The sequence below is a fragment of the Adiantum capillus-veneris genome, chromosome 6 (genome assembly GCF_014529385.1).
Source record: "Adiantum capillus-veneris isolate H3 chromosome 6, ASM1452938v2, whole genome shotgun sequence".
NCBI classification, from domain to species: Eukaryota; Viridiplantae; Streptophyta; class Polypodiopsida; order Polypodiales; family Pteridaceae; genus Adiantum; species Adiantum capillus-veneris.
The window spans coordinates 15,418,349-15,562,527 of NC_140936.1; the positions used below are offsets into that span (position 1 = coordinate 15,418,349).

Sequence of the window (144,179 nt, forward strand, 5' to 3'; positions counted from 1 at the left end):
CACAAACCAGGTATTAGGGGTAGATAGCAGAGACATGGGAAGGAAAGAGAAAGAGAAAGACAAAGGAAATACCACTCTGGAATCAGCAAATGGAAGTCCCATGCTTGAAGAGCGTGCAAATTAAATTGCCTGTAGGACCCAGCCCACTCGGGAGGAGAACCATCAATAAAGGCAATGTACTTGATCGTGGCAAGGTCATCAACCCTCTAAAAAATGCTTTAAAGGTTATTCATGCCTTATTATTGGGGGAACTACCTTAGAGCTAGGTTCCACTAGCTGTTGTGCCAAAGCAAGGGTGGTAATGGTTGGGGTTTTAACAAAGCCACCAAGAGAGCTACAAACTTAGTTAGCGTAATGAGTTTTTTTTTTTAAATTGATTTCAACCCAAAAGTATAATCAGAGGTTTAGTCCCCAAAGGAATGTGTGACAACTGCTTTACTATCTTCAATTCTAAATGGTGCAGAGAGGGAGTTATCGTCAGAGGGAGGCTACAGTATTTCAACCAACAATCCCCATTGTAGTGTTTAATGGCAGACCATCCTCAACATGGTGGAAAAAAAGTTAGTAGCCCCAAAGGGAGTATTTGAGTCTTTAATGGGAGGTTCTTCAGTGCATAGGCTTAGGTCTAAATAAAAATAGTTAATCACTTTGAGATAGATGTTTTAAAGTGTAAGCTAAGTCAATAATCTGTAACAGACTGATAGTGATGTGGGTGTGGGTGTGGGTGTGTGTGTGTGTGTGTATAAGGCCTCTAACTCCTCGAAATGTTATACCGTTTTCTCCCAGATTGAGGACTCCATTGACTCTCTAGTATGATGGCCATTGAAAGTTTTTCAAATATATCCAAAAGTTAGAAGTTCCAAAAATTCTTATGTATGTTGTAGATCAAGGAGTCAACCTCATGGTACAAGGATTTTTTTTAAATCAATCAGGAAGTCCTTCTCAATTGGCATATGGTTCAAGATAAGGAATTTTGAGATGCTTTCAAATTTGATATTTTAGTGGTGGTCTTTATTAGACATTTATCAACAGGTTAGAGGCAAAGTCTATAAGAAAGGAATTCACAATTTGAAAGAAAGTTACATGGAACCAACAACAGTAGAGTTACAGCAATAAGGGGAGGTGGTGAATTAGATGTTCAGTAGCTCTTGTGCTTCAATGTCAAGAGGTGGAAGAAACCTATCTCATGCCTTGGCTTGTTACAAGGTGGATCACCCTTTATGATTCAAAACAATAGAAGTTTATGTCTCCTTTTATTCAAACAACTTGTAATCCCTAAGCTCACATTTTAGCCGTTGATGTGAGCTCCTTGGCTGATATCCTTGTCATTGAGTCCTAACGTAGAGGTACTACCAAACACGGAGTCGAAAGGAGACGAAAGGTTGCAACTCTTTCCATAGCTTAATGTGTTTGGCTTGCAATATTCTTACTACTCCTTGACCAATCTTTATTGTGAGAATTTCACACAAACATTATTGTTGCCATAGAAAAATTTTCAACATATATGCTCGAGGGGTGCATCTCAAAAAAAATTAGTGTATAATGTGCATGTAGGGTGTTTTAATTCATAAAGTTTATGTTATTTTAAATCAGTTCACTTAGAGAGGTTTTTCAAATTGTTAAAAAACTGCAAGTTCAATAAGAAAAAGGGGTCATTTTATCGCCTCACACTATGTAAGTACAAGGCTTTTTTTAATACTATTTGAATGCACATGATATATATGGTTTCTTGTAAGTTCACATCCCGAGCATATATGTAGTTTCCACCGAAAACTGATTGTGATATCTCCCAAAAAGAAGACCCTGGCATTTTGGGACCTCTGCACCCAACATACAATTGTGCAACTTACACGAATTAAGCAATGTATAAAGACGCCTTAAAGTTTTTGCCATGTTCAAAGGGATAAGCAATACAATTTGCAATATAAACAAAGAAGTCAATTACAACGGTCCCTTGATTGCAAATTTCCAATCAATGACAGGTCGAATGTGTACACGAAATAATTGCACTCTTTGGAGCGTACCAAATGAAATTGCTGAAATGATGGCAGAATGTAGTGGCTCTAGAAATGATGCAATGTGGCTATATGGTACTTGAGGTGAATTATCATGCAACATAGTACATGGGATTTGGCAATTTGAACACCCGGCTTCCCACTGAGTATCCCGAAAGATCACTCCACTGGTCGCCCACATTGCCCACAATGAAATAGCCCAGGTCTTCAAGGGCCTTCCTCTTACCCGATTTGTACAACACTGCTGTTACACCTGCATCCTCACTTTGCCTAATAAAAGCAGAAACAACAACAATCTCAGGAATTACTCATATGTCTAGTTACGGACAACGCAAAGCTACTTGGCCGTCCTAATCTGGGTTTTCAACAATTGTTTACCTTCATCCAACATCAGGTCACCCTTAAATATATCTCTATCAATAGAGAGACAAACGATGATCACTCAAAACAGGATCTGATTGATCAGGAGGTGCAAAGTTCGAACAGACAATCCAAAATCTAAAATTTGCCCCCCATTCTTGATCACACCAACTTCCCACCTAAAACCCTCCCAATCCAGAAAAACATCGTCAACAGACGTCCTGGACAATAAAAAACAATTATATTTTGTCCAGTTTGATATGACCTGCACTGATTTTCCATTTTCAAAATCTTCTCACCCATCCACCAAGTCCCTGCATAGGTATTGTATAAGTAGGAAAGCAGTTTTATAACAAAAAGGTCTTCTCATTCATGGAACTCATTGTCCCTATGGAAGCTGTCCTCTGCCACGGCTTCTGCCTGACCCTTTCCTTGCATGTACTGCTTGCCTAGGCTCCCCCCTCGTCCGTAGCCCACATTCACTCTTAAAGAAAAGCACAACGAGCCGAGTCTCACTATGGTTTAGTGATATTAAGGACTTAAGTATTAATTTGTTTCTAAAATTGGCTATTCCCATTTATATTTGATGAGATTATATTTCGTTCTAAATGTGTGCACATTTGAAATGTTAGTATACTAGTGGATCTATAAGTAGGGACTATCAGGTGAATCATTATGATCAAGCCTACTACCGCGAGCAAACCTCCTCAAGAGACCTGGCAAGCACTAGTTCTTGGATCTACCGCAACAGATCTCCGTAGTATCGTCCTCCGTGTGTCAACCGCCCACCGTACGGGCCTCGAGTGCAACACCTACAAGCAAACGCTGCAGAAGGGCCAGGGGGAGCAGGAGTGTCACAAATTGCTGACGGGTCAAGCCACGGAAGAATGGAGCCAACCTGCAGATCCCGGCTGAGAGGCCTAAGAAGCAGCAGCAAAAGAAGTTTGTACCAACTTTTGGGACCCTGTCCGATGGGGCCCAAGAAACTAGAAGCCGATCCCACAAGAAAATACAAGCGTGAAAAAACTGATGACATGGCAGCCAGTACGAACCCCGAATTTTGCGCTCGCATGCTGATGTGGCAGCCTGTACGGATTTCCGGATTTCATGCTGACGTGGCACTTTATGAATTTCCGCGTTTTGAGTTGGCATGTCTTGACATGGTGGTGTACGGAATTCCCTGTTTTGTGCTGGCACCTTTTTCGCAAGATGCTTTTTGGACCAGATGCTTTTGAGTTTGAAGCTTTTCATTTAACTGCTTTTCTTGGGCCAAGGCCTTTAAATATGTGCAGAGGGCTCATTCTCTGACACGCTTCAGTAAAAAGGTGCAAAGGGTGGAGTATCGGCATTGTACTGAGTTTAAGCAATATAAAGAAATACCGAAAGGGGCGCCCTGGTTTGGAACCAATACTCTCTGGGGTGGAATTCCGCCACTCTCTCTCTCTCTCTCTCTCTCTCTCTCTCTCTCTTTTAGTTCAGTTGTTATTGAAGTGCTAAAAGTCTATTCAGTCTGTGATTTCATGGCTTCAGAAGTTAGAACCACCATCATGTCCAAACTATATGGAGACCCCGAGCTGCCGTTCCTGTGACGAGGAGAGTGGAGCGCTACAGAGAGAGAGAGAGACAAATCGCTGTCCAAAATGCTAGAGGAGACAGAAAATGCTAGAATAGTATACCCAAAACGCTCGCTGTATATGCAAAATGATACGATGAATCCAAGATTTTACCGACTCTCATCCCAACAAACAAATAATAAAGGTACCATATAAATATACCACATCATCTCAACTTATGATAAACTGGCCCAAGGGATCAAATCTAGTCCCCGGCAAGGCATAGAGCTTCTAACCCTAGGAACAAGGGTCCCACCTTATCCCAACCTTCTGAGTGGGCACAATGCGTAATTGTGAAGGTACATCTACCTCAATTACAACCGGGCACAACCACAAGACAACCCTCACTTCCTAAACTGCTCTTGGGAGATACTAAAGCCACCACTGGACAAAAGATGTAACTGTAACACCCCCTCCTAGCTCCTACACGGCAAACCAATCCAAGGGAGCTGCCATGAAGGGATAATGTCGGATGTAGTAGAAGTTTGATGAAGATATCAATTGTCACAAATTGGTGACGTGGCTACCCGGAACACACATACACTGCCCGCAGAAAAGGGGTGACGTGGCTGCCTAGTACTCACACACACCCACATGGCAGCAGTCCCGGAAATTACGGGCTGGCTTACAGTATGGACACCCTGCTGACACGTGGCAGCATGTACAGACCTCCGGGATTTGCGGTGCATTTCACGGACAGGCAGCAGTTTTGCGGCAGCTTTTGGTCTTTTACTTTTTTATGCAATTGCAAGAGAGAGAGAGGACAAAAAACAGAGTTTATCTACATAAGAAAAACTCTCTGTCAGGTGATCAATGGAATTGGGTGCATGACTGGCTCGCTGCTGCTGCAGCTCCCCCCCCTCACACCTGCACTCCCTAGCGCTACCCCCCCCTGTCGCCTGCCCCTCCTCTTGCACCCACCCTCAGCCCCCGCTCCCGCTGCCCACTGCGCTGCCCTGCACCTCCCCCTGCCGCCCGCCCTCAGCCCCCGCTGCCCACTGTGCTGCCCCTGCCCCTGCCCGCCAGCCCTCAGCCCCCGCTGCCCGCTGCCCCCCCTTTTGTTTCGCTGCCCTCACCCTCGCCTCGCTACGCTCCCTGTCCCGCCCTCCCCCACCCCTCTTCATTCACTAAACCCCCCCCCCCCCAGCACGTGGCTCATTTCGTACTGTTTTTTCCTCTCACGCCGTGGTTCTTCTGTCGATTGGCTTTGGCAGTGCTGGTTCTTCGACAGTGCTTGCTGGGGTCCCTTTGCAGAAAAACTGCTTTACCCACTCTTTCTCCGACACAGCAGTAGACACAGATGGAGGCTCCAGCTTCGCCACAGAGGGACTCGCCCGAAGCCCCCGAAGCCCGACCCCGCTGAGCCCACCATTCGACTTGGCTCTCTCGCCGACAGAGCAAGCGAGCCTTGCCGCAGAGGTAGAGCGTTTGCAGGCGACTTCGGTCATCTGCAAGATTCTCGACACCCGACCTAGCAGAGGAGAGCTGCGAGACCTTCTCCAGGCCCGCCTTCTCGCAGAGGTGGGCAAGATCTTGGATGTACAGATCCTCGGACGGGGTTACTATCAGATCGAGTTTGAGACCTCCGAGATGGCATCCAAGGTCATAGCTATGAGTCCACTGGCCATCCGAGCATCCCGTGCCCACTTTCGACAGTGGAGAGATGGTTTCGACCCGGCTTCGGATGTTCTAGTAGAGGAGGCAGACATCCCCATCTCGGTCTGCTTTCCGGGGTTTACGGAGGGAGTACTTACCACTTCTATCCAGGATCGGCTCATCCATTGGGACTGTCCTGGAGACACCTCATACGGCAGCATCAGTAGCTGCCAAGGCGGCTGGCATTCCCTCAGTTCGAGTTTTGGTCAGAGACACCCACACGCTCCCGAAGATTATCCGTTTGCCTCGGGTGAGTGGGGGGCTGGTTTAGACAGAGTGTGGAGTACTCGGGCCTTCCGAACCAGTGCTTCATTTGTCAACAGATGGGCCATCTAGCGAAGGCCTGTCCACGGAGGAGGCCGCGACCACCACAGCCTCGGCCCCAGCCTGTTAGGGCTGGCCCGCAACCACAGTCAACGACAGCGCCCACATGCAGAGCCACCCTCCGAGCTTGGGGCTCCAGCGGAGGAGGGGTGGCAGCACGCCCGTGGTAGACGACGACAGGGGCCACAGCGTCAGCCTGGCACTCAGAGTGGCCCTCAGGCGCCTCCTCAGCAGCAGTGGGTTCCCACGGGGAACCGCTTTGGTCCTCTTGAGCAGGAGGAGATCCCTGCTCCAACCCCCACCTCCGCTTCACCCTCAACAACCTCTCCCCCCCCCCCCCCCCCCCCCCAGAGTTCCCCCCCTCTTCCTCATCCTCCCCCCCGCCTTCTGCTCCCGTTGCCTCTCCACCTCGCCCCTCTACCTCTGTTGCCCCATCCCGCCCCTCTTCTCCACCGCTCTCACCCGCTCCTTCTCCCCCCCCTCCTACTCCAGTTCCACAGCCGACCCAGGGGGCAGGGCCTTCTCCGGCGGCTAGGAGATCTCTTGGCAGCGCCTTTGCCACGAGTCACCTAGCGAGAGAGGGTCAACCTTTTTTACGGCCCCCTCTGCAGATACAGACATCTTCCCTTGCAGCTATCCCTCGTGGTCTGACGAGCATTGACATCCGGCGCCGCTGGGACTTCTTTGACTACGGCTTCACTCGTTTTCTCGGCGATCCTTCAGCAGACCATGAGGCAGCCTACTTCAGGGTCCATGCTTTGTTCCTTGCCGCTAGGGAGACAGAGGCCTTGGACTCCGCAGTTGGTTTCTCCTTCCCCCTCTGTGGCACGGTCGAGACAGAGTGGACCCTCGACTCAGTGTAGGGATGGTTGCATACACAGGTCCTAGAGTTCTCTCACCACATGGGAGACTTGGAGTTAGAGACATGCTGCAGACTTTGTGGCCATTAGCCAAGTTTGCGGTGACACCCCCAAACTCAGCAAGATGTAGGCACATTGTGGTGTACTTCTTTGCTGATACGCAGTGTTTGCCATGCTATGTATACATTCATGAGGACTCCAGGACAGAGGAGGTTGCTTTACGCACGGCTCGCTCTACTTGGGCTTGGGCTAGGCATTCACTGCAGTCACGCCTATCTAAAGGACGCTCGGATGCGGATTACTCCCCATCCAAGCCAGCCTCGAAGATAGCCCGTCTAGCTACTGCGGCAGCATTTGTTCTCTCTTGCTCCCCATGAGGATCGTCTCATGGAACGTGCTGGGACTACGTGGGCCCCAGTTTCAGCATCAGCGGGGCCGATTGCGTCAGGAGCTTCAGCGTTGCCTTGTGGGAGGAGAGATTGATCTCCTTATGCTTCAGGAGCACCATCTGTGTGAGAGCCGCATTCGGCGATGTGGTCAGATTTTGCGTGGACGATATGATACCTTTTGGTCGGCTGCTTTTGGACCTAGAGGCATCCAGGGTGGGGTATGTATGACTACTGCGGACTCATTGTAGCAGGCCATTGTGGGCAAAGGGATTATTGTGCCAGGCAGGGCTCAGTGGATTACTATGCAGGTTCAGGGTGGCCTTATGGGTTTCCTGAACATCTGTGCGCCCAATGTGGCGAGTGCTCGTGCAGAGTTTTGGTCACAGATTGTTGAGTCTTTGCCGCAAGCAGATCATTGATGCATAGGAGGGGACTTCAACATGTTGGAGGACCCTTCTGACAGGATTGGTGGCAGCCATGCTACTGTGCATGGAGTTGAGTTGGCAGCTTGGGAGAGGTTGTGTATGACTTTGAGGGTCTCGGATACATGGCAGCACTCTGGTTTTGTGAGGCCCCCAGACAGTCTTGCCTTCTCTAGATCGAACCACAGAGTGGAAGGAGTGAATCTATCGCGGATAGATCGCTTCTACACTAGTGACCACTTCAGTGATTTGGGAGAATCAGAGGCATCCTGGCAGGGACCTCCTCGGACCATGCACCAGTGATCCTCACAGTGGCAGACAGGCAGAGGAGTGGGAGCACAGTGCTCCGCATCCCAGAGAGGGTCTTGTTGGACTCGGCAATCAGAGAGAGGGTAGAGGCTCTCTAGACAGAGAGCATGGACAGACAGGATTCTCCTGCAGACAGAATGGCCTCAGGCTTAGCTCAGATTAGCCATTTTTTTCTTTAGGAGTCTCTGGCTCGTCGGGCTGCAGCGAGAGAGGCGGAGCAGCGTCTCAGACGGGGTATTGCTTCACTATAGAGGATGCAAGAGCAGCATCCAGGCAGTCCATGGTTGGAGGAGCAGTTACAGCAGGCTCAACAGGAGCTTGCTAGAACAGAGGAGAGGCGTCATGAGTTTGCTTTCCACCGACAGGCATCTCAGTGGACTCAGGTGGGTGACAGAGTGACTGTTGTTAATTTTTGAGACAGTGGGACCTCGGCACTCGCATGCCAAGGTCAATCAGTTGAGGAGGCCCGATGGGTCAGTTGCTTGTGAGCCCGAGGATATGCGTGCAGTTGCTACTGACTTCTACCGTGAGTTACTGTCTGTTGAGCCCCAGTCAGAGCGGCAGGATGCATGCAGGGGGCAGGTTTGGGCACAGATGCCATGTCTTGTGACTGAGGAGATGCGTCAGAGGTTAGAGATGCCACTTCAGCTTGAGGAGCTGCACACGTCTCTTAGGGCCCTCCCCCGTGGTAGCTGTCCAGGTGAGGATGGGTTGACTCCCAGCTTTTTCTTGGAGTACTGGGACCTGCTTGGCCCAGATCTCTGTAGTGCTTTTCAGTACATTTTGCACCCACGAGTGATGTCTGACAGCATGAGTGAGGGCCTGATCTACCTCATTCCCAAGGAGTGGCTCCTTGGATGAGATTCAACAGTGGCGCCCCATCACCATCCTCAACTCAGCCTACAAAATTCTTGCCAAGGCTCTGAGTTTGAGGATTCAGCCACTTTTGGAGAGCCCTATACATGGGACTCAGACAGGTTTTGTCAAGGAACGCAGTATCCATGACAACATCTTTACTTTCTTGGAGGCTTCTGCCCTGGCACGGTTCCGTGGTGAGGACCTCGTGATTCTTCTTCTCGATTTTGAGAAGGCATACGACAGAGTTGACTGGGACTTTCTAGAGGGCACTCTACGCAGGATTGGCTTCTCAGATGCTTGGATCAGAGGGGTGTCAGCCTTGTACAAACAGGCTCACAGTCAGGTGCTTTTGGCAGGAGGTAGAGGTGGTCGCTTCACGCTTACACGCTCGGTCAAACAGGGCTGTCCTCTTGCCCCCTTTCTCTTTCTGTTCTATGCGGAGGCGATGAGCAGATTTTTGGTGTCACAGCAGGTTGGTCTACGGGGCTTAGACCTCCCTATTCAGGGAGATGAGCTACCGGACGCTCAGTTTGCTAATGACTCAGCCTTGTACTTAGATGGCCAGGAGGCCAATCTTCACAGGTGTGAGCAGGCTTTGGAGACCTTCTGTTGTGCATCGGGCGCATTGATCAACTGGAGAAAGACAGTGGCTTTCTCGGTTTGTAGTGCTCCTGTGCCAGATTGGATGCCAGGAGAGGGTTTCAGGTGGATTCCCCCAGGGACTGCAGTTCGGTACTTGGGTTGTCAGGTTGGTTTGGACTTGTCTCCCGAGCAGCAGATTTCTCCCCTTCTCCTGTCTGTCAAGAGAAAGTTGTTACATTGGAGCTCAGCACGACTTTCTCTGGCTGGTAAAGTAGTAGTTGCCAACCAAGTGTTGTTGGCGACTATGTGGTACATCACTTCCTGCTGGATCTTCTCGAGTTCTTGTATCAGCCAGGTAGAGAGGCTGATCAGGAACTTCCTTTGGTCAGGACGTGACACTCAGATAGCTCGAGCCAAGGTGGCTTGGCAGGTCATCACGCTTCCTTGTTCTCAGGGAGGGCTTGGGATCATTGATCCAGCACAGCAGAGCAGAGCCCTTCTTGGGAAGTTCATAGTCAGAGGACTTCTTCCAGGTGAGGAGCCCTGGAAGGAGTTCTTGCTGCAGAGGCTTCGTGCCAGGGTGCCTCAGTCAGGAGGCCCTTGGCAACCTTCGACCAGATGGATCTTTACAAAGATGCGCAGAGTTGGTTTGAGCAGGTGACTGGAGGACCGCTTCACTGTGAGTTTGCTTCGATCTTGGGAGCTCTTACGGCGTGGCCTGGAGCAGAGATAGACGCCGTGCACAGAGGAGCGCCTACGGCAGCCCCTCGTCCAGAACCCCATGGTTAGCACTCAGAGAGGCCACTTGGTTGGTAGTCGGCCTCATGTTTCCTGGGGTCCCATGGCAGCAGGTCCAACGCGCTCTCTAGGTGACTGGCTAGAGTTCACAGGTTTGTCAGAGGAGGTGCAGGGTTTCCAGCTACAGGGCATGAGAGGGGTGCAGAGCATGTGTCAGGACATCTCAGAGTCAGTTCCAGCTGAGTGGCTCACGCCTCTCGAGCCAGTAGCACCCCGGTGGATGAGAGCCTTCACACGACTGGAGGTTCTCATCTCAGTCAGGGCCTGCTCAGAGACTCTCCCAGCCCTTTTCTTCAAGCTTCAGGGTGGGGGACGACTTCAGCGAGTTGCAGTAGAGGCCCCGCAGATAGTAGAGTGCTGTTTCCAGAGGATCCGAGTAGTGGGCATTTGTGGGAGGACTTGCGTCATAGACCCTGACCCAACAGCTCTTGAGACTGGACACTGGAGGCTATGGGCTTGGGAGTGCTGTCCACTGGCACGAGATAGTGGGACCCTGGTGAGTGGCTATGGAGGGGCCCCTTCTCTTCTGCAGACCACCAAGGAGTCCCTTTCTTTCAATACACTGTTCGGCTTGGACGCCATATACTTGCAGCACAAAGAGAGGCCCGCCCTGCATCAGTACGTCATTAGCAAGAGGAGGGTCTCACAGTCGAGTTCTTGGTAGCCTTTTCAGAGAGGCTATGGGACTCCAGACAGCCGAGGCGCGTCACCTTGTTTCAGTGGCTGGTCGCACACAGAGCTACAACAATAGGGAAATGGCTAGTGCATAGTGGTCTCTCGGCCGCATGTGCAGCCTGTGACCATTTGGTGGAGAGTCAGCGTCACTGTCTTTGGGACTGTCCCTCGGCCCAGCAGGTGTGGCTACAAGTTCTTCGGCTGATGCCTACTCTCTCCACGGTTCCACAGTACACTTGGGGGGCAGCGGCTTGGTCCACTCCCACGGACCCGGAACTTCAGTTTGAGCTATCTTCCACCAGCAGGATGATAGTGATACAGGGGGGGCGACCTACACTCCAACCTGCTACAGAGCTTACTCCACAGGAGTGGTGCAGTGAGAGAGAGGAGTGTTGGGAGCTCATCAGTGACCTGACACTTTGGTTCATCTGGCAGGCCCGCTTTTTCCGCATCTGTGAGGCTCGCCCGGTGCCACTAGCAGAGACTGTTCGTGACTTTTGGCTAGAGCTGATCCATACTCTCAGAGGACAGCTTGAGGGACTACAGGGCAACTCCGACCACATGCGGGAGCGCCGCGAGGCTTTCCTTCGACTCTGGCGCCCTGGGCCTTTCTACACCATTGTCTAGGGTGTGCTCAGATGGCACTACCGTCCACCTGTGTGGCTCTTCCCTCCTCCCATCTCTTGATTTAGCCTCATTGTATATATGCTGTTTTTTCCTTAGGAGAGTCTCCCCATCATGGTTGTTTTAGCCCTCTCTTGCAGAGGTGGTTGTAGCCTTATAGGCAGTTTTCATTAACTAATAGAAGGATCTTTTTCACGGAAAAAAAAAAGAGAGAGAGAGAGAGAGAGAGCCAGCTTTTGCTTTATGGATTCCACGCAAATTGGAAAGAGAGAGAGAGAGAGAGAGAGAGAGAGAGAGAGAGAGAGAGAGAGAGAGAGAGAGAGAGGAAACTCTTTGCTTTATTTTTGTGGCTAAGTATGGCTAGAGAGAGAGAACCTGCTTTATGAAGAGCTTTTAAATTTTCAGCTTTTGAAGCTTTTGGGGGCTCTGCTTTTAGCATCCCTTTGTACTCTTTAAATACGTGGGTTGGCCTCTCACAACTCTGAGCATCTGGACGCAGAGTCTGAGTGTGAGCGCCTGCCCGCACTCTTGTACTTTGAACACAGATTAATACAAAAAGAAATACCGAAAGGGGCGCCAGTCTTTGGGGCCAATATCTCTAGGAACGGAACTCCGCCGGGCCAGTGTCGGATCAATTGTGAACTATGAACTGTTTTGAAGTGGTTATTTGTGCTGTCGCGGTAGATTCTGGACTTGGAGTGTCCAAGTTGGTTACAGAGGTATCTGGTATCAGAGCACGGCCAATTTCTCTTCTACGGGAAATCGATCCCTAAATTTCTTTCTGCGGCACCTATGGCTTCAGGCAAGCATCAGTCGACTCCCTCTACATCCAGAGATGCGGGGGGGGGGGATCACAACGAAGATTCAAGCACTGGGTACGGCCCGCCTCAGCCTACTCCGGCGGAGCGACAAGAGATAGAGCGTCAACGATTGATCGGCGACGCAACAAAGATGATGCTCAATGTTGCGAAGGATCCAAAATTTGCAAAATATATGAGCGAGATCTCTTTTGATGAGGTGCACACGTAGTGACAGAAGAGCACAAAACCAACCCCCAAATCCGCTCTCAAGAAACCTCCCACTCCCAGGAAGTATACAGAGAAAGAATTAGAAGAGGTGGTTGATGCACAAATTGCTCAACTTTTTGACGTGCAGAACAAAGCTGAAAAGCACGGCAAAAAGCAGAAGAAAGGCACTGACTTCCCAGGTTATTTGGGTCGTCAGTCTACTTTTGAAAAGGCAAAGAAACAGAAGAAACGTGTTCGATTTGAAGGAGTACCCAGTTCTTCTTCTTCTTCTTCTTCTCACAGTTCTTCTAGCTCATCTGATTCAAGCGAAGAAGACCGAAAAGGCAAAAAGCAACGCTTTGGAAAGGGCAAGAAAAAGGCAAAGAAGTCTGAATCTCGCCCCATGAGTGACAGTTATACAGAGGACTCGTCTTCAGACACTTCAGATTCTGATGACTGCAACTTTTATTCAAAGAAGAAGCAATTTATAAAGCCAACCAGTATGACTTTCTAGAAGACAAAAGCAAGAAAATCCAAGAGTTTAAGGAAGGTGGACAGTCAATTAAATTTGACACGTTTTCTGGTTATAGATATGCTTCGAAGGCTTTGTCAGTAGTTTGACATCGCTTTCACGGGAGGACGTTACTCAGAGCACTCTAAGATTCGGAGAGCTGCCTCTTACTTTAAGGGGAATGCTCGAACTTGGTGGTCCACGATTCTATTAAACAAGACTGCGCCAGTTAAATGGCTGAAATTCAAGAGGCTTTTTATTTCTTCTTGGCTGACTCGAGAGTATGAACGCGATATACGAACTGCTTGGAACCATCTTCGGATGACCAAGAAGGATACAGTGGACGCTTATTGCGAGAGATTATGGAGCTCTTTTCTACCCGCCTCTTCATTTAAGAAGATCTCGTTCAAAGAACAGATTGAGCGGTTTACCTTGGGTCTACCTACAGAGATTCGAGATCACTGCTTAGAACAAAAGTCAGCTTCTATTCAGGAGTTGATGAGTCATGCGAAACTGGGTTTTGCCATTCACTTCGGCAGTTTGACCTACCCCACCAATGAGATCATGACACAAAGAGCTGAACAGACTTTGACAAATGAAAGTAGAAAGAGGAAGAGCAATCAGAAAAGAAAGATGCACGACCCAAACTCACTCCTCAGGAGAGAGCTCGCTACATCAAGGAAGGGAAGTGCTTTGGATGCGGGGAAACTAGACATATCTCCGCGAAATGCCCTAATAAGGCACAGAAAGAACAGAACGACAAGGACGACGAAAGGCTTGAGAGTTCGAGAGCAACTAAGGACCGTGGAAGAAAAGGCAAGATGGACGCAGAACTGGTTCCAGATTCTGTGGGTATCAATCCCAGCATGTTGGACGAGAGTACAAAACTTTGGCGAGCTTGCGGCAAAGTGAAAGACCAAAAGCCCTGATCTTGTTTGATGGAGGAGCCAAGGCCAACTTCATTTCACCGCAATTGACTGTGCGGATCGAGATCACTCCCGATCGGATGGGACCACTTGCGGAGGCAGTTCTAGTGGCACCCGGTAGGGACGTAGCCATTACACCTGTCATTGGCAACCTTCGGTTGCATTGTCAGGGATATTTGGGGGATGAGGACTTTTACATAATGCCTTTGGAAGGTTGTGATGTCCTCTTGGGAATTCCCTGGTACCACAAGAACAACGCTGTGGTCGACCATCGGGCGAGGAAAGCGACATTGACCACAGAGAAGGGTAGAACCATTGTACTTGATATTAAACCTAAGGGCGAGTCTGTCCCTATTGTATCGGCTTCGGCCATTTCAAAGTTAATGAAATCCACTCTGTTTGTTTACTCGATCTTTTTGAAAGAGTTGAGTGTATGTCTGAACTTGATAAAGAACGCCAAGATTTTCTCCACTCTCATGCCGATTGCTTCTCAGAGGGCCTGCCAGGCGAGTTACCACCTGCTCATCCTGAAGATCATACTATTGATCTGATACATGGAAGCACACCACCGAACCGGCCACCTTACAGTGTGAGGCGAGCCTAGAATGAAGAGATTATGAACCAAGTGAAAGACCTCTTGGAAAAGGGTCTTGTCCAGCATCGTACTTCACCGTACTGCTCTCCAGTGTTGTTGGTTTTGAAGAAAGACGGATCTTGGAGAATGTGCATCGATTATAGAGCTCTCAACAAAATCACCATCAAGAACAAATTTCCGATTCCTAGAGTCGATGATATACTTGACCGACTTCAGGGATCCTCGTGCTTTAGCAGGATCGACTTGAAAAGTGGATATCATCAGATCCGAATCGCACCGGGAGATGTCTACAAGACAGCTTTTTAGACGACTTTTGGGTTATTTGAGTTTTTGGTGATGCCTTTTGGCCTAACCAATGCTCCTGCGACATTTAACCGGATGATGGACATGATTTTTAGAGAGTATAGGCTATTTGTTGGCACTTTCTTTGACGATATCATTGTTTTCTCCAAGGATGAGGCAGAACATAGCGATTATCTGCTTCAAGTCTTTCAGGTATTACGAGATCACAAGCTGGTGATTAATGCAAACAAAAGTGAATTTTTCCTACCAGAGATAACACTTTTTGGGACACATTGTGTTAGCAGCAGGAGTGCAGATAGATCCGGTCAAGATAGAGACTATCCGTGATTGGCCCGATTTGAAGAATGTCCATGAAGTTAGAAGATTCTTGGGATTGTGTACGTACTATAGGCAGTTCATTCGGAAGTTTGCAGAGGTTGCTTCCCCTTTGCATATCTTGACACAGAAAGGAGTCCCTTTCTCGTGGGGACCCACAAAGGTGACTGCCTTTCAAACTTTGAAAGAGAAACTCACTACGGGCCCAGTTTTGACTTTGCCGGACTTGCAGAAGTCATTTGAAGTATATTGTGATACTTGTGCTCGTAGTCTGGGTGCGGTCTTAATGCAAGAAGGTCATGTCATTGCTTACGAGAGCCGATTGTTCTCAAGGCCAGAATTGACAGCACAGATTTATGAGAGAGAGCTTTTGGCGGTTATCCATGCTCTTACTCAGTAGCGGCACTACCTACTTGGAGCGGATTTTACTGTCGTTACAGACCATCAGAGTTTGCGCTACTTCTTGTCACAGAAGCAGCTATCGGAAAAGCAGATGCGGTGGACGAACATCTTGTCATAGTTTCACTTCCAGATTGTCCATGTTCAAGGACAGAAGAATTTGGTGGCAGATGCTTTGTCTCGAAAGCCATTGGTTCTGGCTATTTCCGCGATACATCATAGGACCTTCGAGGATATGGTCAACCAGTATGCCACAGATGCAAATTTTGCAGACGTTTTCACACGGATACGGGATGGGGAGACAGTAGCCGGATATTCCATTCGGGATGGCTACTTGATGAGGAAAACCATATTGTGCGTTACACAACCGTTGAGGGAAAAGGTTATGACTGAATGCCACTGTCCGCCTTTTACGGGTCACCGCGGCATTGCTACCACCATGAAAGGGGTAGAGAGATACTTCTTTTGGCCGAGACTCAAGAAGGATGTGGACGAGTTTGTGTGCAGGTGCTTGGTATGCCAGAAGGTCAAGTTTGACAGGCATAAAGCACAGGGATTGTTACAGCCTTTGCACATATCCACCTGCCCCTGGGAAAGTATTGCAATGGATTTCATTTTTGATCTCCCGAGAACACAGAGTGGTCACGATGGTATCTGGACTGTTATTGACAGATTTAGCAAACAGGCTCATTTCATTCCAGTTAAGAAACCAGTCAAGCCGGATCACTTAGCGAGAGTGTTTGTGGCCCAAATTTTCAAATTACATGGCATGCATGAGACGATTGTCTCCGACAAGGACCCTGGATTTACGAGTTTGTTTTGGAAGGCAAGTTGAAAGAACATTGGCACGCGCTTGCAATTCTCGTCATCTTTCCACCCGCAATCTGACAGGCAATCTGAGATTGCCAATTTAGTGCTTTTAGATTTATTGAAGTCTTATATCTCGGATCAGAAGACTCAATGGGAAAAGTATCTACCTTTGGTGGAATTTGCCTACTACAACACGATACACTCTTCAACGGGGAAGGTGCCATTTGAGATTATTGAAGGTGCTGTGAAGGTTTCACCCTTCCTAAGCACGAAAGATAAGATTTTTGAAGCCGATGAGTATACGCGCGACTTGGACACGGCTTTTGCCAAGGTCCGCGAGGCTTTGTAGAAATCTCAGGAATGACAGAAAAAGGCAGCGGATCGCCATCGTCGCGATTTGAAATTGAAGGAGGATGATTGGGTGCTACGTTTTGAGAAGGCACGCCTAAGAAAGAAGAAGGGAAAGGAGAGGCTTTTTCCAAAGCTTAGTATGCGATACTACGGACCTTTCCCGATCTCCAAAAAGATCAATAATGTCTCCTTCCGACTGAAACTGCCTGACACTTGGAGAATTCACAATGCATTTCATGTAAGTCTCTTGAAACCTTTTAAAGGTGATGTGACCGAAGATGGGGAGCCCGATGAGCAACCCAAAGTGAAAGAAAACAAGGAGATCCTTGTTCCTGAACAAATTTTGGCACATAAGGACAGAAAGAATAAGGGTAAAGTAAAAAGGCAGTTCTTGGTTAAATTCAAGAACTATCATGCATTGGATGCGAAGTGGATGGAGGAGGAGGACCTAGCAGATACTCCTCATATTGGAAACTTTACCTTGAAGCTTTTGATTTAGCATAGTCTATTCCAAATGGAACCCAGAATTCAGCTTGGCCGGAGATTTGGTGCAGTGGGTTGCACAAGAGGGAAGTTACTTCGCTCCTTTGTCAACAGATGCCTTGATTTTTGAATACTAGTCACTGATGTCTCTTTGAGCTTCAGGGATACTGAGAGCTGACAGTATTCTGCTGTATGACTTTATGAAATGGAATTCCGGAATATAAAACTGATTTGTTATTGGCTTGTGTTTAAGTGCAGGAACTGATAGACGAAATGACTGCAGCATTTTGGTCTGAATGATCTCGAATAGACATGGTTGCAATAGGGGTTAGTCAATCGGGCATCGATAAGGTCCTGAGTGGATCTAGATGCGATTGCTAACTGCATTGCCGATAAATCATGGTCTAAGATCCGAATGAATGTTGAATGTGATTTGTCATGTGATTCCTGTGATGTCAAGTGATGTCCTTTGATGTCGTCTGATGTGACTGTCGATTGGTACATGTGCTAGATGTGTGTTCCTAGTGTGTCGGTACTAACAGTCAGTGTCTGCTAAGGCAGTTTATGGCTTCTGTCTGTTTTGCACGCGTAATCGAGATCGATTACAATGCTTTCAAGAGGGGGGTATGTCACAAATTGGTGATGTGGCTACCCGAAACACACATACACTGCCCGCAGAAAAGGGGTGACGTGGCTGCCTAGTACTCACACACACACGTGGCAGCAGTCCCGAAAATTACGGGCAGAATGACACGTGGCACTGCTGACGTGGCGTGGCTTACAGTACGGATGCCCTGCTGACACGTGGCAGCATGTAGGGACCTCCGCAATTTGCGGCGCATTTCACGGACAGGCAGCAGTTTTGCGGCAGCTTTTGGTCTTTTGCTTTTCTACGCAATTGCAAGAGAGAGAGAGAGAGCTAGCTTTTGCTTTATGGATTCCACGCAAATTGGAAAGAGAGAGAGAGAGAGAGAGAGAGAGAGAGAGAGAGAGAGAGAGAGAGAGAGAGAGAGAGAGAGAGGAAACTTTGCTTTATTTTTGTGGCCAAGTATGGCTAGAGAGAGAGAACCTTCTTTATGAAGAGCTTTTAAATTTTCAGCTTTTGAAGCTTTTGGGGGCTCTGCTTTTAGCATCCCTTTGTACTCTTTAAATACGCGGGTTGGCCTCTCACAACTCTGAGCATCTGGACGCAGAGTCCGAGTGTGAGCGCCTGCCCGCACTCTTGTACTTTGAACACAGATTAATACAAAAAGAAATACCGAAAGGGGCGCCACTCTTTGGGGCCAATATCTCTAGGCACGGAACTCCGTTGGGCTAGTGTCGGATCAATTGTGAACTATGAACTGGGCGTAATCGAGGACGATTACAATTCTTTCAAACGGGTATGTTGCCGAAGATCAGTAGGTTGAATCTCGTGCAGGCGGGACTGCACAAGAGAGGAGTTACTCCGCTCCTTGGTCACAGATTACCTAGAAAGAATAAAGTCACCGATTTTCCTTTGGATTTCAGGGATATTGATAGGCTGACAATATGCTGGATGACTTTATGAAAGAAGTACTTCGACAAGGGAATTCTCGAAACCGATTATGAGTGATGAACACTCTAACATGTGACTATGTTTGAGTGCAGGACTGAAAGACGAAATGATTGCAACATTTTGGTCTTGAAAATCTCTATACACATGATTGAAAGAAGGTTTAGTTAATCCGATATCAGTGAGGTCCGGGATGGATCTGGATGCGATTACTAAATATGTTGCTGGCAATTATAATTCGTCATCGACATAGACCAGCAAAACTGTCGTCGGCTTCACCGTCTTCGACTTCATCGTCGTCGACAAAGACCCTTAGTACCTCGTTGTCGACTTCATCGTCTTCGACATAGACCTCGTCGTCGTCCTCCCCATCTTCAACATAGAACCCACAGTCTCCGTCGTCAACCTCATCATCATCGACACAGACCTCTCAGTACCTCGTCGTCGACATCATCGTCTTCGACAAAGAACCTTATTACCTATACCCCTTCAGTACCTCAATACCTCAGTACCCAGTACCTAGCATCAATAGTGTCAATATCCATTAGCATCAGCATCATTGTAGTAGCATTGTGCATGAATAAAGAAAGTACTTGCTCTGACAACAGAGCAAGGGAGCCCTTAAGGGTTGGGACCTGACATCGCCGTGTCGTCTCTTTTCTCTCTCTCGTCTCTCTCTTTCTTTCAGTTCAGTTCAGTTCAGTTCTTTCAAGTGAACTAAAGTGTCCCGTGTGTTTGTGTGCGGTGTACTAGATCCAAGCAAAATCCTTATTCTCTTCTGCTGCACCTAACACTGCTCCATATGTGACTTGGTGGGTCTTTGCATAAATGAACTAAGAAGTCCCACCAAAAAACTAATGTCAACCGGGTGTTCAACACTCAAACAAGAGTGCTAAACAGCTTTCGATACTTTGTAGCATCTGCTACATCTGAGGGATCATTCTGTGTCAACTTCCAGTTAGGATTCAGAGGAGAAGAGATAGGTTTACACTCCGTCATACTAAATGCTTCCAACAACTCTTGGACATAGCACTTCTGAGAGGGAAAGATGCCCCTCTTTGCCTACCAAATCTCTAGGCCAAGAAAGTAGTGAAGCGAGCCGAGATGTGTCATCTCAAACTCCTTTGCCACGGTCTCCACATTAGCACATAGGGGAAACCAGCCCATCTTCTGGTTCCTAGTGTCATGTTTTTTCAATTATTTTCCGTAATGAATTTAAACAGTGTAATTAAATAGTACAAAAGTGTTTAGTGTTCACTTCTATTTTTGTGACGTTCACAAACAAATCGGCACGAAGACACGTTCAAAACAGATACCATCCATTTCAAACAAATTCCAAACAGGATCACCAAACAAGTTCTCAAAAAAATTCTCAGACAAAGTTCAATCTTAAAAAGCAATCTCGACATTAGTCGAGCTCGAAAGACGACTGGCTTTCCGTCCTGAAACCTACACCAAAATTAGGGTTAGATGTCTTCCATAAATTTGTAGTCGACCATAGCATGGTCCATAAGCTCTTGAATAGTCAAAACAAGCCTCGATAGACAATGTTCCTATAGCGGTGATGGTAGTCCCAAGAGATAGCAATCACACTGGACCCCCAAGGTTATTAGCTGAAGAAGAAAGACCTATTGCAAGATGTCGAGAAGTTTTCAATTTATAATCTGCTACGGTTTTTGTGGAAAGCATTTCAAGATACCCCACTCTGCAAGAAGCTGTACTCCAAAGGAATCTAGATGTCAGAAGGCATATAACTTCGGGCAAAAGAATTTCTTGAAAGCTTGCCCAAGTCCTTGGAGTGTGTGGCTTGGTAGCTATAGACTTCCACCACTTCATGGCACTGCCTCTAAGAAAAACGACGGCTCAAAAAAATGTTTTGATCCTTCTCGTGCAAGTAATCGTTATAATTTATGCCCTGTAAGACAAAGCGATGAAGACGGGAGCCTGGGAGTGACTAATAAGTCCGGGGTCGGAACACAAAGGTTCTTCAATAAAATTTCCAATGGTAAGCTTTGGAAGCGCCACCTTGCTCTGTCTGCTCTTTGGTAGGACCGGTATGCTTTCAGAAAAGCACACGTCTGAAGCTCTGATACCACTGTCACGGCGACGGGCAACATGTGTCAATGGAAAAAAACAGACTAAACAACTTTAAGTACTTCAAATAACAACTAAGCCAAAAGAGATGCACGACACAGGAGACGGAGTAGCGGAGTTCCACCCCAAGAGAGCATTGGCCCCAAACCTTGACGCCCCTCTCGATATTTCTTTATATTGCTTGAACTCAGTACATCGCTGGTACTCCATCCTCTACACCTTCACCCTGAAGCATGTCACAGAATGAGCCCTTGGCTCATATTTATAAGCCCTTGGCCTCTCAAAAGCAGTTTACATGAGAAGCTATAAACTCAAAAGTGTATGGTCCAAAAGCGTTGAGCCCAAAAGCTCTTAGCGCATTTCACGTAAATCCGTATTGTCACGTCAGCAGCCCATTAGCGCGAATTGTGGACGTCCGTACAGTGCCACGTCAGCATTGTTAGATTTACACCACTTTGTTGCTTCACACAGGTCTAGGGCACTTCCTTGTACGGCTAGTGTCTCTCGGCTGGCCACCCATAGTCTAGGTTGTAACTTGTCCAGTCGCACGAGTTTAGGGCCAGCCGCCCACTTGAGTTGGACGCCCACCTTGGGCACTCCTATATATGGGGCCAAGGGGGTTGATCGCCCCCTCTTCCCCACTCTAGCGTCTCTCTCTCTCTCTCTCTCTCTCTCTCTCTCTCTCTCTCTCTCTCTCTCTCTCTCTCTCTCTCTCTCTCTCTCTCTCTCTCTCTCTCTCTCTCTCTCTCTCTCTCACGTGACACATCCAACCCTATGTGTCCGTGGACAAGCTACAGTATGATCACGGTTCAGTCAGTCCAGATTTAGCAGTGATCTGGCACTTTTGTGAGTCTATCCGTAGACCATGCATGCCCAGTCACTTAGTGTAGATGCATATCCTCTGGTTGCACACAGCATGATCATCAGTATTCCCATCAGAATCCATTAGAATCAGTTAGGGGAATTTTCCAGTGCATTTAGCCTATTTTCCCTATTTTTGACATTTTTCACTTATTATTTTTAAGTGACTTTCCAACAAAAGTAGGTAGGGCAATTTTGCTAAGAAAATATATAAGCAAACCAAAGCTAGCACTCTTTGGCAGATGAGCAAGGAGCACAGCAGGCCCTGAGGCAGCAGGTACCCCTTCTCTCTCAGTAAGACCTCTCCAAGCCTTCCTTGGCGAGCCCAGAACCTCCCTAAGTCTAGCGTTTTTGCTATCATCGCCACACCTCACCCTAGCCCTTGCGTTTTCAGCCCTGATCATCGCCAGCAGTCCCAAGAACCCCATCGTTTTCATCAACGATACCAGATCTGCTAGCGTTTTTCATTTTCAGCCATTGTTGCTGCAGATGTACAGCGTTTTCAGCGTTCAACACAGCAGCCGATTCAGCCCTAGCCTCATGCAGAGTATCCCCATTTTCAGCCCTCAAAAACGCAGCCAAAACAGTCATTTTCAGCCACTGAAAACAGTCCCAGATTTCAGCCCCTAGCGTTTTTGGACAGCAGTAGAAAGACCACAGATTTCAGCCCTAAAGTCGTCGTCGTCATCCCCGTCGTCGTCATTGGCGTAGTCCCAAGTTGCATCAGTCCATTGCATCGTCATTGTACCACTTTGTGCAATCAATAAGTAGACCACTCTCGCCGACGAGAGTGGGACCTTCGGAGGAGGGTTTTACGTCGTCTCTGGTGTCGTATCTCTCTTCTCTCTCTATCTCTCAGACTCATACACGTGCACACATAGTGTCCATTCACTTTGTTTGTGATCATAGCACTTTCCATTAAGAACGGAAGGCTCTCCCTTCCATAAGAACAAAAGGAACCTTGAGCACAGTTCGGAGCACTCATCTTGAGCAAAGCGCAAACATTCATTCCGTTGCACCTAACATTGGTATCAGAGCTTTGGTAGTGTTCTGTATCACTCAAGGAAAGAACCACAAAAACCACAAGAATTCTTTTTGCTTGTTGAGGTCGCACAAACCCAAGTTCGCTTGGGCGTGTCAATTCCTAATCGTGTTTTGTTGAAGAGTGACAGGAATCCCAAGAAAGAAGGGCTTGTCCAGCCTCCCCTTGTCTCTTTTCACTCATTGAGAGCGGACCATGCACTTAGCGGCCGGCCAATCGACGTGAGGTGGGAAAAAGCAACCTTGGTCTGAGCGCAAGGCCGCCAAGGGGTGCGCCCGCGGAAAAGAGTAGAACTCAGGTGAAGAGAAGATCCTTCTCAAACACGATTTGCAAGCGAAAGAAAACCTCAAGAACCTCAAGATCCTCAAGAACCCAAGAACTCAAGACCCTCAAGAACCCAAGTTCCTCGTGAACTTAAGAACCAAAGATCATAGTGCATGGTCGTTACCCGAAGCGGAATGGATACTTCGCATACAGGTGATGAGCATGAGAGAGGCGACGAAGATTTTTCCCCACCAGGAGATTTTTTCGACCCTCCCCCTTCGCCATCTACGCCACGAGTTGTACTAACTCCTATGGAGATGATGGTCAAGTCGATGTTGGACATGATGGCACAACAACAAGAAACGAATCGAGTTGCGTTGGCACAACTCGCAAGCAAAGCAGAACGACAAGAAGCTAAGGACCGTGAGCGCGACGAAAGAATTGAAAGACTTGCCGCAGAACAAGCAGCTAAGGACCGTGAGCAAGTAGCTAAGGACCGCGAGCGCGATGAAAGAAACGCAAGACTTTCCGCACAACAAGAAGACAATCGCCTTGCTTTAGAACGCGAACGCGACGCACGAAAAGAAAGAAAAGAACTAAGAAAGGAGGAAGCAGCAGCACGAAGCGCGGCCTTGGAGATCGAGTGAGAGGCTCAAAGAGAACTACAAACTCAAGAATTGGTTCGACATGTACTTGCCTCGAAGATCGAACCACCCAAAGATCGTGGGAGTTCATCAAGTAGCGCAAGCCACAATGCGGATTCCAACCATACAGTCACAGAGAAGTTCGTATGACCGTAAGATGGATGCTACAGTTATTCATTCTTGGTTGCATCAATTTAATGCTTATTTTGCGACAACTAAGAAGACAAGAAATAGCAAGGTTTTGGTGGCAGCTATGTACCTTGCCGGTGATGCCATCAATTGGTACCACGCATGGTAAGAGGCACAGCTAGCCGTGCACCTAGAGGAAGCCGACGGATTCACGCCCCTTTCCTTCAATTGGGCGGATTTCCAAGACAAGCTCAAGGCGCGGTTTATGCCACCTCAGTACCTCGCACAAGTGAAGGACGATTGGCGCGCTCTGAAGCAAAATGCTATGCCGGTTATATCTTTTTCTAATCGTGTTTTGCAGCTAGGTACCCAATTACGCAAGTCGGATGATGAACGCAAAGAGGCATTCCTTTTTGGGTTAGACGACTATATCAAGTTTGATGTAGAAGTCTTCGATCCAATCGATCTCAACAAGGCAGTAGCGCTTGCTCTCGCAAAGGAGATGAAGCACAACAAGGGAAAGCCTAAGGAGAACAAGACTTCCACAAGTACCTCGCACACTTCTCAGAACCCTCAGAACGGTAAGAACGGTAAGACCGGTAAGAATGGTAACTCTTCTAATCAATCTTCCAACAGTCTCTCAGAAAAGAATTCTTCCAATGAATCTAAGGGTAAGGCTAACACAATTGCTAAACCTAAGTTTACTCCATATGAAAAGGTAGCACAAGGAATTGTAGGACGATACATCACGTCGGAAGAGCAAAGCACTTATTCTAAGGAAGGTTGTTGTTTTCATTGTCACAATAAGGGTCACATAAAAAGAACATGTCCTAAGCTTGAATCGAATGAATCTAAGAAATCACAAAACCCACTTCCTGTGTCAATGCAATAAATGATAACACGAGTGTGCCCCAAGTTTCTCATGACCCTTCCATTGATGATTCTCTCATTAAATGTTATGGTCGTACGTCGGGGCAGCGTTTTGTCATATTGTTTGACCCAGGTAATATGCATGATGTGATCAGTCCCTCTCTTGTTGAGAGAGCCCGCCTCGAAGTTAGTCCGAGATCTCCTATGGAGGTCTCTGGCTTTCTTCCCGGTATGGACACTCTAATCACGGAGGAGTGCCTTGATGTGTTTTTTGGAATTCAACAAGCTGCCTTCACTAGAAGATTTGTTGTTTCTCCTCTCTCAGGATGTGATATGATTTTGGGCATTCGATGGTTTCGTGATAATAACCCCCTCATTGATTTTGAGGCTAACACTTTCACTCTCAATGCCAAAAGTGATTCTCCTATTGTCATTCATAGAGAGGACATTGTTCATTCTCCATCTCTCATTGCTAATATGCAGGACAAGATTGAAAGGATTCGGGAAACGGAGACTCTCTCAGTCTCTTCTTCTCCCAAGCATGCCACACAGGATTTGCAAGATTGTGAGCAACATGATGATTTGATTGATAATGATAAGCATGATGATTTGCATGATCACGATGTGATTTCTCACAAGCATGATGAGTTGCATGAAGAAGATGTGATTGTTCAGGAGGATGATGTGTTAGTGGATGCTTTTTCTAGCAAAGCTAACGTCGTTGCATATTCGATCAATCAAGAAGGATCGATCTTGGCTCTCGAGCCTAGGTCCAAAGAACCCTCACAGGAAGTATTATGTGTTCGCCTGATTGATACGCACGCATTGTTCGAATGTTTCATTCGTAACCATTTCCTATATTTTAGTCAGCATCGTTATGTGATCCCTTTTCCTAGGCATGACATATTGTATGTTGAGCACGTTTCTCTCATGGATGAGCACGAATATATGCGGATTTTTCGTGAAAAGCTGAAAAGTATGTATGTAAGGAAGTCACGTTCCATGTCTCTTCCTTGGCATGATGTCACGTGACACATCCCAACACTATGTGTCCGTGGACAAGCTACACCACAGCAGGGTTCAGTCAGTTCAATCAAGTCTAGATTAGCAGTGATCTGGCACTTTTGTGAGTCTATTCGTAGACCGTGCATAGATGCATATCCTCCGGTTGCACACAATATGATCATCGGAATTCCCATCAGAATCCATAAGCATCAGTTAGGGGAATTTTCCAGTGTATTTAGCCTATTTTCCTATTTATTGGTATTTTCACTTATTATTTTTAAGTGACTTTCCAACAAAAGTAGGTAGGGCAATTTTGCTAAGTTAATATATAAGCAAACCCAAGTTAGCACTTTCTGGCAGAAGAGGCAGCAAGAGCACCTTGCTCAACAGATAACTTCTCAGCAAGACCAACCCCCGCGACTACTCTCACATTTTCTCCACAGAAGACCTAGCGTTTTTGCATCAGATCAACCTTGGCGATTTGTGCACAGCAGATCAGCCCCGGCGTCATCACGACACAGCAGATCAGCCTAGCGTTTTTGCATTTGCAGAACCCCGGCGACAGAAGGACCAATTTCAGCCCCTGGCGTTTTTGGATTTCAGCAGCAAATTAAGACCGGCATCATTCACCTAAAGTGTAGCAGATTCAGCCCGTAAAGACCATCAGTTTTCAGCCCTAAGAAACCTCATTTTTCAGCCAAGAAAACGCAGCCAAAACAATCATTTTCAGCCACCGAAACAGCCCCGAAATTCAGCGATCAGAAGATCTCAGATTTCAGCCGTCGTCGTCGTCGTCGTCGTCATCGTCATCGTCATCGTCGTCATCGGCATAGACCAAGTTGCATAGTCCATTGCATACGCATTGTACACCTTTGTGCAATCAAAGAATAGACCACTCTCGCCGACGAGAGTGGGGCCTTCGGAGGAGGGTTTTACAACCCCTCGGTGCCGTATCTCTTCTCTCTCCTTCTCTCAGTCTCATTCACTTGCACGCACAATATCCACTCACTTTGTTCGTGACCACAGCACTCTACAAGACGGAAAGCTCTCTTTCCCCAAAGAACTAAAAGGAACCTTGAGCAATAAAGATCACTAATCTTGAGAAAATACAACATTCATTCCGCTGCACCTAACATTGGTATCAGAGTTTTGGAAGTGTTCTGCATTACTCAAGGAAAGAACCACAAGAATTTTTTTGCTTGTTGCGATCGCACGAACCCAAGTTTACTTGGGCGTGGCGATTCCTAATCGTGTTTTGTTGAAGAGTGACAGGAATCCCAAGAAAGAAGGGCGTGTCCAACCTCCCCTTGTGTCTCTTTTCACTCATTGACAGCGGACCGTGCACTTAGCGGCCGGCCAATCGACGTGAGGTGGGAAAAAGCAACCTTGGTGTGAGCGCAAGGCCACCAAGGGGTGCGCCCGCAGAAAGGAGTAGAGCTCGGGTGAAGAGAAGATCCTTCTCCAACGTGATTTGCAAGCGAAAGAAAACCTCAGAACCCCAAGAACTCAAGAACCTCAAGAACCCAAGAACCAAGACCCTCAAGAACCAAGTTCCTCGTGAACTTAAGAACCCAAGACCACAAGAACCACGATTGCAGAATGATCATCACTCGAAGCAGAATGGATACTTCGCTTGGAGGTGATGAGCATGAGAGAGGCGAAGAAGAATTTTCCCCACCAGGAGGTTTTTCCGACCCTCCTCCTTTCCCATCTACAACAAAGATTGCACTAACTCCTATGGAGGCTTTGCAGCAATTTTTTCTGAAACAAAAGTTAGAACGAGAAGCAAGAAATGCAGAAAGAAAAGCAGAAAGAGAGCGTGAACACGAAGAAAGAATGACAGCCATAAAGCATGAGTACAAAGAAAGGAAAGCCGTCTTGTTGCAACCCTTTTCTCAAGTACCGGCACCGATGCACGAAATTCGGGAAAAGGAGACTCTCTCCGTCTCTTCTTCTCCCATGCATGACACACAAGATTTGCATGATGATTTAAAGTACAATGATAAGCATGATGATTTGGATGCCAATGATTTGCATAATGATTTGGATGACAATAACAAGCATGATGATTTGCATGATCAAGATGTGATTTCTCACGAGCATGACGATTTGCATGATCAAGATGTGATTTCTCACAAGCATGATGCGTTGCATGAAGATGATGTGATTGTTCACAAGGATGATGTGTTAGTTGATGCTTTTTCTAGCGAAGCTAACCTCGTTGTAGAATCGATCTTGGCTTTCGAGTCAAGGTCCACAAATCCCCCACAAGAAGATTCGATAGATCCCGAAGAACCGATCTTGGCTTTCGAGTCGAGGTCCAAAGAACCCCCACAGGACGATTCGATCATTCAAGACGAACCGATCTTGGCTCTCGAGCCTTGGTCCAAAGAGCCATCACAGGAAGTATTGTGTGTTCGCATGATTGATACGCACGCATTGTTCGAGTGTTTCATTCGTGAAGGTTTCCTGTATTTTAGTCAGCATCGTTATGTGATCCCTTTTCCTAGGCATGACATATTGTATGTTGAGCACGTTTCTCTCATGGATGAGCACGAATGTATGCGGATTGTTCATGAAAAGTTTGTTTGTAAGGAAGTCACATTCCATGTCTCTTCCTTGGCATGACACGGTTTCTAAACGAGCACATGATAGTATGAGCACCAAGCATGGGCATTTCCATTGTGATTTGCCACAGTTGATTGATTTCGATCATACAGAAAAGATTCGAGCGCATTGTTTGCATGTGTTTGATGAACGGGTTGTCACTCCGTCTATTTGTTCATCTACATTGCATGCACAGTCTTTAGAGAAGACAATATATTTTTCCTTCACTTTACATGGAATGGGTATGTTCATGGTTTTGTGTTGGAGATGGTTTCAAGAATTTTCAGCCATGGAGATTCTTGAAGACGAAGAAGCAGGATACTCGACGAAGTTGAAGCATCAAACGAGATTCAAACGACTTTGTGTCGCTTTCGGCACGGCCCAAAGAAGCAAGCGTTGCAGACCTTTATGAAGTTCAAGTACCGCACGACCCACAAAGCAGAGTGGGCCGGCGAAGAGTCCCTTCCAGGATTCCGGATGCTGTTGGCGATCTCCCTCGACGCCATACACTTCGGTACCACCTCACTTTGAAAAGGAGGGGATGTCACGTGACACATCCCAACCCTATGTGTCCGTGGACAAGCTACACCACAGCAGGGTTCAGTCAGTTCAGTCAAGTCTAGATTAGCAGTGATCTGGCACTTTTGTGAGTCTATTCGTAGACCGTGCATGCCCAGTCACTTGGCATAGATGCATATCCTCCAGTTGCACACAGCACGATCATCGGAATTCCCATCAGAATCCATTAGCATCAGTTAGGGGAATTTTCCAATGCATTTAGCCTATTTTCCTATTTATTGGTATTTTCACTTATTATTTTTAAGTGACTTTCCAACAAAAGTAGGTAGGGCAATTTTGCTAAGTTAATATATCAGCAAACCCAAGTTAGCACTTTCTGGCAGAAGAGGCAGCATGAGCACCTTGCTCAATAGACAACTTCTCAGCAAGACCAACCCCAACGACTACTCTCACGTTTTCTCCACAGAAGACCTAGCGTTTTTGCATCAGATCAGCCTTGTCGATTTGTGCACAGCAGATCAGCCCCGGCGTCATCACCACACAACAGATCAGCCTAGCGTTTTTGCATTTGCAGAACCCCGGCGACAGAAGGACCAATTTCAGCCCCTGGCGTTTTTGGATTTCAGCAGCAAATTTAGACCGGCATCATTCACCTAAAGTGTAGCAGATTCAGCCCGTAAAGACCATCAGTTTTCAGCCCTAAGAAACCTCATTTTTCAGCCAAGAAAACGCAGCCAAAACAATCATTTTCAGCCACCGAAACAGCCCCGAAACAGCCCCGAAATTCAGCGATCAGAAGATCTCAGATTTCAGCAGTCGTCGTCGTCGTCATCGTCATCGTCGTCGTTATCACCATCGTCGTCATCGGCATAGACCAAGTTGCATAGTCCATTGCATACGCATTGTACACCTTTGTGCAATCAAAGAATAGACCACTCTCGCCGACGAGAGTTAGGCCTTCGGAGGAGGGTTTTACAACCCCTCGGTGTCGTATCTCTTCTCTCTCCTTCTCTCAGTCTCATTCACTTGCACGCACAATATCCACTCACTTTGTTCGTGACCACAGCACTCTACAAGACGGAAAGCTCTCTCTTTCCCCAAAGAACTAAAAGGAACCTTGAGCAATAAAGATCACTAATCTTGAGAAAATACAACATTCATTCCGCTGCACCTAACACATGACCCGAAAGAGCACACGAAAGTATGAGCACCAGGAGACGCTCGCTGCTGCTCCTGCGCGTTCCCCTCCCCCCCCCCCCCTCGCGCTGCCGCAGCTGTGCGCTGCCTGCCTGCGCGCTGTCTGCCTGCCTGCCTGTGCGCTACCTGCCTACCTGCACCCAGCCTGTGCGCAGTCCAGCCAGAGCGCAGCCCCGCCTGCTGCCACCCCGCTTTTTCGCTGCCCGCTGCCCTCGCTGCTCCAGCCCCATATCCTCACGCCCCCCCCCCCCCCCCTCCGAAGGCCTCGTTTAAATTGATTGGCAGAGGATTTTCAATTGGTTCTCTCCTTGCCGAGCTCTCAAGCGGTAGCCTTCACGTCCGCCCTTCTCCTTCAGAGCAGCAAACACTAATGGAGGCTCATGCTCCGCCCCAGAGGGACTCCCCCGAAGCCCCCGAAGCCCGACTCCGCTGAGCCCACCATTCGACTTGCTCTTTCGCCGACAGAGCAAGCGAGCCTAGCCACAGAGGTAGAGCGTTTGCAGGCGACCTTGGTCATTTGCAAGATTCTCAGCACCCGACCCAGCAGAGGAGAGCTGCGTGACCTTCTCCAGGCCCGCCTTCTCGCAGAGGTGGGCAAGATCTTGGATGTCCAGATTCTCGGACGGGGGTACTACCAGATTGAGTTCGAGACCTCCGAGATGGCTGCCAAGGTCATAGCTATGAGTCCACTGGCCATCCGAGCATCACGCGCCCACTTTCGACAGTGGCGTCATGGTTTTGACCCGACTTCGGATGTGCTAGTAGAGGAGGCAGACATCCCCATCTCAGTCTGCTTTCCGGGTTTACGGAGGGAGTACCTACCACTTCTCTCCAGGATTGGGTCCGCCATCGGGACTGTCCTGGAGACACCTCGTACGGCAGCATCAGTAGCTGCGAAGGCGGCTGGCATCCCGTCAGTTTGAGTTTTGGTCAGAGATACCCACACGCTCCCGAAGGTCATCCTTCTGCCTCGAGTGAGTGGGGGTTGGTTTAGACAGAGTGTGGAGTACTCGGGTCTTCCGAACCAGTGCTTCATTTACAGACAGATGGGCCACCTTGTGAAGGCCTGCCCACGGAGGAGGCCACGACCTGCACCCCAGCCTCAGCCTCAGCCTCAGCCTCAGCCTGCCAAGGCTGGGCCGCAGCCGCAGCCAGCGGCACAACGCACAGATTCAGAGTCACCCTCCAAGCCTGAGGCTCCAGCGGAGGAGGGGTGGCAGCAGGCCCGTGGCCGTCGACGCCAGGGGCCACAGCGACAGCCTGACACTCAGAGTGGCCCTCAGGTGCCCACTCAGTAGCAGTGGGTTCCCACGGGGAACCGCTTTGGTCCTCTTGAGCAGGAGGAGCCCCCTGCGCCAGCCTCCACCTCCGCTTCACCCTCACCAGTCGCCCCCCCTTCAGAGTTCCCCTCCTCCTCCTCATCCCCCCCCCCGCCCTCTGCTCCCGTCAACTCCCCACCTCGTCCCTCTACCTCTTTCGCCCCACCCCGCTTTTCCTCCCCCCCGCCCCCTCCAGCTCCCTCTCCCCCCCCTCCTGCTCCAGTTCCACAGTCGACTCGGGAGACTGGTCCCTCGCCGGCGGCTAGGAGATCTCTTGGCAACGCCTTTGCCACGAGTCGCCTAGCGAGAGAGGGTCAGCCCTTCTTGCGGCCCCCTCTGCAGATTCAGACATCTTCCCTTGCAGCTATCCCTCGGGGTCTGACAAGCATCGACCTCCGACGCCGCTGGGATTTCTTCGACTACGGGTTCACTCGCTTTCTCGGCGATTCCGCAGCAGACCACGAGGCAGCCTGCTTCAGGGTCCATGCTTTGTTCCTCGCTGCTAGGGGGACAGAGGCCTTGGACTCAGCAATTGGTTTCTCCTTCCCCCTCTGTGGTAGGACCGAGACAGAGTGGTCCCTCGACTCAGTGGTGGGATGGTTGCATACACAGGTTCTCGTGTTCTCTCACCACATGGGAGAACTTGGAGTTACAGATTTACTGCAGACGACGTGGCCATTGGCCAAGTTTGCGGTGACACCCCCAGACTCAGCAGGATGTAGGCACATTGTGGTGTACTTCTTTGCTGATATGCAGTGTTTGCCTTGCTATGTATACATTCATGACGACTCTTGGACAGAGGAGGTTGCTTTACGCACGGCTCGCTCTGCTTGGGATTGGACTAGGCACTCACTACAGTCTCGCCTATATAGAGGACGCTCGGATGCGGATTACTCCCCATCCAAGCCAGCCTCGAAGATAGCCCGTCTTGCTGCTGCGGCAGCATCTGTTCTCTCTCGCTCCCCATGAGGATCGTCTCGTGGAACGTGCAAGGACTAGGTGGGCCCCAGTTTCAACGACAGCGGGGCCGGTTGCGACAGGAGCTTCAGCGTTGCCTTGTGGGAGGAGAGATTGATCTCCTTATGCTACAGGAGCACCATCTGTCTGAGAGCCGTATTCGGCGATGTGGTCAGATTTTGCGTGGACGATATGATACCTTTTGGTTAGCTGCTTTTGGACCTGGAGGCATCCAGGGTGGGGTATGTATGACTATTGCGGACTCATTGCAGGAGGCCATTGTGGGCAGAGGGATTATTCTGCCAGGCAGGGCTCAGTGGATTACTATGCAGGTTCAAGGTGGCCTTGTGGGATTCCTGAACATCTATGCGCCCAACGTGGCGAGTGCTCGTGCAGAGTTTTGGTCACAGATTGTTGAGTCTTTGCCACAGGCTGACCACTAGTGTGTAGGGGGGGACTTCAACATGTTGGAGGACCCTTCTGACAGGATTGGAGGCGGCCATGCTACTGTGCATGGAGTCGAGTTAGCAGCTTGGGAGAGGTTGTGTATGACTTTGAGGGTCTCGGATACTTGGCAGCACTCTGGCTTTGTGAGGCCTCCAGAGTGTCGCCACAGGCAAATTTTGGTATGGCTGGAATTACCAATCAGCAGCCAAATATGGCATTTCCAGGTCAAGTTAATAGCGGCCAAGGAACACAGATGAACCCTAACAGTGTTCCCATGTTTCAGTCACTTCCATATGACAATTTAATGCCGCTGGAGAGGCCAACTCCGTACAAAGAAGGTGGCAAAGGTGTGTCATTCACGACCTTTACAGGGTTTGATGACAGGAAGAAGGCTCTCTCATTCCTCCAGCAGTTTGACAAGGCCTATGCAGGGGGAAACTTTACAGAGGCTTCAAAGGTCCGCAAGGCAGCCACTTTCTTGACAGGGAATGCGGGACAATGGTGGACAACTTTATTGCTTCAAGGGCAAGCTCCGTCCACATGGATTTACTTCAAGCAGATTTTTGCAGCAGCATGGTTATCTAATGACTTTGAAGCAGATGTCATGACAGAATGGCACCAGCTAAATGCTGCCACTTGCAGAAATCTGGATGATTACAATCGGAAGTTTTGGAAAGCTCTACTTCCAGTAACTTCCTATAGGTTTGTGCCATTGACAGAACAGATTGAAAAATATTGTTGTGGCCTACCCAAAGGATTGAGAAAATACTGTACGAAGACAAAAGTCACTACTTTGACGCAGCTCATCAAGGTAGCAAACACTGGCAATGGTTTGCTCAAAGGAGAAGATTGTGAATTTAACACTGGCGTCAAGGCAGGATCAGGCAAGAAAAATTCAGCCAAGAAGCACGTTCCCAATGAGGCTCCTAAAGGGACTCAGGAGTCAGCCAACGCAGGGAAAGACAAAGCTACGGCTGAATCAGAAAAAGGACCAGCAAAGAAATGGAAAAGACGTTTTCCTCGCAAGTCAGAAGAGCAAAAGAAAGTCCTGAGGACAGAGAACAAAAGCTTTATATGTGAGCAGCCTGGCCACATTGCTTACAATTGTCCTACAAAGAAAAGGCCAGCTGATTCTGATGACAAGGAAGACAAGAAAGGAAAGAAGCCCATGGCTGGTCTAGTGCCAGATATGGTGGGCGACAAGCCAAATTCAGATGCAAGTGAGCTTTGCAGAGCATGGGGAAAGGTCAGGGATCAAACAGTGCTTATCTTCTTTGATCCAGGTGCCAAAGCCAACTTTATTTCCCCAGAATTGGCTTCAAAGTTGGGAATCAGACCTGAAGAGATGGGGTATACAGCAGAGGCAGGGTCGGCATGTCCTGGCCATACAGAGGCTGTGACACCCATCATTGGAAAGTTGCGTCTACATATCCAGTCCTATGTAGATGCTGAAGAATTTTACATCATGCCACTGGACGGATGTGATGTGTTGTTAGGTATTCCTTGGTTGTTTCGTGTACAGGGAATCATGGATGCCTACAACAAAAAGATCATTGTACAGAGCAGGGGAAAGACTCACATTCTAGATGTAAAGCTTAAAGGGGAGTCTATTCCTACTGTATCAGCTTCTGCTATTACTTCTGTAATGAAAAAGCATCTTCTGCGTACTTGGTTTTTGCACGTGAAGTGTCAGATTGTGATGAATCAAATTTATCTGTGCTAGATAAAGAAAGGTCAATGTTTTTACAACAGTATAGTGACTGTTTTTCCGATTCATTACCGTCTCAATTACCGCCAGAGAGACCCGAGGACCATGCGATAGATTTGGTGCCAGGCAGTAGCCCACCAAATAAGCCTCCGTACAGGGTTAGTGCGGCTCAGCAGAAAGAGATAATGGGCCAAGTACAGGAGTTGTTAGAAAAGGGGCTGATTCAGCCCAGTTCATCTCCATTCTGTTCTCCAGTGTTGTTGGTGCAGAAAAAGGATGGCTCATGGCATATGTGCATCGACTACCGTGCACTAAATAAAAATACCATCAAGAATAGGTTCCCTATACCTAAAATTGATGATATTATGGACAAATTAGCAGGAGCAGCTATGTTTAGCAGGATAGATCTAAAGAGTGGGTACCATCAGATCCGCATTAGATCAGAGGATGTGCACAAGACTGCTTTTAGAACGACGTTTGGCCTTTACGAATTTTTAGTGATGCCCTTTGGTCTCACAAATGCTCCTGCTACGTTCAATAGGATGGACAGAATTTTCCGTCCACACCAACAGCTTGTTGGTACATTCTTTGATGACATGATAGTCTACTCAAAGAATGAAGAGGAGCATAGGCATCACTTGGCCATTGTGTTCAAAGAGCTACGCAGTCATAGGTTGCTCATCAATGCAAAGAAAAGTGAGTTTTTTCTGGAAGAGATTCACTTTCTGGGACACATTGTCTCAAAGGATGGTGTCAGAATGGATCCTGCAAAAGTTGAAGCGATCAAGTCATGGCCAAATTTGAAGACGGTGCATGATGTCCGAAGCTTTTTGGGACTATGCTCCTATTACAGAAGGTTTATCCGAAATTTCGCTGAGATTGCTTCACCTTTACATGCTCTTCAAAAGAAGGCAGTCACTTTTAGATGGACACAAAAAGAGATTTCAGCTTTTAATCTCTTAAAGGAAAAGATGACTTCGGATCTAGTCATTGTGTTGCCAGATCTTAGGAAGTCATTTGTGGTCCAGTGCGACGCCTGTGGTAGTAGCATTGGTGCAGTGCTAATGCAAGATGGCAGGGTAGTAGCATATGAGAGCAGAATTTTGCAAGGGCCAGAGATGACCATGCAGGTCTATGAGAAAGAGTTACTGGCTGTGATTCATGCGCTCTTAAGTTGGAAACACTACCTGCTAGGTGCAGATTTCGTTGTCCAAACGGACCATCAGACCTTGCGGTACTTCTTGACACAGACAAAGTTATCTGAGAAGCATATGCGATGGGCAAATATCTTGTCCATGTTCCATTTTCAGATTGTGCATGTGGAAGGCAAGAAGAACGTTGTGGCTGATGCCTTGTCAAGGAAGCCACAAATTTCAGCTGTGTCAATTCCTTATCATCATGAACTTGATGATATGAGAGAACAGTATGAAAATGAAGAAGATTTTGCAAGGGTCATCGAGCAACTAATGGATGGACAACGTCATGAACACTATCTTCTTAAAGACGGGTTCATGATGATGCATGGCAGATTGTGTGTCACAAAGCCATTGCGACGCAAAGCTATGGAAGAGAGTCATGTCCCACCGTATGAAGGGCATCGTGGTATTGATGCTACAGTTAAAGCGGTTGAGACATTCTTCTACTGGCCTACATTGAGAAGAGATGTGGATGCCTTTGTGCGAGAATGCCTAATATGCCAAAAGGTCAAGTTTGACAGGCAAAAGGCACCAGGGTTATTGCAACCACTACCTATTCCAGATAAACCATGGGAAAGTATTGCTATGGATTTTATCTTTGATCTTCCGAGAACGCAGACAGGAAACGATGGTATTTGGACCATTATTTGCAGATTCAGCAAACAGACTCATTTTATTCCTGTCAGGAAGAAGATAAAGCCAGATCAGATGGCACGCTTGTTTATGAGCAATATTTTCAAGTATCATGGCATGCCACAGTCGATTGTTAGCGACCGTGATCCACGCATGACAAGTTTGTTCTGGAAAGGCTTGTTTGAGAATATGGGCACCACGCTCAAATTCTCTTCGTCATTTCATCCTCAAACAGATGGGCAGTCAAAAGAGGCAAATTCTACTGTCCTAGATCTGCTGAAGTGCTATGTGTCAGAGCATAAAGGAAAGTGGGAGCAGTATTTGCCATTGGTGGAGTATGCATACAATAATACAGTGCATTCATCAACTGGCAAGACACCCTTTGAGATAGTTGAAGGTGGCAAGAAAGTTCCTCCCATACAGCATACAAAGGACAAGATATTTGAAGCAGATAAATATGCTCAGGACATGGATGAAATGTACAAGAAGGTCAAAGTGGCCTTAGAAAAGACTCAGGCAAAGCAAAAGAAAGCAGCTGATCGTCACCGTCGTGAAGTGGTATATTCACTTGGTGATTGGGTGCTTTTACGCTTTGAAAAGGCAAGGTTAAAGAAGATGAAGGGCAAGGAAAGACTGTTTCCAAAGCTCAGCATGCGTTACTATGGGCCTTTTCAAGTGTGCGACATAATCAGTGATGTTGCATATAGGCTGAAATTGCCTAACAGTTGGAAGATTCACAATGCGTTTCATGTGAGTCTTCTCAGACCCTATGTGGGTGATGTGCCAGAAGATATGCCAGCTGAAGATCAGCCGGAAGTCGAGGAACTTGACGAGATCTTGGTCCCTAAACAGATTTTGGCACACAAAGAAAGGAAAGTGAAAGGCAAGGTTGCTAGGCGTTACTTGGTAAAGTTCAGAAACTATCCACCAATGGATGCTAAGTGGATGGAAGAAGGTGAACTTGCAGAGTCACCAACTGTGTTATCACTTTACCTGGAAGCCTTCGATTTGCAACCTACCTTGACCCCTTGAGTTTCAAAGCTAAATGGATTGTCAGTGTGAAGATATGCCAGCTGAAGATCAGCCGGAAGTCGAGGAACTTGACGAGATCTTGGTCCCTAAACAGATTTTGGCACACAAAGAAAGGAAAGTGAAAGGCAAGGTTGCTAGGCGTTACTTGGTAAAGTTCAGAAACTATCCACCAATGGATGCTAAGTGGATGGAAGAAGGTGAACTTGCAGAGTCACCAACTGTGTTATCACTTTACCTGGAAGCCTTCGATTTGCAACCTACCTTGACCCCTTGAGTTTCAAAGCTAAATGGATTGTCAGTGTGACAATGGCTTCTGAAACAAATGATGTCCATGGTATTTAAAGTGAGCTCAAATGAATACCTGTTACATGAATGTTAGAGCTCTACAGATTGTCAGTTTGGCAATTGCTCTTATGGAATGTCCAAAAATTTGGTTAGTGCTATAGAAGTGAGTATTTCTTGTCAGTTTGTCAAGGATACAGTGATTGCTTCTATTGAGGAGTACATGTGTAACTGCATTCTTAAACTGTCGGTTTGGGTATGCTCGAAAGTGTTACGGGATCCAACGTGTACTATAAGACAGTGGCAAAATGTGCAGCTACCATTTTGTCATTGGAACGTTAGTGACTCAAAGCAATGGCAGAGTGCGAAGCTACCACTATGTCATTGAGACAGGGTTCACACGCAGGCAATACATGAGTCGACGAGGTGTTGAATACACCAGGGTTGACAATGAGCATGTATGTGTCGTACATGTGTCGACAGGTGTTGAATACATCAGTGTTGACTAGGAGCATGAACGACATAGATGCAAACGAGGACATTTGAGATTTCAAGAGGGGGGTATGTCACCAGCGTGTGACTACTATCTATCCTTTTTGTTGATTTCTTTCTTATTATCTATTTACTTTCACTTTTTGGAAACACCCCTCGGGAAATCTGACTGCCCTGCATTGCATAGCTAGTGTGGAACTGTTCAGAGGGAGTCCAGGCCTGAGGGCAAGAGAGCACTAAAGTTGGACAAAGACTATGGTTAGCCAAGTAGGGTCATTGACTAGCCAAAGTGGAATCCTTCGCTACAGAGGCTACATTTCAGTTCTGGATGTGGCCGCAGTGTACATAGAGGGTCGGATGACCTAGAAAGATACAATGGCAGCATCTCCTAAAATTTAGGGAACTGCTATTTTGGGACCTGAAAATGTGTTGACGTCATTACCTCCGGAATGACAAGGGGAACATTTTCTTACTCTGCAGTGAAGTCAACTGGGCAGCCGGTTGGGAGATTTTTAGGCGGCAACCCCGAAACGGGAAAATGCTTATAAATGTGCCAAGTGGCACCTTCTGGTGCACTTGCCTCATGCAACAAGAAGTGGCGCTGAATTTTAAGCTGGGAGAGCCTCATTTTCAGATTTGTCACAGGTTAAGAGCTATGGAGTGCTTGCTTTCCCTCTTATGCACAGTGCGGTGCCAGGAGTGATGCCCTGCACGCTACGCACTGCCCTCTCTCTCCCCTTTGGCAGTATGTTATGCCCCTCTAGTGGGCTCTTCATTTGACCAATGTACAGTTGTGTGGGTTCATGCGCGATTGCCGAGGCAAGAGCCTCTTGCACAGGTACTGGATTAGCTAGCGGCTAATCCCCGCGCAGGTACAGGTGAATTCGGAGAGGTTTCACGCCAGAAATCTCGTCCGACTCAAAGGGCAAGTAGCCCTACAGGTGCGGGAGCTCAAGGACTTGCTACGGATGCGACCGGCACGCGAAACGGAGCCCGAAACAGTGAAACAGTGAATTACAGCCTGCTGTGTATTTTTGCAGGTTTAGGGTTTTGGCCCTAAACGGACCCTAATACCCCCAGGAGGTTCGGGGACGCAAGGGGACCGCTATATAGGTGATCTGGCACATTTTCAGGGCTGAAAACAGAGAATTCAGCGTGCTGCAGATTCTCGCCAGGTTTTGCAAAGTGCTCGTATGCGTCGAGAAAGTCAGTCAATGCGTGGGAATACTAACTGTGAAGGGTCCTAGTACATTTATGCTGCCGAAATCAGGCCGGAACAGTTGAAATTCAGCCAAGTTTGTGCGGGGTAGCTTGTAGGGATCCACAACATTTATTCCCTCTTTTAAAGAATAAAGAAATACAGAAAGGGGCGCCTAAGTTAGGGGCCAATCTGGTGTCGGTCTTCTCATACAGGTGCATTCTAGCATCTGTATCCCATTCCCCTCTCTTGTGTCACTATAGCGCAGGTAAAATAGACGACTAATAATGGGTGAAAGCTAAATCAAGGTTTGAAGTAAAGTCTACCGCCCTTTTTCGATTGAACAGGCTGGTTTCACGTGGCCTAGAGCAGAGATAGCCGACGTGCACGGAGGAGCGCCTACAGTAGCCCCTCGTCTGGAACCCCATGGTTAGCACTCAGAGAGGCCACTTGGTTGGGAGTCGGCCTCATGTTTCTTGGGGTCCCATGGCAGCAGGTCCAGCACGCTCTCTAGGTGACTGGCTAGAGTTCACAGGTTTGTCAGAGGAGGTGCAGGGTTTCCAGCTACAGGGCATGAGAGGGGTGCAGAGCATCTGTCGGGACATCTCAGAGTCAGTTCCAGTTGAGTGGCTCACACCTCTCGAGCCAGTAGCACCCCGATGGATGGGAGCCTTCACACGACTGGAGGTTCTCATTTCAGTCAGGGCCTGCTCAGAGACTGTCCCAGCCCTGTTCTTCGAGCTTCAGGGTGGGGGACGTTTACAGCAAGTTGCAGTAGAGGCCCCGCAGGTAGCAGAGTGCTGTTTCCAGAGGATCCGAGTTGTGGGCATCTGTGGGAGGACTTGCGTCATAGACCCTGACCCACCAGCTCTTGAGACTGGACATTGGAGGCTATGGGCTTGGGAGTGTTGTCCACTGGCACGAGTACAGTGGGATCCTGGTGAGTGGCTATGGAGGGACCCTTTCTTTTCTGCAGACCGCCCAGGAGTCCCCTTCTTTCAGTACATTGTTCGGCTTGGACGTCACATACTTGCAGCACAGAGAGAGGCCCGCCCCGCTGCAGCACGTCATTGGCAGGAGGAGGGCCTCACAGTCGAGTTCTTGGCAGCTTTTTGGCAGAGGCTGTGGGACTCCAGACAGCCGCGGCACGTCACTTTGTTCCAGTGGCTGGTTGCACACAGAGCCACAGCAGTAGGGAGCTGGCTTGTGCATAGTGGTCTCCCGGCCGCATGTGCAGCCTGTGACCAGTTGGTGGAGAGTCAGCGTCACTGTCTTTGGGACTGTCCCTCGGCCCAGCAGGTGTGGCTACGAGTTCTTCGGCTGATGCCTACCCTCCCCACGGCTCGACAGTACACTTGGGGGGCAGCGGCTTGGTCCACCCTCACGGGCCCGGCACTACAGTTTGAGCTATCTTCCACCAGCCGGATGATAGTGATGCAGGGGGGGCGACCTACACTCGAGCCTGCTACAGAGCTTACTCCACAGGAGTGGTGCAGTGAGAGAGAGGAGTGTTGGGAGCTCATCAGTGGCCTAGCTCTCTGGTTCATCTGGCGGGCCCGCTGTTTCCGCATCTTTGAGGCTCGCCCTGTGCCACCAGCAGAGACTGTTCGTGACTTTTGGCTAGAGCTGATCCATACTCTCAGAGGACAGCTTGAGGGACTACAGGGCAGCTCCGACCGCATGCGGGAGCGCCGCGAGGCTTTCCTTCGACTCTGGCGCCCTGGGCCTTTCTACACCATAGTCCAGGGGGTGCTCAGATGGCACTACTGTCCACCTGTGTGGCTCTTCCCTCCTCCCATCTCTTGATTTAGCCTCATTGTATATATGCTGTTTTTTCATTGGGAGAGTCTCCCCATCATGCTGCTTGTAGCCCTCTCTTGCAGAGGTGGATGTACCCCTATGGGCAGTTTTAAGTAACTAATAGAAGGATCTTTTTCTCGGAAAAAAAGTATGAGCACCAAGCATGGTCATTTCCATTGTGTTTTGCCACAGTGGATTGATTTGGATCATAACAGAAAGATTCGATCTCATTGTTTGCATGTGTTTGATGAACGGGTTGTCACTCCGTCTCTATGTTCGTCTACATTGCATACACAGTCTTTAGCGAAAACAAGATTTTTTCGACTCACTTTACATGGAATGGGTATGTTCATGTTTTTGTGTTGGAAATGGTTTCAGGAATTTTCAGCCATGGAGATTCTTGAAGAAGAAAGAAGCATGACTCTAGACAAAGTTGAAGCATCGAAGGAGCCACATAAGACTTTGTGTCGCTTTCGGCGCGGCCCAAAGAAGCAAGCGTTGCAGACCTTTATGAAGTTCAAGTACCGCACGACCCACACATCCGAGTGGGCCGGCGAAGAGTCCCTTCAAGGATTCCGGATGCTATTGGCGATCTCCCTCGACGCCATACAGTTCGGTACCAATACCTCACTTTGAAAAGGAGGGGATGTCACGTGACACATCCAACCCTATGTGTCTGTGGACAAGCTACAGTATGATCAGGTTTTAGTCAGTCTAGTCAGTCTAGATTTAGAAGTGATCAGGTACTTTTGTAAGTCTATTCGTAGACCGTGCATGCCCAGTCACTTAGTATAGATGCATATCCTCTGGTTGCGCACAACATGATCATCAGTATTCCCATCAGAATCCATTAGAATCAGTTAGGGGAATTTTCCAGTGCATTTAGCCTATTTTCCCTATTTTTGACATTTTTCACTTATTATTTTTAAGTGACTTTCCAACAAAAGTAGGTAGGGCAAGTTTGCTAAGAAAATATATAAGCAAACCAAAGTTAGCACTCTTTGGCAGATGAGCAAGGAGCACAACAGGCCCTCAGGCAGCAGGTACCTGTAACAAACTTGGACACTCCAAGTCAAGAATCAACCGCGACAGCACCAAATAACCACTTCAAAACAATTCACAGATCACAATAGATTTGCACTGGCCCGGCGGAGTTCCGTGCCTAGAGATATTGGCCCCAAAGACTGGCGCCCCTTTCGGTATTTCTTTTTATATTAATCAATCATCAAAGTACAAGAGAGCGGTTAGGGTTTCACTCTCAGACTCTGCGTCCAGATGCTCTGAGAAGTGAGGCCCTCACCACTAATTTAAAGGTTACAAGGGATGCCCAAAAGCAGAGCCCCAAAAGCTTTTAAAATCAAAAGCATCAGTTCTCTCTCTCTCTTAGAGAGTCCTTTCTCTTTTTTATAAAAAAAAAAGCAAAAGCAAAATTCGCGTCGCTCATCATTTTCCAAAAAAAAAAAAAAAGTATATTTTATTTTTTTTAATAATCCGCCTCCGCGATTTCCGGAAATTAGGGTTTCTGGCAAAAATTAGGGTTTGCAGGAATTTTAGGGTTTGGCAGAAATTAGGGTTTCTGCTGTCCGCCACGTCATCACTTTGTGACATACCCCCCTCTTGAAAGCATTGTAATCGACCGCGATTACGCCTGCAAAACCGACAAAAGCCATAAACCGTCTTAGCAGACACTGACTGTTAGTACCTAAGTACTAGGAACACACATCTAGCACATATACAAAATCGACAGTCACATCACACGACATCACAGGACATCACCAGACATCACAGGACATCACATGACATTCAACATTCATTCGGATCTTAGACCATGATTTATCGGCAATGTAGCTAGCAATCACATCTAGGTCCAATCGGGACCTCAACGATATCCGATTGACTAACCCCTATTGCAACCATGTCTATTCGAGATCAATCAGACCAAAATGCTGCAGTCATTTCGGCTATCAGTTCCTGCACTCACAAGAAGTCAAGAACAAATCAGTATCATAATCAGGAATTCCATTTCATAAAGTCATCCAGCAGAATACTGTCAGCTCTCAGTATCCCTGAAGCTCAAAGAGACATCAGTGACTTTAGTCTCAAAATCGACGCATCTGTTGACAAAGGAGTGGAGTGACTCCCCTATTGTGCATCCCACTGCACCAGATATCCGGCCAAGCTGAATTCTAGGTTCCGTTTGGAGTAGACTATGCTAAACCAAAACATCGAGGTAAAGTTTCACAATCTCAGGAGTATCTGCTAGGTCCTCCTCCTCCATCCACTTCGCATCAAGTGCAGGAAAATTCTTGAACTTAACCAAAAACCGCCTTCGGACTTTACCCTTCTTCGTATCATTATGTGCCAAAATCTGTTCAGGAACAAGGATCTCCTCGTTTTCTTCCACTCTGGGTTGCTCATCAGGCTCCCCATCATCAGGCACATCACCTTTAAAAGGTTTCAAGAGATTCACATGAAATGCATTGTGAATCCTCCAAGTATCTGGCAGTTTCAATCGGAAGGAGACATCATTTATCTTTTCAGTAATCTGGAAAGGTCCGTAGTATCACATACTAAGCTTTGGAAAAAGCCTCTCCTTTCCCTTTTTCTTTCTTAGGCGTGCCTTCTCAAAAGTAAGAGCACCCAATCATCCTCCTTCAGTTTCCAGTCGCGACGATGGCGATCCGCTGCCTTTTTCTATCGTTCTTGAGACTCCTGCAAAGCCTCGCGAACCTTGGCAAAAGCCGTATCCAAATCTCGCGAATATTCATCCGCTTCAAATTTCTAATCTTTCGTGCTCAGGAAGGATGGAACCTTCGCAGCAGTTTCAACAATCTCACATGGCGTCTTCCCCGTCGAAGAGTGTATCGTGTTATTGTAGGCAAATTCCACCAAAGGTAAGTTCTTTTCCCATTGAGTCTTCTTATCTGAGATACAAGACTTCAATAAATCTAAAATCACTGAATTGGCAATCTCAAATTGCCCGTCAGTCTGCAAGTGGAACGATGACGAGAACTGCAACCGCGTCCCAATGTTCTCCCAAATTGCCTTCCAAAACAAACTCATAAATCTGGGGTCTCTGTCAGAGACAATCGTCTCAGGCGTGCCATGTAATCGGAAAATCATCGTGATCATTCTGTATTCTCGGGAGAAAAAAAAATGAAATCCATTTCAATATTTTCCCAGGGGCGGGTGGGTGGGTATGGGTAAAGGCTGTAACAATCCCTGTGCCTTATGCCTGTCAAACTTGACCTTCTAGCATACCAAGCAACTGCGCACAAACTCTTCCACATCCTTCTTCAGTCTCCGCCAAAAGAAATCTCTCTCTACCCCTTTCATGGTGGTAGCAATGCTGCGGTGACCCGTAAAAGGTGGAAAGTGGCAATCAGTCATAACCTTTTCCCTCAACGGCTGTGTAACGCACAACATAGTCTTTTTCATCAAGTAGCCTTCCCGAAGGGAGTATCCAGCTACTGTCTCCCCATCCCGTATCCGTGTGAAAATATCTGCAAAATCTGTATCTGTGGCACACTGATCGACCATATCCTCGAAGCTCCTATGATGTATCGCGGAAATAGCCAGAACCAACGGTTTCCGAGACAAAGCATCTGCCACCACATTCTTCTGTCCCTGCACATGGACAATCTGGAAGTGAAACTGTGACAAGATGTTCGCCCACCGCATCTGCTTTTCCGAAAGCTGCTTCTGTGACAAGAAGTAGCGCAAACTCTGATGGTCTGTAAAGACAATAAAATCCGCTCCGAGTAGGTAATGCCGCCACTGAGTAAGAGCATGGATAACCGCCAAAAGCTCTTTCTCATAAATCTGTGCTGTCATCTCCAGTCTAGAGAACAAACGGCTCTCGTAAGCTATGACATGGCCTTCTTGCATCAAGACCGCACCCAGACTACGACCACAAGCATCACAATATACTTCAAATGACTTCTACAAGTCCGGCAAAGTTAAAATAGGTCCCGTAGTCAATTTCTCTTTCAATGTCCGAAAGGCAGTCACCTCTGTGGGTCCCCACGGAAAAGGTACTCCTTTCTCTGTCAAGGTATGCAAAGGGGAAGCAACCTCTGCAAACTTTCGTATGAACCGCCTGTAGTACGAACACAGTCCCAAGAAGCTTCTAACTTCATGGACATTCCTCAAATCGGGCCAATCACGGATAGTCTCTATCTTGGCCGGGTTCATTTGCACTCCTGCTGTTGACACAATGTGTCCCAAAAAATGTATCTCTGGTAGGAAAATTCACTTTTCGTAGCATTAATCACTAATGTGTGATCTCGTAATGCCTGAAAGACTTGAAGCAGATGATCTCTGTGTTCTGCCTCATTCTTGGAGAAAACAATGATGTCGTCAAAGAAAGTGCCAACAAATAGCCTGTACTCTCGAAAAATCCATCATCCGGTTAAATGTCGCAGGAGCATTGGTTACGCCAAAAGGCATCACCAAAAACTCAAATAACCCAAAAGTCGTCCGAAAAGCTGTCTTGTAGACATCTCCTGGCGCTATCCTGATCTGATGATATCCACTCTTCAAGTCAATCCTGCTAAAGCACGAGGATCCCTGTAACCTGTCGAGTATATCATCGATCCTAGGAATCGGAAATCTGTTCTTGATGGTGATTTCGTTGAGAGTGCTATAATCGATGCACATTCTCCAAGATCCGTCTTTCTTCAAAATCAACAACACTGGAGAGCAATACGGTGAAGTACTAGGCTGGACAAGACCCTTTTCCAAGAGGTCTTTCACTGAGTTCATAATCTTTTTATTTTGTACTCGGCTCACACGATAAGGTGGCCAATTCGGTGGCGTGCTTCTAGATATCAGATCAATGGTATGATCTTCAGGCCCTCTCAAAAGCAATCGGCATGAGCGTGGAGAAAAAAATCTTGGCGTTCTTTTCTTCAGGTCAAAACATATTCAATCTTTAACCATCGTTCAGTTCTCCCAAAAGAATGAGTAAGAAAACTGAAGTTCATCAAGTACAATCTCTAAGCCCTTCATTTATCAAAGTCGCTTTCTCGGCCCGGTAGTCAACCACGGCGTAGTTCTTGTGGTACCAAGGGATCCCGAGTAGAACGTCACTCGCGTGCCCTGAACACCCCTGTCTTTGCAAACGAAGTTTGCCAATGCTCGGTGTAATGGCAACATCCCATCCGGGTGCCAGTCGAACTACCTTCGCCTGTGGCGTCAGTCTGTCGGGCGTAGTTCCAAATCGAGCCGCCAATTCCAAGTGAAAAGAAGTTGGCCTTGGCTCCTTCAAAAGAGCTTCCTGATCCTTCACTTTGCCCCAAAAGCGGCAAAGTTTGTACTTTCATTCATTAGACTCGGTGCAGGTCCCACGCCATGTGGTACCAGTTCTGCTTTTCTATCTGCCTTTTCTGCCACATTCCTCAGCTGCTCTCGAACTCTCAGACCTGTCGTCGTCTTTATCATTCTGTTTTATCTGTGCCTTATCAGGGCACTTTGCGGAAATATGTCCATGTTCCCCGCATCCAAAGCACTTCCCCTCTCTGATGAAGCGAGCTCTCTCCTCAGGAGTAAGCTTGGGTCGTGCATCCTTTTTCTTTGGCTTGCTCTTTTTCTTTCTATTTTAATTCCCAGAAGTCTGTTCGGCTCGTTATGTCATGGCCTTATCTGTGGGGTAGGTCAAACTGCCAGAGTGAATGGCAAAGCCCCGCTTCGCATGACTCATCAACTCCTGAATAGAAGCTGACTTCTGTTCCAAGCAGTGATCTCGCATCTCTGTAGGTAGACTCAAGGTAAACCGCTCAATCTGTTCTCTGAACGAGATCTTCTTGAATGAAGAGGCGGGTAGAAAAGAGTTCCAGAATCTTTCACAATAAGCATTGATTGTATCTTTCTTGGTCATCCGAAGATGGTTCCAAGCAGCTCGTATATCTCGCTCAAACTCTTGAGTCAACCAAGAAGAAATAAAAAGCCTCTTGAATTTCAGCCATGTAACTGGCACAGTCTTGCTTAATAGAAGCGTGGACCACCAAGTACGAGCATTCCCCTTAAAGTAAGAGGCAACTCTCCGAATCTTGGAGTGCTCTGAATAGCGTCCTCCCGCGAAAGCGATGTCAAACTGCTGTATAAAAGACAAAGCCTTCGAAGCATCTGAGTATCCTGAAAAGTATCAAACTTGATCGAGTGGCCACCTTCCTTAAACTCTTGGACTTTCTTGCTTTTATCTTCGAGAAAGTCATACTGGTTGGCTTTGTAAAAATTCTTCTTGTTCGCATAAAACTTTCCGTCATCGGAATCTGAGCTGTCTGTAGACGAGTCCTCAGTAGAACTGTCAGTCTCTGGGCGAGATGTAGCCTTCTTTGCCTTTTTCTTGCCCTTTCCGAAGCTTTGTGTCTTGCTTCGCTTTTTGCTTTTTCTGTCTTCTTCGCTCTAATCCGAGGAGCTAGAAGAACTGTCAGAAGAAGAAGAAGAAGAACTGGGTACTCCTTCAAACTTGACGCGCTTCTTCAATTTCTTTGCCTTGTCAAATGTCGACCGACAACCCAAAAATCCCGGGAAGTCAGTGCCTTTCTTCTGCTTTTTGCCGTGCTTTTTGGCTTTCTTTTGCGTGTCAAAAAGCTGAGCAATCCGTGCATCAACCACGTTCTCCAGTTCCTTCTCCGTATATTTCTTGGAGGCAGAAGGTTTCTTGAGAGCGGGTTTCGGGAGTGGTGTTGTGGTTCTTTGCCACTCCATCTGTACCTCTTTCAAAGAGGTCTGGTTCATATATTTTGCCATCTTCCGGTCCTTGGCAAAATTGAGCATCATCTTTGTTGCATCGCTGATCAACTGGCGACGCTCTATCTCTCGCCGCTCCGCCTAAGTAGGCCAAGGCGGGCCATACTCTTTGCCTGAATCTTCGTTGTGATCCCAGCCCGCATCTCCAGATGCAGAGGGAGTCGACTGATCATTGCCTGAAGCCATAGGTGCCGCGGAAAAAAAATTCGGGGATCGGATTTCCCGTAGAAGAGAAATCGGCCGTGCTCTGATACCACTGTAACAAACTTGGACACTCCAAGTCAAGAATCAACCGCGACAGCACCAAATAACCACTTCAAAACAATTCACAGATCACAATAGATTTGCACTGGCCCGGCGGAGTTCCGTGCCTAGAGATATTGGCCCCAAAGACTGGCGCCCCTTTCGGTATTTCTTTTTGTATTAATCAATCATCAAAGTACAAGAGAGCGGTTAGGGTTTCACTCTCAGACTCTGCGTCCAGATGCTCTGAGAAGTGAGGCCCTCACCACTAATTTAAAGGTTACAAGGGATGCCCAAAAGCAAAGCCCCAAAAGCTTTTAAAATCAAAAGCATCAGTTCTCTCTCTCTCTTAGAGAGTCTTTTCTCTTTTTTTATAAAAACAAAAAAAAGCAAAAGCAAAATTCGCGTCGCTCATCATTTTCCAAAAAAAATTAAAAAAATAAATAATCCGCCTCCGCGATTTCCAGAAATTAGGATTTCTGGCAAAAATTAGGGTTTGCAGGAATTTTAGGGTTTCTGGCAGAAATTAGGGTTTCTGCTGTCCGCCACATCATCACTTTGTGACAGTACCCCTTCTCTCTCAGCAAGACCTCTCCAAGCCTTCCTTGGCGAGCCCAGAACCTCCCTAAGTCTAGCGTTTTTGCTATCATCGCCACACCTCACCCTAGCCCTGGCGTTTTCAGCCCTAATCATCGCCAGCAGTCCCCAGAACACCAGCGTTTTCATCAGCGATACCAGATTTGCTAGCGTTCTTCATTTTCAGCCATTGTTGCTGCAGATGTTCAGCATTTTGAGCGTTCAACACAGCAGCCGATTCAGCCCTAGCCTCATGCAAAGTATCCCCATTTTCAGCCACCGAAAACAGTCCCAGATTTCAGCCCCTAGCGTTTTTGGACAGCAGTAGAAAGACCACAGATTTCAGCCCTAAAGTCGTCGTCCTCATCCCCGTCGTCGTCATCGGCACAGTCCCAAGTTGCATCAGTCCATTGCATCGTCATTGTACCACTTTGTGCAATCAATAAGTAGACAACTCTCGCCGACGAGAGTGGGGCCTTCGGAGGAGGGTTTACGACGTCTCTGGTGTCGTATCTCTCTTCTCTCTCTATCTCTCAGACTCATACACTTGCACGCACAGTGTCCATTCACTTTGTTTGTGATCATAGCACTTTCCATTAAGAACGGAAGGCTCTCCCTTCCATAAGAACAAAAGGAACCTTGAGCACAGTTCGGAGCACTCATCTTGAGCAAAGCGCAAACATTCATTCCGCTGCACCTAACACTCTCTCTCTCTCTCTCTCTCTCTCTCTCTCTCTCTCTCTCTCTCTCTCTCTCTCTCTCTCACGCGCACTTCTGAAATGGTATCAGAGCCCAGCTCTCATGGTCTGGGTGCTTCCCGCATAAGGTCCTCCCTTCCAAGAAGAAGATCAGCCAGCGTTTCTGCAACAGCCAGGCAAGCGAAGGAACATAAAGTGTTTTTGTCGCGGAGATTCACCCTCCACCTGCGTTTTTTGTTATTGAACATGGCAATCACCTCCATACAGCTAGTGCTGCCTCTATAGGCCTTTTCGTTGCAGAAAACCCCCTTCCTCTCTCCATCAGCGTTTTCAGGCCATATCTGCGTTTTCTGGGCAGCAAGCTGCTTGCGTTTTTTGGAGCATACACCAACATTTGTTGCACAGAGGGGGAGCGCTAGGCGTATGACCAACCCCGAATCTTGCCTACCCCACCCAGCCTTGCATCTGGTGCATTGCCGTCTTGATTGCTCTACATATACCACAGTTGTCAGCCAGCATTCACTGCTGTCTTCTCTGTTTCCAGCCCACCCGGGGTTGCTACATTGATTCGCCACCCTCCCTACACCCTCTGCACCGCTCCGGACCATGCCGGGAGCGTACGAGCACGCTGAAAATCGCTGGACAGCAGCGTTTTCATCATCTCGCAGTTGCGTTTTTGGGTGGACAGCAGCCTCTTGGCTTGTGTTTTTTCACAGAGGATGAAGTTACCTCCTTCCAAGACACCATCCAATGGTGGTCCATGCGGTCTCTCAGTGACTACTGCAAAACACAGTATCTTTGACATCAGCTTGACCATCTACGGGCATACCATCCTTGGGAGATCCATTCATTCCAGCCATCGTTCAGTGGTTACGCACTCAAGAGGGGGTGGTGACTTGTGGTTTGCTATGGACACACCTATGCACTCATCAGAGTTCGCACGAGATATGGCCATGCTCATGGCATATAGGATTCCGAAATTCCCGGAGAAGACACCACCATCTTGGGTGGACAGAAACTTACCACTTGACCTCGACACGTCAAATCACTTGCTTACACAGGAGCATCTACTTGGACTTAGGGGAGGATCTTGGATCTCTTCTTGCACAGGTTCATTGCTTGGATCTACAGACTGGAGTGGGACTTTGTCGCAATCCAGGTGACATGGCATGGCCATGGGCAGAGGAAACACCAAACACACACACACACACCCCTTCTCTGGCAGGCAGTTCCGTGAATTGCGCTGCAGGGCTGACGTGGCAGTAGTGTACAGACTCCCGCCATTTGCGGCGCAAAATCCGGCGGAAAGCGCGGAGGGCTGACGTGGCAGAAAACGTGCGAAAAGGCAGCTTTTTGGCTACGCTCAATCCTACACAAGTCTTGGGCTGAGAAGCTTTTGAAAACTTGCTTTATCTTTAAGTGGATTTTTAAAAGAGAGAAGCTTTTGATTTCTAAGCTTTTGGGGCTCTGCTTTTGGCATCCCTTGTAAAACCTTTGTAAGTGTGGGCAGGGTTCCCACTTCTCAGAGCATCTGGACGCAGAGTCTGGGAGTGAGACCCTCCCACTCCCTTGAGGCTTGTACTTTGAGTTGCAGATTAATACAAAAAGAAATACCGAAAGGGGCGCCAGTCTTTGGGGCCAATATCTCTAGGCACGGAACTCCGCCGGGCCGTGTCGAATCAATTGTGAATTGTGAACTGTTTTGAAGTGAATTCCTGTCGTGTCGCGGTAGAATCTTGACTTGGAGTGTCCAAGTTTGTTACAGTGGTATCAGAGCATGGCCATTTTCTCTTCTACCGGGAAATTCGATCCTTTTTCTAGCGACACTTATGGATTCAGACAGAAATCAGTCGACTTCCTCTGCATCTGGAGATGCGGGAAGAGATCACGAAGAAGATTCTCACGAGGAGTATGGCCCACCTCGGCCTACTCAGGCGGAGCTTGAAGAGATGAAGCGTCGACGATTGATTGACGATGCAACAAAGATGATGATAAATTTTGCGAAGGACCCGAAATTTGCAAAATTTATGACCAAGACCTCCTTCGACGAGGTGCACTCACATTGGCAGCAAACCACAGAGTGACAGAACCACCCCTCAAACCGGCACTCAAGAAACCTCCTACTCCAAGGATGTTTACAGAGCAAGAATTAGAAGAGGTGGTTGATACACAGATTTCTCAGCTTTCTGACGCGCAGAACAAAGCTAAAAAGCACGACAAAAAGCAGAAGAAAGGAACTGACTTCCCGGGTTATTTGGGTCGTCAATCTGCTTTTGCTTTGGCAAGAAAGCAGAAAAAACATGTCAGATTTGAAGGAGTAACCAGTTCTTCTTCTTCTTCTTCTTCTGACAGTTCTTCTAGCTCTTTTGACTCCCGCGAAGAAGACAGAAAAGGGAAAAAGCGAAGCAAAAAGCAAAGCTTCGGAAAGGGCAAGCAAAAGGCAAAGAAGTCTATATCTCGCCCACTTTCGGACAGTTCTACAGAAGACTCGTCTTCGGATAGTTCGGACTCCGATGACAACTGATTTTATGCAAGAAAGAAGAATTTCTATAAAGCCAACCAGTATGACTTTCTGGAGGATAAAAACAAGAAAGTTCGAGATTTTAAAGAAGGTGGACAGTCAATTAAATTTGACACGTTTTTTGGATTTCGAGATGCTTCGAAGGCTTTGGCTTTCATACAGCAGTTTGACATAGCTTTCTCTGGAGAACATTACTCAGAGCACTCCAAGATTCGGAGGGCTACCTCTTACTTCAAGGGAAATGCTCGAATTTGGTGGTCCACGCTTCTATTGAACAAGAAAGCGCCAGTTCAATGGCTGAAATTTAAAAGGCTTTTTATTTGAACTTTGCTCAAGATGAGTGCTCCGAACTGTGCTCAAGGTTCCTTTTACTTATGGAAGGGAGAGCCTTCCGTTCCTTTAGTGAGAGAGTGTAAGGTGCAACGGAATGAATGTTGTATTTTCTCAAGATTAGTGATCTTTATTGCTCAAGGTTCCTTTTAGTTCTTAGGGAAAGAGAGAGCTTTCCGTCTTGTGGAGTGCTATGGTCACGAACAAAGTGAGTGGATATTGTGCGTGCAAGTGAATGAGACTGAGAGAAGGAGAGAGAAGAGATACGACACCGAGAGGTTTGTAAAACCCTCCTCCAAAGGCCCCACTCTCGTCGGTGAGAGTGGTCTACTTGATTGCACAAAGGTGTACAATGCGTATGCAAGGGACTGATGCAATGGGACTATGCCGATGACGACGACGACTTGATGGCTGAAATCTGAGATCCTTTATCTGCTGATTTTAGGGACTGTTTGGTGGCTGAAATTCTCTGTTTTTGGCTGCGTTTTTATGGCTGAAAATGGGGGAGCATATGCAACCTTCTTGGGGGCTGATCTGCTAAGGAGTCTAGGCTGAAAACTGTGTTTTGTCACTGCTGAAATCTGCAGATTCCCTAGCGTTAGTAGATGGGGCTGAAAACGCTGGAGAAGCTGAAGGTCCTGCTGGCGTTTTTGCATCAAAAACGCTGGCTGAAAGTGGGGTGTCTTGGCGATGAAAACGCTGGGCTGAATGCCTATAGGAAGTCGCTAGGCAATGCCCATCGACGGCGAGGCTGAATGCTGTGGAGAAAATGCCAAGGGAGGGATGGGGATGGCGAGGGTCTACTGCGGGGGGGGGGGGGGGGGTTCTACTGAGAAGTTGCCTGTTGAGCGGGAAGCTCCTGCTGCCTCTTCTGCCAGAAAGTGCTAACTTGGGTTTGCTTATATATTAACTTAGCAAAATTGCCCTACCTACTTTTGTTGGAAAGTCACTTAAAAATAATAAGTGAAAATCCCAATAAATAGGAAAATAGGCTAAATGCATTGGAAAATTCCCCTAACTGATGCTAATGGATTCTGATGGGAATTCCGATGATCATGCTGTGTGCAACCGGAGGAAATGCATCTATGCTAAGTGACTGGGCATGCACGGTCTACGAATAGACTCACAAAAGTGCCAGATCACTGCTAATCTAAAAATGATCGGACTGACTGAACCCTGCTCTGGTGTAGCTTGTCCACGGACACATAGGGTTGGGATGTGTCACGTGACAGAGAGTCTCCAATGGACACAAAGAAAGTGGTGAACACTTTGAATGAAGGTGCTGAAACTGAGAGATAGAGAGAGAAGAGAATACGATACCAGGGAGTTGTAAAACCCTCCTTCGTAGGCCCCACTCTCTATGGCGAGAGCGGTCTACTTATGATTGCACAAATCTCTACAATGCTTGGACTTGCCGATGATGTCGACAACGAGACGGGCTGAAATCTGAAGATGCTAAGGGCTGAAAACTGCAAATCTTTATCTATTGAATTCTGACTCTATGTCGGTGACGATGTCGATGGCGACGATGCGACGACGAGCTGAAAATGCAGATGCTGAAATCTGCGTTTTCCGGGCTGAATCTGTAAACTTCGCGGGATCTGACCGTGCGGCGAGGATCTGCTGCGGGAAGGTGAGATCTGCGAGGTTTAGGACTTCTTCTGCGGGTACTGAATGCTGAAAACTGAAAACGCTGGTGCTACTGTGGATTCCGTCGCAAAGGAACTGCAAAATGCTAGGTCACCCACTGCTCCAAAAATGCTAGGACTGAATTCTGCTAACGCTAGGGCTGATCTGCTGTTGTGGGAGAATCTGCTAACGCTAGGGCTGATCTGCTGTCTACTGTCGCCGTGAATCTGCAAATGCAAAAACGCTCGCTGATCTGATGCAAAAACGCTAGGCCTTCTGCAGTGCGGAAAACGCTAGAGTTGTCGCAGGGGTTGGTCTTGCTGAGAAGTTGCTTGTTGAGCAGGGTGCTCCTGCTGCCTCTTCTGCCAGAAAGTGCTAGCGCTAGGTTTCTATTTATACAAACTTAGTAAATTTGCCCTACCTACTTTCCAACAAAAGCCACTTAAAAATAATAAGTGAAAAATGTCAAAAATAGGAAAACATAGGTAGGTCTATGCATTGTAAAAATGCTCTTGATGGAATCTGATGGTCATGCTGTGTGCAACCAGAGGATATGCATCTATTCTAAGTGTCTGGACATGCACGATCTGCGAACAGACTCACAAAAGTGCCAGATCACTTCCTATTCTAGACTGACTTGATTGAATTGAACCCTTGTCATGCTATAGCTTGTCCACGGACACATAGGGTTGGATGTGTCACGTGACATCGACGAGGAAGGCGCCATTTGAGATTATTGAAGGTGTTGGGTGTTGCGAAGGTTCCACCCTTCCTAAGCACGAAAGATAAGATTTTTGAAGCTGATGAGTACACGCGCGACTTAGATACGGCTTCTGCCAAGGTCCGCAAGGCTTTGCAAAAATTTTAGGAAAGACAGAAAAAGGCAACGGATCGCCATCGTCGCGATTGAAATTGAAGGAGGATGATTGGGTGCTCTTACGTTTTGAGAAGGCACGCCTGAGAAAGAAAAAGGGAAAGGAGAGGCTTTTTCCAAAGCTTAGTATGAGATACTACGGACCTTTCCAGATCTTCGAAAAGATCAACGATGTCTCCTTCCGACTGAAACTGAATGACACTTGGAGGATTCACAATGCATTTCATGTGAGTCTCTTGAAACCTTTTAAAGGTGATGTGCCCAAAGATGGGGAGCCCGATGAGCAACCCAAAGTGGAAAAAAACGAGGAGATCCTTGTTCCTGAACAGATTTTGGCACATAAGGACAGAAAGATTAAGGGTAAAGTAAGAAGGCGGTTCTTGGTTAAATTCAAGAACTATCCTGCATTGGATGCGAAGTGGATGGAGGAGGAGGACCTAGCAGATACTCCTCAAATTGTGAAACTTTACCTTGAAGCTTTTGGTTTAGCATATTCTACTCCAAATGGAACCCCGAATTCAACTTGACCAAAGATCGAGTGCAATGGGTTTCACAAGAGGGGAGTTACTCCGCTCTTTTGTCAACAGATGCCTCGATTTTTAGAATACTAGAGTCATTGATGTCTCTTTGAGCTAGAGGGATACTGAGAACTGACAGTATTCTGTTGTATGACTTTATGAAATGGAATTCCGGAATATGAAACCGATTTGTTCTCGACTTGTTTCTAAGTGCAGGAACTGATAGACGAAATGACTGCACCATTTTGGTCTGAATGATCTCAAATAGACATGGTTGCAATAGGGGTTAGTCAATCGGGCATCTATGAGGTCCTGAGTGGATCTAGATGCGATTGCTAATTGCATTGTCGATAAATCATGGTCTAAGATCCGAATGAATGTTGAATGTCATGTGATGTCGTGTGATATGACTGTCAATTGGTACATGTGCTAGATGTGTGTTCTTAGTGCGTCAGTACTAACAGTCAGTGTCTGCTAAGGCAGTTTATGGCTTCTGTCTGTTTTACAGACGTAATCGAGGGCCAGAGGGGGGTATGTCACAAACCTGTGACGTGGCGTACCCACAACACATACATACACTCTGTTGCTTGCCCCCAAAAATTGCGACTGCAAGCTGACGTAGCAAGTCCTGTACAGACGCCCGCAAATTGCGACGCAATCTACGACAGATTTGGGTAGTTTTTGGCACTGCTTTTGGACACTGCTTTTTCTATGCAACTGGAATGATTGTTTGCGCTTTGCTCAAGATGAGTGCTCCGAACTGTGCCCAAGGTTCCTTTTAGTTCTTATGGAAGGGAGAGCCTTCCGTTTCTTAATGGAAAGTGCTATGATCACAAACAAAGTGAATGGACACTGTGCGTGCAAGTGTGTGAGACTGAGAGATAGAGAGAGAAGAGAGATACGACACCAGAGACGTTGTAAAACCCTCCTCCGAAGGCCCCACTCTCGTCGGCGAGAGTGGTCTAACTTTGATTGCACAAAGGTGTACAATGATGATGCATGGACTGATGCAAATGGGGACTATGCCGGTGACGACGACGGTGATGACGACGACGACTTGATGGCTGAAATCTGAGATCTTCTAACTGCTGAATTTCGGGACTGTTTTGGTGGCTGAAAATGACTGTTTTGGCTGCGTTTTCATGGGCTAAGGATGGGGGAACTTCTGCAACCAATCTGGGGCGGTTCTGCTGCGATTTATCTGCTGAAAAAGCTGTGTTTTTCAATGCTGAAATTGCTGATCCAAAAACGCTGAGATTGCAGGTGTGCTGGCGTTTTTGGGCTGAAAACGCTACTGCTTGGCTAAGGTTAAAAAATGCTAATGCTTGACTTTGCTGGTGATGAATGGCATCCACAAACGCTAGGGACTGGGAGAGGCTAGCGATCATGCAAGGTAGAACGCCAAGGATCGGGGGGGGGGGGGGTTACTGCTGAGAAGTTGCCTGTTGAGCGGGAAGCTCCTGCTACCTCTTCTGCCAGAAAGTGCTAACTTAGGTTTGCTTATATATTAACTTAGCAAAATTGCCCTACCTACTTTTGTTGGAAAGTCACTTAAAAATAATAAGTGAAAATAACCAAAAATAGGGAAAATAGGCTAAATGCACTGGACAATTCCCCTGACTGAATCTGATGGATTCTGAAGGGAATATTGATGATCATGCTGTGTGCAACCAGAGGATATGCATCTACACTCAGTGATTGGGCATGCACGGTCTACGACTAGACTCACAAAAGTGCCAGATCACTGCTAAATCTAGACTGACTGGACTGACTGAACCCTGTTGTGGTGTAGCTTGTCCACGAACACATAGGGTTGGGATGTGTCACGTGACACAACTAGAGAGAGAGAGAGAGAGAGAGAGAGAGAGAGAGAGAGAGAGAGAGAGCCCTTTTGCTTTATTCCCTCTCAAGAGAGAGAGAGATTGTGAGAGGCAAAGAAAGCTTGTGCTTTAATTATTAAAGCTTTTGATTTCAGCTTTTGGGCTCTGCTTTTAGCATCCCTTGTAACCTTTAAATACGTGGATAGGCCTCTCACAACTCAAAGCATCTAGACGCAGAGTCTGGGTGTGAGCGCCTGCCTACACTCTTGTACTTTGAACACAGATTAATACACAGAAATATCGAAAGGGACGCAAGTCTTTGGGGCCAATATCTCTAGGCACGAAACTTCGCCCGGCCAGTGTCTAATCAATTGTGAACTGTTTGAAGTGATTATTTGTGGTGTTGTGGTAGATTCTTGACTTGGAGTGTCCAAGTCTGTTACACAAATTAGCAAGTGAAGTATATAAGAAAACCTAGCTCTAGCAAATCTGGCAAAAGAGGTAGCAGGAACTTCGCGTTCAACAGGCACCTTCTGTAAGGTGCAGCGGAATGAATGTTGTTTTTTCTCAAGATTAGTGATCTTTACTGCTCAAGGTTCCTTTTAGTTCTTAGGGAAAGAGAGAGCTTTCCGTCTTATGGAGAATGCTATGATCACGAAGAAAGTGAGTGGATTGTGCGTGCAAGTGAATGAGACTGAGAGAAGGAGAGAGAAGAGATACGACACCGAGAGGTTGTGAAACCCTCCTCCGAAGGCCCCACTCTCGTCGGCGAGAGTGGTCTACTTGATTGCACAAAAGCGTACAATGCGAATGCAATGGACTGATGCAATGGGACTATGTCGATGATGACGACAGTGATGACGACGACGGCTTCGTGGCTGAAAAACTGTGATTGTTTATGAGCTGATCTGGACCTCCTGGTATCTGTTGTCCACAAAGGCTTAGAGGCTGAAAATCCGGTAACTTCTAAGGGGCTGAAATTCCCTGTTTTGCTGAGGTTTTAGGGCTGAATAAAACGCTGGTTCTAGGGTTTTCAGGCTGCGTTTTTGGAGACTGTTACTGGCTTGGAAAACGTTGATGATCTGCTATGTTTCCAAGGTTTGGAACTGATGTAAAACCACTGAATTTCCTGCAGTTTGAAGGCTGATTCTGGCTGCGTTTTGGGCTTGGAAACGCTGCTGATTTTCAAGGCAAAACTAGCGATGGTAGGATCTAGTTGCTGTTGCCTGTTGACGGTGAAAAACCTCCAAACTTGGTGATGGCTGGCTGGCGTTAGTGCTGCTGAAAAACGTTGTTGAGGACCAAAGATAAAATGCTAGGTTTGCTGTCTTGCTGGCGATGTGGGCTTGATGAGGAAACGCCAGATAGGGGAGGTGCAAGCGAAGGATAAAAACGCTGGCTGATGGAGGGTGACCTCGCCAAGGTAGGAGAGGTTCTTGCTAAGAGAGGGTTGGACACCTGTTGCTTGGGGAAGCCTGCTGTGCCTTTGCTCATCTGCCAATTTGTGCTAACTTGGGTTTGCTTATACATTAACTTACCCAATTTGCCCTACTGAGTACCCAACAAAAGTCACTTAATAAATAAGTGAAAAATGTCAAAGATAGGGAAAAATGGGATAAAGTCATCTCAAAAATCCCCAAACTGACTCTGATGGAATCTGATGGAAATGCTTATGCTTATGCAGTGTGCAACTAGAGGATATGCATCTACACTAAGTGACTGGGCATGCACGGTCTACGCATAGACTCACAAAAGTGCCAGATCACTTCTAATCTAACTTGACTGAACTTGACGGAAACCCTGCTATGGTGTAGCTTGTCCACGAACACATAGGGTTGGGATGTGTCACGTGACATCCCCTCCTTTTTAAAGTGAGGTACTGGTACCGAGCTGCATGGCTTCCTTGTAGTCTGCCAACAACTCTGGATAATCCTTGAAGAACTCTTCATCTACCCACACCGCTTCATGGGTTCCTCGATCTTTGAATTTCAAAAAATACTGTCGTACTTGTTTCTTCGAACCATGGCGAAACCGATGCAACAATACTTGCTCCGGCTCCATGACTTCTGCTTCATCGATGATCTCCGGTTCTTCTTCTTCTGAAACGTCCTTTGGAGGTGTTCCCTGAAACACTTTCAACCAAGAAACATGGAAAACGTTGTGCATTGACCATGAGTTAAACAACTTCAATTTCATTGAAACCTCATTAATCTTTTTGATGATTAGAAATGGACCATACATACAAAAAGATAATTTAGGACATTTCTTTCCAACTTGCTTAAGACGTTGTTTCATAATTCGTAGATACACCCAATCTCCTTCCTTGATCGAGACCTCCTGACGATGCTTGTTAACCTGTCGAGAATAAGATTCCTGAGCCTTGCTTAGCCGAAGCTTCACACTCTCAGAAATCTCATCCAATGACTGACTCTCAGCATTGGCATCAGGCATTTGACTGACCGATCGAGTCAACAATGACTGGAATCAGCGGCCAAAAGCTGCCTCATACGGAGTTCGACCAATAGTAGAAGAGAAGGAATCATTGAGAATAGCATGTACCAATGGGAGATAGAGCTCCCATTGAAACTGCTGATCAGGAACATAAGACTTCAACACATCAAAAGCTAACTGATTATAAATTTCCGTTTGACCATCTGACTGTGGATGAAAAGCAGATAAAAAATTCAACTTTGTGGCAGTGCACGCCAAAAGTTGGACGTAAACTTAACATCCCTATCTGAAACAATGGACTTTGGCAAACCACAGAGGGGATACCAATGCTTTATGAACAATCGTGCAACATCTTGTGCAGTAACTGTGGCCTTGCAAGGAATTAACATGCAAAATTTGCTGAAACAATCAACAATAGTTAAACATTGAGTGTTCTTTGAATGCTGACTTGGTGGTAAGTTAGTCACAAAATCCATAGAGATATCCTGAAAAGGTCCCTCGAGAATAGGCAACGGAAGCAAGACACCTTGCTGCTTACCTTGAGGAGCTTTTACTTTTTGACATATAGTGCAATTTGTGACATAACTAAACACCTCTTTTCGCATTTTAGGCCAAAAGAAAAATCGTTCAACCTTTTCCAATGTGGTGTTCATACCCTTGTGCCCACCTGTGAGAGAGTCATGTGCATCATGCAATATGGCTGGCCTGAGAGAGGGCAACACACATAGACGCTGACGAAAAAATAACAATCCATCATGAATGAGATAGTTGCTGGGCCCTTGGGAAGCAAGAGCTGCAACCAATACTTACCAAACTCCGAATCTGCATACTGATTCTTCATGCTGTCAAAAGACTCACCCTGTATAGAAAATGTGGTTCTTGACTCAAGAGCCAAAATCTGTCCTTTGCGACTCAACGCATCTGCAACAGGGTTAGCTTTTCCAGGCACATACTCAATCAAACCTCCAAATTGCTCAAAAAATTGGGACCACCGTGCTTGGCGATCACTCCAATGTGCACTAGGCATAGACTGGAGCCACTTGAGGGCTTGATGATCTGTACGTACTGTAAACTCTCTACCATACAAGAAATGCTTCCAATGCTTAAGAGAGTGAATGACAGACAAAAGTTCTTTATCATAAACTGAATAATTCTTTTCCGCACTTTTGAGCTTCCGGATAAGGAAAGCTACAGGACGACCATGTTGCTGGAGCACAGCGCCTATGGCGACATTGCTCGCATCCGTCCATACCTCAAAGGGGTCATCCCAAGAGGCAAGGATAAGACACAGTGCTTCTGTCACCGCAACCTTGAGAGCTGCGAAAGCCTCAATGGCTGCCTCGAGCAAGTCTACGCGCTGACGGCGAGTCTTTACCCCTTTCAAAACATCAGTCATAGGTGCAGCAATGCGTGCAAAATTCTCTATGTGCGAACTATATGCTTGACATAAACCAAGAAAAGAACGCATGTCATATGCAGTTTTGGGCAAATCCCAATTACGAACCTGTTCCACCTTCGCGGAGTCTAGCTTGACGCCATCTGCAGAAATGATATAACCCAGATAAGTAACTTTAGTAAGAAAAAATTCAGACTTCTTAGCTGCAATGTACAACTGACACTCATTCAAACGAGTTAGTACCCTTTCAACATCTCTTTCATGTTGTTCCCACGATGCAGAAAAAATGAGAATATCATCTCAAAAGATGAACACACATACACCTACCATGTCACCGAAACGACCTACCATGAAACGATTGAACGTACCCACGGCTCTTGTCAATCCAAAAGGCATCACAATATACTCCCATTGCCGTCGCTCGGTGCGAAAGGCGGTCTTGAAAATGTCGCCTTTGAATACCCGTACCTAATGGTATCCACTTTTGAGATCGACCTTGCTGAAAACCTTTGCCCCATTGAGCATATCGAGGATATACTCAATGCGAGGCATCGGAAACTTGTTCTTGACGGTCATCTTGTTTAATGCTCTGTAATCAACACACAAACGAGACGAACCATCCTTCTTGCGAACGAACAAAATAGGGGCAGCAAAAGGACTTACACTAGGACGTATGAATCCTCTAGCCACCAACTCCGTGAGTTGTCGCTCTAACTCTTCCTCCTGTGACTTGTTCAAACAGTAGGGAGCCTTACTGACCGGCTGCGCTCCCTCCATAAGCTCGATGCGATGGTCCTCCGGCCGCTCCGGTGGAAGACGAGGTGGAAGATCATCTTGCAAAAAGAGATGTTTAAATTTCGTAAACAACTCCGAATACTTACCCGGAGCCTGAATGCTCTGGGAAACTGGGGCAGCATAGATGAATGCCGCTTGTGCTCCTCGTCGTAATTCACGCTTTACCTGTACATGCGAGATGAGAGGCAAAGAATGCAAGCCCTCCTCGGCACGAATGATGAGGGGGGAATCAGATTTGGCATGTAAAATGAGAGTGTTAGCTTCAAAATCAATGAGAGCGTTGAGTTCACGAAACCATTTTATGCCCAAAATCATCTCACATCCTGAGAGAGGAGACACCATAAATTTCCTTCGAAAAGAAGCTTGTTGAACGGTAAACATCACATCAAGGCACTCCTTCGTGATGAGAGAGTCCATACCAAGAGCAAAGCCAGACCTCGAGAGGAGATTTCTGACTAACCTCTAGGCGAGCTCTCTCAACAAGAGGGGAACTAATCACATCATGCATACTACTTGGATCAAACAATATGATGAAACGCTGTCCTTTTACATGACCATAACACTTCAAGAGAGATTCATCAATGTGTGTCAGAGTCAGAAGAAGATGCTGGTTGTGTTGTGACAGAGTTTGTGGTAGTTGTGGGTGCCTTTGGTTCTTTAGGTGGGACTGTCTTAAGATAGTTTTTCTTAATGTGACCCTTAATGTGACATTGAAAACATCTACCTTCTTTAGCATAAATCACTTGTTCTTCCGCCGTGATGTATCCCCCTATAATTCCTTGAGAAGCTTTTTCATCAGGGGTTAGCTTAGGTTTTGCAGGTGCTTTAGCTTTACCCTTAGATTCATTGTGAGAGTTCTTTTCCGAGGAATTAGAGAAAGAAGGGCTAGAAGAATTACCATTCTTATCATTCTTACCGTTCTTACCATTCTGTGTGTTCTGAGAATTCTGAGATGTCCCTTGAGAAGACTTGTTCTCCTTAGGCTTTCCCTTGTTGTGCTTCATCTCTTGGGCGAGAGCGATTGCTACCACCTTGTTGAGATCCGTGGGGTCAAAGACTTCAACGTCAAACTTGATGTATTCGTCTAACCCAAAGAGAAAAGCCTCTTTGCGCTCATCATCTGACTTGCGTAGTTGAGTGCCTAGCTGCAAAACACGGTTAGAAAAAGACATGACTGGCATACCATGTTGCTTGAGATTACGCCAATCCTCTTTCAAGCGTGCAAGGTACTAAGGTGGCACAAACCGCACCTTGAGCTTGTCTTGGAAATCAGCCCAACTAAAAGAGAGGGGCGTAAAATCGTCGGCTGCCTCTAAATGCACGGCTAGCTGTGCCTCTTGCCATGCATGGTACCAATTGATGGCATCACCGGCAAGGTACATAGCTGCCGTCAAAACTTTGCTATTTCCTGTTTTCTTCGTTGTCGCAAAATAAGCATTAAATTGATGCAACCAAGAATGAATAACTGTAGCATCCATCTTACCGTCATACTTACTGAAAGTCAACTTTTCTGTGACTGGATGGTTGAAATCCGTGTCGTGGCTTGCACCACTTGACGAACTTCCACGATCTTTGGGTGGTTCGGTCTGCGAGGCTAGGACATGGGAAATAAATTCTTGATTACGAATCTCCCTTTGAGCTTCTCGCTCAGCGTCCCTTTCTGCTTTGCGTTCTTTTTGTTCAGCGCGCTCTCGTTCGAGAGCAAGTCGATTTTCTTCTTGTTGTGCGGTCAATCTTGCGTTTCTTTTGTCGCGCTCGCGTTCTAAAGCAAGGCGCTTGTCTTCCTGTCTATCCATCATGGCTATCATTTGCTTCATCATTGCCTCCATAGGGTTTGGCGTAGATGGCGAAGGGGGAGGTTTGGAAAAATCTCCTGGTGGGGAGAATCCTTCGTCGCCTCTCTCATGCTCATCACCTGAATGCGAAGTATCCATGCCGCTTTGGGTGATGACCATGCACTATGATCTTGAGGTCTTAAGCTCGCGAGGAACTTGGGTCTTGAGGGTCTTGAGGGTCTTGAGGTTCTTGAGGTCCTTGATTCGTGAGAATCTTGGGTTCTTGAGGTTCTTGAGGTTCTTGAGGGGTTCTTTCGATTGCTAATCGCGTTGGAGAAGGATCTTCTCTTCGCCTGAGTTCTACTCCTTTCTGCGGGCGCACCCCTTGGCGGCCTTGCGCTCACACCAAGGTTGCTTTTTCCCACCTCACGTCGATTGGCCGGCCGCTAAGTGCACGGTCCGCTCTCAATGAGTGAAAAGAGACACAAGGGGAGGCTGGACAAGCCCTTCTTTCTTGGGATTTCTGTCACTCTTCAACAAAACACGATTAGGAATCACCACGCCCAAGTAAACTTGGGTTCGTGCGATCATAACAAGCAAAAAAAAATCTTGTGGTTCTTGTGGTTCTTTCCTTGAGTAATGCAGAACACTTCCAAAGCTCTGATACCAATGTAAGGTGCAGCGGAATGAATTTGTTTTTTCTCAAGATTAGTGATCTTTATTGCTCAAGGTTCCTTTTAGTTCTTAGGGAAAGAGAGAGCTTTCCGTCTTATGGAGAATGCTATGATCACGAAGAAAGTGAGTGGATTGTGCGTGCAAGTGAATGAGATTGAGAGAAGGAGAGAGAAGAGATACGACACCGAGAGGTTGTAAAACCCTCCTCCGAAGGCCCCACTCTCGTCGGCGAGAGTGGTCTACTTGATTGCACAAAAGCGTACAATGCGAATGCAATGGACTGATGCAATGGGACTATGTCGATGATGACGACAGTGATGACGACGACGGCTTCGTGGCTGAAAAACTGTGATTGTTTATGGGCTGATCTGGACCTCCTGGTATCTGCTGTCCACAAAGGCTTAGAGGCTGAAAATCCGGTAACTTCTGAGGGGCTGAAATTCCCTGTTTTGCTGAGGTTTTAGGGCTGAATAAAACGCTGGTTCTAGGGTTTTCAGGCTGCGTTTTTGGAGACTGTTACTGGCTTGGAAAACGCTGATGATCTGCTATGTTTCCAAGGTCTGGAACTGATGTAAAAACGCTGAATTTCCTGCAGTTTGAAGGCTGATTCTGGCTGCGTTTTGGGCTTGGAAACGCTGCTGATTTTCAAGGCAAAACTAGCGATGGTAGGATCTAGTTGCTGCTGCCTGTTGACGGTGAAAAACCTCCAAACTTGGTGATTGCTGGCTGGCATTAGTGCTGCTGAAAAACGCTGCTGAGGACCAGAGATAAAACGCTAGGTTTGCTGTCTTGCTGGCGATGTGGGCTTGATGAGGAAACGCCAGATAGGGGAGGTGCAAGCGAAGGATAAAAACGCTGGTTGATGGAGGGTGGTCTCGCCAAGGTAGGAGAGGTTCTTGCTAAGAGAGGGTTGGACACCTGTTGCTTGGGGAAGCCTGTTGTGCCTTTGCTCATCTGCCAATTTGTGCTAACTTGGGTTTGCTTATATATTAACTTACCCAATTTGCCCTACTGAGTACCCAACAAAAGTCACTTAATAAATAAGTGAAAAATGTCAAAAATAGGGAAAAATGGGATAAAGTCATCTCAAAAATCCCCAAACTGACTCTGATGGAAATGCTTATGCTTATGCAGTGTGCAACCAGAGGATATGCATCTACACTAAGTGACTGGGCATGCACGGTCTACGAATAGACTCACAAAAGTGCCAGATCACTTCTAATCTAACTTGACTGGACTTGACGGAAACCCTGCTATGGTGTAGCTTGTCCACGGACACATAGGGTTGGGATGTGTCACGTGACACCTTCTCAACAGGACCCCCATCAATAGACCTAGCTCAGAAACAAGCCAGCGTTTTGCACCAAGATCAGCCAGCATTTTTTGCATTGATGATTGCAATAGCCTGGCGACAGCAAGACCACAGAGAAACCCTAGCGTTAGCAGATTTCCACAAGCAGGACAGTTTTCAGCCCTAGCGTTTTTGGTTTGCAGATCAGTCTCGGCGTTTTGCAGATTCATCGCGACAGAACCTCAGTAAGCACCAGCGTTTTCAGTTTTCAGCATTTAGACACAGCAGAAGAAGTCCCGAACCTCGTAGATCTCACCTTCCCACAACAGATCCTCGCCACACGGTCAGATCTAGTGTAGTTTGCAGTTTCAGCCCGGAAAACGCAGATTTCAGCATCTGCGTTTTCAGCGCGTAGTCGTCGCATCGTCCGTCACCGACATAGAGTCAAAATTCAGCAGATAAAGATTTGCAAATTTCAGCCCTTAGCATTTTCAGATTTCAGCCCGTCTCGTTGTCGTCCTCATCGTCGTCGACATCGTCGTCAAGTCCAAGCATTGTAGAGATTTGTGCAATCAATAGTAGACCGCTCTCGCTATAGAGAGTGGGGCCTTCGGAGAAGGGTTTTGACAACATTCTGGTGTCGTATTCTTCTCTCTCTTATCTCTCAGTCTCAGCACCTTCATTCACAATGTTCACCACTTTGTTGGTGTCCATTGCACTCTCACTAAAGGAACGGAAGGCTCTCTCTTCGGAAAGTAAAAGGAACCCTTGAGCACAGTTCGGAGCACTCATCTTGAGCAAAGTTCAACATTCACTTCCGCTCCACCTAACAACCTCACTTTGAAAAGGAGGGGATGTCACATGCACATCTAAATCTGTGTACGTGGACAAGCTACTTCATGACAAGGGTTCAGTCCAGTTCAGTCAATCTAGATTAGGAAGTGTTCTGGCACATTTGTGAGTCTGTTCGTAGACCGTGCATGCATAGTTACATGGGACGGCGGGTCGGGGTCGGGACGGCAAAAGTTAGGAAACGGGGACGGGGATCGGAACGGCAAAAAAAAAAAAAGGAGTTTTTTTGGCATTTTTTGACCTACACACATGCCACACACATAGAGCATCACTTTGACCATAAATTTACACTAAATAGACCAAAGAACACGAGTCATATAGACTGAAATGTGCTAATAAAACATCGATGATCGATGGATACAAAATGAGAAGTGCATGCCACAAGGGCTCAAGAGTCAAAAAGCCTAAAGGACTTAGGACAAGCCTGAGGCCTCAAGGATAACAAAAAGTACAAAGGGCTATGTAGTAGGTAGAGTCGTAGACTCAAGAGTCTAGACTCGAGAGTCGAGTGATCAATGATCATCAAACTCAAGAAGTGCTCGCCTGCTGAATCTCCACATCGTCGTCGTAGTCGAGGTCGTCAGCAACGTATGAGGGCTCCGGCTCGGGAGGCTCGCATTGAGGCTCGAAATCCTCCTCTAGCTCCTCCAAAAGAGTATCGGCCATAGATGGATTCTCTTGTGCCATCTCCCACTCAGTGAAAGGATCTGCCTTGTGTGTGACGCTCTTGGCAAGCATGCGCAAGTTAGCGCTCACAAACACCAAATCATTGGCCCTCTGAACGCCAAGGCGATTCCTCTTCTTAGAGGCAATGTGGTTGTACACACTCCATAGTTGCTCCAAGCAACTAGTGGTACATGCTTGGCTAAGGACACGAACAGCCAAGCGCTGCAAATGTGGGCCATCTCCTCCATAGTCCTCCCACCACAAAACCGAGCCAATCTTGTTGCGATCAAGCTGTGCATCTACACATCCATAGGAGCCCTTCTTTTGCCTGTAGTTGAGTAGCTCGTCTCTAATCTTGCGCCTAATGTCACTGCTAGGCTCAAGGCGCTCCAATGCAAGCCGCCATCCTTTGCTCACCTCCTTGTCGGTCTCTTGACGCCTTCCTTGAAACTCAGGGTCAAGCACATAAGCTGCCGCATGAAGTGGAGAGTAGTATCCATTCCACCTCGACTCACACAAGCCATGAATCTCCACATACTGAACAGGGTCAGGCACAAGCTTCTCAAGTGCCTCTATCATCCGATCCATGGCTTCGTAGACTTTGCCAATGCATGGCTGCAAGCCATCCACCACTCGAAGTAGGTGTAGAATAGGCTTGACCATGGCGTCAAGAGTCTTCACCTCCTCCCACCAAGCAGCGTCGTCGGCCCATTCTCGGCATTTCAATCCTACTGCTGATGTAGACTCCCGCATGGCCTGGAACTCATCACTGAGAAAGAGGCCCCTTAAGGCTCCGCCACATGTAGACAAGCGGCCTAGCATAAGCCAATTGAGTGCAAATCTTGTCTCTGAATATTTGAGCAAAGACAAGTGGCTCCTCTTTGAGAATTCATGGCGCACTTTTTGATGGTTGAGCACAAAGGAGACAATTCGAGAGGCGTCACCAATGGTGGGTGAAATCCATGACAAGTTCCCTATGTCCTTGAGGAGGTTATTGAGGCAATGCGCCATGCAAAATGTGACATGGATGCTGGGATACATGCCCTCAATGATAGCTCCGGCTGCCCTATTTGACGCCTCTCCATCTGCAACCATACAAAGGACATTCTCCGGGCCGGTGATCTCTATGGTGCTTGTCCACTCCGCAGCAAGCATCTCGGCGGCCTTGCCACTATCGGATGCATCATGTGACTCCACAAAGTACATCTCCCCCCGAGAGTAGGCCACCACCCCGTGGATGGACCGCTTGCGGGTGTCGCTCCATCCATCTACAAGAAGAGAGACGCCATTGGTCTCCCACAAATCCTTTGTTGCTTGGGCCGCTTGCTCCACGGCAAGCTTCTCTTTGCCAAGGAGGGTGGTGCGAAGCCTCTCCGATGAAGGTGGCACATAAGAGGAGCCATATTCCCCTATTTTCATAACCATGGTTCGAAAGTATAGAGACCTATCCACACAAAATAGAGCATGTTGCGTTAGTACGGAGAGTCGAGAAATTATAACCCATTATGAATACAAAATGGAAGATTGCAATGTGCATATGCCAAGGGAAACTCACCGCGAAGCATGGAAGGCAATGTGGTCGTGGAAGAAGAATCGGGCAACCGACCTATCTACCTCTTCCTTCAATTTAGGATTCCAATTTTCGTTGAGAGTGGTTTGGCGATGCGGAAGGGAAGAGAACGGTGTAGATCCATGGCTCTTGAAGGTTCGAGAGATGTCGTCAAGGTTGGCTTCCCTTTGCTCTCGCGGTGTCGCCGTGGCGGAGGGATCAACGGCAACAAAACGGCCCCTCTTGGCCGCTTCCGCAACCTCATACACCGTGAGTTTCTCAAGAAGATCCAACCTCTTCTCGGGAGCTACATGAGGGCAAAACTTCACCTCGTGACCGGGTTCATGAAGATGGGCTCGCACGTTGTTTGAACCACCCAATCTCTTGTATGGACATAGCTTGCACGTCCATGGTCTTGCACCGCCACCTTTGCCACGCGAGCTAAAGTCGACTTCATCCCACCACGACCACGTTTGCACGGCGGGCCTCCTTCGAGAAGAAGCGGCTTGAGAAGTGGAGTTGGCTTGAGATGACATGATGGTGGAGAGACTCGAGAGGGTAGAGCTTAGAAGTTAGAAGGGTTAGAGGAGAGCTTGTGTGGAGAGAGAGTAAAGGAGAGCTTCAAAGTGGGTAGAAGAGGGAGAGGAGAGCTTCAAAGTTCAAACTTGAGCCTTGAGCTTGAGGGAAATGGAATGAGCTTGAGCCTTGAGCTTGAGGGAACTGGAATGAGCATTGAGCATTGAGACTATGAGTATTAAGAGGCCCAAGGGAGCCTTTTATAGCCTCCCAAGGGCCAAGGCTTAAAAAATATGGTAGTTGGGGCTGCACGGAGCCGTTGCAAACGGTCAAAAACGGCCACTTTTTTTAATCCGACCCCTGCCGTCCCCGTCCGGTCTGTCCGACCCCGGTCCGGCCCCCCTGCGACCCGCCCGTCCGGCCCGTTTTCCGTCCGTCCCTCGGCGTTCCCAGCCGTTCCTGTAACAAACTTGGACACTCCAAGTCAAGAATCAACCGCGACAGCACCAAATAACCACTTCAAAACAATTCACAGATCACAATAGATTTGCACTGGCCCGGCGGAGTTCCGTGCCTAGAGATATTGGCCCCAAAGACTGGCGCCCCTTTCGGTATTTCTTTTTGTATTAATCAATCATCAAAGTACAAGAGAGCGGTTAGGGTTTCACTCTCAGACTCTGCGTCCAGATGCTCCGAGAAGTGAGGCCCTCACCACTAATTTAAAGGTTACAAGGGATGCCCAAAAGCAGAGCCCCAAAAGCTTTTAAAATCAAAAGCATCAGTTCTCTCTCTCTCTTGAGAGTCTTTTCTCTTTTTTTTATAAAAAAAAAAAAGCAAAAGCAAAATTCGCGTCGCTCATCATTTTCCCAAAAAAAAAAAAAAAATTTTTTTTTTTTTTTTAATATTCCGCCTCCGCGATTTCCGGAATTTAGGGTTTGCAGGAATTTTAGGATTTCTGGCAGAAATTAGGGTTTCTGCTGTCCGCCACGTCATCACTTTGTGACATACCCCCCTCTTGAAAGCATTGTAATCGACCGCGATTACGCCTGCAAAACCGACAAAAGCCATAAACTGTCTTAGCAGACACTGACTGTTAGTACCTTCGTACTAGGAACACACATCTAGCACATGTACAAAATCGACAGTCACATCACACGACATCACAGGACATCACCAGACATCACAGGACATCACATGACATTCAACATTCATTCGGATCTTAGACCATGATTTATCGGCAATGTAGCTAGCAATCACATCTAGGTCCAATCGAGACCTCATCGATGTCCGATTGACTAACCCCTATTGCAACCATGTCTATTCGAGATCAATCAGACCAAAATGCTGCAGTCATTTCGGCTATCAGTTCCTGCACTCACAAGAAGTCAAGAACAAATCAGTATCATAATCAGGAATTCCATTTCATAAAGTCATCCAGCAGAATACTGTCAGCTCTCAGTATCCCTGAAGCTCAAAGAGACATCAGTGACTTTAGTATCAAAATCGAGGCATCTGTTGACAAAGGAGTGGAGCGACTCCCCTCTTGTGCATCCCACTGCACCAGATCTTCGGCCAAGCTGAGTTTCTGGGTTCCGTTTGGAGTAGACTATGCTAAACCAAAACATCGAGGTAAAGTTTCACAATCCGAGGAGTATCTGCTAGGTCCTCCTCCTCCATCCACTTCGCATCAAATGCAGGAAAGTTCTTGAACTTAACCAAGAACCGCCTTCGGACTTTACCTTTCTTCGTATCATTATGTGCCAAAATCTGTTCAGGAACAAGGATCTCCTCGTTTTCTTCCACTTCGGGTTGCTCATCAGGCTCCCCATCATCAGGCACATCACCTTTAAAAGGTTTCAAGAGATTCACATGAAATGCATTGTGAATCCTCCAAGTATCTGGCAGTTCCAATCGGAAGGAGACATTATTTTTCTTGTCAGTAATCTGGAAAGGTCCGTAGTATCACATACTAAGCTTTGGAAAAAGCCTCTCCTTTCCCTTTTTCTTTCTTAGGCGTGCCTTCTCAAAAGTAAGAGCACCCAATCATCCTCCTTCAGTTTCCAGTCGCGACGATGGCGATCCGCTGCCTTTTTCTGTCGTTCTTGAGACTTCTGTAAAGTCTCGTGAACCTTGGCAAAAGCCGTATCCAAATCTCGCGAATATTCATCCGCTTCAAATTTCTAATCTTTCGTGCTCAGGAAGGATGGAACCTTCGCAGCAGTTTCAACAATCTCTCATGGCGTCTTCCCCGTCGAAGAGTGTATCGTGTTATTGTAGGCAAATTCCACCAAAGGTAAGTTCTTTTCCCATTGAGTCTTCTGATGCGAGATACAAGACTTCAATAAATCTAAAATCACTGAATTGGCAATCTCAAATTGCCCGTCAGTCTGCAAGTGGAACGATGACGAGAACTGCAACCGCGTCCCAATGTTCTCCCAAATTGCCTTCCAAAACAAACTCATAAATCTGGGGTCTCTGTCAGAGACAATCGTCTCAGGCGTGCCATGTAATCGGAAAATCATCGTGATCATTCTGTATTCTCGGGAGAAAAAAAAATGAAATCCATTTCAATATTTTCCCAGGGGCGGGTGGGTGGGTATGGGTAAAGGCTGTAACAATCCCTGTGCCTTATGCCTGTCAAACTTGACCTTCTAGCATACCAAGCAACTGCGCACAAACTCTTCCACATCCTTCTTCAGTCTCCGCCAAAAGAAATCTCTCTCTACCCCTTTCATGGTGGTAGCAATGCTGCGGTGACCCGTAAAAGGTGGAAAGTGGCAATCAATCATAACCTTTTCCCTCAACGGCTGTGTAACGCACAACATAGTCTTTTTCATCAAGTAGCCTTCCCGAAGGGAGTATCCAGCTACTGTCTCCCCATCCCGTATCCGTGTGAAAATATCTGCAAAATCTGTATCTGTGGCACACTGATCGACCATATAATCGAAGCTCCTATCATGTATCGCGGAAATAGCCAGAACCAACGGTTTCCGAGACAAAGCATCTGCCACCACATTCTTCTGTCCCTGCACATGGACAATCTGGAAGTGAAACTGTGACAAGATGTTCGCCCACCGCATCTGCTTTTCCGAAAGCTGCTTCTGTGACAAGAAGTAGCGCAAACTCTGATGGTCTGTAAAGACAATAAAATCCGCTCCGAGTAGGTAATGCCGCCACTGAGTAAGAGCATGGATAACCGCCAAAAGCTCTTTCTCATAAATCTGTGCTGTCATCTCCGGTCTAGAGAACAAACGGCTCTCGTAAGCTATGACATGGCCTTCTTGCATCAAGACCGCACCCAGACTACGACCACAAGCATCACAATATACTTCGAATGACTTCTGCAAGTCCGGCAAAGTCAAAATAGGTCCCGTAGTCAATTTCTCTTTCAATGTCTGAAAGGCAGTCACCTCTGTGGGTCCCCACGAAAAAGGTACTCCTTTCTGTGTCAAGATATGCAAAGGGGAAGCAACCTCTGCAAACTTTCGTATGAACCGCCTGTAGTATGAACATAGTCCCAAGAAGCTTCTAACTTCATGGACATTCCTCAAATCGGGCCAATCACGGATAGTCTCTATCTTGGCCGGGTCCATTTGCACTCCTGTTGTGTTGCTGACACAATGTGTTCCAAAAAGTGTATCCATGGTAGGAAAAAATTCACTTTTCTTTGCATTAATCACTAGCGTGTGATCTCGTAATGCCTAAAAGACTTGAAGCAGATGATCTCTGTGTTCTGCCTCATTCTTCGAGAAAACAATGATGTCGTCAAAGAAAGTGCCAACAAATAGCCTGTACTCTCGAAAAATCCTGTCCATCATCCGGTTAAATGTCGCAGGAGCATTGGTTAAGCCAAAAGGCATCACCAAAAACTCAAATAACCCAAAAGTCGTCCGAAAAGCTGTCTTGTAGACATCTCCTGGCGCTATCCTGATCTGATGATATCCACTCTTCAAGTCAATCCTGCTAAAGCACGAGGATCCCTGTAACCTGTCGAGTATATCATCGATCCTAGGAATCGGAAATCTGTTCTTGATGGTGATTTCGTTGAGAGTGCTATAATCGATGCACATTCTCCAAGATCTGTCTTTCTTCAAAATCAACAACACTGGAGAGCAATACGGTGAAGTACTAAGCTGGACAAGACCCTTTTCCAAGAGGTCTTTCACTGAGTTCATAATCTTTTCATTCTGTACTCGGCTCACACAATAAGGTGGCCGATTCGGTGGTGTGCTTCCAGATATTAGATCAATGGTATGATCTTCAGGCCCTCTCAAAAGCAATCGGCATGAGCGTGGAGAAAAAAATCTTGGCGTTCTTTTCTTCAGGTCAAAACATATTCAACTTTTATCCATGGTTCAGTTCTCCCAAAAGAATGAGTAAGAAAACTGAAGTTCATCAAGTACAATCTCTAAGCCCTTCATTTATCAAAGTCGCTTTCTCGGCCCGGTAGTCAACCACGGCGTAGTTCTTGTGGTACCAAGGGATCCCGAGTAGAACGTCACTCACGTGCCCTGAACACCCCTGTCATTGCAAACGAAGTTTGCCAATGCTCGGTGTAATGGCAACATCCCATCTGGGTGCCAGTCGAACTACCTCCGCCTGTGGCGTCAGTCTGTCGGGCGTAGTTCCAAATCGAGCCGCCAATTCCAAGTGAAAAGAAGTTGGCCTTGGCTCCTTCAAAAGAGCTTCCTGATCCTTCACTTTGCCCCAAAAAAAAACGGCAAAGTTTGTACTTTCATTCATTTGATTCGGTGCAAGTCCCACGCCATGTGGTACCAGTTCTGCTTTTCTATCTGCCTTTTCTGCCACATTCCTCAGCTGCTCTCGAACTCTCAGACCTGTCGTCGTCTTTATCATTCTGTTCTTTCTGTGCCTTATCAGGGCACTTTGCGGAAATATGTCCATGTTTCCCGCATCCAAAGCACTTCCCCTCTCTGATGAAGCGAGCTCTCTCCTCAGGAGTAAGCTTGGGTCGTGCATCCTTTTTTTTTTCTCTGGGTTGCTCTTTTTCATTCTACTTTCATTCCCAGAAGTCTGTTTGGCTCGTTGTGTCATGGCCTCATCTGTGGGGTAGGTCAGACTGCCAGAGTGAATGGCAAAGCCCCGCTTCGCATGACTCATCAACTCCTGAATAGAAGCTGACTTCTGTTCCAAGCAGTGATCTCGGATCTCTGTAGGTAGACCCAAGGTAAACCGCTCAATTTGTTCTCTGAACGAGATCTTCTTGAATGAAGAGGCGGGTAGAAAAGAGCTCCAGAATCTTTCACAATAAGAATTCACTGTATCGCTCTTGGTCATCCGGAGATGGTTCCAAGCAGCTCGTATATCTCGCTCAAACTCTTGAGTCAACCAAGAAGAAATAAAAAGCCTCTTGAATTTCAGCCATGTAACTGGCACAGTCTTGCTTAATAGAAGCGTGGACCACCAAGTACGAGCATTCCCCTCAGAGTAAGAGGCAGCTCTCCGAATCTTGGAGTGCTCTGAATAGCGTCCTCCCGCGAAAGCGATGTCAAACTACTGTATAAAAGACAAAGCCTTCGAAGCATCTGAGTATCCTGAAAAGTATCAAACTTGATCGAGTGGCCACCTTCCTTAAACTCTCGGACTTTCTTGCTTTTATCTTCGAGAAAGTCATACTGGTTGGCTTTGTAAAAATTCTTCTTGTTCGCATAAAACTTTCCGTCATCGGAATCTGAGCTGTCTGTAGACGAGTCCTCAAGAGAACTGTCAGTCTCTGGGCGAGATGTAGCCTTCTTTGCCTTTTTCTTGCCCGTTCCGAAGCTTTGTGTCTTGCTTCGCTTTTTGCTTTTTTTTTGTCTTCTTCGCTCTAATCCGAGGAGCTAGAAGAACTGTCAGAAGAAGAAGAAGAAGAACTGGGTACTCCTTCAAATCGAACACGCTTCTTCCGTTTCTTTGCTTTGTCGAATGTCGACTGACGACCCAAATATCCCGGGAAGTCAGTACCTTTGTTCTGCTTTTTGCCGTGCTTTTTGCCGTGCTTTTTGCCTTTCTTTTGCACGTCGAAAAGCTGAGCAATCCGTGCATCAACCACGTTCTCCAGTTCCTTCTCCGTATATTTCTTGGAGGTAGAAGGTTTCTTGAGAGCGGGTTTCGGGAGTGGTGTTGTGGTTCTCTGCCACTCCATCTGTACCTCTTTCAAAGAGGTCTGGTTCATATATTTTACCATCTTCGGGTCCTTGGCAAAATTGAGCATCATCTTTGTTGCATCGCCAATCAATTGACGACGCTCCATCTCTGTTTGCTCCGCCTGAGTAGGCCGAGGCGGGCCATACTCTCTGTCTGAATCTTCGTTGTGATCCCAGCCCGCATCTCCAGATGCAGAGGGAGTCGACTGATCATTGCCTGAAGCCATAGGTGCCGCGGAAAAAAAATTCGGGGATCGGATTTCCCGTAGAAGAGAAATCGGCCGTGCTCTGATACCACTGTAACAAACTTGGACACTCCAAGTCAAGAATCAACCGCGACAGCACCAAATAACCACTTCAAAACAATTCACAGATCACAATAGATTTGCACTGGCCCGGCGGAGTTCCGTGCCTAGAGATATTGGCCCCAAAGACTGGCGCCCCTTTCGGTATTTCTTTTTGTATTAATCAATCATCAAAGTACAAGAGAGCGGTTAGGGTTTCACTCTCAGACTCTGCGTCCAGATGCTCCGAGAAGTGAGGCCCTCACCACTAATTTAAAGGTTACAAGGGATGCCCAAAAGCAGAGCCCCAAAAGCTTTTAAAATCAAAAGCATCAGTTCTCTCTCTCTCTTGAGAGTCTTTTCTCTTTTTTTTATAAAAAAAAAAAAGCAAAAGCAAAATTCGCGTCGCTCATCATTTTCCCAAAAAAAAAAAAAAAAAAAATTTTTTTTTTTTTTTTAATATTCCGCCTCCGCGATTTCCGGAATTTAGGGTTTGCAGGAATTTTAGGATTTCTGGCAGAAATTAGGGTTTCTGCTGTCCGCCACGTCATCACTTTGTGACAGTTCCCGGCCCGGTTACGGCCGTTCCCCGGCCCTAGGGCCCGTCCCGTGTAACTATGCGTGCATGTCCAGACACTTAGAGTAGATGCATATCCTTTGGTTGCACACAGCATGATCATCAGATTACCATCAGAACCCATCAGGAGCATTTTTACAGTGCTTAGACCTATTTTCCCTATTTTAGCCAATTTTCACTTATTATTTTTAAGTGACTTTTGTAGGGAACTAGGTAGGGAAATTTTGATAAGCAAGTACATAAGAAACCTAGCGCTAGCACTTTTTGGCAGAAGAGGCAGCAGAAACAAGAGTTCAATAGGCACCTCCTCAGCAAGACTCCCCCCATCAACATACCTAGCATTTTAGCCAAGCAGAAGCCTAGCGTTTTCATCCACAATCAAGCCTTGGCGTTTTGCATTTGACTCCCCCCATCAGCATACCTAGCATTTTAGCCAAGCAGAAGCCTAGCGTTTTCATCCACAATCAAGCCTTGGCGTTTTGCATTGCAGATCAGCCCCGGCGACAGTAGGACCAGCAAAAGCCTAGCGTTTTTGCAACAGACCCCCAATTCAGCCAGGCGTTTTTGGAGCAACATAGCAGATCAGTGTTTTGCAGTTCCATCGCCACAGAACCAAGAATAGCACCAGCGTTTTCACTTTTCAGTGTGTAGACACTGTACCGCATCCCCCAAACCTCACAAATCTCACCTTTTCGCAGCAAATCCTCACCGCACGGTCAAATCAACGAGCGTTTGCAGTTTAAACCCAGAAAACGCAGATTTCGGCATCTGCATTTTCAGCACGTCGTCGTCGCATCATCGTCATCGCCGTCGCCACAAACATAGAGTCAGAATACAGCAGATAAAGATTTGCAGATTTCAGCCCGTCTCGTTGTCGTCCTCATCGTCGTCGACATCGTCGGCAAGTCCCAAGCATTGTAGAGATTTGTGCAATCAATAGTAGACCGCTCTCGCCATAGAGAGTGGGGCCTTCGGAGGAGGGTTTGACAACATTCTAGTGTCGTATTCTTCTCTCTATATCTCTCAGTCTCATGCACCTTCATTCACAGGGTTCACCACTTTGTTTGTGTCCATTGCACTCTCTCACTAAAGGAACGGAAGGCTCTCCCTTCCATAAGTAAAAGGAACCCTTGAGCATAGTTCAGAGCACTCATCTTGAGCAAAGTTCAACATTCACATCCGCTGCACCTTACATCTTTGCCTTTTTCTTGCCCTTTCCAAAGCTTTGCTTTTTGCTTCGCTTTTTGCCCTTTCTATCCTCCTCGCTCGAGTCAAAAGACCTAGAAGAAATGTCGGAAGAAGAGGAAGAAGAAGAACTGGGTAGTCCTTCAAAGCGTACACGCTTCTTCTGCTTTCTTGCAGATGCAAAAGAAGATTGACGGCCCAAATAACCAGGGTAGTAAGTCCCTGCTTTTTCAATTGCTTTTTGGATTGATTCCTCGTGTCCAAAAGCTGACTGATTTGAGTCTGAACCACCTCTTGAAGTTCTTGTTTTGTAAACATCCTCGGAGAAGGAGGTTTCTTGATTGCCGGTCGGATTGGTGGTTCGGTGGCTTTCTGCCATTGAGTGTGCACTTCAACGATGGATTGCTGAGACAAAAATTTTGCAAACTGAGGGTCTTTCGCAAATTTAATCATCTGCTTTGTACACTCGTCAACCTGCTATCGACGCTGCATCTCTTGCAGCTCGTACTGAGTAGGCCAAGGCGGCCCGTACTCTTCCTCTGTTAATTCGTTTAAATCTCTTGCGTGGTCTCCTCTCGCCTCAGCGGATGCAGAAGAAGTCAACTGATTCTTTTCGGAGTCCATAAGTGTCGCGAGATAAGGAATCGGATTTCCCGATACAAGAGAAATTGGTCGTGCTCAGATACCCCTGTAACAAGCTTGGACACCCCAAGTCAAGATTCTACCGAGACACAGCAGAGATTCACTTCAAACTTAGTCACAGATCACAAGAAAAGTAGACACGGCCCGGTGTAGTTCCGTGCTAAGAGATATTGGCCCCAAAGACTGGCACCCCTTTCAGTATTTATTTTTATATTAATCTTTGAGCAAAGTACAACTGAGGCCACGGGTGCTCGCTCTCAGACTCTCTGTCCAGATGCTCTGGGAAGTGAGCCCCTAAGGCCACTTATAAACATTACAAAGGGTTGCTAAAAGCAAAGCCCCAAAAGCATCTTAAAATCAAAAGCCATAATCTCCAAAAGCAACTGGTCAAAAGCTCTCATCATAACGTGCGGAAAATCCATACACTGCCACCGCAAAAAGCGGGAAGTCCGTACGCTGCTGCCAAGTCAGTGCGTATTGCAGAAATCCGTACAACCACGTCAGCCTGTCGGCGCATTTTCCGAGCGTTTGTACTGGCTTCCATGTCAGCATGCATGTGTGCGTGTGTGCACCTAGGTGGCTCTGCCACGTCACCAATTTGTGACAGGTAAACTCTCCACCCTTGTCAGACTGCAAAGAAAGTGCTTCTCACCGGAAGTGATTACACTCTATGCTCGAGCATTGTCCACGCCATCTCCAGCACAATCCTACTCTTCAGCTCCACAACTCCATTCTCTGACGGTGATCCAATATTCGCAAGCTCTTATTTGATGCCTTGGTCTACACAAAACTGTATAAAAGCATTGGAGGTAAACTCTCCACCCGAATAGTTTTCAACTCTTTGCTGGACTCCTTCTCCACAAGTGTACGCCACTTCATGAAAATCTCGAAAGCCTCATTCTTGTGCTTATAAAGTATACCCAAGTTAAGAGGCTAAAATCATCCACCAACAACATAAAATAAAGAGCTCTACCCAATGAAGAAGTCTCCATAGGTCCACAAAGATAGGTGTAAACCAACTCCAAAACTGCAGTAGCTCGATGTGTAGAGTGCATGGGTATAGCGTCTCTATGCCACTTCCACGAATACATGAAGTTAATTGTCCTTGCTTACTCCCAACATCTGGTAAGCCTTATATTATATGATCACGAAAAGCATGACGAAGAACATCAACATTCAAATGGCCTAAGATAATGCCAACGATCACATGTAACCAAAGAAAGAGCTCGAGCCTATAGAGACCTTGCTCAACCGTGCCCCCTCTAACCTCCTTACCAAAGTCTAATCGTGTTGGGTGCTGCATCCTCCATGAAAACCACCAACTTGCACACTTTGTGCACCAACGTGAGATGGAAACCCAACTTTGGAGCATAGAGTACCTTGGAGGTGTGCATACCCCCTCTACCATCTAGAATGAACTCCATGGTACCCTTGGCGTGAGCACGAATTTCCGATTTGTCGCCAATGAAAATAAACCCTTTGTGTAGTTGCATGTTGGATACCAGATCGTGACCCTACTTTTTGAATTTCCATCCGTTTCCCAAATCGAGACTCAAAATACTCACTTTTTAATCTTGTGGGGTTTAAAAGAAAATGCATTGATGCATTTGTCAAAAAGTGCCACTACATGATTGCTTTGCTTGTGCCATTCTCTAGAAAACCTGGCACATTACATTATTTATGTGTTGATTGCTTTTGTGGCTTATACATTGCAACAATTGTGGAGATAAAGGCTATTGTTGGCAAAGTGTCCAAAGCAGGTTGGGGAGGCTTCTACTTTTTTGGTTGCAGTAAAGGCCCCAACCTTTGTTCATTTGGAGATGCTATCTTCAGGCCCCAACCCTTGTTCATTTGGAGATGCTAGCTTCATAGACTTGTCCAGGGACATTGGAGGTTGAGACAGCTCTTGCAGTTTGAGATTCTTAAAGTTGGATCCTATCATACTAGTTAGTGGTCTATGTAGGATGTAACTGAGTCAGACACCATTACGATCGAAAACATGTTGCTAACAAGTTTTTTCAAAAAACTATGGAATATGTGATTGCTTTGCATTCACTTCATGATGGGATTTATCCCATATATGAAGCTTGAACTGTTAAAAAAATTTGTGCATCATCTGCACAACACTGGCTGAACAATCAAAAAGCTGAAACAGATGGATTAGTTGGAAGTACCTCAAGATTAAGCCTTCCCAGCCACTGTAGCCTGCATTCAGAAGATTTGCAATCGTAGCATTGCGCTTATCCTCACTTCTACCTGTCAGAAAGAATACGCTGAATCCCAAGTTTTTGAGTGTATTGAAAAGGTTCAGTGTCGCAGGGAGAGCAGGGGCCGCAGCTTCACTAATCCAAGCATTGAAAAGGGTGTCATTGTAAGCCTCGACTCTGTAAACGAGCAAAAGGCGACAATTACTCACATGGATCATTAAATACTACGGTGCATGTCCAAACATTCTCTCTCTCTCTCTCTCTCTCTCTCTCTCTCTCTCTCTCTCTCTCTCTCTCTCTCTCTGTGTGTGTGTGTGTGTGTGTGTGTGTGTGTGTGTGTGTGTGTGTGTGTGTGGCGAATAGATCAGAGCAGAGCATACCCGAAACGGTGCTCGGCATAGTATGGAGCGTTGGAAAGGCTGGTTTCGTCGATATCAAGCACCCAGGCGTTGTAAGAAAAAGCAGGAGAGGAGGCGGAAGAGGAGGAATTGAAGACAAGATAAGCGAAGGAAAGGGCTTGCTGAAGGGCCTCCCGCGAGTCCTCTTGATAAGCGTCGCCGGACATGTAGGAGGCCACGTATGATTCACAGGCCTCCGGCACCACCGTCCAGTCACGCACGTTGTTCACCTCCACGTTGAAGCGCCAGCTATAGCATAACGGCTGCCTATACGAGGCAGCTGCTCCCGCCGAGCTGCATGCAGCGCCCACCACCACCACTATCAGCAGCTTCAGCAACGGAGACGCCATTGACAAACGACGACGCTGTTTATCCGACGAGTTTCGAACTCAAGACGTGTCTTGAGGAACATATTATTACCTTGATTATCTTTATCTAAGATTGATTCATTCGGAGCAACGCTAGCTATGCCATGTGGCCACATGTGATTGGCCACATGATGTAGAGAGAGAGAGAGAGAGGAAGAGAGAGGGTGGACAAAGCAATGGCAATGGTTTTTTAAAAAAGAGATCGAAAAGCGGGCAGCCAGCACCTCTTATAGCAGCGTGATAGCGTTCTTATAGTCCTCGCTAGCGCACAGAGAGAGAGAGAGAGAGAGAGAGAGAGAGAGAGAGAGAGAGAGAGAGAGAGAGAGAGAAATTGGTGCAGAGCAGAGGACATGCACAGGTGACATAGAGCAGAAGAAGTAATTCGTTGAGCAAGCCATTGACACAGATCGGAGGACGTGCAGAGGTGATGTAGAGTAGAAGAGGGAATTCGTTCGTTTATTCTTTTGCTTTAAAATCTTTGCTTTTCCATGCTACTATCGGAGAGAGAGAGAGAGAGAGAGAGAGAGAGAGAGAGAGAGAAAGAGAGTGCGACTGCTGCAGATCGTAATCACTCCAAGCCGAGGGGGGGGGAGAGAGAGAGAGAGAGAGAGAGAGAGAGAGAGAGAGAGAGGGAGAGGGAGAGGACTACTGCGTTCTGGCTGACTCCAAGCCGGGGGAGAGAGAGAGAGAGAGAGAGAGAGAGAGAGAGAGAGAGAGAAATATAGGACTGCTGCAGATCGTAATCACTTCAGACCGGGGAGTGAGAGAGAGAGAGGACTGATGCGTTATGGCTGACTCCAAGCCGGGGGGGGGGGGGGAGAGAGAGAGAGAGAGAGAGAGAGAGATCATTCTTTTAGAGAGGGAGAGATTCTGTATCTTTGCCAACGCTAGTGAAAGAGACAAGATAAAGAGAGAGAGAGAGAGAGAGAGAGAGAGAGAAGTTGTAACTTTGCATCTCTGTGTGTGTGTCGGCGCGCTGTTTTCAGCAACCTCATAGAGAGAGAGAGAGAGAGAGGGAGAGAGCTGGTAATTAGTTGTGATATTAAAGGTTGTATCTTAGAGAGCACCAGTGAAAGAGAGAAAAATAGAGAGAGGCTGTAACTTTGCATCTCTGTGTGTGTGGACGCGTTGTTTTCAACAACCTCATATACATATATATATATATATATATATATATATATATATATATAATATATCTAGAGAGAGAGAGAGTTGGTAATTCGTTGTGATATTAAAGGCTGTATCTTTGCCAACGCCAGTGACAGAGAAAAATAGAGAGAGAGGTTGTAACTTTGCATCTCTCTGTGTGTGTGGACGCGTTGTTCTCACCAACCCTCATAGAGAGAGAGAGAGAGAGAGAGAGAGAGAGAGATAGATAGATAGATAGATAGTTCTATTATCGTCCTCGGAGGTCAAATATAACCTATGGGACCAAATGAACATGTCACATGGTGTGAGTGGAGGTCACAAGTGACTCTCGATGCTAAAAAATGGTTGAAATGAGCGTCGCAATAGAGAATCCACATCGTCATTGGGAGAGGAAGGTATGTAGGGAGAGCTCATGGCTAAATATATGGGGAAAAGAGGACCTAATGTGGTCAAAAGCTGAGCACTCAAGTAGTGTGTGGTACTCACTCTCTCGCACTTGACGAGGGCATAAGGTGCAAAGTCGATGAGACTCCTCGCCAGTGCCCCAACGTCCTATCTCACAGCGTAGACAATGGGAGCTAAGACAAATGGAGGCAATGGTGCGGATTGCACTCAATGGGAAGGGCGCAAGGATGTAGGGATGGGTTCGATTACCGCGTTCGGAGAAGAAGAGAGATTTGTAATTTGGGGCAATGTGTGTGGTGAAATGCCTGAAGCGAGAACCTTCAGATTTCTCCCAAGCCGTGATACATTGGCGTTGTAAGAAGGCTTCATTAACTTGGGATTCGATCGACACATCCTTGACCAAGTGACATGCATCCCATCTTCCAAACCATTTCTTGATGTCAAGCATCCACCCTGAACTTAGTATTTTGCTCTTGCATGTCTTTTGGACCTTTTGACTTGCTTCATATGCGATTCTAGGAAGTCAATACAAAGGGCTACGTTGTGTCTTAAGCATGTACTCCACAACCCTTTGTATGCCCAAGACCTCAATGGGAAGCGATCCGGACTCAAGAAGTAAGAGCATGTAGGGTGTTTGTGTCTTGACTTAGAGAAAGTTGGTAAGAAAACGCTTTTGGACATTCTCAAACTCTTTCCAAGTAGACTTCTCGATGCTACCACCCCACATCTCCACTCCATAAAGAAGCACCGGTGTCACCAATGTGTCAAAGAGGTACTTTTTGAGAGCCCAACACTTGATCTCTCCAGCATTGCACATGTTCTCAAATGCATAATAAGCCCTCTTTCCGGCTTCCAAGCGACGCATTGCGCAATCCTTCCATCTATGATTGGATGGAACCTCAAGGCCAAGGTACTTGAAGCTATCTACCACTTCAAGTTGCTCATTGTTGTATACAATGCATGGATTTTCATCATTGAGGGTCTTTACAAGCATAACCTTGGTTTTGGATCCATTCACGATCAGCCTGCTATGTAGGCAAAAGCGTTCCAAGACACTCGTAAGCTTTTGTGCATCTTCTAAGATATGTGCCAAGAGCACTACATCATCGGCATAAAGCAAAAGCATGATCACCGCATTTCCGATCTTAACCTCTTCTATGCCTTCTTGTTGCATAAAATCAAGAACCATGCATTCCAATTCATCAATGAGTAGCCCACAGAGGGTTGGGGAAAGTGGGCATCCTTGTTTGACACCAATGGTGCTTGCAAAAAATTTTGAAATTCCATCTCCCATACGTAGTCAGCATTTCACTTTTTGGTAGATGCGAAAGACATCATGCATAAATTCTCTCGGCACTTGAAGGCTTTGCATACGTCTCCAAAGATTTCCTCGTGGTACCATGTCAAAAGCTTTCTTGAAATCCACAAAGCAACAATACAACTTTTTTCCTTTCAATCGAGACGCTTCCATAAGAACTCGAAGAGTGACAAGGTGATCAATAGTGCTATGATGCTTTCGAAAACCTACTTGGCCTAGCGCACGTTTGCCATTCTTTTCAGCCCATTCACTTATCTTCATCTCTATGATACATCCAAATAACTTTGCCATCAAAGAACCAACCATTATAGTGCGATAGTTGTTCACATTGTTTACATCTCCTCCTTTGTGCAAAGGTTTGATCCAATATTCACTACAATCATGAGGCATACCATGCTGAAGTGCAAGGTTAAACATATCGCATATCCAATATCGTGTTTTCTTGCTTGTCCATTTAATCATTTCAGCCTTGACACCTTGAAGGTCCCCTGCCTTGTGAGTAGCAAGTTTCTCAAGCATGCAATATGCATCTTCAATGGTAAAGAAGGGAGGCATAGACAGAAGGGAGCTACAACACTCCACCTTATCAACATTGGGTTGCTCATAGAGGTTCTTGTGATGCGTATACATATCCTCAAGAGTCAAGTCACCAAAGCTCTCAACATGCTTGCCTTTTAGATTTAGCCAAAACTTGCCACATGCATGTGCTTTCTCTTGCGCTAAAAAAGAAGTTGTTTTTTGACTTCCCACCTTCTCCTCTTTTTTTGAACAAGTGCTTTGTATGTGTGTGAATGTTCCAAGTAACCTTCCTTATCTTTGCTTGCATCCAACCTAGCAAGTGTTTTCGGGCTTGACTACATTCCATGTAGAACCATTTCTTCTTGGTGCTACCCTTCTTAGATCTTTTGCAAGACATGTGTTTCACCAAAAAGCATTCCCTCGCACAAGAGCAAATTATTTCTTTAAAAACTTTCCACTTGCATTCTAATGTTGGGCTCTCTTGATGTTCTGTCGTGCTTAACATTTGGTCCACCATATCAATATATATAAGTGCTCGTTTGAAGTCTAGACATAGGTACGAATGATTCACATCATGATTGGAGGCTACATGCTCGGGTCTTTTACCACACTTGAGGTCAATAGATAGCATCCTATGATCCGATTCCGGATTCCATTCACCAAGTGTAAAGCTTTGTATGCATTCTAGAGTGGCTTCTGAAAACAACATATAGTCGATCACACTATCACCATTGTGCTTTCTACATGTAAAGTCATTGGTGCCTTGCCATAAAGATACACCATTTGCAATGAGCATTCCGGTACTATTGCACATATGTAGAAGTGACTTTCCATAGTGATCCAATTCTTTTGCATCATTAGAACTTCGGTTATACATATATGAGTCATCCATTCTTTTTGAGACATGCGGCATGTCAACTTGTTGTGTGTCGTGTTGTAACGTATTTGTGCGAGCATTCATGTCTCCAAAGACAATGACTTCACCTTGGTCTTTGTAATGAGCAATGTCTTCCTCTAGTTTAACAAAGGGCTAATCTCTATCCATATCCAAGCGAGCATAAAAGATGGAGTCATAGTGAGGAATGTAGCAACCAATCACAAACATGACTTGACCATTGGGTGGGCCGATTTTCAGCCATAAGTAGCGTTTATACTTATCTTTTTTGAAAGATGTTTCTTTGACAATGGAAACATCTTTCAAACCCTTTTTGATCGTACATGCTACGCCTCCTTGGCCTCTACGCTGCTTTGCATTTTTGGTCTACATCAAAGAATGCTCATCATATTTGTCAAATCCAAGAATTCGTTGTGCATCATGCTCCCATGTTTCGACAAGAAGTATCACATCGGAGTCATTGGTAAGCTCATCAATGCCAATTCCCGCATTCCATGGATAGCCATTACAATTCCAAAAGCTTATTCGCAAGCGTGAGTTGGTCTCATAGATCATGTGTCCCTATTTGTTGGGCGGACTTGCATCCTCCTCAAGTGACTTTTCTTCTTGAGATGACACCTTGACCTTCTTGGTTCTTTCCTCATATGCTTTGTGACGTACATTTTGGTGCATAAGAGTGAAATCCTCATATACATTACAACCCGTTCCTTTGAGGTAGATCCAACTATTGTCAAGGATGATCTTTCTCTTTATCTCATCAGCAATGGTACATACAATAGATCTTTCTCCCGAGCGAGGGACTCCTTGTTTTCCAACTCGATGTGCACCATAATCCTTGATTCTAGACATACCAAAGTGTGTAGCAAAAAACTCTTCAATAGCAACCACAAGAGATTGGGGTGTTTCCATGCTTTCCTCCTTGATTCCACGAATGATGATGCTCTTTGAGCGTTTTTGCCGTCCTTGCAATTCTTGAGTTTCCACATTCTCTACATTTTTTGCTTGGACAACGGCTTGCGTGATAGGAGATGTAGAAACCACATTATCCTTACATATATCTGCCCATGATTTGGATGCATTTCTCATCTCACATACATCATGTCGTATTGTATCTATCGCTTCCTCTTTCGATACGTGATCACTCTCAACTTTGCTCAAGCGCTCTTTCAATACATCCATGTCCACAAGAGAGCGCTTACATTGTTGAACTTCATTCTCAAGATGTATCAAGCGTGTTGTTTGCATTTCAAAAACCTTCTTGAGGTGCTCATTCTCCACAACAAGAACTCTTACAGTACCATTCTCCACTGCAAGTGCGCGCAACTCTTCACCTTGCTTGTTGATGGTTTCTCGTAATGAGATCAAGTAAGCCATGATAATTGCTTCCGTTGTTGTAGACGATGTGGTTGGATTAACATCCGAATTCCTTGGAGATTTTGCATCATTCTCCAAGGGGAGTGTGGATTTTCCACCCTTGCGAGTTTTGTCCGACATTGCCTTCAAGTCGGCAACAAAAACGCAAAGTTTTGACAGTTTTTTCAGTTCTAAGATGCTGTTACAGCAAAGCCTTCCATTGCTCAGAAAAATTATGTCTTTACATCAATGTCTAGAGGGCTTCGTGCTCTTCGAGTGAGGCTATAAATCACCTAAATCGGAGTTCAAATGAAGAAGTTATGATAAAAAAGAGTGAATTGCTCTCTACTAGGTCAAAAAACATGTGTGTGTGTGTGTGTGTGTGTGTGTGTGTGAGAGAGAGAGAGAGAGAGAGAGAGAGAGAGAGAGAGAGAGAGAGAGCTGGTAATTAGTTGTGATATTAAACGTCTTCAAAAAGTTAAATTGACCTATGATAAGAACTTAACTAATACAATCTTTGTCTAAGCCAATGTTTGGGGGGTTTTTTTTTTTAAAGTTCTTTGATAGAAACCCTCCTTCAAATTTTTCTATGTTGCATATCGATAGTACTGCATGCGTACTTGCTCCGTGTGTAAAGAATCTAAACATTGAACTCATGCCAATTGCCAGTGTTCCTTGAATCAGATGCAAGAAAGCAAAGCTAACAAACTATCGTCATTTTTAAAAAAAAAATTAATAAAAAAACTAGTCCCTCTAACACTAGAGGAAAAGCATAAGTCCCTCTTCAACACTGGAGGGGATAAAAGTGGCGAAGGAAGGGCACATTCCTTACGGTATTATAAAAAATGTGGAGAATTGTGCCAACCCCACACCATACTTATGTATGGTTATTTTTCCACAACACACCAGCATTCTGTGCACGATGTTTGCACAAAAAACACTAGCATTTTGCATGTGCATGTTGCTTTGTTGTACGGTATACTACAACAAATAATTCCATGTTGTCAATTAACGCATAACTTTTGCATTGTCTTTTATTAAGAAAACATATTTTCTTAAAACTCTGTCATTATTTGGTGATCAAGGTTGCTCATCTATTATACAACACTATGACATTGTTGTTGCAAATCCAAGGATCAATTGAATGCTAGTATATTGTTCAGTATTGTGAATTTGTCGTTCCAAGTTTAGAGGTCGTTGTTGTGTACATATCAATTAAGGGTATTAAGAAGAAAACTGAATTTTACTTCTGTTGTTGGGTAGATCTGAAGGAATGCATGACTCTTGAAAAACCTGATCACTTCGACATCAATCGGCCTCTCGATTGCAAATGTCGTCATCTCCCATTCACACATTGTAGTCATCATCTCATTTGTACACGCCCCCGTATTAAACTGTAAAACTGAATTTATTTCTATTGTAGCGTAAATATAGAGACCTATATGACACTCCAAAAGCCTGATCACTTCGACGTCAATCGTCCTATCGATTGCAAATGCCGTCATCTCCCATTAGCGCACTGTGGTCATCGTCTCATTTGTGTACCTTCCTGTCTTAAACTGTAAATTGAATTTATTTATGTTATAGAGTAGATATAGAGACCTGTATGACACACCAAAAGCATAATTACTTCGACACCAATCATCCTCTCGATTGCAAATGTAGTTGTCTCCCATTCAGACACGCTGTGGTGATTGTCTTCTTTGTACACACCCCCATTTTAAACTGTAAAGTTGAATTTAGTTATACAATTCCATGGTGTAACCTACCGACTGCAAAGATCGCGTTCTGGGGGATCCGTACTACAACATTGGCTATCACTTTGGACCCCCATGTAGTTGTGCTTAACCGAGCCACTTTCTGTTAGTTGCCATTGTAGGAGCACAATTCCCATTACTTGTTACATTTAGCATGCCATCTGATGTGAAACAATTGCACTTCCTGTTAGCTTGTATGTGGAGGGCCCCTACTACGTTACGAGCATGGATTTTGACCAAACATACTGCACTGCTTTATCAAATATTTGATGCCATTAAATAAATTTAATTACAGACACTAATTTGTTGATTTCCATTCCCTCCTGCTTGTCAATACAATACTTGTCATTGCTGCAGAAAATCTAGCTCCCCTTTTGAGCTATAAATTGATAAATGCTCTCGCCAATACATCATAATGTCGTTTCAGTGCTTGTAGGTAAAATGCTTCCCAAACAAGCAGTGCAGTTGAAAAAGAGATTACGCACACAATTAGTGCGGGTAGTGGATGCCCTCACATTGGACGAGATAACAATAACCTTGTGAGATGAGCGGTGCTTGCAAGCCTTGCTCTCTGAAGTGGTTCGCTCAACAGCCTTGAAGTTTGAGGGTGCAGATGTTCGTGACGTGCAGCACCTTCTCTTTAGTATTGTTGGAGACATGCCAAAATGTGATGTTGACCTGCGAGGTGATTTACCAGAGGACATACAAATGGAGAAATTACAACATTAATATAACTGCTAGAAGGTTGAAAAGGAAAAATGCACCCGCGCAAGGAATATTGACACACCTAACACCTTCAATAAGAAATTGCGAAAGGAGATCCTTCGAGATAGCAGAGGATCCATGTCTAGTTTGCATATTCAAAAAACTGTATTGAACTCATTTTGCTGTGTCACCTTGGGCATTCCATTTGAGGCTACTAAACGAGGAAGGAAACTACGATTTGGGTCACTTATGAATGCAAAATCGAAAGAAAATTCCTTCCGTCCAACAAAGTGTACTGCTGTAAGGAATTCAAAGGTCAAGCAAAACAACAATTCAAATCATTCGCAATTGAGAGCAATGTTGACCTCAACCACCAAGGTATTGTGCGTGCTCTTAGACATACATTTCAATAACCATGGGTACTTATATTTCCTTATTTCAATGGACCTTCCCTTGGCGAGTTGATGGAGTGTGTGCCTGCACCTTCTGGAAGCATCGATGAAATTGTACTTGCCATGGGTGATGAAAAGCACAAAAAACAACTGAACTGGACTTGCAGCAATGCAGGCTCATCATCAAACATGCTTCATCTTTGATTCATGCACTAATAAAAGCTTTGGCATTTGCACATGACAATGGTGTTATTCACAATGACCTTTACCCTTGGAACATTATGCTTGACTTCACTCTAGAGAGGGAATACCAAGAGTAGGCATCATAGATTGGGGTCTTGCCCTTCAACCACCGTATGAGAGAAGACCAACAAATATTCACAAGCCAAAAGAGCATGCCATAAGACCTTGGCAAGCAGCTGAACTCCTGAATACCATATCTACATGCCCTTGGAGCAAATCAACTGATGTGTATGCACTTGCATGGGTCATCAATCAACTCGGTATTTTTTGCAACCAATTCTGTGTCTATTACAAACTTGACTTGATGCAAACAAGGACTGCTATCGAGGTTCAAGCCATATGGAATATAATCAACGATGCCTACCTTCTGGAGAATCCATCTGAAAGAAAGACGCTCACTGATTTAGATCAAGAACTGGAACATCTACATATGCACCCCGAATAATGCTTGCATCCCATCTCTAAAATGTGTATTTCTTTCTTCCACTATGCCTACAAAATTCATCGCAGCTACTACGAAGCTCTTTTTATTTATAGAGATTCTGTCCTTTTGTTCCAACTCGTCTCCAACATTGGCATGCCCTTCTTCAGTATTAGCTGAAGGTTCCACTATGGTTTGCAATAGTTTTTTGAACATTGATTTGTCGCCTGCTTCCATTATATTAATCCCTTCTAATTTTTTTGTCGTACAATTTCATTATATTAGTTCCTTCTAATTTCAATCAGACTAATTTGTATCTATTGTATTCATAGTTGCATTTAAGTGTAGGCCTTCTCATTGGCACTTGCAACTACCCTACGTGCTAACCGCAAAAGACGTCGGGAATACGCCACTTTTCAAACTATGAATAGATGGAAATTACTACTCTGTCATGTTGCTTCTTCATGGTTTAGTGTGAAACATATTTATGAGGCTTGGCAAGAGGAATGCAATATCACAACTCACAACATTTCCATCTGCGGAAGTTGTGGCGTTTTCAATCTATCTAAAAAAGATACCCAGAAGAATGGTCTTAACACCACCCTCACGAAGCTAGCAAATGCAACCTTATTGCGAACAACTGAAATGCATAATCTCAAAGTGAATTGGACTTGCTGTCCTGCCTGCCTAAAAAGTTCAAGAACAAGTAGCATTGTCATCTTGTACCCCGACTACATACAAGCCATCCTAAACACAAATCAACTAAGTGTGCAGCTCCTTAGCGTCATCGATGTCCAATCAACGTCACAAAAACAGCAACTACGGTTGCAAAAGGCCTGTTTGATAGAAGGCCGTTGCTTGACAATCCACTAATCTTCTGGTTGACAAAGCAAAACATGTGTCGGCCAACTTCGCTACTTGCAAACACGCCACTAGCAGCAGTGCTAGCATACAACATAAAGAACAATTCAATTCTCAAGAGGTACCGGTGCATCACTGAGCAACCAAACAAAAGGACATCTATTTGTATTCTATCAGCATCAACTATAAAAAATATTGTAAGGGACCACTCGGAGAACGATCCATTTGAACTTATGCACGAAGCAGAAGCACAGTGTGAAATTAGCATATTGCAAAATTTTTTCAGCACAACAAAGAGAACTGCATTTACTGCAAAAGACAAATGGACTTCCAACCCATGAATCTAAAGTGCAGGATATCACATTAGAATCATGAATATTCCATTTCCTCTTTCCCACAGGAAAAGGAAACTACCAAGGAGAATTCGACTTTAGTGAATACATTAGAATGAGAATTGGAACTTTCTTCTCTCTGTACACATTGTACAAGCCATATTTTCTCATGATGTACCAATTGAAACAAGCTATCATGATTGCAAACTCCACATATAGTACATTTTTGCAAAGGGATATCGATAACTATAAACGAACACACACCGATGCATCTACACATGATGCAATAAAGCATATTATTCGATACAATCTCCCAGCCACAATGCTAGGTACTCCACCATGGCATCGACAAAACTTGAGAGACCTCATAACAATGGTGGACACATGGGGACTACCACATCTGTTCTTGACATTCACTGCTGATGAGGTTTCCCAAACAAGATGGCAAGAAGTCATCACAATCAAAAAACTTGCTCAAGGCTACAACCGAGACTTCAAGTGGAACGATTTCCCTGTTGAGTGAGCAACACTATTTCACCTCCGCTTCACACTTTCCTAAATAAATACATTATCAATGGAAGCAACATACTTGGCCATGTAGAGAATCACATGGTGCGCTACGAAGTGCAAAATCGAGGCTCATTGCATGCACATATCATACTGTGGATCTCTAATGAAGATTTGTGCTAAGTTACAAATGAGATTGCTGCATACATACTAGTGAATCACAAGACATCTTCACCACCGAGCTGCGGAATCTCGTTATCAAAAACAAACACACAGATGCAGAGACTCTTGCAGAGTCATGGGATCAGCTAGAGTGTGCAAATACGGCTTTCTGTTTGAACCACAAAATAACACAATTTCAACTATGGATGCCTGTACCGCTAGATGGCTTTACTACCGTCCCGGGTATGAGCATCGAAATGTTGTACCGTACCATCCCACAGTCTTGCTCCTACGGAAGGCACACATGAATATTCAAAGAGTCACAAATTCATCTATATCGTGTAATGGAAATGGCCTATGAACTTTGAGAGTAGCAGAATTAGGAAATTAGGTAAAGCACTTCTGTGAGATTACTTTGTGAGCATAGTGGGTGAACTTAATTGATGGTAGCAACATAAACATGGTACTTAGTTAACTTGGCATGAACAATACTTTTGCAAAAGAGAGAGTTTAGAGAACATGACAATAGTTGGACAGGATTCATATGGAGCCAGTCCCCCCTCCAATAGGCATTTGTATTATATTTTCTCCCATCAAGAGAGACTTGGTACAATACAATCTTTGTGTTCCTTGTGACCTACGTGATGCAATGAAGATGGAAAGCTTCATGCATCACAAGCATAACATAAACTTGGAGAAAGCATTAACTATCCCAAGCCTCAGTCCCAAGGCCTCAAACACCTTCAAAGGTGGAGAGAGCTAGCGGGGAATGAGGGTAGGGAAGAGGAAGAAGAAACATTCCATAGGAGAAAGAAATAGTTCCTCACTTATCATTACGCTTCTTGCTAGCATACATAATAGCATAGTAATGGAGATGGAGAAGATGACAAGCTTAAGCATTGAAGCATGGCTCTTGGTTGGATTTGCATTCCATAGCAAAGAGTGTTGATGTAGGCTCTCACTTCTCACAAGCTTGGAGAAGGAGGTGGTGTTCCTCAACTTTCACCAAGTGATAATGGATCCACAAAATGAGTGTGTGTGTGTGGTGTATATCCCCCTAGCACCCCCCTTGCTTGCTTGAGGTGAGTTGCAACTTTTCCACATGCTGCAAGCTCATTGGACCCCTCTCCCCCTAGCCAATCTCATGCAACATGCAATCAAGTACATGGTTAGTCTTTTAACAAGTGTCCTCCTTACCCCTTAGAGAGAGAGAGAGCTTGAAAATATCTAGATATTTATTGGATGGAACTAGAAGCTCATTGGGCCCCTCTTTAGCCCAACCAATAGCATTCAATCACACCTTGTGGTTAAGCTTATTGAGAGTCTGACATGTGTCCCATGTGCCCTTTTAGAAAAGGCCCCTTGGGTGAGTGGAAGGTTAGGTCAAAGATTCCCCTAACTTTGGGACTTTTATGCATAGGAAGCTTCTCAAGCAACTTCCTCCTTAAGTGTGTAGGGTCTCCTTTTGACCCAAGCATCTTACTCCCCATGCACAGGAAGCTTCTAAAGCAACTTCCTCATTAAGTGTGTAGGGCTCTTTTTGACTCAAGCATCTTACCCCCCCCCCCCCCCCATGCATAGGAAGCTTCTCAAGCAACTTCCTCATTAAGTGTGTAGGGTCTCTTTTTGACTCAAGCATCTTACCCCCCATGTATAGGAAGCTTCTGAAGCAACTTCCTCATTAAGTATGACAAGTATCTCAAGTACCTTAGTCATCAAGCATGACAAGCACCTTAGGTGGAGTTCCCACCTCAAGCTTAGCCCTAGCTTACCTAAGGTCAAAGGCAAGTTTAGGTCGGGTTCCCACCTCAAGCTCAACCCTAGCTTGCTTAAGGTCAAAGGACTTTTAGCACTAGCCATTGGAGGTCTTTAATGAAGCTAACCCTAAGGTCTTTTAAGCTCCATTAGTTAACCTTGATCTTTGACATGTCATCTCTCATTTGGACCCCTTTACCATTGCCCCCGTGTTGAGATTGATCCGTAAGCACATGTCTATATTCTAACCCTTGTTCCCATTTATTATCCCACCTTAAATGATCAATTTAATATGAGAAAATCATTTGGGTTGGTTAGATGTTAGATTTTAATGACATTACCTCTCTCTTGAAATCATAGATGTCCTTGACTATGAGGTAAAAGAGATAAAGCCATAGTCATTAGTCAATTTGTCTGAGCGGGTAGAGGGTCCCTTTTTACCCTACAACATCATTCCAAGATGGATGACTAATCCATTTGGTGCTTGGGAGACATCGCTGCCGCAAGCATGCGTGCTCTTTAGTCCATTTGATCCTCCCAGATAGAGTGACAAATTCTACATGGTGTTTGAGACGTTATCATCCCAAACATGATTCTTAGTATGCATACTACTTAAATTTGTGCACAATAAAGAGAGAATTAGTCTTATAAGACAAAAACATTTTTCATTTAAAATGCATTTTCATATGCTTACTCTAGTGCAACATTGTAAGCATTGACAAGGTTCATATTATCCTTAAGCTAGGTTCCTTGCATCCATTTAGCATCTTTAAAAGGATAATTCTTTAACTTAATAAGATATCATCAGATAATCTTACCGTTTCTTAATATCTTGTCTTCATGTCATAGGATGGACTCAGATTGAAGTACCTCTTCTTGATCTTCGATTTTTGGAGGGTCTGCAACTATTGCTTCTTTTGATGGCGCTCCTTTGTAAGGCTTATGTAGGTGCTCATGGAAAACATTGTGCATGAGCCAATGGTTGGGCAACTTCAATTGATAAGCCATCTCATTCACTGGCTTAAGAATTTTAAGGACCATAGTATCTTTTTGCTGGTTTAGCATCATACTCTTGGTGGTCCGTAGGACTCTTGCCCGTATTATGCCTCAGATGAGCCTTGAGAAACTTTAGCAAGACCTCATTTTTCTTAAAGGTTAAGGCTCTTCTGTGCTTATTAGCAGCAACCCTTTTTGCCTTTCCTGTGGGATGGATATAATCCCTTTAATCTTCGGAAAAGATTCTTGTAGGTCTCGGGTATATTCATCAGCAGCGAAGATCTTTCCATGTACTTTAAGTAGTAAGGGAATTTTAGATCTTCCTTTTTTAACTTCAAAAGGTACTTTCCCCATAGAAGTATGTACAATATCATTGTACGCATACTCTATAAGAGGTAGGTACTTCTCTCATTGAGAACGTTGATTCACTTACATGACATAGGATTTTAGTAGATTAAGAATTGTTAGATTAGTTAATTCACTTTAGTCATCCGTTTGTGGATGATAGACTGAAAGAGAAATTTAATCTACTTCTTAGATTCTCAAAGAGACCCTTCTAGAAATTACTGGTCATTTTAGGATCTTTGTCCGACACTATGGGTGTTGGAAATCCATGATGCTTGAAAATTTGAGATTTGAAGAGGGTTTCCATTTGATGTGCCTTAATAGTCTTTTTGACAGGCATAGAGTGTGTTTCATGTTAAGCATGTTGACTGAAATAATCCAAGTTGCTTCCCTCGATCAAATTTTAACTTTTGGTATACCACACATTTTGAAACATACTCTTGTATGTTTACTTTTCATGGTAGACCAACAGAAATGCATTTCTACTCCTTGAAGAGTAGATTATGGATTCCCTCTTTGCCGTGCATAAGGAGAAGTATGGAATTCATACATTACTTCCTAATTGTATGGGTGAGTAACACATAGCCTATTGCCGTTTGGAAGATAACCATCCTTCAAGGTGAATGGTTCTTTTTTCTTCCCTAATGCAAAGGCTGTAACTAAATACTTAAAGTCTCGATCAGTAGCATACTCATCTATCATAAAAGATACAGCATTGTGAGTTGCTATAAACACCACATTTACCCTTGGTCATTGTCAAAGTGCATCGACTACTTGATTGTGCTTGCCAACAATGTGAGCAATATGAAATTTAAATTGCAAAAGAAAATTTGCCCACCTCATTTGTTTATCGGAGAGCTTGGTTTGCGTCATGAAGTTCTTGAGGCTTTGTGATCCATTCGTAGCATGAATGGAGTCCCCAAGAGATAGTGTTTCCACGTGTTTAGGGCATATAGAATATCTAGTAGCTCTTTTTTGTATTTGCCTAATATTCACTTATCAAAGTTGAGTCTTTGACTCTCATATGCTATGGCATGCCCTTCTTGAAGCAAAATAGCTCCAAGGCAATTACCACAAGCATCACATTGGACCTCAAATGGCTTTAAGAGATCTAATAGTGAGAGCACATGTTGAGAGATATGATTCTCCTTAAGCTTCTCAAAAGCTTATTTCACTTTTGTAGTCCATGAATACTTAACGTTTCTTTTTGTTAAGTCATGTAATGGGCCTGCTATTAGCGAGAATTTTTTCTATGAAGCATCTATAGTATGCACACATACCTATGAAGCTTCGTACCTCATGTAGATTCCTTGGATTAGGCCATACTTTTATTATCCCTAACTTTGTTGGATCCATACGGGTGCAATCATTAGAAATAATGTAACCTAAATATTGAATTTCTTGTAGGAAAAAATCACTTTTCTTTTGATTAATGGAAAGCTTCTCTCTCACAACTTGAAAGGTTACCTGGAGGTGTTGCTTGTACTCTTCAAGAGAATTTGGATGGCTTGAAGATTTTTGTCCATCCTGAGTTTGAACACGTCTAGAGCATTTGTCAGGCCAAAACTTGTAAATTATCAAATAGATCTTCTACCCGCGGCACGGGAAATCTATTTTTGATAGTAATCTTATTTAGTGCTCTATAGTCAACACACATGTGATATGTGTCGTCTTTCTTTTGCACTAAAAGCAATGGTGAACAAAATGGAGAGGAGCTATACCTCACCATCCCTTTTTTTTTCACCAATCCATGCACTTGCTTCATGATCTCCTCTTGTTGAGCTTGTGAAACTCGATAAGGAGGCTTGTTAGGCAGTGAGTTTCTTGGTAGGAGCTCAATTGAATGGTCATCATCCCTCATTTTAGAGGTAACTCACTAGGGATGTCATCAAAGAAAAAATCTTGGAATCCATTTAGGAAATTAGACAACTCTAATTCCTCTTTATTCCCTTTATTGTAGGGATATGGTGTTCCCCAACTCATTAGCATCTATGTACATGCTCTTTTCCCTGTAGGTGAAGTAGATTCTCCTTTAAGGGAACTTCATGTTGGAAGCCATGCGGTTAAACCATGGTGCCCCAACGATAACATTCTCATGTTTGAGAGGGGAGATGAAGAAATCATTTTTGTCCACATAGCTTTGGACATGAAGCCTTAATTTTCCAATTAAGGAAGTAACTGAGATGTCTTGTCCCTTGTTAGCTCCATTGGCTTTCAATGCATCTCCCATCTTGTGGGCTTGTATGCCTAGCTTGGCGGTCAACTCCGTGGATATGAAGTTGTGAGTTGAACCAGGTTCAAACAAAATAAAGGCATCATACTCTTGCATCTTTCCCCAAGCATAGGAAAGGAGAAATCCTTGGCAATGAGCATCCTCTTTTGGAGCTTCAAACATAGAGGCTCGAAGAGTCTCATTGCGGCAATTCTCTTGGGGCAAGGACGATAACCATGACCTTGTTCCCCACACTCAAAACATTTTTGGTCCTTACGAAAAGCTTCTAGCTCTTTAGGAGAGACTTTAGATTTACCTTTGTAAACTCCCTTTTCCTTGGACCGATTGTTGTTGTTGTTGTTGGAATAGCCTTGGTAAGCATTTTGGGCATTGGTTTTCCCCTTTGCATTACTTTTGTCTTTATTTTCCATGGACTTGACATTTCGTCTAGCCCCTTGTTGGAAATTGACGTGCGAAGCAACCATGGTGTGGTGGATTACTTTGGTGATAGAACCAGGCCGTTGAGAGTTGACATACTCGGCCATCTCTTTGGGTAATCTCGCACAGAATTGTTGCTTTTGCTCGGCAAAGTCTATCTGTTGAAAGACAGTAGCCTTGAAATGTAAATCCCAAAACTTGTCCACATATTTGTGGATAGACTCATGATTGAGAAGCTTTAAACTTCACCATTTGGTAAGCACTTTGTCCTTTGCATCACTTGCAAGGAATTGCTTCATGATGGAAACTCATAGAGTTTTTCATGTCTTTGGGCTTCGCCGTTGCCACAAAGGCTAGCCCACCATTGACGAGCCAATTTTTGGAAGTGCATAGCTACATGGTATAGCTTGGAGGACTCCGTGAAGCCCTCATATCCAAAGGACACATCAAATTGTTGGATGAAGGCCAATACATTGTCGGTAGCACCAAAGGTGCCATCATAGGTAAGGAAAGAGATACTCTTTCCTCCCTCTTTGACCTTCTTGAGATTTTGGGCCCTTCGGCATGTAGGGTAAGATTTGCGATGTCCTCCCCTCTTATATTCTCTAGGAGAATAGCCATAGCTTTCATCAGTAGAGGAGGAAGGTGAAGAAGAAGGAGAAGAGGGTGACCTCTTTATTGCCCTTTTCTTCCTTGGTTTCCTCTCTTTCCTTTTGGAGTGACGAGGAGAAGGACTATGGGTTAACCGTTTCCTCTTGGGAGGAGTTGGCGATCTTTTAGTCCGCCTTCTTCGTGGAGCCACATCTTCGAAGGAATTTAGAGATTCATTGCTTTTTTAATCTTTGGATTCCTCCTCTCGTATGGGAGAGAGTCTTCTTTTGGGGGTCACTTCAAGAGGCCTCGTAAGCTCTCTCTCCTCTTGGAGAGGAAAGGAAATCCCATAAGCATGAAGTTGTTGAGTAACTTCGGCTTGCAAAGTGGGGTTGCCCATAGCTTGTTGCAACCTAGTGACAAGATAATTAATAAACATCATTGGCACCTTCGTGTGCAAAATCAAAGTTATCAATGTTCATTTTACTCTCTTGGTTATTGTCAACCATGTTAATTAAATTTATGTGTTTACTTAGTGTATGCTTTGGCAATTCAAAACCTTAGTTGCTACTCCTCTTAGCCTTTGAAAATAGGCACTTAAGTATCTACACCCACGGCTCGAATTTGTTAATTATAGAGAGTAGTGGAGTGAGTTTAACATAGCGAAGTTGTCGAGGGATAGCTCCTTTCGGACTTCTTATGGCTCAATAATGGTAAAGCCGTAGGCAAGTCTAAAATGACTCCATTATTAAGACCAAAGCTCCATAGGTGTGCACCATATCCCACATAGTGGGCTTAACAAAATCGATAATAGATCCTAGTCCCACTTATTCTAATATAATTAAACAACCATTAATAGGCTACTTAAGGACCTCTCTTCTTAAGAAAGAAAAGATAAACCAAATGCTCTGATACCAATGTAATGCAAATGGCCTATGAACTTTGAGAGTAGCAAAATTAGGAAATTAGGTAAACCACTTTTGTGAGATTACTTTGTGAGCATAGTGGGTGAACTTAATTGATGGTAGCAACATAAACATGGTACTTAGTTAACTTGGCATGAACAATACTTTTGCAAGAGAGAGAGTTTAGAGAACATGACAATAGTTGAGGAGCGGATTCATATGGAGCCGGTCCCCCCTACAATAGGCATTTGTATTATATTTTATCCCATCAAGAGAGACTTGGTACAATACAATCTTTGTGTTCCTTGTGACCTACGTGATGCACTGAAGATGGAAAGCTTTATGCATCATAAGCATAACATAAACTTGTAGAAATAATTAACTATCCCAAGCCTCAGTCCCAAGGCCTCAAGCACCTTCAAAGGTGGAGAGAGCTAGCGGGGAATGAGGGTAGGGAAGAGGAAGAAGAAACATTCCATAAGAGAAAGAAATAGTTCCTCACTTATCATTACTCTTCTTGCTAGCATACATAATAGCATAGTAATGGAGATGGAGAAGATGGCAAGCTTAAGTATTGAAGCATGGCTCTTGGTTGGATTTGCATTCCATAGCCAAGAGTGTTGATGTAGGCTCTCACTTCTCACAAGCTTGAAGAAGGAGGCGGTGTTCCTCAACTTTTACCAAGTGAGAATGGATCCACAAAATGAGTGTGTGTGTGGTGTATATCCCCCTAGCACCCCCCTTGCTTGCTTGGGGCGAGTTGCAACTTTTCCACATACTGCAAGCTCATTGGACCCCTCTCCCCCTAGCCAATCACATGCAGCATGCAATCAAGTACATGGTTAGTCTTTTGACAAGTGTCCTCCTTACCCCTTAGAGAGAGAGAGAGAGAGAGAGAGCTTAAAAATATCTAGATATTTGTTGGATGGAACTCCTCTTTAGCCCAACCAATAGCATTCAAGCACACCATGTGGTCAAGCTTAGTGAGAGTCTGACATGTGTCCCATGTGCCCCTTGGGTGAGTGGAAGGTTAGGTCAAAGATTCCCTTAACTTTGGGACTTTTATGCATAGGAAGCTTCTCAAGAAACTTCCTCATTACGTGTGTAGAGTCTCTTTTGACTCAAGCATCTTACCCCCCATGCATAGGAAGCTTCTAAAGCAACTTCCTCATTAAGTGTCTAGGGTCTCTTTTTGACTCAAGCATCTTACCCCCCATGCATAGGAAGCTTCTCAAGAAACTTCCTTATTAAGTGTGTAGGGTCTCTTTTTGACTCAAGCATCTTACCCCCCATGTATAGGAAGCTTCTCAAGCAACTTCTTCATTAAGTATGACAAGTACCTCAAGTACCTTAGTCATCAAGCATGACAAGCACCTTAGGTGGAGTTCCCACCTCAAGCTCAGCCCTAGCTTACCTAAGGTCAAAGGCAAGTTTAGGTTGGGTTCCTACCTCAACCACAACCCTAGCTTGCTTAAGGTCAAAGACAAGTTTAGGTCGGGTTCCCACATCAAGCTCAGCCCTAGCTTGCTTAAGGTCAAAGGACTTTTAGCACTAACCATTGGAGGTCTTTATTGAAGCTAACCCTAAGGTCTTTTAAGCTCCATTAGTTAACCTTGATGTTTGACAGAGTATCTCTCATTTGGACCCCTTTACCATTGGCGCCGTGTTGAGATTGATCCGTAAGCACATGTCTATATTCTAACCCTTGCTCCCGTTTATTATCCCACATTAAATGATCAGTTTAATATGAGAAAATCATTTGGGTTAGTTAGATATTAGATTTAATGACATACCTTCTCAAGTATGCAATGAAACCAGAACCCCTTGGAAAACTGAACCTCTGCACAGATGATTCAGCAAGGCTTGGACTTCACACCTTGGACTAAGTAAAGCTTCAACTAATTGCAGCCTCTGTATTATCAAAGCCAATATCTACAACAGAGGCAATAATCAACTGTTTGAGGATACCAATCATTACAAGGAGTGAACGGGTTGAATACATCGACTCCTCTCCACCATCACTACGCCAAAGGTTGCTATCTCGCAGCCAAACTATAGTCATGCATCCAATTGATTTATATTGTGCAAGGCCATTTCATCTTGAAAATATTACATTCTATGACTACCACAGAAGATACAAAATCCTAAAGCCGCACGAGCATACTCCTGTAGTGAGTTTTCGTGATGCGTACAACAACATCATCACAGAGAAACAATGCCTTGTCAGAGTTACAAAATATGATCTTGGCCATCAAACAGAGGGATTCTTCTTCAACGTCTTATTGCAAAAACTTCCTTTTAGGAATGAGATGGAGCTACTACCACCAACCAACACACACTCTTCTTACTTCCTGGAGTGCAAAATCTGTGGGATGATTCTTGATGATGAAGACTTGGAAATGTATATAAATGAGCACACCCAACGCAATATGCTCGTTTCTAAAAATACATGACACACTTTGAACCTCATAAAACAAAAAGTTCATCCTCAATTATGAAGATCCACTCACTTGTACGATGAATGACACAGTCGAACCAGGAGTTTCTCAAAGTCGTGCTAGAATGTTGAAACTACTGCAGGAGTTCGCTGAGACCAACAATCCAGTTCTAACCTCACAACAACAAGCAATCTTTGATCATATATCAGGCCTAATTAGTGGCCTCCGTGTCATTACAAGCGTTCCAGGATGTGGAAAAACATTCCTTATAAAATTCTTCACCTCAAGCTTCATAAAAAATAATAAGACCGTTATCCTCACTGCATCAACTGGAGCAGTGGCTGCCAGCCTTAGCAGCCTCGCAACTACAGTCCACTATCAATTCAGGATTCCTTGTTCTAAACAGCATTTTCCGCAAGCAGTTCATCCCATGGATGAAAGATTTGTCGCCATACATGGTGCCAACGTCATTATCATAGACGAGATATCAATGCTAGTGAGTACAATCTTCAATATGACCGTTCGCCAGATAGTTAATATAAGTAATGAAACTCTTCTCGATCCATTCAGTCAGAAGCTCATCTTGCTTTTTGGGGATTTGGTGCAACTTCCTCCAGTGTACCATCACCAGGAGCCATTATGCCATGTTTGCAACATACGAAACTCAGCTTACATTGCTGCAGCCACTACCCACAACATGACCTTCTCAGTTCGCCATGCTGCAGACCCCGCTTACGTCCAATTCTTAGATACGATCCGTGTTAAGTAACCAATAGAACAACAGATAGCAGAAATGCTTTTGCAATGTGTAATTAATGAAACTGAACTCCTAAGAGTAATCAATGATGCTACTACACTGATATGCACTCATAGGGAGGATGTATATAAGTACAACAACTTGATTCTACAAAAGTCCTTCTTGGCATCCAATATTGTTGCCATTCCACTGAAGACCAATGCTCTTGACAAGCCATTACTACAGGAATGGCTCCAAGACAAGGCATTCCATGAGGTGCCACGAACGGCTCCACTTGTTGTCTCCTTGTTGTAAACTTTCTTATTCATATGACTGCACATGTCAAATTGCTGCTATAGAAGTAATGTTACTTTCCATTGGTGCCACCATGACAATACGAAGGACTAAGCATGCTACAAGGACAATCAACTGCAAATGGTTCCACAAAAGCACATTCCCTTTGTCACTCGTGTACGCAATCACTGGACACAAATCTCAAGGAGCAACAATAACAAAGAAATCCATCCTCATTATAAAACAAGCTTTTTCCCTGGGACTGGCATACATCATGTTCTCTCGTGTGATAGAAAGACGCCATCTCAAAATATTGAACATTCCAACCCCAAGGATGTTCTGGTGGGCCCGTAAAACACTCCCCCAATGGGTAGATGTTTCCTCCCTCATTTTCACAAACAAGTCCTCTACTTCTTTGGGTCTTTCATCTCATTCGGTGCATGAACTATACAATCAATTCTTTGACGACAGTTTTTTTGAATGCAGATTTCCTTCACAACAAGTAACAACCTCCAACATCTCCTCATGGACACCGACCAGGTAGCCATTCCTTGCATTAATCTATTTCGTAGTTATATTTTACGCCATTCAATATTTAGAAGACTCAGCCATGATATTTCTCTATAAGCAGGTAGGTTTTGCAAAGATTGGGGCCGTCAACTTTTGCATAAGTGATTGTGTGGCAAGGCAGGAGCTTTATCCTCCTTAAGGTGGTGAAGGACACCTTCAGATCATCCTAGATGCTCAAGGAGTTCCAGCTCCTTAAGAAATTTGGCAGGCATGTCTCATCTTAAGACATTCTCTTTGTTGTGGTAGCTGCATCTAGGTACTACACATCCTTTGCTCTCTTCAAGTCAGACATGGGGCTCCATCAAGAATCACTGTCGCCGACGCCCGAGCTGCATGACGTTTCTTGCCTCTACACCATGGGGTATGGCCGGTCCCGAGAACTCTCCTTGTCGGCTAGATCTTTAAGGTCTCTTGGGATAGTTTCCTACAACGTTAAAACTCTCTTCTTCTTCTCCTTCTTCTCACTTTCCTGATTCGGGATCAATATTTCCCTGCTGAATTCAAAGGCTATGAAAAGGGCTTTTAGCCTAGATCTATCTCGGCAAGAGGAGGAAGCCGGAAAGTACAAGCAATCCCCATCGTTTCTTCAACCCGAACAATTGGCATTAGATACGTCTTGCATGGAGGATTTAGGGCTCTTCGTTGCCCATATTTCCATGGGCATGGGTCAACTCCTTGCCCGGATCTATCTCGGCAAGAGGAGGAAGCCTAAAAGTACGAGCAATCCCCACCATTTCTTCAATCCCAACAATTGGCATTAGGTATGTCTTGCATGGAGGATTTATGGCTCTCGGTTGCCTGTACTGCCATGGACATAGGTCGACTCCTTTCTCGATTTCACTTTGTCATGCATCGTGATCACACGACATTGAGTTCATGTTGGGTGAAGACCCAATGGATCCATTTGATCAATTCAATCTTTATTGCATTGACTTCAATCAAATGAGGGCGGTCGACCCCAATGACAAGGCATCTTTTGTTAATACTATCATCAAAAAAATTTGAATAAATGATCCGTACTTCCCAAGACCTAGCATGATCTATATATTGGGAAGATTTGAAGGCAGGCTATCCCTCAGAGGAATCACATGTTGTCCATCGGCATGACGACCAGGGAAAGCCTCATGCACTTGAAATAGCGATATTCCAAGGGATTATGGATAGGGAAGCTACTTGTTGGACATTCATTTTCATGGGCGTGGCTCTCTACATGCCCACATTCACAAGGCACAAGGGTACATCCATTGGAGGAGCCCTAATCAGTAAATTTGCTTTTCATGATTTAATTACCATGCTACAGGTTCCCATTTCTAGCCCATTATGAGGCACTCAAGGGTACAACCATTGTATAAGCATTGAGGTCTCTTGAGATTGTTCCTACAATGTATAAAATTCATTTCTTCTTCTTATTCTTCTTCCCCCCCCCCCCCCCCCCCCCCCCCCCCCTCTCTCTCTCTCTCTCTCTCTCTCTCTCTCTCTCTCTCTCTCTCTGTGGAAATCCTTTCTCTATTTACATTTTGTTACATTTTCTTCTTCTTCTCCTTCTCTCTCTCTCTCTCTCTCTCTCTCTCTCTCTCTCTCTCTCTCTCTCTCTCTCTCTCTCTCTCTAAATTTTGCATTGCCTGGGAAAATTTGTCAAATACACGCATGATCACGCATCCCCATGAATACATTGTCAAACATATTGTGGATTGAGCAGTTGTTATAATGTATGTGCATTGTTAAACGATGTCAAAAGTCACTTGAATGCATTTCAACAGAGAAGTTAAACAAAGGTGGAAGATGGTTTTTTTTTTAAAAGGGCGGAAGATGTTTTACTGGGGTTTTTTTTAAAAAAAAGACGGAAGAGATGTAAGATATATCCAGACTTTGAACTTTGTGGATTTGTAATTTCTTTGGGTTTGTAATGATTTTAATTTGCTGCGCATTATACAAAGCCATATTCTTTCGTCATGTCGATAGAGAACTAAAAAGGTGATATTGAAATCCATCTAAATGTATGCTTTATTCTGTTAGTTTTGGGTTTACATGCATTTTTAATATTGCTCATAAGATAAGATTACCTCTTGGGTGTGCTTATCTGGGTTGCTTATATTGCATATATATTGATATCCAATTGGTCTTCTATTATGATAGTAATGCAGTGCTGCTTAGATCATCAGATTCTTCCTTTCTTTCTTTTTTTATATTGGCATTGCTACATTACTTTTATATTCTGCATCTGCCTAGAGCCCCTGCAGCTACAGATGCCTTTCGACCTTTTAGCTTGATTAAGCAGAAGTCCACATGTGGTGCCTTAATTATAAGTAAGGAGTGTGCTACCCCCCTAATTTTCTTGAAAAGATCACATAGAATCAGTATGCTCACTTTGAGCAGGATTGATCACCCATCATGTTTAGTGGCAGATTATACATGTGCAAATTTTCATGCCAGAGAGAGAGAGAGAGAGAGAGAGAGAGAGAGAGAGAGAGAGAGAGAGAGAGAGAGAGAGAGAGAGAGGTGAATTGTGTGTGTTCTTGTTTTACTGTACCTCTAGGTATCGTGTTGTTCACCAGCTTGGTCCGTGGAGAGATGAATAAGCAAAGAGCGCAGGAGAGCCTCCATCTCGTGGCCCACCCTCTCCAGCATTCGCACGTCTCCTCGCTAGACAGATGGCACTAGACGTCCACTGGCAAGCTGTCCAGAACCTCGATCAATGTGATCAACTCCTCCGCCTTCCCAGCATGATCAGCGCCCGCCTCCAAGAGTCGCACTAGCGCATATTGCTCGATGGTGATGAAGAGGTGGGGAATTTCCCTCACCCCCACTGTTCCGGGCTGGAATAGGGGAGGCGGAGGCGGAGCCTGTTCCCTGTCCCGGATGTTCCCTGTCCCGGAACAGTGGGGGTGAGGGAGATTCCCATCCGTCATGCATTTTTCGTGTTCACTGTTAGAATGCTAATGCAATGGACGGTTGAGATTGCTTGATGTGAATACGCAGGCCCAAGGCATGACGGTGACCATCACACCGCCCATACTCCTCACTCACCACACATCGCTCGATGTCCACTGGCAGGCCGTTCAGAACGCAAATCAGCATGATCATCCACTCCTTCTCAGCCTGATCATCCACGCCGCTAGCCGCTCTGCCAGCTCCACATGCATGAGGTTTACGTGGCCCTGTGCATTCAGCAACGTTAACACAACCACATTTGGCATCCCCCGAAAAATCCTTCGTCCACCCAGCTCGCTAACGTCCCCATCGCCATCAGGATGGAAGAGCAATCTGATGTCATGACGGCCATGATGTGGAGAAGACGGAGCTGGAGCAAGCACACTGGACACTAATGTTCCGCAGAGAGGGAGAAAGACAGGACGTCGAGACCCGGTCCACGCCTACAAAGACTCCGCCTGATCCGCTTCGGCCCGCCTCAGCCGCATCACGGCATGAGATGAAGGTGACCATCACCCTGCACACACTCCTCCTCACCACACAACGCTTGACATCCGTTGGCAGTACGTCCAGAACTCCAATTAGCTTGATCATCCCCTCCTTCTCAACCTGCTCCTGTAGCAGCCACACCACCTCATGCTCGATGTAGATGAACGTGACCATGACCCCCAGGCCCCCAATCGCTAATTGGCCAACTCCATCATGGGGTTCATGTGGCCCTGCGCCCACTGTATACTGGCGTCGACGTGCGCGCGCGCGCACACACACACACAGAGAGAGAGAGAGAGAGAGAGAGAGAGAGAGAGAGAGCCCGTTATTTGATGAAATCTGCTCCTCAATCACTCTGCACAGAGAAGACGTCGCCGCGGTTAACGATATTTTAAGTTAAAAATTATTGATTGTCGTTTGACCTTAAGTGGCCACGTGGCACTTTCCGGCAAACTCTGTCTCCATTACATAAGCCCCTCCCCCGGCCACGTGTCAAAAGGGCCAGAGCGTGGCCTGAGCAAAATGACAACATAAGAAACAGCTTGGTGAAACAGGATAGCGCACAACCCGCACGAGAGAGAGAGAGAGAGAGAGAGAGAGAGAGAGAGAGAGAGACGCCTACCAACTCATTGTGTGTTTTATGCCAATGCCTCCTTTTACCCTGTGTAGAAATAGAGCATTCTCCGCGAAGCTCATCTGCTTTGTTCATGAAGGCGTCCTTCCTGCTGCTTGTTCAGGCTTGTTGGGATTGTTCGACATGTATGCCAAATGGGTGCTTCTTGTCCACAGTGTCGTCTCTTGGAATGCACTGATTGCGAGATATGTCCAACTTGGGCAGAGCCAAGAAGCTTTATGCTGTATTTGGTGGATACAAAGCGAGGGTGTCTGTCATAAAATTTAATATCTAACCAACCAAATGATTTTCTCATATTACACTGATCATTTAATGTGGGAGAATAAATGGGAACAAGGATTAAAAAATAGACATGTGCTTATGGATCTATCTCAACACGGGGCCAAGGTTGAAGGGGTCCAAATGAGAGATGGCATGTCAAAGAGTAAGGCTAGCTAATGGAGTTTAAAGACTTTAGGGTTAGCTTCATTAAAGACCTCCAAAGGTTAGTGTTAAAAGTCCTTTGACCTTAGGCAAGCTAGGAGCTTTAGGAGTCTCATTGCGGGCATTTCTTTTGGGACAAGAACAATAGCCATGTCCTTGCTCTCCACACTTAAAGCATTTGTGGTCCTTACAAAAGCTTCTAGCTCTTCAAGAGAGAGTTTATTTTTACCGTTGTAAACTCGCTTCTCCTTGGACCGATTGTCGTTGGAATTGCCTTGGGAAGAGTTTTGGGCATTGTTCTTCCCCTTTGCATCATTCCGATCTTTGTTTTCCATGGGCTTGGTATTCCTTTTAGCCCCTTGTTGAAAATTGATGTACAAAGCAACCACAGTGTGGTGGATTACTTCGGTGATAGAACCAGGTCGTTGGGAGTTGACATACTCGGCCATTTCTTCAGGAATCCCGCACTAAATTGTTGCTTTTTCTTGGCGAAGTCTATCTTTTGAGAGATGGTAGCTAGCCTTGAGATGTAAATCCCAAAACTTGTCCACATATTTGTGGATAGGCTCGTTGGAGAGCAGCTTCAAACTCCATCATTCGGTAAGCACTTTGTCATTTGCACCGCTTGTAAGGAATTGCTTCATGATGGAAACTCGTAAAGTTTTTCATGTTTTGGATCTTTGTTGTTGCCAAAAGGCTAGCCCACCATTGACGAGAAAATTTCTGGAAGTGCATAGCTACATGGCGTAGCGTGGAGGACTCTGTGAAGCCCTCGTCTCCAAAGGTCGCATCAAATTGTTGGATGAAGGCCAATACTTTGTCGGTAGCACCAAAGGTGCCATCATAAGTAAGAAAAGAGATACTCTTTCCTCCCTCTTTGAATTTCTTGAGCTTTTGAGACCTTCGCCACACATGGTAGGATTTGCGATGTCATCTCCTCTTGTATAATCTAGTAGAATAGCTATTGCTTTCGTCGAAAGAAGAAGAAGGTGAATAGGGTGACCTCTTTCTTGCCTTTTTCTTTCTTTGTTTCCTCTCTTCCCTTTTAAAGTTATGAGGAGAAGGACTATGGGTTGACCGTTTCCTCTTGGGAGGAGTTGGAAATCGTCTAGATTGTCGTCTTTTTGGAGCCACATCTTCACACAAACTTAGTGATTCACTTCTTTCTTGTTATTTGGATTCCTCCTCTCTTATGGGACAGAGTCTTCTTTTGGGAGCCTCATCAAGAGGCCTCGTAGCCTCTCTCTCCTCTTGGAGAGGAAGGGAAATCCCATAAGCACGAAGCTATTGAGAAAATTTGGCTTACAAAGATAGGTTGTCCATAGCTTGTTGCAACCTAGTAACAAGATAATTAACAAATATGCGGGCATCATCATTAGCACCTTCATGTGCAAAATCAAAGTTGTCAATATTCATTCTACTCTCTTGGTTATTGTCAGCCATGCTAATTAAAGTTGTGTATAAATTACTTTGTGCTTTGGTACCCTCAAAAATCTTAGTCGCTACTCTTCTTTACCTTTGAAAATTAGTTCTCAAGTAGCCACAAAGACTAGTGGAGAGGGTATAACATTGCTCGGTTGATTATGGTTCTTATTGATCTTGCTAGTAGCTCAATAATGGTTAAGCCAAAGGCAAGCCCCGAGAGACTCCATTATTAATACTATAGTTCCCAACGGTGTATCTCGAACTAAGTCCTTTTCAACCAAGATAATAGATCCCTGTCCCACTTACCTTATTGCAATGAACAGGTCCAACCTTTCATGGACAAGTTAAGGACCTCTCCTCTTAAGTAAGAAAAGGGAAACCAATATCTCTGATACTAATGTAATGGAAATGGACTATGAACATTGAGAATAGCGGCATTAAGAGAATTATAATGAACATTTTTATGAGACTACTTTGAGAACATAGATGGTGAAATTAATTAACAGTAGCAGCACAATCATTATACTTAATTAACTTGGCATGAACAATACTTTTGCGAGAGAGAGAATTAAAGAACGTGGCAACAATTGAGGACGGGATTTATGTGGAGCCGGTCCCCCTCCAATAGGCTTTTGTATTATAGATTCTCCCATAAAGAGAGACTTGGTACAATACAATCTTTGTGTTCCTTTTGCAATGAATATGGAAAGCTTCGTGCATCACGAACATAACATAAACTTTGTAAAAGCATTAACCATCCCCGGCCTCAGTTCCAAGGCCTCAAACACCTTCGAAGGTGGAGAGAGCTAGCGAGGAATGAGGGTAGGGAAGAGGAAAAAGAAGTAACATACGAGAAAGAGATAGTGCCTCACTTATCATCACTCTTCTTGCATAGCATAACATAGCATAATAGCATACTAATGCTGATGAAGAAGATGGAAAGCTTAAGCATTGGAGCATGGCTCAGGGTTGGATTTTCATTCCATAGCCAAGAGTGTTGATGTAGGCTCTCAACTTCTCTTCAAGATTGGAGAAGGAGATGGGTCTCTTGCACTTTGCACTTCACACAAGGAGAGAGAGAGAGACTGTGTGTGGGAGAGTATATCCTGAAGTGTTTCCCTTTCCCCTTTGAGAGAGAGGACATGATAAATGCATAAACAATTAATTTAATTAGCTAAATTATCATTGAACAGGCTTGAGAGGCCAACCAATAGACTTTAGGCACACCATGAGGGCAACATGGAGAGGAACTTGACATGTGTCCTTGTTGCTTCTTTAGACTAGGCTTGCCTTGTGTGAGGGCGTGTGTTTTCTCTCTCATGCCCCTATAATGAGGGCTTGCCCCCCCTTGAGTAGGGATCTAGTTTGACTTTTGGAACACCTTAAGACCCTCAAGCACCTTAGTCATGGAGCACCTTAGTCATTAAGTACCTTAATCAGTAAGCACGAAAAGCACCTCAAGCACCTTAGTCAGCAAGCACCACAAGCACCTCAAGCTTGGGCCGGGTTTCCAGTATACACATTCAATTATTCATTGCCAAGGTTGATTGGTTCAAGAGACTCTCTCTCTCTCTCTCTCTCTCTCTCTCTCTCTCTCTCTCTCTCTCTTCCCTTTGGTCTCTATGCTTTCACATCGTCCACTTTGACATGGTATTAGAGCAAGGTGTAGCTCATGCTTGAAGCCCTTGGCATGGAGGAGAAGCCCCTTGAGAAGAAGACCAAAACTTTTGTCGCCGAAGTTTCCCTCCCTAGCCCCCTCTTGTCTTTGCCCTTCTCTGACTCTTATGTTTTAAAGAACAACACACAACGGTGTCGTCTCTCTGTCGCTAGCATTTTGAAACGTTGGTGCTTGGTAGCATTTGCAACTGCCTAACCGGGTGTGTGGTCCTTGCGAGCATATCAAAATGCTCCCTTGTAGCGAGTGAGCAATGGTGTGTTCTCCCCCTTGGTGAAGGTAAGTTCAAAGCGTTTCAAAATGTTGTCATCTACACCTAGTCAACGTCCCACCTTCCTTCCCCTTGCTAGCATTTCAAAACACTTGACTAACCGCCAAACTTCCCCTTTAGTGAACAACATTTTAAAATTTTGTCTTCCCAACACCCCCTTACCTTTGCTTTGGAAGGTGCAGCCCAGTTCTCGGAGGTGCCTTGACGTGCAATTTGGGAGTCAAAAAGACGGGAAATTGGAGTTGAAGAGAGGGATTGCCGAGGGTACGAAGAAATTTGAGAATAGCTAAGGAGTGGAAAAAATTGGAGATTTGTGAAGGGGCTTGGGAGACGGACATGCAAAAGCAGATTATGCGGATTGGCTCAAGAATTTGAGGCTTGTTTCGTGCGACCAATTTTTTTTGGAGTGCAAGAAGTACCAGATTTTGCAACTTCAACATGGCTCCCCCTTGCTCAAGTACCCACGATGACAACACTATGGACAACAGATCGTCAACCATCCATTTAGTGGCCTATGCACCGGCACAGTTCTCAAGGAACCCGACAAATTGTTTGGCTCGAGTTTGTGAAGTCAAAAGCAAATAGAGGAGTTCGCTAGAGGACAGTTGCAAAGGTCAGCTGGACAAGGATGGTAGTACAAGTACTCAGTTAGCTGACGATGTTAGTGGGGATGTCGTGGTATTTAGTCAATATTATGCATGATGGAGCTGATGGTTATATTGTCTTGTGGGTGACTACCATAGGATCTGGGCTTATCCTGGATTCATCTGAGTATATACTCAGTTAGGTGCCTCGGTACTCATTTGGTAGATTTATTGAAGATACAACATGAATTATGGCAAGATATTGGCAATCTAAACATAGCCATTGATCTTTGTACTAGACATGGGCTTGACTAAGATTTCTTAAAACTGGAATAAATACATATGCGATTGATTTAAATCATGCTCTTCTTTAAACGTCTCCATATGTAGCATGATTGGCTTTGTAAGACAAGAAACTGCAAGGGAGAATTGTAGTATACCTTATACACTCTTTCTTAATAGAATTATTTTTATTATTGTTGAGATGATGCCAAACAAGGATTAATTAGAATCAAAAGATCTAACAACGTGAGTAGTAAACAATATACTTTTTTAAAAAAAATTTAGTGGATATAGGCTAGAAACAATGAACAATGTCTAAGCATGGATTGTCCTTGGGTAAATTTTGCAGATAGAAGCTATTGAAAGATGTGTAAACTTATGAGTGACAAGTTTGAAATGTACGGGCTCCATTAGACATGAGAAGGGTTGTGCTTAATTTTGTGATATCGGTTTGTACACTTCCTTTACGAACATGCATGACTTACAGTACCTGTTTGTAGAGTTAATACACCATTAGCTACCTGGCCATTGACACCATCATGATTCACACACCTTGGAAGGAATCATAAGCTATTCTTCTCGTTAACATTTGCTTGTATTTTTCACAATAAACATTATAATTAGGGATTTTTTCAACATAGATTGCAATCTCTATCCCACATCCTCCTTCTTGAAGGAAACATAGTTTTAAATGGCGGCCAAAACATCATTTTTTTTTTTTTGCGAAATGGCTCTCTATCCACTATGTGTTCTCATCTTCCTCTAAGTGTCATCAACATTATGGACAATGATAGTGTTCTCTGAGATGAGCATGAATAGGTACATATGCAAGTTTTTCATGCATATATAGCTATACAATATAATTAAATGATATCATTATATATAGCATAGTATACCTATATATAGAATAGTTACTAGTTATGTATAGTATAGCTTATATGGTACAGATATATATTATTCTAAGTTATAAATTTATATAATTCTATATAATATAGTTATATATATAGATGTATGCTTTGCGATCATATCATGCTAGATGTTCAAGCTCAAAATTAGCACTTTTTGAAACTTATACAGGTTTTTTGGTGTGTATTATATGAGTAATGTTTGTATTTTTTGTTAACGTTTTTGTGCAGTTAGAAAAGGCTTCAAATTAAATGTCAAAAAGCTTGCAAAAATGGTTTTCATTGCAAAAGCTCAAAATTAGAAGCTTGCTAAAAACACACTCTCTAGATTGTGCAGGGTTGATTTCATTGCACCATTTACACACTAGAACATCAATTTATACACATAACTTGAAGAGAATCACACTCTTGAGATTGAAAACTTATTGAAAACCAAATTTTCTTGGAGCCAATCCCCCTCCAAAAGGACTTTGTTTTATAATTCTCTCAATGGACGCTTTGATTACAATACAAGCTTGTGATTAAAAACCATTAATTAGAAACCATAGACTTACCTTTAGTTTAAATAGCTCATGTGCAAGACATTTGCACGAGCTTTGCACTATCCTTGGAGGTTCTATGAAGCTGACCTAGGCTAGAGTATGCCTGCCAATTTAGGACCTGCCAAATTAGGACGGACTCTAGTAAAATTGAACTTACCTTTGGGCTTTGAACCTTCACCTCTTGTGGAAAACCTTAGCACAATCCTTGGGAGGTTCTATGAAGGTGGTCCCACAATATGCTAAATTTAGACTATCTCTGGCAAGTTAAAAATTTATCATAAGGTTTTCCAAACTTAATGCCTAAAGTCTAATGAGTAAATTTAATTACTTAAATTTTACACAACTAATTTCTATTTTTACCTTCCTATAATTTCTCTAATTAGCCCCCTTTGTTTTGTACCTTTGATCAAGGTTGCTCAGGATAGACTTATCTAATTGCCTTGACCTATACCTTTGACTTGGAATGATTCAATAGCAATCATCCTTGCTTAGGTTCCAATCCTTTGACTTAAATAAGTGTATAAGAAATTAAATTAGTTCCTCTTGTTCTCTTTTATTTTCCCTAGACTTGAGTGAGATGATAAATACTTAAAAAATCATAGGTTTTAATTTTCATGACACTCTTGTTTGTGTTGCTAATCTCATCTTTTGATTGCTTAAACACAACATTCCAAGAGGCAAGTAGGTGCTCTTTTTAAGAAGAGATTTATAACAACTTGCATGGTTTAAATCTCTTTCCCTACTTCATAACGACTCTTAGGAAACTCAATAGTGCTTCTTGTTTCCCATCTTTGAGAGAAACCCATATGCGTTCAAGATTTGAGCTACTAAGGTTGCATCTAAAGGTGGCCATAGCTTAAGCCACCTGAGTTCAGGACTTGGGGCTCCAACGTTCATGCATACTACGACAATACATTTTTGATGCATTCCCACTATAGTTCCCACCTTGTGGATTACCATAACATCATGAGTCTCTTCCGCCCTATCCCCAACCGCACTTGTGGCCTTTACCACAATATATTTTTGATGCATTCCCACCCACTATAGTTCCCACCTTGTGGATTACCATAACATCATGAGTGTCTACCGCCCTATCCCGCAATCCACACTTGTGGCCTTTACCATGGACACAATGGAAGTGAGCCCTAAAGGGGGAGATAATAATGCTTGATCACAATGTGATTTTGGTCTGGTCCCACTATACTTCCCACATCAACAATTACCGAGCGATTACCACAACACCATGAGCTATTGCACCTGTCCCTAGCATCAACTAGCTAGGTATGAGGTACTCCCTCCCAAGTAGTAGCTCATCATAATGAATGGTAAGGTCCATAACATGAAAAAGAATATGTTTCCTATGTGATAAAGTGAACATAAGGAATCCCAAGGCCTTGTGGGTTTCCAAATGTTGCTCAACTTGCTATGAGTTTAGGAAGCACATGCACAAATTTTTGATGCATATTTCATTTTGGAACTTTTGTTGTAACAACAGAATTTTCTTAAATGAGTCAGTGCACATCCCTAGCTTAGTGTGGGATTGCTGATTGTAGGTACTAAAGAATGTAGATAAACAATAGCACATGCAAAAAGGCTCAATGAATGCACATGCTAGCACGTTACCAACCACAAGGATGAGCATCACTAGAAGTAGCACTAATATTGAGGGGAGCACTTACCCAAATGATTCCTAATCTAGAAACTATTTCCAAATGCCTCACGTGGAGGCTTGTAGATGCTGGTTCAAGGCTTAAGGTATAGCTTCATACCCCATGCACATGGAGACTTCACTACCATACGCGTGCCTCTAAGTGAGACGTGCATTGTTCGCAATCAGGTTGAGCTACCATGAAGCCCCTGATATAAGGGCTCATGGTAATACTCCCCTAACATAGGGGCTCATGGTAATGATCCCCTCCCACCAAAGTTGTATGGTTGACTCGATGCAACTTTCCACATCAGTTTTGAAAAAAAAAACCATCAACCTCGAAGACGTTGACACCTGGAAAATCACCTAGCAAATAGGAGATATTTTTCTCAGGCTCATGTGCGTAAAAATGCGCATGAGGTCTCACACATGCATGTGCATGAGTTGTCAAGGTTCACCCGATCTCATAGTTCAAACCACGAACTTAAGTTGGAGTGAAGGCCTCCACAAACTTAATTTGAAACAACATACCATCAACCTCCAAGACGTTGACACTTGGAAATCACCTAGCAAATAGGAAAAAACTTTCTCAAGCTCATGTGCGTATCAATGCGCATGAGGTTTCATACATGCATGTGCATGAGTTCTCAAGGTTCACCCGATCTAATAGTTCAAACCACAAACTTAAGTTGGAGCGAAGGCCTGCACGTCACTACTTGAAGTTCCGTTAGTTTTGACGAGGCTTGACGAGCCGTGATGATAATCTTGTAAAACGACTAACATTACATTTGAATTCAAATTAAAGCGACATTTGAGGATGCCCCTACGTCAAGCCTTACGTCATCATCTGCTCTAGACCTTAGCCATCGAATCTGTGAATCCATTGCTTCTGTGAAGCCATCGCTTCAAAGACCTTATGCCAGTGCGGAAAAGAATGCTACATTACTAGCATTTAGCTTCATCCTTGTTGTCGTTTCCTAGAGGAGAAGAAGGGACTGTGCTTGGATCGGCTCAACAAGGCCACCTCAGCAACGCAATATGCACACGAGCAACAACAGGTTAGGTGGCGCTGCAACCTGAGACTTCGGAATCTTGCACTCTGAGATCTGAGGAACAACTGCTCAAATGTGTACCACCTCCTACATGCCGCGTCACTAGCATGTAGCTTCTTCCTTGTGCAACGTTGTCGTTGCCTGTAGGAGAAAAAGGGACGGTGCTTGGATTGACTCAGCAAGTCCACCTCAGCAGCACAATATGCACAAGTCTCATGCCCACGAGCAACAACAGGTTAGGTGGCGTTGCAGCCTGAGACTTCGGACTCCCGAACTCTGAGATCTGAGAATTAGCCGCTGCAAAAACTGCTTGAACTTTGAAAAGCTCAAACGTGTACCACCTCCTACTGCACCACTCACACACGACTCGTTGGTCATAGTATCATAGCGCATAGCCTAGAAGAAGCAGAGATCTCCCAAGATGCCTGACCTAGCTTACAGATGTAGCTCCAAACCTGGTGCTCATATGCACAAGCAGGTGCATAGGGCCTCCAGGACTCAAGCGCGAGCCCAAGAAGGTGGGCAAACCTACTGTAAAATGTAGTCCTTTTGAGAAGGTGGATGGAGTTACATGCGCGAGCTGCACGAGGAGCTGCAAGCGTTGGCTATGAAACGACCCACAAGGGAGCATTGAAAAGAATCGATGCCTCAACTGCCATTAGCAGACGTATGTGCATCTACTCCCATCTTTCATGACTTTGTTTAGGTATCACCTGTGGTTGTTTCTAATTATTATTAAGAATCAATACATCATTTGAGAGATCTTTGTCTCCTAACAGAATAAGCATAAAATCTTTAAGTGGAAATATAATAGGTAGAGAGGTATTTGTTTGCATATAAATACGCTAAAATCTCAAGGACTTGTAGACTTTCTTTCTTACAACTTTGTTAAAAAAGGTAATTTTTTAAAATTTGAAGGCAGTATTACACTAAACCTTAGCATTCTAAGCAGCTTCGTAGTTTAAGCCTATAGCCTAGAGTGGGCTCGAACTTAAGTTTGAGCATCTAAACTACCACTAAGTGAGAGGCTTGGACTTAACCTTAGGAAAGGACCCCAACTTGTGCTTCAATAAAAGCTAAAATTTAAGAAGATTGAGCCTCTACCTTAGCCTCTCTAAGTAGACTCCAAGGAAGATGTTGAGCTTGAATTTAGTAAATTTTCAACCTCTTCTTTGATAGAGACTTAAATTTAAGTAGCTTGAGCCTCTACATTAGCAGAGACTCAAACTTAAGTTCGAACCTGAATAGGCTTGCACTTAACCTTAGTAAATCCCAGAACATGTGCTTTAGTAGAAGCTCAAATTTAAGTAGCCTGAGACTCAACCTGAGAGAAGGCTCGATCGAGCCTCTTAAGCAAACTCAAAGGGAAAGGTCTGAACTTAACCTTTAATAGGGTCCAACCATTGTCCTTCATAAGAGGATCAAATATAAGCAGCTGGAATCTCTACTTGAGAGGAGGCTCAAACTTAAGTTCGAGCCTCTAAGAAACCTCAAAGGGGGAGGCTGACTTTAAATAGGTTCCAACCTTGTGCTTCACTACAAGATCAAAAGTAAGTAGCTTGAACCTCTACCTCAAAGGAGGTTCGAACTCTAAGTAGCCTCGAGGGGGAGGCTTCAAATTAACCTTGAGGAGTAAATGTATAAACATATGCTTTAGTATAGGCTCAAATAGAACTAGCTTGAGCCTCTACCCCAAAGGAGGCTCAAACTTAAGTTCGAGCCTCTAAGAAGCCTCAAAGTGAGAGATTGGAAGTTAAACCTTCAATACAAGCTCAAAGTTGAGTAGCTTGAGCCTCTACCTCCTTAGAGGAAGATCAAGAGCCTCTAAGTAGCGTCAAGGTAAGAGGCTTGAGGTGAGGTTAAACTTAGCAAAGTTCGGAACATGTGCTTCAATGTAAGAGGAGCAGCGAGCACTGGCTATGGAACGACCCACAAGGGAGCGTTGAAAAGAACCGATTCCTCAACTTATGTTCGCTCCATTATTATTAAGAATAAATACATCATATTAGAGCTCCTTGTCTCCTAAGAAATTAAATTTAAAACCTTCAAGTGGAAATATAATAGGTAGAGGTATTTGTTTTCAAGTAAATACACTAAAATCTCAAGGACTTGTAGACTTTCCTTCTTACAACTTTGTGAAAAAAGGTAAGTTTTGAATTTTAAAGGTGGGATTACACTAAATCTTAGCATTCTAAGTAGCTTAGTAGCTTAAGCCTCTAGCCTAGAGTAGGCTCGAACCTAAGTTCAAGCATCTAAGCAGCCACCAAGCGAGAGTCTTGGACTTAACCTTAGAAAAGGACCACAACTTGTGCTTCAATAAAAGCTCAAATTTGAAAAGAGTGAGCCTCTACCTTAGCCTCCCAAAGTAGACTCGAAGGAAGAGGCTTGAGCTTAGATTTAGTAAATTTTCAGCCTCTGCTTCAATATAGACTTAAATTTAAGTATCTTGAGCCTCTACATTACTAGAGGCTTGAACTTAAGTTTGAGCCTGGACAGGCTTGAACTTAATATTGATCCAAGACATGCTTGAACTTAACTTTAGGAAAACCGAGAACATGTGCTTCAGTAGGAGGCTCAAATTTAAGAAGCTTGACCCTCAGTCTGAGAGAAGGCTTGAGCTTAAGTTCAAGCCTCTTAAGCAACCTCAAAGGGAGAGGTTTGAACTTAACCTTTATTATGGTCCAACCCTTGTCCTTCACAAGAGTATCAAATTGAAGCAACTTGAATCTCTACTTGAGAGGAGGTTCAAACTTAAGTTTGAGCCTCTAAGAAACCTGAGGGGAGGCTTACTTTAAATAGGGTCCAGCCTTGTGCTTCACTACAAGATCAATAGTAAGTAGTTTGAACCTCTACCTCAAAGGAGGTTTGAAATTTAGTAGCCTCAAGGCCCAGAGGCTTCAAATTAACCTCGAGGAGTAAATGTATAAACATATGCTTTAGTATAGGCTCCAATATAACTAGCTTGTGCCTCGACCCCAAAGGAGGCTCGAACTTAAGTTCGAGCCTCTAAGGGAGAGGCTTGAAGTTAAATCTTCCAAACAAGTTGTTCAAATGTAAGTAGCTTGAGCCTCTACATTCTTAGAGGAGGACCACGAGCCTTTAATTAGCCTCAAGGTAAGAGGCTTGAGGTGAGGTTAAACTTAGGAAATCTTGAAACATGTGCTTCAATAAAGGCTCAAGTTTAATTAGTTTGAGCCTCTACATTAGTGGAGGTTGGAACTCAAGTTCAATCTTCTAAGTATTCGTTGAGGTAGACGTTCACTCTTAAGTTTGAGGCTTTGGAAGATTCTTGAACTTAAGTGGCGCATGGGTCTTCCTTAGTGGAGATTGGAACTTAAATACAATCCTCTAACAAATCCTTGAGATGGAGATTTGAACTAAATTCCAAGATTCTTCTTGATTGGAGACTCACATTTGTATGCTAATTTAGGACAATCATGTGTGGTTTTATACTTGAATTAAAACATTCTTCCTTAGTCCAAGACTCACATTCATATGCTAATTTAGGACAATCATTTGGGGATCTATACTTGAATTTCAGGGTTTTAACAAGTGAAACTTGAACCTAAGTTTGAGCCTTGACTTGATATTTTTGTGTAGCACTTGTCTAGCCTCATGGGCTCAATGTAGCTACTATAGCACATGTAAGTGAGTCTTGTGCTAAATTGTTAGCCTCATTCTAGACTGATTCTTTGAGCCTCATCTCCATATAGTGGAATAACAAATGCAAGTTGGGTTTAGTATGTGAAGCTCATCTTGCCCGTGACTTCCATATGTTAATGTATGTAAGGACATGAGCCTTCATACACTAAATTATAGGTTTCTAGAACTTGAGACTCCAACTTAAGTTTAAGACTTATATGCATAATCTAGTGTAGAACTAGCATGTGAGATCAACCTAATGAGCTCATTCTAGTTTTTTATGTAGGTAGATTGCTTGTGTGCACATCCTAACCACAAGAAATCGTCTTTTTCTAGCGCACTTTTTTGTTCAAATCCCAAGGCTACATTCCACGCTCAAGCTCATTTTAGCTCTCTTCCATGTTGACATTGAAATGAATTGGGCATCATGCATTTGAGCCTCAGATGAACTTATTAACTAGGGACTCAATTCTAAGTTTGATGCCCCATTAATCTAGCACTTGCAAGAGAGGAACTACATCCAAAGACATGGGACCTTCTTTCTCAAACTACTAGGTTTGAACTCTTCAATGTGTACTTCCATGAGAGGCTCTAGCTTGAGTAAAAGATGCACTTGCAATGGGCCTCAACTTTAAGGTTCAGTTTCAAGTGAGCCTCAAACATATGCATGTTTCATATGATAGCCTAGGTACCATGCACTTGCAAAGAGGATCTTAAACCCAAGTTGGATCCATAGCCAACATATTAGAAGCTAAAAATATTTGCATAATAGGATCTTTTTTTTAAAGATCCAAGAGGTGCATTTTGAACAAAGCACCTCCATGCTAGTGTTAATCAAAAGGTACTTGCTTCGAGACTCTAATCGATCAAGAACCTCACCTTACCTTTCAACATATGTATCTTTCTTACATGGCTCAAATCTTGTAGTACAACTGCTAAATGTAGATGCTTGGGAGTAACTCATGCATCTTAAGAATAATAACACTATCCTCTCATCTTATTAAAAATGATGGCAAGGATAGAGATATAGAATTAATGTGTCTACCAAAAGTAATTTGCTTTGGGTTCACTTCTTTTAACACAAAGATGACTAAAGCAATGTGTTGTTAACTCCTTTTGTATCTATGTACATGATTAAAAATATGTCATATGGAGTAATCAAGGTGTATGCATGACTTAAAAATCATGCATAAATTAGGTCTTATTGAATACAATGTGTGTTTCTTGAATATGTATGGTTATTGATTGACAAGAGAGAGAGAGAGAGAGAGAGAGAGAGAGAGAGAGAGAGAGAGAGAGAGAGAGAGAGAGAACCTTGTATTTGGAGTTGTGTATTTATAAGAAATTTTAATGATGTTTTCATTATTTCTAATGCTAGCTATTGAGATGGTGCTAATTATCTTTGGGAATGACAGTTAGTGTCTTGATTTCCTTTTTTTTTTTTGCAATTATGCAATCAAACAACATAAGCCTTTTAATTAACACTAGTTTAAACACAACAAAAAAACGTGTTATCGACGCAAATATCGACGCGGCCCGTCGCTATCCGCGTCGTTGTGAAACCAGTCGCTATTAGCGACGCGCATAGCGACGACCATAGCAGAAAAATGTTTTCTTGGGCAGAGGACAGGTAGCCTGGCCTGTGTCCAGTTAAAAGATGGACACAGCCACAGCTAAACTTCCTGCCCTCTGCCCAAGAAAGCGAGCAGCACCAAAATATCAACCATGCTCCTGCGCGTAGAAATTTCGGCAGAGTTCCCTTTGTTTTTACATAAACTTTTTAAAAAAAACCATATCATGTATACGCCTCCTACATGCTATCCATGTAGGATCTCACATGAGATTTAAGGCCAATGAAAGACAACCGTACCAACTGAAAAGCATAGCCATAACTTAAAAGCATAACCATAACGAACCATAACCATAACTTAAAAGCATAACCATAACCGGCTATAACCACTTTGATCAAAACCATAATGCAGATAACATTAACCATAAACAAAATTAACAATAACCATAAGAATAACCAGAAAGAGAAACAATAACTGTCTATACAATGACAATGACAATAATCATAACCATAAGGGAAACAATAACTGTCTGAACACTAACTGTTTGTACAAAAAAGAGACACAGAAGCGTGTCTGTGTCTCACAAATCATATAGATGAAATCTGGTCCACTAATGACTAGGCGTCGCAACCTGCACATAGGACAACTCACAAAATTAGTATTGATATTACTTCACATATAATGACTTAATTAAATCAACTCACACATATTAACGTCTCACCTCAAGCGATCAGCGAGACTGTAAGGCCTCCCAGTATACAGGCTCTCCTGAAGCTTCAAGATCATTCGGTACTTCATAGATACCTCTGCGATATCCATCTGACTCCTCCTCGCGTGATGGAGCTCGATGCATCGCAAGATTTTGCGTTTATACAAAAATCAAAGTAATAAGAATACATGATTCATCGCGTTTTAAAAAACGCCATAGTTAAGATTGGATTAGAAACTCACAAACTCATAGCGAAAGGTGTCGAAGCCTCCGCTGCCAAGATGAGATGTCCCCCTAGTCATCTGTCGTACCTGCGCGGCCTCACGCTGCTGTCTGAACCACGTGGCCGTTGTCCGCTCATCCTCCCCGATCTGCAGCCACGTCTCGTGTGGGATGCCCGAAGGCTTCGGCGAGCCGGTCCTGAAAGCCTTCCGAGCTGCATCTCATCGATGTTTGATGGTGTCCCGTGCAACACCCTTGATCCACCGCGCTGAAACAACGGAAGAACCTGGAGTAGGCTGGTACTCTCTCAGGATGGTCTCCACTATGTAAGTGACTTTTTCCTTTTCTTGCTGATCCCAAGACGTCAGAATGCTGGTTGAAAACTGCAGCTCCACGAGCTGGCGAATCCACTGTCGTATCTCAGTCCCGACTCTATCCATGTCAACAGAACCATCTCCCCGTACAGTATAGAGCTTGGAGGCACTAGGATCGTGTGCCCCCCAAGGTGTCCGAGGTGTGCCAAGAGGTGTGTCGAGAGGTGTGCCTGGGTAAGACGGGGGTCGTGAGCGAGGAGGGGTCGAAGCATCTGTGGACCCTCCTCCACAACAACCACCACCTCCACCTGACGATCGCCGAGATCGGCAAGTGCACCTGTGCTGCGGAGATGAGGACGTACCCGCCTCTGCCCCACCCCTAGGTGTCGAAGCGGCCGTGATGGGAGAAGAAGGCGTCGTACCCATAGGCGTCCTGAACCCGGTAGGCGTCCCCCCCCTAGGCGTCGGACCCTCGGGTGTGAAGCATTCCCATGATTGTCTTCCAGAGGAGCTCTCCCACATTCTTGAATATATGCATTGGATCCAGCAAATGGTTAATTAGTAGATCGCCCCAGTACGGCAACGTATGGAGAATGGACAAACGTTTCATTCCTGGAACAGGTTGCCCCTCATGTTGCTCCCATCGGCGACACCACTCTTGTACATGCATAGGACGACATTCGACGCGACCAAGCTGGCCTTCACGCAAGTGATGGCCATCTGGAAGATAACGGTGGTGGCGTTGATAAATTTTCTTTCGAAGAGAGGTAGAATAGCGCACATCCAAAGACTGCCCGCAAATTGGACATGCATTGTATCCCGAAGTTGTTAGTCCTGCATATATCAAAGCATGAATCAGGCCAAGGAAAAGGGCTTGCGAATAGCGAGAATTTTGTAAATCAATAACCATTACCAGAAGCTTCTCCATATCCTGGCCAATCATGCATAGTCCACATAAGAAGTCCATGGATCCTTGCATGCTGTTGTCCTACTGGTTCAACCGCATCTGCTATGTTGATCCCATGCCATAACTCCTGGAGCTCGTCAACTAGTGGAGCTAGATAAACATCCATGTTTTTTGCTTTGAACTTACCAGGTACAATCAAGCTTAAAATCAAATGACCCTTCTTGATAGCAAGCCACGGCGGGAGGTTGTAATTGATAAGGCTCTACTTACCTCTCTCTCTCTCTCTCTCTCTCTCTCTCTCTCTCTCTCTCTCTCTCTCTACTTCCCTATCTCTCTAATGATCGAACGAGCGACTGATCTAGGGAGATCTAGACACCCACGACTGCGGAGGACTACACAACATCGACAGAGGCTGCATCAGAGGATCTAGCTAGGTCACTTTGGCTCGACATGCACAACGTCCGGTCAGAGTACTGACCATGGAGGAGATCTACCTATCCCAACTAGCTCGTTTAGCCGTTTAGTCCACACCCAGTAGTTTAGGATTCCATAATATTTTATTTTGTCATCTTCTTACTCTGACTTTGTATCAGATCCATCACATTGTAACTTTCTTGTCTCATGTCTCATAGGTCACTTTGGCCTTTCGAAGACGTTAATATAACATTTCATTTCATTTCTCTCTTTAATTTTTTTCTTCTTTAGTTTTAATTTCCTAAGCCAAGATCCGAGTGAGAGAGAGAGAGAGAGAGAGAGAGAGAGAGAGAGAGAGAGAGAGAGAGAGAGAGAGGGGTTGGGGAGGGTGGAGATGGACATAATACCTACGCAGCAGGTTTCGGCCAAGATTCGAGCAGGCGAAAATGGCCCCTGCGCACGGGTTTCGCTTTTTCCCCCCAATTTTTTTGGCGTCGATATACGCGTCGCTATACGCGTCGCAAATAAAGCCTTTCCACGCGTATATCGACGCACATTGCGACGCGTATAGCGACGCCCGCTAATGTCGTCGATATACGCGTGGAAAAGCATGGCCGTTGATATAGGCGTGTCGATATCTTCATTTAGTGTTGTAGTGTTTGGTATGTGGAAATTAGAATGTCCTCTAGACATTATAATGTCCTAAACCTTGGAGAAAAATCATAGGTCATTTCTATGCTTTATACAATGTCAAATGGGTTTTTTTGGGAAAGCTACCAATGGAGAAATTCTAAATATGCAAGAAAAATATTCCATTTTAAATATATATATATATATTAAAATTCAAATGGACACATAAGTGTCCCCTATTTTTTCCCTATATTGAATGATTTTTTTCCTAGGTCAAACGAATTTTGTTTGTCACAATACATTATGTGCCACCCTATATACTTACACACACCAGAGATTCATGTAAAATGGAGAAAATTTAAATACGCAAGAACAATCCATTTTCAAAATTTAAAAAAGTTCTTACAATTCAAATGGACACATCAATGTCCTCTATTTTTTGCCTAATTTTGTCTTATATTAAATGGTTTTTTTCCTAGGTCAAATGAATTTTGTTTATCACAATACGTTATGTGCCACACTATATACTTATAGACACCACATATTCATGTAATTTAGAGCCAATATGTTTTTTTTAATGATTTATGTACCACATGTAGTGTTTTTCTTATGTAGTATACCCATGGGGCAAGTCACACACTATATAGCTTGGTGGAAATTCATTATGATTTTGCCTCGGTATTTTCTTCAAAATGATCCCCAAAGGACACTGTTATATGCGGTTGTGGTACCAAACTAGTGTTAGAGAAGGAAAATCACGGCATAGCTATTTGGATGAGCTTATGCAAGAGGAAAGCATGGCCAATAAGGAGAAAATTTCTAGGCATTTTCATAATAAGATTCCATGTATTAGAGTCAAATGGAATTCGGTACATGTATCTAAATCGAGCAATAAATGATAATATTGGGTTCATGAATTATTTTGGTGTTTCTAAACACCACCATCTATTTGAGATATCGTCAATTCCTATATTAACCTTAGAAAGATCTTTGATTAATCAACCATGTTGATAGCCAAAAATATGTGTGTAGTTTCTTAATTTCTTGTAATATGTGATTTATTAGATTAGGTTATCTCTATAATACAATAAATTATACTAATGTCACTTGTTATCTTGGTGTTTCTAAGCACCATATTCTTTTGAAAATCCGATGCTCTTCCATGAAAACATTTGATTTTCTAGGTAGTCTTGATATAGTTAGTGTAGTCATATCAATGGAAAAAATAAAATCCATTCATATCAAGTATTCTCTACACAAGGACAATTTGAGAGTCCTAGATAAATTTCAACGGCATCCTTTGAATGTCCATGTTTAATGTATTCATCCATGTGATTTTGTACCAACATGATCATATATTCATTGAAGGAGGGATACATTTTAATGGCATAACCAAGGGTTAGCAAACAAATATTGTTTACAACTACATTGTAATACTTAATTTCAAGTACCCTTCAAATACATCCATGTGATTTTATACAAACACAATCATATATTCATTGAAGGAGGCATACATTTTAAAGGCATAACCAAGGACTCACAAACAATGTTATCTACAACTACACAATAATACTTAGATTTCAAGTACCCTTTAAAGAAATGGGACTTGAATAATTCCCAAAATTTATAAATATGTTTTAATTAGGGTTGCAGGAAACACACACAACTTGGAGAAGATGAAGGAAGTACAAGGCACACAACAGAGAGTGTATTACTTAGTGTGCAATGTAAAGATTAGATAGCCCTAGAGCGATGGGAATATATACAATGCACGGGAGAAAAAGCCTCCTAGTGAGGGAAAAAAATGCCCCAACGGTCCTAAGTGTGTTAACACACATCACAACCACATGTATATGGTAACAAATCTCCTTGGGAGTGATGTGATGAATGTGAGTTGGCACATAGAGTATAGGGAAGTGCCATGCCCTGAGGACATGATCAATCCACAAAGGGGACTAAGCCCAAAGCTTTGCAGAAAGCTTCACACTTCTCATGAGACAAAGCCTTTGTGAAAAGATCTACAAGGTTGTCCTATGTTGGCACATAAGACAAGCTACTCTATCCTGCTAAGAGCCCCTTTCTGACATAGTGGTAATGCACCTCAATGTGCTCTGTGCGAGCATGAAAAATTGGGTTCCTCGCAACTGCGAATGCGCTCTGATTGTCAGTGTTGATAGTGCTGGCAGTGTCCTATCCAACACTCAAATCAGCCATAAGGCGACTGAGCCATACACACTCAACCGTAGCTGTGAAGACTACATTGTACTCAGCCTCACAACTGGAAGTGGCCACAATAGGTTGCTTCTTGCTCAACCATGAGATACATGAACTGCCGAGCATGAAACAAAAACCACTTGTGGAAACTCGCATGTCAAAACAACCCTCCCAATCTGAGTCCAAAAAAGCACGTAAGTCTGGAGGCAATGATCCCCCTTGGATGTACATCCCAACCAAAATGAGCTGCCAATGCACATGAAAATGCACAGTAGTTATACGAGACAAATGGGAGCAAAAGTCTCTTTGTAATCTATGTCTTTTTGTTGAGCATAGCCCTTTGCAACAAGTCGAGCCTTATAGCAATCAATCTCACCATCCAGCTTCATTTCAACTTATAAACCCACTTTATACCAATGGCCTTTTTTCCAGGGGGCAAATCACATAAATTCCATGTGTCATTTTCTATGAGTGCATCATATTCAGATTGCATGGTAGCCATCCAATTTTTTGAATTTTGTGCTTCATTAAAATATTGAGGTTCATCAACATCATGTAAGCTAGACACAACCAAAGCATAACAATCTGATGCATAAAATGCATGGTGAGAACCTGAATGAGTACGACTAGACAAAGGTGCATCCAATTTACTATCACGCAAAGTATGCACTAGCCATTTAGGCATATCTCTAGCCTGTTCATTCTCAGCCCTTTCATGAGGGCCACACCCAGACTCGACCCTACTCACCTCCCGTAGTCCTCCAGACCGTTCCAGGGAATGACGTAGATCTATCTGCAGGTATCCCTCCCACTTGGGACCGACACTTAGACAGGACTCCGGCCTATCTCGAACGCCAACCCAATGTGAGGGCCATACCCAGACTCGACCCTACTCAGCTCCCTCAGTCCTCCAGACCGTTCCAGGGAATGACGTAGATCTATCTGCAGGTATCCCTCCCACTTGGGACCGACACTCAGACAGGACTCCGGCCTATCTCGATTGCCAACCCAAGGGGGTACATCCCTTCATTCAATGATTCTATCCGTTTCTCATAATCAATCTGTCCTTGACAGCTTTCTGCACCCAGAATCGTGGTCCTTAGTCTTGATTCTCTTGATCTTTAACTTAAGGATCTGCTCTTGCTTTCTTGTTCTCCCTTGGTTCATGGCGATAACCCCTTTTTCCTGACAAGCAGGCACGGCAGTTATCACTTTCCCCTAAGAAGAGGGACCTTGCAATCCTACCTGGTCTCGCTCGTCCCCGGTTACCCATTTTTATCCCACGTAGTCTTAGCGTTTAACATAAAATTTTTAAATCAACATCCGGCCATTTGAACCCCCGGATCTATCCACCCACCGAACCATTTCATGAAAATCCCTTCCCGAGGTAGTACTTAACTACTAAAAAATCAGGAAGACAGTAGTCTATAAGACATCATCAAACAACAAGCAGCATGCAATCGGTTGCATACCCTCGTTCAGGGAAATTCATCTGGTTGTTTGTTACGAGACTGGGCACCCTCCTGTTGTAGTGGTTAGCTGCAATTGGGATAGCTGGGTGTAATGGTTAATTATGTGCTGTCTATTTATTTTACTAATTGAGTTGATGATGATTTTGTAGAGTGGAATGAGGGGAGTTGATGAAGAGGCGACGGCAACTACTCTTGGCCACTTTATATTTGCACAGTATCTTAGAACATCATTTCAATAAGCCACTATGGCTCTGTAAATAGTTGTAGTGGGAACTCCCCTTATGGGTCATGCAAGAACTAATGAGATTCACTCATTTGCAAAAGTAAAGTGGTTGTAAAAGAGGGGCCTCAATTTTTGGCACCTTAAACTCAAAGTAATATATTAAATACCAACTCCACAAGAGGTGCACAGTGGAGTTTGGGGCTAAATTTAGGCCTTTCTCTTGCAGATTCTCTTCTCTACTCTCTTAAGCTATGGTTAATTTGCTGTGTACTCTCTAATCTAGTCTCCATCTCTTACACATCTCTTACACTCTCTTACAAGCATGTCTATGTCAATTCTATGTTTACTGTGTGTGTGTGTGTGTGTGTGTGTGTGTGTGTGTGTGTGTGAGAGAGAGAGAGAGAGAGAGAGAGAGAGAGAGAGAGAGAGAGAGAGAGAGAGAGAGATAGTCTAGGTGAGTGTGTGTGCTTGGAAATTGGAAGAAGAGATGGACAGTTTGATGGTGATGGCTTGAAATCTTGTGTTGAATATTCTAAGCAGTCGATCTCCCCCTCTTCTCACAACAGTGGTATCAGAGCCTCAGGTTCGAGTACAAATCGGCACCATATTGCAATTTTATGAAGGAGTTCCTCTAATCGACAAAATCCCAATTGCAATTCATCGACCTTGCAACTCAAGGATTCAAGGACTCATGGAAATTCAAAGTATAATTGATCGAATTCGTAGAAGAAACCCGATTGTTAATTGGTGACTAATCGGCAATTGATTTCCAATTCGGCTTCATAACAACCAAAATATGGTATATCGAGTGTCCACTTCCAATTCTAATGCATAATCAGTGCGGATTGTGAAAGCAGAAAAAACTTGGAGAGTCGGAAGATTTTGACTTCGAAAGAGTCGGAAGATTTCTTTTTGCAAGCGAGCAATTGCCTTGTCATGAAGGACGACATCGGAAATTTTAATTAAAGAGGAAGATTGCAGGAAAGAAAGAAGGATTTGATTGTGACACCCGACAGCCTTTCATCACATGAGGAGTTTAAGGTTGTGTTAATTGCAACACCTTGTAGCCCTTGTAGCCAAGACGAGGTTCGACACCATTAAAACAAAGCAGAGTTGTGGGAATCCTCCCTTGTTGGACAACAAGCATCACTGTCGACCTCTGCAGAAGTGAACCCAGCCAGCATCGAAAGGATCGCCCCGGCACTGGGGTTGTTTTACTGGGCATGCACGTCGGCCGAAACGGCCTCTGCGAGTCACCCTCGTCCTTCCTCTGCTCGCGCGACTGTCGGCGTCCTGCTGCACGCCATGCAAGGCTTTTAATAGCCTTTACACACCTTTTTAAAAAAAACAAAGGGGATGGCTTAAAAATTTGGTCGGCCGCCCACTGCAAAAACTTACAAGCCTTACCATTTAAAACCTCGGCCGCCCAAAATTAACCTTATTTCAAAAAAAAAAAAAAAATCCTGCTTAACCCACCATTCTGCTCAAGTCTCTTACCAGGTGAGCTATACCCCTGGCTCCACTTACCAACCCAATTGGTTTTTCCTCATTTGGCCACCATTTCCCAAGAAGTATCGAGCTTGTGCTACCAAAAAGTGGAAGGACAACCACCAAGTTGCTAAATATTTTTGCAACGAAAAATTATCGGCTCATCCAACTTACTTCCTCCTTGACACCGACTATCTCATTGGAGCTGCTAGATTACTTTCCAGGAACTTGAACATCGTCAAATTAATAATAATAATAATTATTATTATCAACCTACGGACTTTTTCTACAATTGATATTGTTGTATTCTTTCGGGAGGATAAGGGAGACGGTACGCTGCAAAATTCAATTGGCTCGGTAAAGCATCGTCGGACTGTCTCTTCTCTGGCAATTTCCTAGCGCATCGCCATTTTGGACTGGACGCCACCGCTCTTTTTCAGCTAAGTACATTACATTTCTGTTATTTATTTTATTTGATGCCGCACATTGCAACTGTAAATATCACCAAATAGCCTTTTTAAGCATTACCACTTAATTATTTATTTAAAAAAAAAAGCACGCAATCATGGCATATCTTCCTCGTGCACCCACGATTGCAGAGCAACTTCAAAATTTGCAGCAGTCACTCACATATGAACGCATGCAAAGGCAAGAACTTGAAGATAAATTATTGCATTCTACATGCCATGAATCTGCACCGGCACCCAAGAAAAACAAAATTAGCAGAAAAGCCTTCACTTTCAAAGATTTTGATGGCACTAAAGACGTTAGCACGGTTCTAGCATGGGTTAGTCAATTAGATGACTATTTTCATGATGAAGACTTTCCCGAGCGTGAAATGGTAAAGTGTGCATCAAATCATCTCACTAGCAGCGCTGCATTGTGGTGGAACGCAACCAAACAACACGGTAGAAGACCACGCACCTGGCATGCATTCAAAAAAGTGTTTTTACCTCAATTTTTGCCCACACAATACAAAGCTAAAGCACGACGTCAATGGGATTTAATTCGACAGGGTCGAAATGAAGATGTACAGGGTTACACTGATCGTTTTTGGAACTGTTTAATTCAATTGCAAGCTATTGAACATGTTAGTCGCAGGAAATTGAAGCGTAAGTACATATCAGGCTTGGCACTACAAATTGGTGCTGAGGTAGATATGTTCAAACCAGATTCTCTGTCAAAGGCTATTAATTTGGCTCTCAACGTAGAAAAGAAGAAAGGTGGACATTCCTCTCACACTGATCAACCTGCTAACACTAACAGCAACAAGAGACCTCCTTTCTCTACTAACTTTGACAGAAACAAACACCAAAGCCGTACTTTTTTCAAAAGACGTAGATTCGACATTTCTCCTACAACTGCTCAACCTCATACGAGCAACAACAACAACAACACCCAGCAACGAGGTAACCAAAATTCTTTCAACCAGCGTTCTCCTCCAAATTCTAATGGTAACAAAAAGGTGAAGTGTTTTAAATGCTTTCAATATGGTCACTATGCAAACAAGTGCCCAAATGGTCATACTAAGGGCAATGGTCAATCCAATGGCCATTCAAATGGAGTCAACAGGAATTCAAATCAGAAACCCTTCAACAACAACCGCCCCAACGGAGCTACTCTTAACCTCATCGAAGATGCTACACCCGATGACAATGAAGTGGAAGTTAACTACGGTGAGGGATATGATCCTCATTATGATACCGATGACAACCCATCCTCAGGTACTCCTATATCTCCTCACACTTTGTTTAAAGTGCAAGGCACTGTTAAGGGTGAAAATGTCACCGTTTTGCTAGATGATGGTAGTAGCCATGATTTCATTTCCACACGATTGGCACAACAACTATCACTCTCTGAAATTTCATCACCTCATAAGGTCAAAATTGTTTTTAATAATCAACGTTTTAATTGTAAAACTCAAGTCACTGTTGAAGTTTGCATTGGTGAATTCACACAAGCACGTACATTTTTGGTAGCACCATTGCATGGACTCGATATGATTTTGGGAATGCCATTTCGTCACGAATTTGACCCGTTGATTAATTATAAAACATGTACAATGTCTCTCACTCATAATAATAAAACTTTCTCCATCCAAGCAACACTGGCACATCAAAAATTTCCACTCCTCTCTCACACTCAAGCCAAACGAGCAATTCGAAAACTAGGGAAAACATATCTAGTATTGCTAAATCAAATTTCTGCTGAAACTGAAACTTCACATAATTCCACACACGATGAATTTCTCTCACAATTTAAAGATTGTTTCATGCATGATCTGCCACCTGGAATTCCACCATCACGCCCCGAAGACCACAAAATTGACATCATACCAGGTAGTGAACCTCCTTGTAGAGCACCTTATCGTGTAAATCCTACTACACACAGGGAAATACAAACTCAAATCACTGATTTACTTGACCGAGGCCTAATCCGACCCAGTAGTTCACCATACGGAGCTCCAATACTTCTTGTTAAAAAGAAAAATGGAACCTTTCGTATGTGTATCGACTACAGGGCTTTAAACAAGATCACCATTAAGAATAGATTTCCTATTCCTAGAGTGGATGATCTACTAGACAAACTGAAAGGGGCAAACATCTTTAGCAAAATTGACCTTAAATCAGGGTATCACCAAGTCAAAATGTTTGAACATGATGTCTACAAAACTGCTTTCAGAACACAAACTGGGCACTATGAATTTCTTGTCATGCCATTTGGTTTGACAAATGCACCAGCTACATTCACACGCATGATGAATCGCATTTTCATTGACCATCAAGATTTTGTGATTGTATTTTTTGATGACATTTTGGTATTCAGTAAATCTGAAGAAGAGCATAAGCAACATTTAACATGTGTATTTGATCTGCTTGCACAAAATCACTTGTATTTGAATCCTGAAAAGAGTTCATTTTTCCAATCTGAAATTGAATATTTGGGACACATTGTATCGGGTAAGGGAATACATGTCGATCCAAAGAAAATTGAAGCCATTCAATCCTGGCCTAGACCCAAAAACTTGCATGAGCTACAATCTTTTATTGGTCTTTGTAGCTATTACAGGAAATTTGTTCGTAATTTTGCTTACAAAGCACATTATTTGACTCTCTTGTTGAAGAAAAACACGCCTTATGAATGGACTGATTTGCAAGAAAGCTCATTTAATGCACTTAAACATGCTTTGACTAATGCACCTGTATTGCAATTGCCTGATTTTTAAAGACCATTCTTTGTGGTAGTCACTGATGCTAGTGGGAAAGGTATCGGTGCAGTCCTTATGCAAGATAACCATCCCATTGCTTTCGAAAGTCGTAAATTCAAACCGTCTGAAACAAAGTTTAGTACTTATGATAAAGAGTTAACTGCTGTGGTACATGCATTGAAAATTTGGAAACACTATGTAATGGGTACTGACTTGATCATTAAAACTGATCAACAAAGTATCAAATATTTACTTTCTCAGCCCTTAATAGATGATAGACATATTAAGTGGGCCGCTTTTATTCAAAGTTTCCAGCCCAACATTCAATACCAACCTGGTAAAGAAAACGTTGTAGCTGATGCTTTGAGTAGACGACCCTCACTTAATCATCTATCAACCATTACGGGAACTTCCTTTGACACTATGCCTGACACTTATGCACATGATGATGACTTCAAAACGACATGGTTGCACATGCTTGATAATTCTGTACACACATTTCTCGAATACACTATTCAAGAAAACTTCCTTTATTTCAAAAAAAAATTGTGTGTGACTAAATCTTTTCGTACATTAATTATTGAAGAATTGCACAAACCACCTTATGCTGGACATAGAGGATTTGCTGCAACTTTTCAAAATTTATGTCGTGATTTCTATTGGCCTGCTATGAGAATGGATGTTAAACAGTATGTGTCAACTTGTTTGATTTGTCAAAAAATCAAAGCAGCTACAGGTAAGAAATTGGGACTTTTACACCCTCTCCCCATTCCTGAAAGACCTTGAGAACATATTTCCATGGATTTTGTTACTGGTTTCCCACTCACAACACACAAACATGACATGATATGGACTATTATTGATCGTTTCTCTAAACAAGCGTACTTCGTTCCATGTAAGAAAACACTCACAGCACATCAAGCTGCACTTTTGTTTCTGAAGACTGTTTTTCCACATCATGGTTTGCCTAAAGTGATTATTTCTGGTCGAGACTCAAAATTTTGTAGTGCTTTTTGGACTACTGTATTTCAAAATCTTGGCACTACACTTGACTTCACTTCTGCATTTCATCCTGAATCTAATGGCCAAACCGAAGTCACCAACCGTACTATTATTGACTTGTTGAAGGTTTACGTTTCCTCTCAACCTAAGAAATGGGATGACTACCTACATATTTTGCAATTTGCATACAATAACGCCACTCACACTGCCATGGGTAAATCTCCCTTTGAAATTGTATATGGTCACTCACTTCCTACTCCTGCTTCACGTCTTTCTAATGTTGTGCATGCCGCTGATGATTTCACTACTGACTTTCATGATATTTTTGCAAGTGTGCATTCTGCCATTAAACACTCACAAGAACTTTACACCAAGCATGCTAACAAGCACCGCAAGGCACACCAATTCAAAGAAGGTTACTTCGCATCGAAAAACGAAGGATCAAAAGTGTTGATACTAATGTCTTTGTTAAGCTTGCTCCTTGTTTTTATGGACCTTTCAAAATTTCAGCTATGATTAACGATGTTTCTTTTCGTTTAGACCTACCTGCACATTGGTACATTCACAATGCCTTTCACATTAGTCTTTTACGCCCATTCGGAGGACCCCTACCTACACACCACATTTATGAAGACCCACCTTCACTTGTAGACCAAGAAGAGCAGCTCATCCCTGACAAAATAGTTGACCATGACACCACCACTACACGCACTGGAATGGTTTATAACCGTTACCTTTTGATTTTCAAAGGCCACCCTAGAGAGGATGCCAAATGGATGCCTGAAAAGTTTTTTCGCAACTTTCCCGACCTTCTCCACACTTTCCATCACTCACGGTCCAATTGATTTCCCTATTGAGCAACTGAGGACAGTTGCTATCCCTGGTGGGAGGGATGTTACGAGACTGGGCACCCTCCTGTTGTAGTGGTTAGCTGCATTTGGGATAGCTGGGCGTAATGGTTAATTATGTGCTGTCTATTTATTTTACTAATTGAGTTGATGATGATTTTGTAGAGTGGAATGTGGGGAGTTGATGAAGAGGCGACGGCAACTACTCTTGGCCACTTTATATTTGCACAGTATCTTAGAACATCATTTCAATAAGCCACTATGGCTCTGTAAATAGTTGCAGTGGGAACTCCCCTTATGGGTCATGCAAGAACTAATGAGCTTCACTCATTTGAAAAAGTAAAGTGGTTGTAAAAGAGGGGCCTCAATTTTTGGCACCTTAAACTCAAAGTAATATATTAAATACCAACTCCACAAGAGGTGCACAGTGGAGTTTGGGGCTAGATTTAGGCCTTTCTCTTGCAGATTCTCTTCTCTACTCTCTTAAGCTATGGTTAATTTGCTGTGTACTCTCTAATCTAGTCTCCATCTCTTACACATCTCTTACACTCTCTTACAAGCATGTCTATGTCAATTCTATGTTTACTGTGTGTGTGTGTGTGTGTGAGAGAGAGAGAGAGAGAGAGAGAGAGAGAGAGAGAGAGAGAGAGAGAGAGAGAGAGAGAGAGAGAGAGAGAGAGAGATAGTCTAGGTGAGTGTGTGTGCTTGGAAATTGGAAGAAGAGATGGACAGTTTGATGGTGATGGCTTGAAAGCTTGTGTTGAATATTCTAAGCGGTCGATCTCCCCCTCTTCTTACAACATTGTTCCCACCAGATCTTTATTTAGGAACGTTTTAATTCATTTCCTTTTCTTTATCTGCTATAATTAACTTGTAGCTAGTTTCCTAACTAATCATGCAACACATTTAGTTTCAACCAATTCATCTTACCTCCCTATTCAGGCCAAGATAATCGGTTACAAGCCATCAAAATGGCATCACCTTCACAATATTTCCCAGAATTAAGTGTTTGAGAAAGGCTCATCAAGTAATTCAATCATTCCTTCCTAAGCATTTTATTTCGAGAGGTATAGCACCATCTGGTGATAGATGCACAGGATAGCCCCTATATTCCTAGCCTTTCCAGTTCCTTTTTAAGCAACCATGTCGAACAAATTTTCTTAATTAAATTCACATCATCCTCCCTGAGTATAACCTTCTCATCTAACCATTGGCATCAGGCCATACCCGGATTATGGCCGATTTTCAATAAGATACCGTGGGTGCTTCACCCGGCCGGGCAAAAATAAAACAAACCCATTCATCCCTTATCCCTCGGGCATGAATGACTTAGGTATAATAACTTGCCGGTTACACTGTCCTAGCCAAAAAGAGCCAATCTCCGACAAGTTCCCCAAGAGAATCCTCTCAATGGGTCGGCCTTTCAATCAAATTGACCCCAAGAAGATCCATCTTGGTTCCTGGTCATTTCCAGACAATCTTCAAAACTCCTAGTTAAATCTATGTTTTGCAATGGGCTATCCCTATCACCTCTCGAGATTCCTTTTAACTCCTAGTTGGTAATTTTTAGGTTCATTCATTTATCAACCTTAATTCTTACTTTCATTAATTATCTACCAGTCAAGTTTATTTAGAAAATACAAACGAGTTTTTGCCATAGGCATTTGATGGTTAATGTCTCGTGAGAAATGCAAACTTTTTTTTAAATTCAATCCCCGTTTTGTCGATTCTCAGGTTTTTGCAATCCTTTGCCATCCATGGGGCATCTCCATGGAAGCTTGTAGAGTTTTCGGTTCAAACAACACGGAGATCAATTCCGTGAAGTTATCCCCTATCTCCCCCATCCCGTATTTGCAAACAAACTTGAAATTGAAAACTTTAGAAATACTCTTCAATACCAAAAATTGAACTACTTCTATCGAGCTTAAACAATTACTCTTTTCTTATGGTACCTAGCTTTCCATTTTAGGAAGTTAGAAGGTCATCCTATAATTTATGAGTTTTCGAGATTTTCATTAAAGTTTAAACCTAAAATACAAGGTAGTCACTAAAGTTTACATCTAAGTGCAAAGTTACCATTAAAGCTTAGCTTACGAGTGTAAATCTACCTTTGAAGCTTAACTTTATGATGCGTAGATACTCTTATCACTTAACCCTAATTGCAAGGTTTCCATTAAAGCTTAAACCTAAAAATACAAGGTAGTCACTGAAGCTTACACCTAAGTGCAAAGTTACCATTAAAGCTTAGCTTATGAGTGAAAATATACCTTTGAAGCTTAACTTTGTGATGCATATATACTCTTATTACTTGACCTTAATTACGAGGTTTTCATTAAAGCTTAAACCTAAAATTCAAGGTAATCACTAAAGCTTACACCTAAGTGCAAAGTTACCATTAAAGCTTAGCTTACAAGAGAAAATCTACCTTTGAAGCTTATCTTTATGATGCATAGATACTTTTATCACTTGACCCTAATTGCAAGGTTTCCATTAAAGCTTAAACCTAAAAAATGCAAGGTAATCACTAAAAGCTTACATCTAAGTGCAAAGTTAACATTAAAACTTAGTTTATGAGTGCAAATCTATCTTTTAAGCTTAACTTAATGATGCATAGATACTCTTATCACTTAACCTTAATTGTGAGGTTTTCATTAAAGCTTAAACCTAAAAAATACAAGGTAGTCACTAAAGCTTACATCTAAGTGCAAAGTTACCATTAAAGCTTAGCTTATGAGTGCAAATCTACCTTTTAAACTTAACTTAATGATGCATAGATACTCTTATCACTTAACCTTAATTGCAAGGTTTTCATTAAAGTTTAAACCTAAAAAATACAAGGTAGTCACTAAAAGCTTACATCTAAGTGCAAAGTTACCATTAAAGCTTAGCTTATGAGTACAAATCTACCTTTGAAGCCTAACTTTATGATGCATAGCTACCATTAATAGTTAACCCTAATTCCAAGGTTATCATTAAATCTTAAACCTAAAATGATGCACATAAACCTTCCTAGTATTAAAACACATTTAATTAAACCTACTAGAAATGATGATTACCTCCTCTAAGCAAGAGGGATGTGGGGTTGAAGTCCTTGAAGAGATGTGAGGCTCAAGGAGGAAGGAAAGGGATTTATGGTGAAGAGGAAGGAGAGGAGCTTCTTCACAAAACCCTCAAGGGTTTGGCCTTCAAGAGAGGAAGAGAGTTGAGGGTTTGGCCTTCAAGAGAGGGAGAGAGCAAGAGCAAGGTTTAATGGAAACCTTGAGTTACTTAAGCATAGTCTTGAGCATGGCAAGTATGCAAGTAGCTTAGCAATATGTGTGTGTAAAAATACAAAGGAGAGGGGGTGTTTATATAGGAAATGGTGGGTGGAATTCTCTTCTCAATTTCTATTGGACCCCAATTTCTCTTTTCAATTCCTATTGGAACCCAATTCTCTTCTCAAACCCTATTGGACCCCAAATTCTCTTCTCAAATGCTATTGGACCCCAATTCTCTTCTTAATTCCTATTGGACCCCAATTTTCTTCTTAGTTCTTATCCCTTAACTTTATCTTTCAATTAAGTTAGTCCCTTTTTCTCCTAGTTCTCGATCTAGATCAGTTCCCACGCGGATCTTCATGAAGAAGTATAAAAATAATCTTAATCTTTTTGGAAAAATATAGGGATGACGTAATTTCTTATCCAAAATATCCTTGTCTTTTCATTCTAAAGTAAAGTCTCGTTGTCCGCATGACTTCTTTGTCGGTCTTGCTTTTTTTAAATTATTTTCTATGTTGAAAAAAGTTTTGAATGGCTCTAGGGTTTAGGGAGGGACCTTACACTTTCCTCATCAAGTACATCATGTACATATGCAGCAGTAATAGGCTGATCTGTAACATTTTCAAAAACCCCCATAGGTTGTACATTTGCCTCATTGAAATTTACATTTGAGCTTCCATCACTGAAAAGAGGCAACAAAGTGTCATAAATGTCATGTGACTGACATTACTGTCTGTAATACATGACATCAACGGCTGAACAGAAACTTCCACAAACACAACATCCCATGAGACCAAGATATACTTTCTTTGTAGATGATACAACCTATAACCTTTGCTTTCAGAACTATAACCAACAAAAATACATTTGACAACCTTATCATTAGATTTTTTTAATTGCATTTGTGGCACCAAAGCATATGCCAAACAACCAAAAACATGCATGTGCTCAATAGACTGCTTTCTATCATGCCATGCTTCATATGGAGTGATAGATTGTAAATATTTTGTACGACATTTGTTAAGTACATAAGTGGCACACATGATGGCCTCAAGCCAAAACGAATTTGGGAAATCTTAACTTTTGACCATACATAGTGTCTTTTTCGCAAGTGACCTAATTTTCCTCTCAGCAACACCATTTTGCTGAGGCGTATATGGCATTGTACATTGACTTTTTTTATCCTACGACTAGCAAAAAATGCATTAAATTCATGAGACATATACTCTCCCCCTCGATCGGAACGGAGGGTGCCAATAGTACATTTTGAGACATTTTCAGCCATAGCCCAAAATTGTTTGAAGCACATAAAAACTTTGGACTTCACTTTAAGCGGATATACCCATGCATGCGTGGAGTAATCATCAATCAAAGTCCCGAAGTAAAGGTAATTGCCCAAGGACGGAGTTTGCATGGGCCTACAAACATCATTATGCACAAGTTGTAACTTGCATATGGCCCTAACTAAACCATCCTTTGGAAACTTTGAACGCTGCATCTTACCCAAAATACAACATTCACAAACATGTTTGATAGGTGGTTCAAGAGGCGGCAAAGAAACAACCATATCATATTTTTGTGTAAGGTTCCCAATCCCGCCGACACCAAAAGCGGGATGGTACCATTGACAGGTCTCTAGGCCTACTAAAGTCAGAGTCCTTAAAGAATAAAAATTCCAGGGAATTCACCCTTACCATTGGAAATGGCTTAGGTTTATAGCCCTATAGGAGACCTAGTCCTGTCTCGCAGTGGAAACGGGACCCTAAAAGAAAATTTCCGGCCCTATGTCTTCGTCCTTTAGATTAAGGTTTCCTTAGCCAATGCTTTTTCCCCCCTAGCATATGTGAGGGCACAGCCGTTGGTGGATTCCTTGTCCAAGTAAAGAAGTTCCTAAACGTTTTAGTGCGCGGGAATGGATAGTTACCTGACTAATCAGGTCCACCCATCCATGATTGACAACCTTAGTCAATCCCCACTTACCACCCCACACTCACACATGATTCTATTGTTGTTTAATTACTACCACACTCTTTTCACAATTAAAAACAATGATTCCTTTTAACTTTCCAAACTGCATTTCCTTAAGACAACCTTTGAAAACAGTATTGAAGACATTCTTTCAAAAAACAAACATCTTTAGATCTAAGACAAGGTACTGTCATTTTAAAGTATCACTGACCAGTACTACCTTGTCTCAAGACCACCTATACAAGGGTGAAAAACGACACCCATTCCTTATTTATATAAACCGGGGTGGAAAAAATCTTCACCCAAAGTTCGTACGCCCATACGCCAAAACCAGTTGCCCATACAACCGGGCGGTTCCTCTAGGATAAACTTAAAAGTACTATCCATAAACATAAACAAGCACGGGGTAAAGACTCCACACATGCTGAGGTAACCGACTCCTCCATGATGGTATCTCCATCATTACTCATTACCTGGAGTAAAATATTTCCAAGGAATCAGAGGTGTCTTGAGACAAGTTGTCTTAAGGATGGTCAAACATTTCTTTCCTAGGTCAATCAGTCATAACCCAATCATTTCTTTCCTAGTTACAATCATTGCTCGTGGGTTTCGTAGAAGTTACCTTCCATTTACAGCCAGTTTTATCCTTCCTAACCTTACGTATGCAATGCTTAACTTAAAATGAGCTTTAAAAGCTATTAGTGAACATAATTGAAATCCACCTGGGACTGCTCGTCCATGTGCTGCGGGGCAGGTGTCCGTAGACTCTCCTCTATTGGCCTATGGTTAGGCCCTGCTTCATGGTCATTAGTTGCTCTGTTGCGCTTGTTACTAACATCCTCTTCTTCAGTCAGAGAAGTCTCCCTGGTTCTCTTGGGAGCCATTTCGGTAGCCTTATAAAAAGACTTAATCCATTAAAAGATTAATTGAATAGCCTTTATTTTTCTTGTTTACCAAAAAGTAAGGATTTTTGGAATAAATAGGGATCTTTAATAGTCGATTTGATAAGTTATTCCTCTTATAACTTAATTATGCTATAAGTAATTTTTTTTTCTACCCTTCAATAAGGATTTTGGATCTCGGTTATTTATTTGGCAGTTAGATAAATTTATTTCCTAATTTTTCTTGTCCATTATATACAAAAATCGGTTACTTTTGATCAAAATACGTACCTAAACTATTTATCTAAGGTTAGGATAATTATCATAGATTCCTCAAGGTGTATTGCTTCTTTGGTATTGATATCAAAGGTTTTCAGTTTAATTTATTATATTTTCCTTTTTATTTTTTCCAAAAATTAGTGTAATTTTACTGGGATATATAGTTAAACTAATTTTCTAATAGTAGCATAATTACCATGGGTTCACTAAGGTCTAATAAACCTCTAATAAATATCTCAATTTAATTTAAATCTATTTGTTAATTTCCCCTATTTAATTTGTCTAAAAAATAGAGTTTGTTTGCTAAAATAATTAACTAAATTAATTATTCAAGCTTGTCCTAATTATCACATTTTTTTAAACACCTAATTAACCCTTGATAAATATATCATAGCATTTCAATTCAATTTACTAATTTTTCTTATTTAAATTATTCAAAAGCTAGAGTATTTTTGCTAAAGTAATTAGCTAGATTAATTATCTGAGCTTCTCCTAATTATCACATGTTTTTGAGCATATGATTCACCACTGATAAATATATCACAAAATTTGAAATCCATTTATTAATTTTGCCTATTTAAATTTCTTAAAAAATAGAGTATTTCTACTAAAATAATTAGCTAGATTGATTATCTGAGCTTCTCTTAATTGTCACGAGTTCTTGAACACCTAATTAACCCTGATTAATATATCACAACATTGGAAATCCATTTACTAATTGCCCCTATTTAAATTACTAAAAAAACAGAGTATTTCTGCTAAAGTAATTAGCTAGATTAATTATATGAGATTCTCTTAATTATCACGGGTTTGTGACCACCTAGTTAACCACTGATAAATATATCACAACATTTGAGATCCATTTATTAATTTTCTCTATTTAAATTGCTCAAAAAATAGAGTATTTTTGCTAAAATAATTAGGTAGATTAATGATCTGAGATTCTCCTAACTATCATGGGTTATTGAATAGCTAATTAACCATTGATGAATATATCACAACATTTGAATTCTATTTACTAATTTTCCCTATTTAAATTACTCAAAAAATAGAGTATTTTTGCTAAAGTAATTAGCTAGATTAATTATCTGAGCTTCTCCTAATTATCACGGGTTTTTGAACACTTAAATAACCACTAATAAATATATCACAACATTTGAAATCAGTTTACTAATTTTCCCTATTTAAATTACTAAAAAAATAGAGTATTTTTGCTAAAGTAATTAACTAAATTAATTATCTGAGCTTCTCCTAATTATCATGGATTTTTGAACGCCTAATACCATTGATAAATATATCACAACATTTGAAATCAGTTTACTAATTTCCCCTATTTAAATTACTCAAAAAACAGAGTAATTCTACCTAATTAATTAGAAAAATTACTCAAAAAATTATAGGATTATTTTTCTAGATTAATGACTGTCTAATGCAACTCCGATAATTACTTCAACTTAATCTAAGATTAATTAATATATTTATCATTAATTCATGGTTAATTTGGCTAATTTCAATCCTAATATGATAGGATAATTAATTAGCTTAATATTACTAAGCTTAATTATAATAATCAATAGAGATTAGTTAATTAAGAGAGATTTTATGAGTATACATAGGCCTAAGCTTTGATTTATTAACAAATAGCTTAATCTAACCTTGCTAATTAAGAAGGATTAGGCTAATTATCGTTAGGATTAATCAATTAGAGATTAATCTCTAATGATTTCTGCGTAGTGTTCTCTCTAGATGAGAGAGAGAGTATCAAAGCTCCGAGTCTGTGAAATTATGAAGAGAAGGGATCCTCTTTTTCTGGGCACGGGGCAGTTTTTGGCAGTTTTCCCACATTCCAAGCAGCCCTCCAGCTTGCATTTTGCGCCATTTGCTGCTATCATTGTCCTTGGCAAGTTTCCCTAGCTTCCACACTCCCCCCATATCTTCCAGAATTTACTTGGTTGATTTTTGTAGATCCTTAATGATGAAAATTGAATTTTTTTAGCTAATTCTAGAACCTTAGTGTAAAGAGTCTTTGTTAATGATTAATACTGGAACCATCCAATTTTTGTTACTAATCGAATTTCTATTGTAATTTTCCAGGGTCCGTAACTTTTCCAGTTTTTATCGGATTCAGATTCTGAAAATTTCTAAACATAGTAAAGCTCTGCTTATGATTCCAAAAATACCAAAATTAATAGTGTTTGGAATCCTTCAATAGTGTTTTCTATTAAGTTTTGCAAGCTTTGTACAATCTTTAAGGTTTCGGAAACTGGAAACCTTACATTTTGCAAACGCAGCAAATTGACAAAATTCAGATGCCCAAAATGTGCACGCCAAAGTTTTGCATTTGAAATAGCCTTAGAATCCACAACTGCATTTGCAAAATTCTGGCCATACTTGTCATATAAAGTGATCTTATACAACCCACGGCATAAAATGCCAGATGCAACAATTTCATCACCAAAATTGGGATCATGTACTGTATATCTGTCATCCATAAATTTGACTACAAGACCAAGTCTAGCAGTGCAAATACAAACAAAAGATTCTTTGAGAGATACCCCTCCTCAGGGGTCTGTGCACATAATATACAATTTACACTTTTATACAATTTCAATATACATCAGAGTTGCGGAAGCATATGCATAGGGGAGGAGTTCTCAGCGCCTGACCAAGCATGGAGTTTAGGCCATGAGCCGGACTGCATCCAGAGGTACCTAGCGACTAGTGCTACCCCTGAATGGGTGTTATGAATGAAAGCGTACTCAAGAAAAAACATAACATTGTGGAGGGCGAATATATATGTACACCGCGTTGCGGGAAGAGAGAGAGAGAGAGAGAGAGAGAGAGAGAGAGAGAGAGAGAGAGAGAGAGAGAGAGAGAATATAGTGGAGGGTGAAATAGAGTGCACAGAGAAATGAGAATTTGACAACAAAGAATATTTAAATGCCCATCTTAATGGAACAGGCAGCCATGTATTAATGCAATGACAAAATCTGGGTATACCATAACATCAAAAGAAATTT

General features: G+C 44.1%; 2 protein-coding genes across 2 annotated transcripts; one reads left to right on the forward strand and one right to left on the reverse strand.

Moving 5' to 3' along the window:
* Positions 1-1,871: 1,871 nt before the first annotated feature.
* Positions 1,872-80,769, reverse strand: LOC147455184 (acid phosphatase 1-like). The gene is made up of 3 exons (XM_086514016.1): positions 80,365-80,769; positions 79,952-80,161; positions 1,872-2,285 (listed from the first exon to the last, which is right to left on the reverse strand). The coding sequence occupies exons 1-3, from the start codon at positions 80,730-80,732 to the stop codon at positions 2,108-2,110; spliced, it is 756 nt and encodes a 251-aa protein (XP_086370142.1). The 5' UTR covers positions 80,733-80,769; the 3' UTR covers positions 1,872-2,107.
* Positions 80,770-101,573: 20,804 nt separating this feature from the next.
* Positions 101,574-102,218, forward strand: LOC147455185 (uncharacterized). Its single transcript, XM_086515214.1, has one exon. The coding sequence runs from the start codon at positions 101,574-101,576 to the stop codon at positions 102,216-102,218; it is 645 nt and encodes a 214-aa protein (XP_086371340.1).
* The last annotated feature ends 41,961 nt before the right edge of the window (positions 102,219-144,179 follow it).

Excerpts from the sequence above, each read along its gene's own strand:
- LOC147455184 (XM_086514016.1), bottom strand. The coding sequence starts at position 80,732 with ATGGCGTCTCCGTTGCTGAAGCTGCTGATAGTGGTGGTGGTGGGCGCT. Across the intron at positions 80,162-80,364 it reads TATGCCGAGCACCGTTTCGG|AGTCGAGGCTTACAATGACA; the intron begins GTATGCTCTGCT and ends GCTCGTTTACAG. Across the intron at positions 2,286-79,951 it reads TGGGAAGGCTTAATCTTGAG|GCAAAGTGAGGATGCAGGTG; the intron begins GTACTTCCAACT and ends TGCTTTTATTAG.
- LOC147455185 (XM_086515214.1), top strand. The coding sequence starts at position 101,574 with ATGTTGAAACTACTGCAGGAGTTCGCTGAGACCAACAATCCAGTTCTA.